The sequence below is a fragment of the Thamnophis sirtalis genome, unplaced genomic scaffold, assembly GCF_051295495.1.
Source record: "Thamnophis sirtalis isolate CommonGarterSnake01/CBP01778 unplaced genomic scaffold, rThaSir2_p1.2 scaffold_3, whole genome shotgun sequence".
Lineage (NCBI taxonomy): Eukaryota > Metazoa > Chordata > Lepidosauria > Squamata > Natricidae > Thamnophis > Thamnophis sirtalis.
In genome coordinates this window covers 29,120,494-29,263,351 of record NW_028261383.1, presented here as the reverse complement: position 1 = coordinate 29,263,351, position 142,858 = coordinate 29,120,494, and the positions used below count along the sequence as shown (strand labels likewise).

The window sequence follows — 142,858 nt, the reverse complement described above, 5'->3', positions numbered from 1 at the left end:
CTATGACTAACAATGGTGTGTGATTTTGTTACTATATAGATTGGTGTGCTGTTGTTATATATTATTTTCTGGGTGATGTTCTGACTTTGTTTTAAAAAAGAGTTAATGTCAAATGCTGTATGTATTTCATTGGTCTCTTCTTGCTGGATAATGTAAGATCACTCACAGTTAAATAAATGATAGAGATCAAAAAAGAGAAAAACAGAGAAATAGATAACATTCCATATAATAAGAATAGATAAAATATGAAACATGAACATTAGAGAAGCCTTAATTTTGAAGGAGATAGCGAAGGTAGAGAGGAAGCCCCAAAGACTGCATGGATTAAGATAATCTCCTGCTAGAACATAGGAGCCAACTGGAGAGAAGATGGTCATCCATGGCTGTGACAGCTTCGTGAGAGACAGGAATGTAAAAATCAAAGAGCAATATGTCTGCACTAAGTGAGAACTTTCTAATCTTCTGCAAATGAATTTACCCTGATATAGCACTAGATAACTCTGAAAGTGGGACTCAAAAAAGGGGTGGAGCAGGATTTTCACTCAATGAGAGTAGCGGCAACTAAGCTTTCAGAGCTATTGACATATCCAGAAAAAATTAACAGAGTGACTCCAAAAAAGAATGGAGACTGAGCTAGAAGAAAGCCTAGACTAACTATTTTTAAGAACTTTTTAAAAAAACCAAAGACTACTAGGAATATGCTTACTAATAATATTTATTAATATTGCTTACTGATGCAATATTTATAAATACTCCATAAAGACTCTTGTGATATTCAGAGAGGACATTAACCAATTTGAATGTGGAAAAGTGAAAAAAGAAGAGAAATGTTCTTGGTGAACTTGGAAACTCTACATCTATCAAGATATTATTTTGGGAAAAGCTTAGTGACTTGTTTTGGGGGCCTTGGTGGATTATGAACTTTAATTTGCAAAAAGACTTTGAAAGTGCTACAACAGTAACGGTGCGGATAAATTTAACATACACTATAAATTTGACTGCTGAAGGAAGCACTTACTCTTAATTTTTATCATTAATTGATTATTAATGATTAATAATAATTAATCTAATAATTAATCTAATTATTGAGTATTAATTATTAACTTTTCTAAATATATATACATCCTCATCAGCAACATCATCGGCGGCATCAAGACAGTCTAATCAACAAATGAGAGAAAGCATGTTAGGTCTGAAGAAGTCAAGCTCCATACAGAGTATGCAAATGATGCTACTATGGATCCAAGAAGCCATGAACAAAAGTGAGGAATTTATGTCAAAAAACCATGATGAAATCAAAATGAAATGGGAGAGATGAAGGGGGATATAGGTAAAATGGATGAAAAGATAGGGAACTTCCAGCAAATGATAGCGAAGAATGAACAGAGGTACAGAAAATAGAAATAAGGGTTGAACAAACAGAGAACAAAATGGACGAAATGGACCAAAAGCTACCACAGGCTAATAGAAAATTAGAAGAGAGTGACCTTTCTCGAGATGGAAAAGTTGGTATTGTACTGCTATAGCATCATATCTTGGTTCCCTATTAGATTACCTATGAAAGAGACAGCAAATGTCACCACATCATGAAGAAGTCTGTAACAAGCTATTTTTCAGTTTAATTCCCCAGAGAATTTTGACTTTATAGCCATGAAGACTGATAGTCTTCTGCAATTTTGAAAGATACAAGACATTTAACAGGGGTCTCCAATTGGTTGTTCAATATATCACGATCTGGAGTTAACCATTCTGGAGTATCTAACTCAGAGATGGGCATCACATAAGTTTACCAACGGTTCTCCCAGCATGCACATGCCTGCTTTGTGAGCATCTACACTTTCCACGCATGTGTGTGAACTTCCATGCTTCCGCTTTGCTATTGCACATGGTTTGAAAAACGTGGCTTAATAGGATGGCATAGAGTGGGGGGGGGGTGGGCAGGTTACCACTAAGTGTTTGCCTGAACCGGTCTGAACCGTCTGAATACCACCTCTGATCTAATTATTGAGAAAGATGGCCTCATCCACATCAGACAGAATAAGAAGGAAATTGAATTTGAATTTATTAAAAAAAAAAATTGAATTTATTAAAATTTATAGGCCGCCCTTTTCCCTGAGGGGACTCAGGGCGGCTTACAATCACAAGGGAGGGAAGTGCAACATCAAAAACAAAACAAAATGTGAACAAAGAAAAAAATAGTAAAACACAACTTTCGTTCAACAATCAAACACTCGGGCGGGTGAATTAGGAACCTATCCCCCAGGCCTGCTGGGAGAGCCAGATCTTGATAACATATATATTGATAAAATATAACAGCCCATTGCCTAGTTCACGAATATTCAACTGTTTTTCCACATTTGAAGCTTTAGAATCTCAAGAATAAGTTTTCAGACTAAGGGGGGAAAAAAGTCCCCAAATTGTTCCTTTCTTGATTCTCAAAAGGATTATTCTTCTGAGTCAAACAAAACTGTTTTCTCCAACTGCACACTTTTGTGGCTATGTTCATTCCCAATTCCCCTTCTAATTTTTACAAGCATGATTATTTATTCTCCTTTGGAATTTCCACCACCATAATTAGTTGCCAATCAATGTGACAACAAATGGGATAGACAGCACCTGATACTCTGATTTGTAATGGCCTCCTTCTGTTATGAGATCAGAGGTTAGGGTAAAGCTGGGAAAATACTGTAACAATCTGAAATTGCAGATAAAACTTCCAAATCTGGGGGCAAACTGGACCATCTTCCTTGTAATTGTAGACTCTGAGATTTAACTCTGTGCTGAAGAAAGATCTATAGGAAGGATCTCTTGCAGTGTATATCAAATGTTGTTGCTGATGCATATACAGCTTTTTCTGCTTCAGCTTCTGTCTCAAATACCCTGTGCTAGTATGCTGGTGAAATGCCCATTTAAGGTGATAATAGAAGAAAAGGAATGGTTCCATTACTACAAGCCAGGAGACTACTGGATTACTGGAATAATGTCTGGAATCGTAGCTCGATTGTATGAATTTTCATTCTCCATGTCTCCAACCCACCAATTGAAAAGGTAATTGTCAGCACGTCTAGGATTCTGGCCATTGCATTTACTGGCTCCAATGTCTCTTCAAGGAATGATTTCCATTCCCCGATTCCTCACCTTGAGAAAGGCAAATTCATTATTGCTTCTCCCAATTTCCTTTAGAGGAAAGGCTCCTGGGGAACATGATGATTTTGTAAAAGTTGCTTTTAAGTTCTTCCCCAAGTGTCAGCCTCAACACTGGGCACTGTCAACACTGTCCCACGATGACTCTGACCTGGATGGGGTTCTGCCTGCTTTCAAAATGATTATCTTGGTACTGTGGAGAGTCAGCAACCTGTTTATTCATATTTATTTTATTTATTTATTAACAATAGTTAAACATTAACTCCTAATAAAGTGATTGAATGAATACCTTAGAATAGAGGGAGATCTCGTGTATTTTCTCCCCATAATTTCTTCCCCTTCCTTACATTTACTCTTTAATTCCTACCACCCTCTCCGCTCTTTCTTTCCACCCTTTAACACTTTTGCCACTTTTGTGGCTTTCCTGTTCCTTTTGGTTTAAATAAAAGGAATATCTTTGAATAGTAGAGTTGGACGGGACCTTGGTGGTCTTCTTCATTTTCCAGAACTGAATTCAATACTTTCTTATATTCTATCCAAGCCATGAACATGTTGGTTCATCTTTTCTTTGAATTCTTTAGGATTAGCTTGTCAATCAGCAGTTGATCCCCTTCCTCTTGAATTTTTGCAGCATCCTTTCTGTTCTATAGGAAGCAAGTCATTTCTTTTCTTTATCAGCCTTTTCATTTCTGATTTACTCCATCACCACTTTCTAGGCTCTTATAAAACTGGGGCTGTTTTGCTTTGAACTGTGAATTTTCCTTGAACCGAGTTACTCGATTTTCATATTGTTTAATCTTTTCCACAATGGCAACAACCCTCTGCTTCAGCTCTTCAATTACTACTGCAATCTCCTTGTTCTCTTGCTTCCTGGCTGCTTTTGACCTGCTTGTTCTTCAGCTGACCTTGCCTTAGGTTCTTCAAGTTGCTCAAGCCTCAACGAAATTTCTTGATCTTCAATTCCAACCGAATTTTCCATTTAGGCTTCCTCTTCTTGCCTCTTTGGTTCTTTTGTATTTTAAACCCAATTCTCTGGTGGTTGTGAAGGCAGTTGCATACATCAGGTGTTTAGTTTTGGCTAATGTAGTGGTTTGGATGGTTGGCACAGCCCCATTGACCATTTTTAATACATTTCCCAATTCTTTCCGGTTCACTTGGTTCAGCTTAGGCAAATATGCTCTTTCAGCATCGTCCATTTGATTTATTATTATACAATTGTATCACAGCGGCCAGTTGTTTCGCCGGATTTGGCATTGGTTACTAGTCGGGCCCCACCCAGGGGCCTAGGACGTTGTAACATATTTTTGTAATATGTGTGCAGATCCAAGCAGTGAGGCTTTTGCATTTGACTGAGGGTGATTTTGTCAATTTTTAACTGTTTTAAATGTAATTCCAGTGCTTTTGGAATAGCACCCAGTGTGCCAATTACCACTGGAATTACCACTGCTGGTTTGTGCCATAGTCGTTGAATTTCGATTTTTAAGTCCTGGTATTTTGCGATTTTTTCATGTTCCTTCTCGGCGACCCTGCTATCACCTGGTATTGTGATGTCTATGATTGTGACCTTATTTTTCTCAACCAGTGTGAACTGCTGGTTCCTCTAGGTCACCAGAGCCATCTCTTCTTCTCCTCTGTCCCTCAAGGATAGGTTTTCAGTCTGAAGACCCCCAACAGCAATTTGTCTGGCTGGGTTTCCGCAAGGCTCAGCACAGCCTGCTTTTCTCCCAGCTGGTCTCGTGGCTTCTGGCTTTGCCTATTTATTTATTTATTGGAATTGCTCAAACAAGAACAAGAATAAGAGAATAAAAAATACAATTACAGGGACAATAGGCCTGTTGGTGCACTTATGCACACTCCTTCTACTGACCATTTAAGTATAAAGTAAGGGCCACAGAAGCCAATTTATGACTGAAAACTGTGAAAATTTGTAGCTGAAAAAACTGAATCAGGTAGGGCATGCCAGACTTCGACAACTCTATTACAGAAATTATATTTTTTACATTCAAGTTTAGAACAATTTACATGGAGTTTAAAGCGGTTGTTTGCACTCATATTATTGCGATTAAAACAGAAAAAGTCATTTACAGGTAAAACATTACTACGTATAATTTGGTATGCAATACCTGCATATGACTGCAAGCAATGCAGTTCTAAGTTATCCAAGCTGAGAATTTTGAGCCTAGTAGCATAAGGAATTCTATTGTGTACAGAAGAGTGCAAGAAGAATGCAAGAAGCCTTTTCTCGCAAAGTACTTCTAAACCCGCTTGATTGTACTGATTTCCGATATATGGTGGGGTTTCCAAACAGTTGAAGAATAATCTAAAATTGGTCTAGCATAAATTTTATAAGCTCTAATAACAATACAATGTTTCCAGAAAAAAGCTTTGCAAAATTAAGTTTACAACTCTTAATGCTTTTTTTTAGCAATGCTGTTATAGTGAGCATAAATCACCAGTGATAAATACACCTGGGTCCTTGACTAAGAGAGTCTCATCTGCTAGATCAATGCCACCTAGCTTATACTTGACATTATGATTACATTTACCAATATATAAGACAGAGCCTTTATTTATCGAAATTTGAAGTTGCCAAACAGATGACCATTCAGACACAGAGTCAGAGATCACTTTGCAAAACAACAGAATTATCTGTAGAATTGAATAATTTCATGCCATTGGCAAAAAGAATGCAATTGCTTTTAAGTTGATCACATAAATCGTTGATATAGAGAAAAAAAAGATGTTGAAATTTCTTACGTTGCAGTGAGAACAACTTCTACTACATTCTTCCCTTCTTGTTGGCTGTTCATGAAGTCAACCGGAATCCTTGGCTCTTACCCAACATCACCCTGGGTTACAACATCTATCAGAACTTTTTCAGTGCAAGAATGACATATGAGGCCATGCTGGATGTGCTGTCTACAGGACAGGAGAATGTCCCAAACTACAGTTGTGGAAGACAAAAGAACCTGCTGGTAGTTCTTGAAGAGATGGATTCTGAACTCTTTGATCATATATCTAATGTCATGAGCATCTATAAAATTCCACAGGTATAAAGGCAAATGGAATTAATTCCAAGTTGTAAATTGTTCAGATTTGCCTAGAAGGCAACACTTGTCCACATTTCTCCAAATAATTTTCTCCAAATAATTTGAAAGTCGGAGAGTAAATATTCACAAAGTATGTGAAATGTGTGTGTATGTCTGTGTGTGTGCATAAATATGTAATTATGTAGTTCCTGTGATAGTTGCCCCCCCACATGCCTCCACCCTATCATGTCCTACATTTCTGTATTTTTCAGCTCAGCTGATTCACACAGCACAGTGGATTTCAGCTGTTCAGCTGTTTTAGTTACCGGCGCTGCCCAAACGGTAAGCTGTAGAGCTTGAAATTGCATTTTGTACTAGTACTTCAGACTCAGCAGAGGGCTAGTACTAGTAACACCAGAAAAAGTGAAGCAGCTGGATCAAAGGCAAAAGGATGGTCAGCTGTGGATGTATCTGGTGGTGAAAGGAAAGTCCGATGCTGTAAAGATCTCCACTCCATAGGAAGTTGGAATGTAAGATCCATGAATCAAGGCAAGCTGGATGTGGTCAGAGATGAGATCACAAGCAAGAGATAACAAGACTAAACATTGACATCTTAGGAATCACCGAATTAAAATGGACATGAATGTCTGAATTTAATTCAGATGATCAACAGCAATATAGCAATAGCAATAGCAGTAGACTTATATACCGCTTCATAGGCCTTTCAGGCCTCTCTAAGCGGTTTACAGAGAGTCAGCATATTGCCCCCAACAATCTGGGTCCTCATTTTACCCACCTCGGAAGGATGGAAGGCTGAGTCAACCCTGAGCCAGTGAGATTTGAACCGCTGACCTGCTGATCTAGCAGTAGCCTGCAGTGCTGCATTTAACCACTGCGCCACCTTGGCTCTTAACAGGTATACTACTGTGGGCAAGAATCCCTCAGAAGAAATGGACTAGCCTTCATAGTCAATAAAAGATTAGGAAAAGCAATTAAGTGGTACAATCCCCAAAATGACAGAATGTTCTCAGTTCAAATCCAAGGCAAACCATTCAACACCACAGTTGTCCAAGTCAGTGCTCCAGCCACTGGTGCTGAAGAGGATGAAGTTGACAAGTTCTATGAAGCACTACAGAACCTTATAAAATTAACACCAAAATGACCTCCTTATCATCATGGGAGTTGGAATGCTAAAGTAGGAAGTCAAAAGATAACTGGAATAAAAAGATAAGTTTGGCCTTGGAGTACAAAATGAAGCAGGGCACAGGCTACCAACACTATTTTCCACAACCCAAGAAATGACTCTACACTTTGACATCACCAGATGGTCAACACAGAAATCAGATTGATTATGTGCTCTGCAGCCAAAGATAGAGAAGGGCTATACAGACAGTAAACATAAGACCAGGAGCTGACTGTGGCTCAGATCATGAGCTTCTAGTTACAAAATTTAGGCTTAAAATGAAGAAGACAGGGAAAAACACTAAGCCATGTAGCTATGAACTAAATCATATACCTGATGAACATACAGTAGAAATGACAAAAAAGATTTAAGGAATTAGATCTGATTCCTTAGATCTATGGATGGAGGTTCACAACATTGTACAAGAGGTAGCAACTAAAACCTTCCCAAAGAAAAAGAAATTCAAGAAAGCAAAATGGCTGTCTGAGGAAGCTTTACAAAGAGCTGAAGAAAGAAGGGAAGTGAAAGACAAGGGAGAAAGACACCCAACTGAATGCAGAATTCTAGAAAATAGCTAGAAGAGATAAGAATACCTTAAATGAACAGTGGAAAGAAATAGAAGAAAACAATAGAATATTGAGGACCAGAAAACCTTTTGAGAAAATTGGAGATATGAAGGGGATGTTTCATGCAAAGATGGGCATGATAAAGGCCAAAATGGCAGGGGCTTAACATAGGTAGAAGAGGTTAGGAAGAGGTGGCAAAATTACACAGCAGAACTATAAAAGAATGAGTTTAACATCCCTGATAACCACGATGGGGTGATCACTGACCTGAAGCCGGACATTCTGGATTGTGAAGTCAAATGGGTCTTAGGAAGTCTGAGAAACAACAAAGTTAGTGGAGGTAATAGTATTCCACCTGAGATATTCAAAATCCTAAAAGATGATGCAATAAAAGTGCTACACTCAATTTGCCAGCAAATTTGGAAAACTCAACAGTGGCCAAAAAATTGGAAAATGTAAGTTTACATTCCAATTCCAAAGAACGGCAAGGGCAGATAATGTTCAAACTACTGCACCATTGCACTTATTTCACATGCAAGGAAAGTTATGCTCACAATCCTACAAGCTAGGCTCCAGCAGTATGTGGACCGAGAACTACCAGAAGTGTAGGCAGGATTTCAAAGAGGCAGAGGAACTCGAGATCAAATTGCCAATATATGCTGGATCATAGAGAAAGCTAATGAGTTCCAGAAAAAAATCTTCTTCTGCTTCATTGATTATGCTAAAGTCTTTGAGTGTGTGGGTCACACCAAATTGTGGCAAGTTCTTAAAGAGATGGGAGTACCAGACCATATTACTGATCTCTTGAGAAACCTATATGTGCGTAAAGAAGCAACAGTGAGAACTGGACTCGGAATCACTGATTGGTTCAAAATTAAGAAAGGAATTAGGCAAGGCTGTATACTGTTGCCCTGCCAATTTAACTTATATGCAGAACACAGCAGAGGTGAATTTTTGCCAGTTCAGGTGAACTGGTAGTGGCAGGGACAGGAATGCTCAGAAGGCTCACATGCGAGCAAATGTTCACATGTACAAGCAAACTGGTAGTAAAATAAATGGAAACCCACCACTGGAACACATCAAGGGAAAGATGGGACTAGATGAATCAAAAGTTGGAATTAAATTGCTGGGAGAAATATCAACACCCTCAAATATGCAGATGATACTACTCTAATGGCAAAAAGTGAGGAGGAACTAAAGAGCCTCTTGATGCTGGTGAAGGAAGAGAGTGCAAAAGTTGGCTTGAAACCTAACATTAAGAAAACTAAGATCATGGCGTCCAGCCCTCTCAATTCCTGGCAAATAGATGGGGAAGAAATGGAGGTAGTGACAGAGGTCAATTTATTTTCCAAAGCCCCAGATGGTGGAACAAGAAACAATGGGTGGAAACTAATCAAGGGGGTAAGAAACCTGGAAATAAGGCTTTGAGGGCAATTAACCATTGGAACAGCTTCCGTCCAGAAGTTGTGGTTGCTTCATCACTGGGGTATTTTAAAGAATAGACTGGACAGTCACTTGTCTGAAATGGTATTGGGTCTCCTGCTTGAGCAGGGGGTTGGAAAGGGCAGAGGTGTCACTCAATTTCATTGAGGGCTGCAGCAGGGTTGGGTTTGACCTTGGGGGAGATGTGGCCAAGGTGGGTGTGGCCATAATGTCATCACTTGTGTCAGGGGGCACCAAATGCTCTGCCTGCAAAACCAGGCTGGTATGGCCTCCTACAACCCTCTGCCAACCAAAATGGAGCTCAGGGAGCATGCTCTAGCTCCCTTTTTACTGGCAGAGGCACCGCGGGCCAGTCCTTTGCTATTTCCATATCTAAGCACCCTGCAGTCCGGATCCGGGCCTTGAGTTTGATACCCCTGGACTAGGTATCCTGCTTGCCTAGAAGACTTCCCACCTCTATACTGATTGACTAATGGACTGAGTGGATTGGTGAATTATAATGTGACTAGGAGGATGTTCTCTATGAGGACGACCCATGAATATTACCCACAGATAATTCAGAGCTCCCTGGTTTCAAAGGGAGCATACAAGACTACAGGACAGAACATCAAGGGAACTACCAATATTCATGCAGTTATTGTTTGAAACTTCTCTCAGCAGTGGAGAAAGGCCTTTAGATTTACCATCTGACTTTTATTATTAAAACTGGCACAAACTACCAATACCTTTTCTTTTATCTTTAGATCAACTACAGTGTCATCAACCAGATGGCTGAGCAAAATCATCATTTGCCTTTTTCATATCGGTTGACCCCAAACCAAGAATCTCCTTACTCAGCCATTGTCCAGCTGCTCCTGCATTTCCGATGGACGTGGATTGGCCTCCTTTCTAAGGACAATGAAAGAGGAGAAAAATTCAAAAGACACTTGGAAGTTCTTGCTCTTAAAAATGGGATTTGTGTTGTCCTCTCAGGAACTGTCTTAGAAGCAAATATGCAGACAAGTACTGGAGAAACTGTCATGCAAGAAAAAAGGAAAATGTTCTTTTCTCTTATCAAGAGTCAAATAAAAATTATAATATGCCAACTGGATTTTCAGGCCTTTGGAATGTTAACAATAATAATACAAGCAATTGATATGACTAATATATCCCTTGTGGGAAGGGTGTGGATTGCAACAACTTTGACAGCTTTAAGTATAAACATTTTTGAACGCTCGATTGATCTCCAAAATAAATATGCTTTATTTTCCTTCCTCATCCAGACAAAGAGAAGGGCTCAGTATTATGACTTTAATTCCTATGCATCTATGGTCACATTGTATGGAAAGGAAGCGTTCCAATGTTCCTATTCAAGTCCTCTGTTAGGTAAGAAAGTTTGGAAAAATTGCAGAGAAAAAGAGAACTGGGAATTCCCACCCCATGATGTGATTGCAAGAATCCTGTCTCAGGATTCCTCCAGTATTTCCCAAATAATTCAAGATGTGGCCTGGGTCCTCAATGCTGCCTCTTCCTCCCAATGGAGTAAGAGGACAATGCAGAATGGATACCACCAATCACCCCAGATTGTGCATCCGTGGCAGGTAAGTCTTCTCCTTTGAGGTTCAATTGATGCTGAATCATTCTGTTTCAGATGATAATAGTAATTTGAAGAGCTTGAATTATTCAGAGAACCTCCAATCCAGAATAATACCAAGAAAAACATTAAATAAAGTCTCAAATTTTCATGTTGTTTTCTTGGTTTCTGCAGCTTCATAAATTCCTGAGAAACTTCCAACATCACAATATTTCTAGAGATGGAATTTCTTTTGAAGAAAATGGAGTTCCTGTTGGTGGCTTTGATATCATGCAGTGGACATCACTTTTGAACAAATCAGATGCGGGGGTGAAAATTGGATATGTAGAAAGACAAGCCTTCTCGGAAGTCAAAATTTCTGTCAATCAAAATACCATCCAATGGCCAACATTATTTAACAAAGTAGTTGAAGCTGCTTGGATTTTGCTCTTCTACTTTTCTCCATATGTCGATTTTTTTCTCCTCAGAAATAATTCTTATTGAGGCCAACTGAGATAATTTTCAAAAAAGAGAACAAAGCCTCATTAATTTATTAGCTATTGTCAGTTTGTTGCATAAATTCAAATCCAGAAAGCACACACAGATAACTGGATTCAGCTGGATTCATTAACTTCTTTATATACATAAGACTAGATGAATAAACGTACAGGACCAACAGGAGGTTCTTCCAAGAAAACACAAGGCAGGAGAGTTACAGGCAAACAAAAGCAGTTAGTTTCATATCAGCAGACAGGCCCAGACAGATTGCTAATTTACTTCACAGAGCATCAGACTGCTTAATACTGCTAAGCCATTCCCAGACTTCTTACATAAATTTCTGTTTCAAATTCTTTGCACAGACTCAGATCTGTTTAAGCTACCATTGGCTGACTTAGTTGCTATGCCTATTCATTGGCTGACCTTGTTTCCAAGTCAATATGCGGACGATACACAATTGTATCTGTCCGCCCCGTGCCAACTCAATGAAGCGGTGGACGTGATGAACCGGGGTCTGGAGGCCGTTAAGGACTGGATGAGTGCTAACAAACTGGTGCTCAACCCGGATAAGACCGAGTGGCTGTTGTGTTTCCCCCCCAATAATTTGGCTAATACACCAACGCTTAGGCTGGGGGGTCAAATTTTATACCCCTCAGATAGGGTCCGCAACTTAGGAGTCCTCCTGGATCCACAGCTGACTTTTGACCACCAGCTGTCAGCTGTGACCAGGGGGGCATTTGCCCAGGTTCGCCTGGTCCGCCAGTTGCGGCCCTACCTAGATCGGGGGGCCCTCACAACAGTCACTCGAGCCCTTGTGATCTCTAGACTGGAATACTGCAATGGGCTCTACATGGGGTTGCCCCTGAAGTGCATCCGGCGACTACAGCTAGTCCAAAATGCAGCCGCGCGAGTGATAGTGGGCGCACCTCGGTTCGCCCACGTTACACCTGTCCTCCGCGAGCTGCACTGGCTGCCTGTTGGTCTCCGGGTGCGCTTCAGGATAATGATGACCATCTTTAAAGCACTCCATGGTAGTGGATCTAGGTACTTGAGAGACCGCCTTCTGCCGATTACCTCCCTAAATCGACCAATCAGATCGCACAGACTGGGCCTCCTCCGAATTCCATCTGCCAGTCAATGTCGACTGGCGACCACACGGAGGAGAGCCTTTTCTGTTGCTGCCCCGACCCTATGGAACGAGCTCCCCATGGAGATCCGCACCCTCACCACGACCCAGACCTTCCGCGCAGCCCTCAAGATCTGGCTCTCCCAGCAGGCCTGGGGATAGGCTTCCAATTACCCGCCCGAGTGTTTGATTGCTGAATGAAAGCTGTGTTTTATTATTTTTCTTTTGTTCACAAAGTGTTTGTTTTGACCTTGCACTTCCCCTCCCCTGTGGTTGTAAGCCGCCCTGAGTCCCCTCAGGGAAAAGGGCGGCATATAAATCCCAATAAACCTAAACCTAAACCTAAGTCTCTCCCAGTCATGAATATTTTAACAGATATCATTTTACTTTAGAAGTTTTGCAATAATCTATCACACACTGGAACCTGCTGCATTGTATTGAAGGATTTGCAATGTACATTATTAAACTGGAATATGTTTCTATTATTTATAGTACCTCAACTCATCTTGTTTTCAGTAAGAGAAAATCCAGAATATCTATTCAGATTCTCAATCATCCACGTCATGGTTGTGCCCAATGTGCTTTTTCAAAAGGCACATGGACTTTGCTTTCCCTTGAAGATGTATCACTTCTCATCCAAGAAGCTTCTTCAGTTCTGACTGAATGGTGGAAGATGGAAAGATTTGGAACTGCTGAAAAGACAGTGTTGTAAATAGGATATAGTGGCCACAACAACTTTCAGAAAGACTGCTAACGACCAGATGACTGCAAGGAATATAAATCCTTCCATACTCTACCATTCAGTCAGAACTGAAGAAGCTTCTGAAACTGAGAAACGAAATGTCTTCAAGGGAAAACAAAGATCAGTTGTCTGGGAGACAATCCAGAATATGAAAGATTTAGTCCACTAAATTGCATGACAGAAAGATATCATTAAGAATGTGATGAGGGAAATGAGGGCAGCTAAAAAAGTCATTTACATCAGCAGTGGATTTCACATTTTGTTACTACCAATTTGCCCTACATGCGTCCATTCGCTTCACGGGTGCTCCTTCCACGCATGCACCTGGCCTTGCGTGCTAACATTTCACATGCACACCAGTCGTGGGATATGACCGTTTATCTCCAGTACGTGTGTACCGGTACTTGCTGGGAGCACCAGGTACCGTTCCGAAATGGTGATCCAGAGGGGCCCCCTACCCATCCATGGGAATGGGTGAGCCAGTCTGAATCAGCTGAATACTACCCCTCGTTTTCATGTAATGATAAAATGGTCAGTTGTACAAGAGAAAGATAGGGACACTAGAGAAAGTTAGATGTTGCAGGTTTCCTGAGAAAGCAAAGATGAAGAATATATATCTCTATATATCTAGTTTAGTTTAGTTTTAGTTTTATTTGTCATTTATAGGCCGCCCTTTTCCCTGAGGGGACTCAGGGTGGCTTACAATTCGTGGGAAGGAGTGCAAGACAAAACATAAAATATGTGAATAAATAAAATAAAGCAGTAAAACACAACATTCATTCAACATTCGGGTGGGGCGGATTAGAATCTTATCCCCAGGCCTGACGGGATAGCCAGATCTTAAGGGCTGTGCGGAAGGTCTGGACGGTAGTGAGGGTACGAATCTCCATGGGGAGATCGTTCCAAAGGGTCGGAGCTGCTACTGAGAAGGCTCTCCTCCGCGTAGTCGCCAGTCGGCACTGACTGGCGGATGGAATTCGGAGGAGGCCTAATCTGTGCGATCTGATAGGTCGAAGGGAGGTAATCGGCAGAAGGCGGTCTCTCAAGTACTCAGATCCACTACCATGGAGGGCTTTATGGATGGTAAGTAGCACCTTGAAGCGCACCCGGAGATCAACAGGTAGCCAGCGCAGCTCGCGGAGGATAGGTGTTATGTGGGCGAACTGCGGTGCGTCCACAATCACTCGCGCGGCCGCATTCTGGACTAGCTGAAGTCGCCGGATGCTCTTCAAGGGCAGCCCCATGTAGAGCACATTGCAGTATGCAGTATATAGATCTATATATCTATATATGTATGTGTATGTGTGTGTATGTGTGTATGTGTAGATGGATATGGATATGGATATGGATATGGATATGGATATGGATATGGATATGGATATGGATATGGATATGGATATGGATATAGATATAGATATAGATATAGATATAGATATAGATATAGATATAGATATAGATATAGATATAGATATAGATATAGATATAGATATAGATATAGATATAGATATAGATATAGATACAGACGTGTGTCTGTGTGTATATATATTCATATCCATTTCCATTTCCATTTCCATATCCATATCCATATCCATATCCTCACACACACACACACACACAAACACAATGGATGCGTTATCATACATGCCCGAAGAAGAAACAAATTTTGCAATGGCGTTACATTCCTTTGGAAGAAAGACTAAGGCAATAAGTCTCTTTTGGGATCTACAATGGAGATTGATAGAGAATGACAATGACCTTTCATTTGCCTCTTGCAAGTAGAGTAATTAAAGTTCATACCACTACTTCTTGCCTGATTTGGCTAAATGTGCTCATGGGCTTCTGGAAGCAGTTGATTTCAGTAAACCCTTCAAATTCATACATTGCCCCGAAATAATCTTTCTATTTATGTTTAGATGGTGCCTTATTCAAGATGTACAGAAAGTTGTTCGCCAGGTTATGCCAAGCTTGTGAGAGAAGGTGCACCAGTTTGCTGCTATGACTGTTCTCTGTGTATGGAAGGAACATACTCTGGGCAAGAAGGTACAGTAGATTGCTCCAAAAATAACAAAAGAAATTAGGATTTAATCAAAATTCTCTATTGCTTTCTGGGAGTATTTGATCAAGAATCCAGATAAACATTACATTTCTTGAAGGAATCCACAAACTTTTCAAACATTGGGCACTATCAGCAAATTTGGATGATGATTTGAGCATTAAAATAAATAATGAAATATTGCTGATATCTATTGACTTGCTTGTTGGTTTTAGGGAAAAAGTTTGGAGAGCTGATAATAATATACATCTTCAGCCTTTCAAAAGAGTGTTGATTCTTTTAGCTAATGTTGTATCATATGGATATCCCTGGGCAGAAATATTATATTATTCCTTGAAAATGAAGTAATTTATTTCTGATGTGGTTTTCATGCTGCTACAGTTGCAGAAACAGATACATGCCAACCAATTTTTTCCAGATGCAGTCCATTGTGAAAAGTGTCCAGATGACCAGTATTCCAATAAGAAGCGGGATCAGTGTATCCCTAAAACTATAAGCTTCTTATCCTACGACGAATTGTTGGGATTCATCCTGGCTTTCATTGTGGTTGCTTTGTCTCTAACCACCGCCTTTATTCTGGGAATCTTCATTAAATACCGAGAAACTCCCATAGTCAAAGCTAACAACCGGGACCTCACCTACATTCTTCTGATCTCCCTCTTGCTTGCTTTCTTGACCCCACTTCTGTTTATTGGTCATCCCAAGAAAGTGACTTGCCTTCTTCGGCAAGTCACCTTCAGTTTCATTTTCTCAGTTGCCGTCTCTTCCTTGCTGGCAAAGACGATTATGGTGATAGTTGCATTTTTGGCCACGAAGCCAGGCAGCGTCATGAGGAAATGGCTGGGGAAGAGTCTGGCCAATTCTATTGTTTTCTCCTGCTCTGGTATTCAAGTATGCATCTGTATCATATGGGTGGGAATCTTCACCCCATTCCCAGATTCTGACTTTCATTCCCAACCAGGACAGATCCTGCTGCAATGCAACGAAGGCTCTGTCACCATGTTCTACTCTGCTCTTTGCTACATGGGTTTCCAGGCTGCCATTTGCTTCTTTGTGGCATTTCTGGCTCGAAAGCTGCCAGGGACTTTCAATGAAGCCAAACTGATCACCTTCAGCATGTTGGTTTTTTGCAGTGTTTGGATCTCCTTTGTCCCCACCTACCTGAGCACCAAGGGGAAATATATGGTGGCTGTGCAGATCTTCTCCATCCTGGCTTCCAGCTTGGGTTTACTGGGCTGCATCTTTATCCCCAAATGCTACATTATTATCCTGAGACCTGACCTGAACACCAAAGAACATCTGATGATGAAAACTCACTAAGGCTCCTTATATTGGGTTTTATTTTTGTTCAGTTTACATTCAGCATTAAATCACATAGTTTGAAGTAATGTTTTACGTGATGGTGCGCGTTTTTGTTACTATATAGATTGTTGTCCTGGTATTATATATTATTTTCTGGGTGATGTTCTAACTTTGTTTGAAAAAAGAGTTAATGTCAAATGCTGTATGTATTTCATTGGTCTCTTCTTGCTGGATAATGTAAGATCACTCACAGTTAAATAAATGATAGAGATCAAAAAAGAGAAAAACAGAGAAATAGATAACATTCCCTATAATAAGAATAGATAAAATATGAAACATGAACATTAGAGAAGCCTTAATTTTGGAGGAGATAGCGAAGGTAGAGAGGAAGCCCCAAAGACTGCATGGATTAAGATAATCTCCTGCTAGAACATAGGAGCCAACTGGAGAGAAGATGGTCATCCATGGCTGTGACAGCTTCGTGAGAGACAGGAACGTAAAAATCAAAGAGCAATATGTCTGCACTAAGTGAGAACTTTCTAATCTTCTGCAAATGAATTTACCCTGATATAGCACTAGATAACTCTGAAAGTGGGACTCAAAAAAGGGGTGGAGCAGGATTTTCACTCAATGAGAGTAGCGGCAACTAAGCTTTCAGAGCTATTGACATATCCAGAAAAAATTAACAGAGTGACTCCAAAAAAGAATGGAGACTGAGCTAGAAGAAAGCCTAGACTAACTATTTTTAAGAACTTTTTAAAAAAACCAAAGACTACTAGGAATATGCTTACTAATAATATTTATTAATATTGCTTACTGATGCAATATTTATAAATACTCCATAAAGACTCTTGTGATATTCAGAGAGGACATTAACCAATTTGAATGTGGAAAAGTGAAAAAAGAAGAGAAATGTTCTTGGTGAACTTGGAAACTCTCCATCTATCAAGATATTATTTTGGGAAAAGCTTAGTGACTTGTTTTGGGGGCCTTGGTGGATTATGAACTTTAATTTGCAAAAAGACTTTGAAAGTGCTACAACAGTAACGGTGCGGATAAATTTAACTTACACTATAAATTTGACTGCTGAAGGAAAAAGAAACGGAGGAAGCGGTTACTCTTAATTTTTATGAATAATTGATTATTAATTATTAGAAAACTATTAATAATTATTAATCTAATTATTAATCTAATTATTAAGTATTAATTATTAACTTTTGTAAATATATATACATCCTCATCAGCAACATCATCAGCGGCATCAAGCCAGTCTAATCAACAAATGAGAGAAAGCATGTTAAGTGGGAGAAGTCAAGCTCCGTGCAGAGTATGCAAATGATGCTACTTTGGATCCAAGAAGCCATGACCAAAAGTGAGGAAATTATGTCAAAAAACCATGATGAGATCAAAAATGAGTTGGAGAAGATGAAGGGGGATATATGTAAGATGGATGAAAAGATAGGGAACTTCCAGCAAATGATAGCGAAGAATGAACAGAGGTACAGAAAATAGAAATAAGGGCTGAACAAACAGAGAACAAAATGGACGAAATGGACCAAAAGCTACAACAGGCTAATAGAAAATTAGAAGAGAGTGACCTTCCTCGAGATGGAAAAGTTGGTATTGTATTGCTATAGCATCATCTCTTGGTTCCCTAATAGATTAGCTATGAAAGAGACAGCAAATATCACCACATAATGAAGAAGTCAGTTACAAGCTATTTTTCAGTTTAATTCCCCAGGGAATTTTGACTAGATTTTCTTTATAGCCATGAAGACTGATAGTCTTCTGCATTTTGAAAGATACAAGACATTTAACAGGGGTCTCCAATTGGTTGTTCAATATATCACAATCTGGAGTTAACCATTCTGGAGTATCTACCTCAGAGATGGGTAAGTTTACCAACGGTTCTCCCAGCATGCGTATGCCTGCTTTGTGAGCATCTACACTTTCCATGCATGTGTGCAACTTCCACGCTTGCGCTTTGCTATTGCACATGGTTTGAAAAAAGTGGCTTAATAGGATGGCATAGAGTGGGGGTGTTTGTGGGCAGGTTACCACTAATGGTTTGCCTGAACCGGTCTGAACCGTCTGAATACCACCTCTGATCTAACTATTGAGAAAGATGGCCTCATCCACATCAGATAGAATAAGAAGGAAATATAACAGCCCATTGCCTAGTTCAAGAATTGAACTGTTTTTCCACATTTGAAGCTTTAGAATCTCAAGAATAAGTTTTCAGACTAAGGGGGAAAAAAGTCCCCAAATTGTTCCTTTCTTAATTCTCAAATTAAGATTATTCTTCTGAGTCAAACAAAACTGTTTTCTCCAACTGCACACTTTTGTGGCCATGTTCATTCCCAATTCCCCTTCTAATTTTTACAAGCATGATTATGTATTCTCCTTTGGAATTTCTACCACCATAATTAGTTGCCAATCAATGTGACAACAAATGGGATAGACAGCACCTGATACTCTGATTTGTAACAGCCTCCTTCTGTTATGAGATCAGAGGTTAGGGTAAAGCTGGGAAAATACTGTAACCATCTGAAATTGTAGATAAAACTTCCAAATCTGGGGGCAAACTGGACCATCTTCCTTGTAATTGTAGACTCTGAGATTTAATTCTGTGCTGAAGAAAGATCTATAGGAAGGATCTCTTGCAGTGTATATCAAATGTTGTTGCTGATGCATATACAGCTTTTTCTGCTTCAGCTTCTGTCTCAAATACCCTGTGCCAGTATGCTGGTGAAATGCCCATTTAAGGTGATAATAGAAGAAAAGGAATGGTTCCATTACTACCATCCAGGAGACTACTGGATTACTGGAATAACGTCTGGAATCGTAGCTCAATTGTATGAATTTTCATTCTCAAAACCTCCAACCCACCAACTGAAAAGGTAATTGTCAGCACATCCAGGATTCTGGTGATTGAGTTTACATCCTCCAATTTCTTCTCTAGGAAGGATTTCATTTGTCCTATTCCTCACTTTGAGCAAGGCAAATTCATTATTGCTCATTCCAATTTGCTTTAGAGTAAAGGTTCCTGGGGAACATGATGATTTTGTAAAAGTTCCTTTATATACCAATACCTAGGCCTGACCGCAAGTGACATAGTTCTAAGTTATGAAAAGTGAGAATTTCAAGCTTAGTAGTGTAAGGAATTCTATTGTGTACAGAAGCGTGCAAGACTTTTCTCGTGAAGTACTTCTGAACACACTTGATTGTACTGATGTGAGACATATGGTGGGGATTCCAAACAGTTGAACAAAACTCTATAATTGATCTAGCGTAAGTTTTATAAGCTCTAATTAGAAATACAAGGTTTCCAGAAAAAAAGCTTTGCAAAATTAAGTTTACAACTCTTAATGCTTTTTTAGCAATGCTGATACAGTGAGCTTTGAAGCCTAAATCATCAGTGATAAGTACACAAAATCCTTGACAAAGTGAGCGTAATCTGCTAGATCAATGCCACCCAGCTTATACTTGACATTTTGATTATATTTACCAATAGGTAGGACAAAGCATTTATTAATCAAAATATGGTTGCCAAATAGATGACCATTCAGACACATAATTGAGATCCCCTTGCAAAAAGCAACAGAATTATCTGTAGAATTGAATAATTTTATATCATCAGCAAAAAGAACACAATTGCTTTTAAGTTGATCACACAAATCGTTGATATAGAGCAAAAAAAAAGAAAGATGTTGACATTTCTTACATTGCAGTGAGAACACTTTCTACCATATTCTGCCCTTCTTGTTGGCTGTTCATGAAGTCAACCGGAATCCTTGGCTCTTACCCAACATCACCCTGGGCTACAACATCTATCAGAACTTTTTCAGTGCAAGAATGACATATGAGGCTATGCTGGATGTGCTGTCTACAGGACAGGAGAACGTCCCAAACTACAGTTGTGGAAGACAAAAATATGTGCTGGCAGTTCTTGAAGAGATGGATTCTGAACTCTTTGATCATATATTTAATGTCATGAGCATCTATAAAATTCCACAGGTATAAAGGCAAATGGAATTAATTCCAAGTTGTAAATTGTTCAGATTTGCCTAGAAGACATCACTTGTACATATTTCTCTAAATAAATTGAAAGTCAGAGAGTAAATATTAGAAGAGTTTAAAGAATTTTTAAATCACAAAGTTTGTGAAGTGTGTGTGTGTGTGTGTGTGTGTTTGTGCATACATATGTAGTTACATTGTTCCTGTGATCAGTCTGCCTCGCCCACCCCCACTTGCCTTATTCTGTCCTAAATTTCTGCATTTTTCAGCTCAGCTGATTCACGCGGCACAGAGGAATTCTGTGACTCGGGTGTTTTACCTACTGGGGTTTCCCTAGAAGATGAGCTGCAGAGCTTCAAATTGGTATATTTTGAACACTGCACATGCACGCAAAGCGCATGCTCACAGAACTGTTTGTTAAACTGGTTGCAGCTCACCAATGTATGTTCACACATACACACGTATTATATGTATATATTCCCTTCAGGGATTACTGCCTTGACATGACGAAGGGGCTTGAACAGCTCAATGAAGCTATGAGCTAGGCCATGCATAGCCAACCAAGACAGACAGCTCAAAGCAGAGAGATCCAACAAGATGTGATCCACTGGAGATGGAAATGACAACCCACTCCACTATCTTTGCCATGAAAACCCCATGGGAAAAAGGCAAAAAGATACGACTCTGGAAGATGAGCCCTTCATGTCAGAAGGTGTCCAGTATGCTACTGGGGAAGAGCAGAGTACTAATTCTAGTAGTGCCAGAAAGAGTGAAGCTGTTGGGTCAAAGCTGAACGGATCTTCAGCTGCGGATGTGGTGAAAGGAAAGTCCAATGCTGTAAAGATCTATACTCCATAGGAACCTGGAATGTAAGATCCATGGATGAAGGCAAGCTGGATGTGGTCAAACAACAGATGACAAGACTAAACATCGAGATCTTAGGAATCAGCGAACTAAAATGGACATGAATGGGTAAATTTAATTCAGATGATCAACAGGTATACTGCTGTGGGCAAGAATCCCTCAGTAGAAATGGAATAGCCATCATAGTCAATAAAAGGGTAGAAAAAGCAATACTGTATACAATCCATAAAATGACAGAATGATCTCAATTTGAATCCAAGGCAAACCATTAAAGGTCACAGCAGTCCAGGTCTATGTCCAAACCATTGGTGCTGAAGAGGACGAAGTTGACCAGTTCTATGAAGCAATACAACACTTTATAGCATCGAAAAATGACATCATGGGGGATTTGAATGTTAAAGTAGAAAGGCAAAACATAACTGGAATAACAGGCAATTTTGGCTTTGGAGTACAAAATGAAGCAGGTCACAGGCTGGTAGAATTTTGTCAAGAAAATACGATGGTCATAGCAAACACTCTTTTCCAACAACCCAAGAGATGACTCTACACTTGGGCATCACCAGATGGTCAACACAGAAATCAGATTGATTAGGTGCTCTGCAGCCAAAGATGGAGAAGCGCTATACAGTCAGTAAACATAAGTCCGGGAGCTGACTGTGGCTCAGATCAGGAACTTTTTGTTGCAAAATTTGGGCTTAAAATGAAGAAGATAGGGAAAAACACTAATCCACTCAGGTATGAACCAAATCATATCCCTGATGAATATACAGTAGAGGTGACAAATAGATTTAAGAAATCAGATCTGATTTCTTAGATCTATGGACGGAGGTTCACAATATTGTACAAGAGGTATCAATTAAAACCGTCCAATACAAAAAGAAATGCAGGAAAGCAAAATGATTGTCTGAGGAAGCTTTACAAATAGCTGAGGAAAGAAAGGAAGCGAAAGGCAAGGGCGAAATGGGAAGATACACCCAACTGAATGCAGAATTCTAGAGAATAGCTAGAAGTGACAAGAATGCCTTCTTAAAGGAACAGTGCAAAGAAATAGAAAAGAACCCAATAAAATAGGGAGGACCAGAGATCTCTTCAAGAAAGTTGGAAATATGAAGGGAACATTTCATGCAAAGATGGGCATGATAAAGGACCAAAATGGCAGGGACCTAACAGATGCAGAAGAGGTTAAGAAGAGGTGGCAAAATTACACAGAAGAACCAAAGAAGAATGAGCTTAACATCCCTGATAACCACAATAGGATGATCACTGACCTCGAGCCAGACATTTTAGAATGTGAAGTCAAAAGGATCTTAGGAAGTCTGAGCAACAACAAAGCTAGTGGAGGTGATAGTATTGCAGCTGAGCTATAAAAAATCTTAAAAGATGATGCAGTAAAAGTGCTATACTCATTCTGCCAGCAAATTTGGAAAACTCAATAGTGGCCATAGGATTGGAAATGGTCAGTTTACATTCCAATTGATGCAGGAGGGGGTACATAGGTAAACCTACCAGTGGCTGGCCAGGTTAGGTGTTCTTAATAGAATGGACCTTATACATTTATATTAGCGTGACCTTTCACTTTGGTGCACTGGAGTTTCAACTTTGACTTTTAGCTTCCAACTTTGACTTCTGACTTCCTCATAAGTATTACAAATAGTGCTGGAACAGTGTGGCAAGACCCTGTAAAGGAGGGGCACAGGAAGCCAGGCGTGGGTGTCAGATAGAACAGAGGTAAAACAGCTGATAGCTCCAAAATTATAAGAACTTCTCTTTTTGTATTTTTCCTATGTACTTCTCTGTTTGTAATATTCCAAAGTGAACTTCTCCTTTTTGAAATGTCATGTTTGTCTCGTGTATGGAAACGCCTTGAGAATGCACAGTGTGGAACATGGCATAAAAGTAGCATCCTGGGCAGAGCCCAGGCAGTTCAGATTTTGGTGTGTGAAAACACTGAACTCGATGCATCAAATAAACCTGTTTCTCTCGCACCTTTGTGGTCTCGAGTCCTGGTCTTTCGTAAGTAGATTGCAAACCTCAATCTGCTGCAACACAATCACAAAGAAGCGCAACACCAAAGAATGTTCAAACTACTGCACCATTGCACTCATTTCACATGCTTGCAAAGTATAGGGAGGATTTCAAAGAGGCAGAGGAACTAGAGATCAAATTGCCAACATAGGCTCGATCATGGAGAAAGCTTGGGAGTTCCAGAAAAAACATCTATTTCTGTTTCATTCACTATGCTAAAGTCTTTCATTGTGTGGATCACAACAAACTGTGGCAAGTTCTTAAAGAAATGGGAGTACCAGACCATCTTATTTGTCTCTTGAGAAACTATATGCAGTCAAGAAGCAAAAGTGAGAACCAAACATGGAATCACTGATTGGTTCAAAATTAAGAAAAGAGTTCAGCAAGGCTGCATACAGTCGTCCTGCCTATTTAACTTATTTGCAGGAAACAGCAGAGGTGGGTTTCTGCCGGTTCACCCCAGATCGCATGAAATATATGAAATCAATTATATGAATGAAGACAATGAAACAATTTCATCACTGGGTTTTTTTAAAAAGAGACTGGAGAGTCATTTGTCTGAAATGGTATTTGGTCTCCTGCTTGAGGACTAGAGCAGGGGTGTCACTCGATTTCATTGAGGGCTACATCAGGGTTGTGTTTGACCTTAGAAGGAGATATGGCCAAAGTGGATGTAGCCAGCATGATGTCATTTGTGTCAGGGGGCACCTATGGTAGCCCAAATGCTCTGCCAGCAAAAATGGGCTTCTGAGCTCCGTTTTCAGCTGAGACAGCCTCCTGCAACCTTCTACTAGTGAAAACAGAGCGCGAGTGGGGGAGCATGCTCTAGCTCCCTTTTTGCTGGCAGAGGCACCATGGGCTATTTTCAGGGCAGACCCACAGGCCATGTCTAAGCCCCCTCAGGCCGGATCTGGCCCTTGAGTTTGATACCCCTGGTCTAAGGTCTCCTGCTTGCCTAGAAGACTTCCCAGCTCTATTCTGATTGACTAATGGACTGAGTGAATGGGTGCGTTATAATGTGACCAGGAGGGTGTGCTCTATGAGGAACACCCATGAACCTTACCCACAGATAATTCATGGCTCTCTGGTTTCAAAGGGAGCATACAAGGCAAAAATATAGGACATCAAGCGAACTAGCAAAGTTCATGAAGTTATTGTTTGAAACGTCTCTCAACTGTGGGGAAAGGCCCTTAGATTTACCATCTGACTTTTATCATTAAAACTGGCACAAACTACCAATACCTTCTCTTTTATCTTTAGATCAACTACAGTGTCATCAACCAGATGACTGAGCAAAATCATCGTTTTCCTTTTTCATATCGGTTGACCCCAAACCAAGAACCTCCTTACTCAGCCATTGTCCAGCTTCTCCTGCATTTCCGATGGACGTGGATCGGCCTCCTTTCTCAAGACAATGAAAAAGGAGAAAAATTCAAAAGATGTTTGGAAGTTCTCTCTCTAAAAAATGGGATTTGCATTGTCCTCTCAGGAACCGTCCCAGAAACAAATATGCCGACAAGTGCTGGGGATCCTGTCCTCCAAGAGAAATGGAAAATGTTCATTTCTCTTATCAAGAGTCATATAAAAATTGTAGTATGCCAACTAGACTTTCAAGCCTCAGGAATGTTAACAGCAATAATACAAACTTTTGATATGACTAATACATCCACTGTGGGAAGGGTGTGGATTGCAACAACTTTGACAGCTTTAAGTGTAAATATTTTTGACCTCTGGATTGATCTTCAAAATAAACATGCTTTGTTTTCCTTCCTCATCCAGAGAAAGAGAAGGACTCAGCATTATGACTATAAATCTTATGAATCTATGGTCATATCATATGGAAAAGAAGCATTCCAATGTTCCTATTCAAGTCCTCTGTTATCTAAGAAAGTTTGGAAAAAATGCAGAGAAAAAGAGAACTGGAAATTCCCACCCCATGATGTGATTGCAAGAATCCTGTCTCAGGATTCCTCCAGTATTTCCCAAATAATTCAAATTGTGGCCTGGGTCCTCAATGCTGCCTCTTCCTCTCAACGGAGTAGGAGGAGAATGCGAGCTGGATACCATCAATCACCCCAGATTGTACAGCCATGGCAGGTAAGTCTTCTCCTTTGAGGTTTAATTGACTCTCCCCTTCCAATTCTGCAATATTAAATTGAATGTAGAAAGGGGTGAGAGATTCCAAAGAGGAGTTGCCCAATTTGTGCTATTTGAGAGTGAGGGTCAACCCTGAAGCTGACCTGACTGAGGCCATTTTGAAGCTTTGGTGTTTCCACACTGGAGTCAAGGGATAAGGAGGGGGTAAGAGATATATCTGTGGGTTTGTAGCCAAAACAAAATATTCTCTCCCGGGAACGAAGGACATTCCCACCGATGGCTGGAGGAAGGATTGGTCTAGGCAACCAGATGACACCTTGATTGGACCATGTGACTGATTGTTTGGAAAGGGGAGGAAAACTTTTACTTTTAATTAGATGAAAACTGTGGATACATTTAGAGTAAGTTTTCACCATCCTATATGCTTATTTGATATGTCCAATAAAACTGATATTTGAGGAACCTGCTTGCCTCAGAGTCCTGTAATATGGGGATATTACTTTGAGCCCTGACATTAAACTGACTCTTCTTTTTTCCTCATGTTTTTTATGTTTTAATTTATTACAAACATATCAATGTGTGAACAGTGTGGCACCTGAGTGTCTTACATTTTGGTACAAATAAAATAATATTCATCATTCATTGCCACAGTTGGCAATCTTATATTGTTCTGGTAATAATACACATTTTGTTGAATTATAATATTTCATTATTTAGTTAATCAATATTTCAATATGTTATTTTTATATTATTCTTTTTGGATCTTGAGCTTGTCTTCTGGGGTGTTGTCTTTTCTGCCAGCTTAGTGTTGTATGCAAATTTCATGAGTTCCCCCTCAATTCCCTCGCCTAGATCTTTTTTGAAGACATTGAAGGGTGCTGGACCTAAAATGGAAGCTTGGGGTACCCCATAGCTTACTTCCCTCCAAGTGGATGAGGTTCCCCAGAGGACTACATGTTGAATGTAATTTGTCAGCCAGTTACAAAGTCACCTGATGGTGGTGTTATCTATTCCATGTTTTCAAGAATGTTATATTTATTTATTTATTTATTTATTTATTTATTTATTTATTTATTTATTTACTTACTTACTTACTTACTTACTTACTTACTTACTTACTTCTTTACTTATTTATTTACTTACTTATTTATTTATTAGTTTGTCAAACATGTACAAGATAGCAATATAAATAGGAACCTGCATATGAACAATGAAAATGGATAGAATCAAGATCACGTGAAGTATTAATACCAATTTATAATACCTAGGTAAGGCCACACTTGGAATACTGCATTCAGTTCTGGTCACCATGTTGTAGAAAAGATGTGGAGACTCTGGAAAGAGTGCAGAGAAGAGCAACAAAGATGATTAGGGGCTGGAGACTAAAATATATGAAGAACAGTTGCAGGAACTGGGTATGTCTAGTTTAATGAAAAGGTGGACTAGGGGAGACATGATAGCAGTGTTCCAATATCTCAGGGGTTGCCACAAAAAAGAGGGAATCAAACTATTCTCCAAGGCATCTGAGAGTAGAACAAGAAGCAATGAGTGGAAACTAATCAAAGAGAGAAGCAACTTAGAAATGAAGAGAAATTTCCTGATAGTTAGAACAATTAATCAGTGGAACAACTTGCCTCCAGAAGTTGTGAATGCCCCAACACTGCAAGTCTTTAAGATGATATTGGATAGCCATTTGTCTGAAATGGTATAGGGTTTCCTAGCTAGGCAGGGGGTTGGACTAGAAGACCTCCAAGGTCCCTTCCAATTCTGCTATCGTATTGTATTGTATTGTATTGTATTGTATTGTATTGCATTGCATTGCATTGCATTGCATTGCATTGCATTGTATTGTATTGTATTGTATTGTATTGTATTGTAATACAAATAAATGGGGACAGTAGGACAGAGATGGTAGGCATGCTGGTGCGCTTATGCATGCCCCATTTATGGACCTCTTAGAAATGGGGTGAGTTCCATAGTAGACAGTTTAATGTTGAAGGTGTGAAGGTCTGAGGATGTAACAACGGAGTCAAGTAGAGCATTCCAGGTGGCGACCACTCTGTTGCTGAAGTTGTATTTTCTGCAATTGAATTTGGAGCGGTTTACCTTGAGTTTGTATCGATTGCTTGCCTGTGTATTGTTGAGGTTCAAGCTGAAGACATTGTTGACAGGTAAGATATTGTAGCCAACAATTTTGTCTACTATGCTTAGATCTGGCTGCTGCTGGTGCAGTTCCAAATTATCCAAGCCCAAAATTTCAAGCCTATTCTAGGGATTCTATTTTGAGTAGAGGAGTGGAGTAGTCTTCTCCTGAAATACCTCTGGACCTGCTCAATCGTATTAATGTCTGATTTAGAGTGTGGATTCCAGGCAGACGAGCTGTATTTGAGAATTAGTCTGGCAAACGTTTTGTATTCCCTAGTTTGCAGTACAATGTTACCGGAGAAGAAGCTTTGCAAAATTAGATTAACAACTATTAATGCTTTTTGGCAATGTTGTTAAAGTGAGCTCTGGGGCTTAGATCATTTGAGATGAGTTGTCCTTGGTGCTTGATGAAGTGAGAGTCGTGTACGAGGTCCTCTTCACCCAACATGACACTTTATAGGGCGAGCTTGACCATGTGACATAGTTTTTTGAGAAAGATCTGTAAATTCCTGGGGAATAACTGAAAAAAACTTTCCATGAAATACTGAATCAATGTTTCAGATGGCAGTGGTGGTTTGAAGAGGTTGAATTATTCAGAGTATGTCCAAACCAGAATAATAGCAAGAATCACAGTGAATAAAGGTTCAAACTGTCATGTTTTTTTCCTATGTTTCTGCAGCTTCATAGGTTCCTGAGAAACTTCCAACATCACAATATTTCCAGAGATGGGATTTCTTTTGAAGAAAATGGAATTCCTGTTGGTGGCTTTGATATCATGCAGTGGACATCACTTTTGAACAAATCAGATGCAGGAGTGAAAATTGGGACTGTAGAAAGACAAGCCTCCTTGGAAGTGAAGATTTCTGTCAATCAAAGTGCCATCCAATGGCCAACATTATTTAACAAAGTAGTTGAGGCTGCTGGGATTTTGCTCTTCTGTTTATCTCCATATGTGGAATTGTTTCTGCTCAATAGGAAATAATACTTATTGAGGACAATTGAGATAACTTCCAAACAAGAGAATTTAAAGCCTCAATAATTTACTAGATATTGTCAGAGTTTGTTGCACAAATTCATATCGGAAACCACACACAGATAACCGATTCAGCTGGATTCATTAATTTCTTTATATACGTAAGAATAGATGAATAAATGTACAATACCAACAGTTGGTTCTTCCAAGTAAACACAAAGCAGGAGAGTTACAGCCAAACACAATTAGTTAGTTTCATATCAGCAGACAAGCCCAGACAGACTGATAGTTTACTTCACAGAGCAGCAGACTGCTTAATACTGCTAAGCCATGCCCAGATTTCTTACTTAAGTTTACTTGCTTACTATAAGGATACAAATTCAGCAATTGCTGGAAGGTTCCACACCCATTTGTAATATTTAAGTGACCCTGATGGCAGAGATAAATTCCAAGTGCCCATAACAACTTTGAGAAACCACCAGATGACTGCAAGGAATATAAATCCTTCAATACTCCACCATTCAGACAGAACAGAAGAAGCACCTGAAACTGAGAAGCAAAATGTCTTCAAGAGAAAACAAAGATCAGTTGTGTGTGTGTGTGTGTGTGTGTGTGTGTGTGTGTTTTTGGATCTACAATGATAGATTGATAGAGAAAGAGAATGGCCTTTAATTTGCCCCTTGCATGTAGAGTAATTAAAGTTCATGCCACTACTTCTTGACTGGTTTTGCTCAATGTGCTCCTGGCCTTCTGGAAGCAATTGATTTCAGTAAACCTTTCTAATTCATACATTGCCCTGAAATATTCTTTCTAATTATGTTTAGATGGTGCCTTATTCAAGATGTACAGAAAGTTGCTCCCCGGGTTACACCAAGCTTGTGAGAAAGGGAGCACCAGTTTGCTGTTACGACTGTTCTCTGTGTATGGAAGGAACATACTCTGTGCAAGAAGGTACAGTCGGTGGATCCAAAAATAATTTAAACAATCAGGATATAATAAATATTCTCTATTGTTTTGGGGGAATATTGGATAAAGAAGCAAGAAAAACATCAACTTTCTTAATGCATTCTCAAACCTTTCAAAGACACAAAATTTTGTGTGATAATGTGAGCATTTGACGTTACTTTCTTGTTTGGTTTTAGGAAAGAGGATAAGATTTGAGAGCTGATAATCACATTAATCTTCAGCGTTTAAAAATAGTGTTGATAATTTTAACAAATGTTGTATATTGTGGATATCCCTGAGCAGAAATATTATGTTATTTCTTGAAAATGAAGTAATTAATTTCTGATGTGGTTTTCATGCTCCGACCGTTGCAGAAACAGATACATGCTAACTAATTTTTTCCAGATGCAGCCCATTGTGAAAAGTGTCCAGATGATCAGTATTCCAATAGGAAGCGGGATCAGTGTGTCCCCAAAAATATAAGTTTCTTATCCTTTGAAGAATTGTTGGGACTTATCCTGGCTTTCTTTGCCATTGCTTTGTCCCTAACTACTGCCTTTATTCTGGGAATCTTCATTAAATACCGAGAAACTCCCATAGTCAAAGCTAATAACCGGGACCTCACCTACATTCTTCTGATCTCCCTTTTGCTTGCTTTCTTGACCCCCCTTCTATTTATTGGTCATCCCAAGAAAGTGACTTGCCTTCTTCGGCAAGTCACCTTCAGTTTCATTTTCTCAGTTGCCGTCTCTTCCTTGCTAGCAAAGACAATTATGGTGATAGTTGCATTTTTGGCCACAAAGCCAGGCAGTGTCATGAGGAAATGGCTGGGGAAGAGTCTGGCCAACTCTATTGTTTTATCTTGCTCTGGTATTCAAGTATGCATCTGTATCATGTGGCTGGCAATCTTCGCCCCATTCCCAGATTCTGACTTTAATTCCCAACCAGAACACATCCTGCTGCAATGCAATGAAGGCTCTGTCACCATGTTCTACTCTGCTCTTGGCTACATGGGTTTTCTGTCTGCCATTTGCTTCTTTGTGGCATTTCTGGCTCGAAAGCTGCCAGGGACTTTCAATGAAGCCAAACTGATCACCTTCAGCATGTTGGTTTTTTGCAGTGTTTGGATCTCCTTTGTCCCCACCTACCTGAGCACCAAGGGGAAATATATGGTGGCTGTGCAGATCTTCTCCATCCTGGCCTCCAGCTTGGGTTTACTAGGCTGCCTCTTTATCCCCAAATGCTATATTATAATCCTGAGACCTGCCTTGAACACCAAAGAACATCTGATGATGAAAACTCACTAAGGCTCCTTATATTGGGTTTTATTTTTGTTAAGTTTACATCCAGCATTAAATCACATAGTTTGAAGTAATGTTTTATGTGTTTTTGCTTATCTTTCTTCATTCCATTTGAATTAAATTATAACAGTCATCAATGACATTAATAGATGTTCAAAAACCAGGCCAGTTAAAGTGTTGCCAGAGAGGTTCTGATAAGGCTTTATATTAAGTCAAAGACTATGGCTAATAATGGTGTGTGGTTTTTGGTTCTATATATTGGTGTACTGGTGTTGTATATTATTTTCTTTGATGATGTTCTGACTTTGTTTCAAAAATAATTAATTTCAAATATATGTGATATTTGAATCACATATGTATATATGTGATTGATCTCTTCTGGCTGGATAATGTTAGATCACTCATAGTTAGATAAATGAGATCGATAGATACATGGGAAATAACAGGAAAGAGAAACTGTGAAAGTGGGACTTTCCAGCATTTAAAAAAGAACAAGGTCACCATCTATACTGACCAGAAAAGTTCATACAGAAGGGAAGTGACTGATGCAATATTTATAAGTACTCCATAAAGACTCTTGTGATATTCAGAGAGGACATTAACCAATTTAAATGAGGAAAAGTGAAAAAAGAAGAGAAATATTATTGGTGAACTTAGAAACTATACATCTATCTAGATATTATTTTGGGGAAAAGCTTAGGGAGCTGGTGGGTTTTGGGGCCTCGATAGATTATGAACTTTAATTTGCAAAAAGACTCCCAAGAAGAAATGGAGGAAGTGCTTACTCTTAAGATATATGAGTAATTGATTATGAATGATTAATACTTCTTAATTATCAACTTTGTAAATATATATATATGTGACGAGCCTAATGACAGAGAGTGGAAGTGTGACCTTCCTCCCACACTTGGGCATACCAGGGGTTGTGACTTTAAGTATATACCTCCCACCCTGGCTGGCTGATAAAAGGAGTCGTTCTCTGTAGCTCAAATGGTTAACTCCCTGCCTGGGAAGGCAATAGAGCACAGGTTCGAATCCCAGTAAGGATATGGCTAGCTGATGAGAGCTAAATAGCTTGAAATAGATCTATACTAGTCTTCCTTTATTTATTTATCAGCACAAATAAAAACACAAATATAACAAAGGCAACAGTAAAAATATTGGGTTTCTGTCTGGATGGACTCTTGTGACGAGCCTAATGACAGAGAGTGGAAGTGTGACCTTCCTCCCACACTTGGGCATACCAGGGGTTGTGACTTTAAGTATATACCTCCCACCCTGGCTGGCTGATAAAAGGAGTCGTTCTCTGTAGCTCAAATGGTTAACTCCCTGCCTGGGAAGGCAATAGAGCACAGGTTCGAATCCCAGTAAGGATATGGCTAGCTGATGAGAGCTAAATAGCTTGAAATAGATCTATACTAGTCTTCCTTTATTTATTTATCAGCACAAATAAAAACACAAATATAACAAAGGCAACAGTAAAAATATTGGGTTTCTGTCTGGATGGACTCTTGTGACGAGCCTAATGACAGAGAGTGGAAGTGTGACCTTCCTCCCACACTTGGGCATACCAGGGGTTGTGACTTTAAGTATATACCTCCCACCCTGGCTGGCTGATAAAAGGAGTCGTTCTCTGTAGCTCAAATGGTTAACTCCCTGCCTGGGAAGGCAATAGAGCACAGGTTCGAATCCCAGTAAGGATATGGCTAGCTGATGAGAGCTAAATAGCTTGAAATAGATCTATACTAGTCTTCCTTTATTTATTTATCAGCACAAATAAAAACACAAATATAACAAAGGCAACAGTAAAAATATTGGGTTTCTGTCTGGATGGACTCTTGTGACGAGCCTAATGACAGAGAGTGGAAGTGTGACCTTCCTCCCACACTTGGGCATACCAGGGGTTGTGACTTTAAGTATATACCTCCCACCCTGGCTGGCTGATAAAAGGAGTCGTTCTCTGTAGCTCAAATGGTTAACTCCCTGCCTGGGAAGGCAATAGAGCACAGGTTCGAATCCCAGTAAGGATATGGCTAGCTGATGAGAGCTAAATAGCTTGAAATAGATCTATACTAGTCTTCCTTTATTTATTTATCAGCACAAATAAAAACACAAATATAACAAAGGCAACAGTAAAAATATTGGGTTTCTGTCTGGATGGACTCTCGTGACGAGCCTAATGACAGAGAGTGGAAGTGTGACCTTCCTCCCACACTTGGGCATACCAGGGGTTGTGACTTTAAGTATATACCTCCCACCCTGGCTGGCTGATAAAAGGAGTCGTTCTCTGTAGCTCAAATGGTTAACTCCCTGCCTGGGAAGGCAATAGAGCACAGGTTCGAATCCCAGTAAGGATATGGCTAGCTGATGAGAGCTAAATAGCTTGAAATAGATCTATACTAGTCTTCCTTTATTTATTTATCAGCACAAATAAAAACACAAATATAACAAAGGCAACAGTAAAAATATTGGGTTTCTGTCTGGATGGACTCTTGTGACGAGCCTAATGACAGAGAGTGGAAGTGTGACCTTCCTCCCACACTTGGGCATACCAGGGGTTGTGACTTTAAGTATATACCTCCCACCCTGGCTGGCTGATAAAAGGAGTCGTTCTCTGTAGCTCAAATGGTTAACTCCCTGCCTGGGAAGGCAATAGAGCACAGGTTCGAATCCCAGTAAGGATATGGCTAGCTGATGAGAGCTAAATAGCTTGAAATAGATCTATACTAGTCTTCCTTTATTTATTTATCAGCACAAATAAAAACACAAATATAACAAAGGCAACAGTAAAAATATTGGGTTTCTGTCTGGATGGACTCTTGTGACGAGCCTAATGACAGAGAGTGGAAGTGTGACCTTCCTCCCACACTTGGGCATACCAGGGGTTGTGACTTTAAGTATATACCTCCCACCCTGGCTGGCTGATAAAAGGAGTCGTTCTCTGTAGCTCAAATGGTTAACTCCCTGCCTGGGAAGGCAATAGAGCACAGGTTCGAATCCCAGTAAGGATATGGCTAGCTGATGAGAGCTAAATAGCTTGAAATAGATCTATACTAGTCTTCCTTTATTTATTTATCAGCACAAATAAAAACACAAATATAACAAAGGCAACAGTAAAAATATTGGGTTTCTGTCTGGATGGACTCTTGTGACGAGCCTAATGACAGAGAGTGGAAGTGTGACCTTCCTCCCACACTTGGGCATACCAGGGGTTGTGACTTTAAGTATATACCTCCCACCCTGGCTGGCTGATAAAAGGAGTCGTTCTCTGTAGCTCAAATGGTTAACTCCCTGCCTGGGAAGGCAATAGAGCACAGGTTCGAATCCCAGTAAGGATATGGCTAGCTGATGAGAGCTAAATAGCTTGAAATAGATCTATACTAGTCTTCCTTTATTTATTTATCAGCACAAATAAAAACATATATATATATATATATATATATATATATATATATATATATATATATATATATATATATATATATATATATATATATATATATATATATATATATATATATATATATATATATATATATATATATATATATATATATATAGTGTCACAACCCCTGGTATGCCCCAATTATGGGAGGAAGCTAACTGCTTCCATTATCTGTCTATCAGCTCGTCACAAGAGACCATCACGACAGAAACCATATAAATATATATGGTTGCCAAGGTTGCTTTGCTGGCTATGGAATTCTGGGAGTTGAAATCCAAAAGTCTTAATTCTGCAAACTTTAAATTGAAACCTGCTTTAAATTGAAAAACTCAAAAGGAAGTTTGAAGTTTAGGGGTTTGTGCAATATGGGATTTGCGCTTTTAAAAGACTCATTATCTCATTATCTATCTGGCAGGCATATGGAATGAGCCTTTCTAGTAGTAATATTTTATTTGGGGGGGAGTTGTTGGTTGTTTCCCACAGAAGGAAGGGAAAAAGAAAGAAAGAAAATCAGCACAGCAATTTAGGGCTAGAAGTCTAATCAGAAGTCATCTAGTCCAACCCCATGCTGCAACAGGACACCTTAGATTATCTGGATTATTCCTCTAACAGACAGGAAAATTGCCAGAAAGGAGAAGGAGTTGACTAGCACAAGGCTACCATGTGGAAGAAGGCATAGATAGTCCTTGACATATGACTACAATTGAGCCCAAAATGTTGGTTGCTAAGCAAGAGTGTTGTTAAGTGGGCTTCACCACATTTTACCCAATTCATGACATCTCCTGGGGAGTGACATCATGTTGGCCATGCACACCCAGTCACATGTCCGATAAGCCATCACCACAAAATAGGCCATGCCCACAGAACATATCAAAGATAGGAAAGAAAACCTCATCTACATCCTCATCAGCAACATCATCGGAGGCATCAAGCCCATCTAATTAACAATTGAGTCCTGTTAGTTGGGCCTGAAGAAGTCAAGCTCCATGCAGAGTATGCAAGCAATGCTATTATCGATCCCAGAAGCCATGACCAAAAGTCAGGAAGTTACCTCAAAATACCCTGATGAGTTCAAAAATAAAATGGGGGAGATGAAGAGGGATATACGTAAGATGGATGAAAAGATAGGGAACTTCCAGCAAATGATAGCGCAGAATAAACAGAGGATGCAGAAAATAGAAATAAGGGCTGAGCAAACAGGGGAAAAATGGATGAAATGGACCAAAAGCTACCACAGTCTAATAGAAAATTAGAAGAGGCAGTTATCTTTGTCGAGATGGAAAAGGCAGCTTATTGTCTCATATTTCAGAATATTGTGGAAGAGAAAGAGGAAGCTCTGGTTGAGGTGATGATAGAGCTGCTGGCTGGAGAAAAAAGAATATAGAAAAAAGAAGCATGATGTACAAGAACTAGACAAAATATTCAGAATCCATACAAGAAGGCAAACATTGCCAAAAGAGATGCATGTGAGGTTTACCAAGAAACACTGAGGGATGAAATATACAAAAGAACTAGAGATGAGCCTATGAAGTACAAAGGGAGAGAAATTCTGATCTTAAAACAAATACCGAGGAGAGTTAGAGAGGAGAGAAGAGCAAAGGAGACAGTATCGATTATTGACTGCACAAAGGATTAAATATAATATGACGTTCAATTGGCTGATACTATAAGGAATTCTGGTTACCTGGCAAGACAAAAAAATTAGGGTGGAAACCTTGGATAAATTGCATGAATTTCAAGTAGAAGAAAAGCTTTAGATCAAGAAGAAAGAGTGAGGGTGGGAAAAAAAGCGGGCAGAATGAGAAGGTGCAAGAACAAAAGGACAGAAAGGGTAGAAAGAGATAAGACCAACTAGAAGAGTCGAGGTGGCGCAGTGGTTAGAGTACAGTACTGCAGGCCACTTCAGGTGACTGCTATCTGCAGTTCGGCGGTTCAATTCTCACCGGCTCAAGGTTGACTCAGCCTTCCATCCTTCCGAGGTGGGTGAAATTAGGACCCAGACTGTGGGGGCAATATGCTGACTCTGTAAACCGTTTAGAGAGGGCTGAAAGCCCTATGAAGCGGTATATAAGTCTAACTGCTATTGCTATTGCTAAGTGTAAGACCTATATATAAGTGAAAAGAAGCCTGAAAAGAAAAAGCCTGAGAAAAACAGATCAATGGGCAACCCGGAAGTGTGTTCCCAAACTTCCATTTTGCATGTTGGATGGTTTTTCTCCCTCCGGAGGCTTCAAGAGGCTTCCCCGAAGTCTCCAGAGGATGAAAAACATCCAAACACGCAAACTGGAAGTCCATTCCCGAACTTCCGGTTTGCTTATTGGGCCGTTTTTCTCCCTCTGGAGGCATCAGAAAGCTTCCCTAAAGTCTCCGGAGGGTGAAAATCAAGACCAAAATCAGCTGGCCAGCTCACAGAGGTGTGCTGGAGTTGCCAGGGCAATGCCTTGTGTGCCCTTATAAATGGCTGTGCATGCCACCTTTGGCTCTCATGCCACAGATTTACCATCACGGATATAGAGTGATAAGTGTATAGAGTATTGTGGTATAACTATGAGATTAATCTTTATAACTATAATGTTGAATATTCTGTATATTTAAAAGAGACTACATTGTATGACTATGAGAATAATGGTGATAATTATAGTGCATAATACTATAGATAGTTAAAAGAGACTTGATACAGACCGTAGCCTGTCATTGCAGAAATGGAAACGTGATGTATAATAAAGAAAAATGCATAATACAAATTATATTTTTAAAAAGAAAGAAAAGACTAGACAGTATGACAATGAGGCAACCTTTAAAATAAATAAATAAATGAATAATTTTCTTATAAAGAAATTCTGGGTATTATCCTGACTCTCTTTGTCATTGCTTTATCCATAACATTAACTACCGCCTTTATTCTGGGAATATTCATTAAATATCGAGAAACTCCCAAAGAAAAAGCCAACAATCGGAAACTCACCTAAATCCTCCGTGTTTCACTCCTGCTTTCTTTCTTGACCTCCCTTCTCTTTATTGGTCCCCCCATGAAAATGGCCTTTCTCCTTCAACAAACCATTTTCAGTGTTGCTTTTTCAGTTGCCGTGTCTTCCTTGCTGACCAAGGCTGTAATGGTGGTGTGGTGGTGGCCTTCCAAAGTACAGAGTCCATTGTAGTAATAATTTGTGTATGATTTTGTCATGGCATGCATGGTTTTCTATCAGTTTTGGGTGATACCTGTCTTCAAACCTGGCGGAAGTCTCACAGCACAGGGATCACCAATGGATTCCGTCAGGACCCATAGCTGGCCCGTATCTTTGGAGTCCATACTTTGGAGTCTACACCTTTGGAATCAGAGCTTCAGATTAATGTTCAACCTTGAAGCAACTGATTGTCCAGGCAATATATGTAACTCATTAACTTATACTCCATTAAATAGTTTCAGAGGGTGCAATGCAGAAAGGTCTCAGATGCAGAATTAGCAGAAGAACTCATACCTGCACATCACATAGCAATGGCCCTGGGCTCAGCTCCTCAGATTTTTTTTAGTCTTTCACCTTCAGCCATTGTGGTATTGCACTGCTACAGCATCATCTCTTGGTTCCCTATTAGATCATCTATGTAAGAGACAGGAAATATCACCACTTCATAAAGAAGTCAGTAACAAGCTATTTTTCAGATTAATGCCCCAGGGAATTTTGACCAGATCTTCTTTGTAACCATGAAGACAGATAATCTTCCACATTCTGAAAGATATAAGACATTTAACAAAGGCCTCCAATAGATTATTCAATATTTATTATCTGGAGTATCAAACCCATAGGTGGGTTTCACATAAATTTACCACCGGTTCGCCCCATTTGTGCATGCTCACTTTGTGAGCATGTGCACGTTCCACACATGTGCACAATGTTCCATGCATGTGCTTTCCTCACACACATGGCTTAAAAATTATGGCTAAATAAGACAGCATAGAGCCAGGTGTGTGGGTAGGGCGGGGGCGTGGTGGGGGCGTGGTGGGGTGGGGCCACCCACAGGTCACCATTAACCATTTGCCTAAACAGGTCTGAACCAGCTGAATACCACCTCTGATCTAACCATTGAGAAACATGGCCTCATCCACACGAGACAGAATAAGAAGGATATATAGTGGCTGATTGCCTATTTTAAGAATATTGAACTGTTTTTCCATATTTGAAGCTTTAGAATGTCAAGAATAAGTTTTCAGACTAAAAAAAAACAATCAAACTTCCCCGAATTGTTCCTTTCTTGATTCTCAAATTAGGATTATTCTCCTGAGTCAAACAAAACTCTTTTCTCCAACTGCACACTTTTGTGGCAATGCTCATTCCCAATTCCCCTTCTAATTTTTACAAACATGTATTATTTATTCTCCTTTGGAATTTCCACCACCACAATTAGTTGCCAATCAATGTGACGACAAATGGGATAGACAGCACCTGATACTCTGATTTGTGACAGCCTCCTTCTGTGATGAGAGCAGAGGTTGGGGTAAAGCTGGGCAAATACTGTAGCAATCTGAAATTGTAGACGCTGAGATTTAACTCTGTGCTGAAGAGAGAACTATAGGAAGGATCTCTTGCAGTGTATATCAAATGTTGTTGCTGATGCATATACAGCTTTTTCTGTTTCAGCTTCTGTCTCAAATACCCTGTGCCAGTATGCTGGTGAAATGCCCATTTAAGCTGATAATAGAAGAAAAGGAATGGTTCCATTACTACAAGCCAGGAGACTACTGGATTACTGGAATAATGTCTGGGATCGTAGCTCGATTTTATGAATTTTCATTCTCAAAACCTCCAACCCACCAACTGCAAAGGTAATTGTCAGCACATCCAGGATTCTGGTGATTGAGTTTATCTGCTCCAATGTCTTTTCTAGGAATGATTTCCATTCCCCGATTCCTTCCCCAATTTCCATTCCCTAATTCCTCACTCTCCATTCCCCCATTCCTCACCGCAATTTCCTTTAGAGGAAAGGCTTCTGGGGAACATGATGATTTTGTAAAAGTTCCTTTTAAGTTCTTCCACAAGTGTCAGCCTCAAAACTGGGCACTGTCAACACTGTCCCACGATGGCTCTGACCTGGATGGGGTTCTGCCTGCTTTCAAAATGATTACTTTGGTACTGTGGAGAGTCAGCAACCTGTTTATTCATATTTTATTTATTTATTAACAATAGTTAAACATTAACTCCTAATAAAATGATTGAATGAATACCTTAGAATAGAGGGAGATCTTGTGTATTTTCTCCCCACTGTTTCTTCCCCTTCCTTACATTTACTCTATAATTCCTACCACCCTCTCCGCTCTTTCTTTCCACCCTTTAACACTTTTGCCACTTTTGTGGTTTTCCTGTTCCTTTTGGTTTAAATAAAAGGGATATCTTTGAATAGCAGAGTTGGACGGGACCTTGGAGGTCTTCCTCATTTTCCAGAAGGTCGTTGAAGTTTCCATAAATTTTTTTATGTTGCTGCTTATGCCAAAGATTTTCAGGCATTTCTTGATCCAGCTGTGGGGAACTGAATCAAATGCTTTCTTATATTCTATCCAGGCCATGAACATGTTGGTTTGTTTTTTCTTTGAATTCTTTACGATTAGCTTGTCAATCAGCAGTTGGTCCTTTTGTTCCTCTTGAATTTTTGCAGCATCCTTTCTGTTCTATAGGAAGCAAGTCATTTATTTTCAAGTATCCCTAAATTTGATTTGCAATAATGTGAGTAAGTAGCTTGTATGTTGTTGGCAAGCAGGTGATTGGCCTATGGTTTCCAGAGTCCTTTTCTCTTTCTTTATTTTTTTGGAGCAATAATGTCCTTCTAGTTGTCATCCATTCATCATTTTTATTTTTTTTAAAGATCTGGTTCATTTGGGCTTCCAATCTTTCATGCATACTTCTAAGTGCCTTTAGACAGAAGCCATGTAGCTCAACTGGTCCATGTGCACTCCAATTCTTTACTTTTCTTGACTGCCTTTACACCATTTCTTTTGTTATTTTCACATCTTCCATTTTATGCACTTTAATAGACTCCTCAACCTGTTTGATCCTTTTTGCATTTCTGTTGTGCTTCTTGTTGTTTTCCCACAAGTTCTTTCAGAATTTTAGAGCTTTCTCTTTATTCAGCTTTTCATTTGTTGTTACTCCATCTCCACTTTCTAAGCTCTTATAAAACTGGTGCTAATTTCCTCTGAACTGTGAGTTTTCCTTCAAATGAGTTACTCGATTTTCATATCTTTTAGCAACTGCAACAACCCTCTGCTTCAGCTCTTCAATTACTACCGCAATCTCCTTGTTGTCCAAATCATATCTTGCTTCCAGGCTGCTTTTGACCTGTTTATTCTTTAGCTGACCTTGCCTTAAGGTTTTCAAGTTGCTCGAGTCTCCCAAAATTTTTTGATTTTCAATTCCAACTGAATTTTCCACTTAGGCTTCCCCTTCTTACCTCTTTGGTTCCTTTGTATTTTCAAACCCAATTTTTTGGTGATTATTAAGGCTGCTGCACACATCAGCTGGTTCGTTTCAGATAATGTAGTGGTTTGAATGGTTTGCACAACCTCATTGACCTTATTTAGTATATTTCACAATTCTTTCCGGTTCACTTGGTTCAGCTTTGGCAAACAGCATCTTCCATTTGATGCTTTATTTTCTCAGCTAATTGAGCTGTTGGTGCTTGCTCTTCAGTGCTTCCTTGTTCATTATCTTCATCCATTTCAGCAGCCTCTTCCTCCCGTTCTTCCTCAGTTTGCTTTTGAGTCTATTATTGTTGTTATTATTTACTTTATTCATTAAACATGAAACTCAGCCAACTGAACATTTTTTTCTAGTTCTTTTTCTTCAACTCTGGCATCTCCTGGAACAGTGATATCAACAAATTGTATGTTTTGGCCCTCTACAACTGGGATATCTGCCATGTTGTGCTCCAAATGACGATCCATTTGTATTCAAAAGTCCCATAAGAACTTCACCTTCTCATTTTTGATAACTTTTTCCACTTTATGTTCTACATGATGACCAGTGGATTGATTTAGCAACTCGGTCCTATAGCTTTGTAATCAGTTTGAGCAATTTTTCCACATTCACATATTAAATATGAAACAGTTTCGACTTTGTTATCGCAAAGTCAGCAGTTTGGGTTGTCAGTGGATTTTTGTATCTTTGCTTTCATGTCATTAGTTTGTAGTGCTTGTTCTTGAGCAGCCAGTATTAAGCCTTCCATTTCTTCCTTGATAGTTCCCATTTTAAGCCATGTACATGTTGTCATCACATTTTCCAATGATTTTCAAGAGCTGTCCATGCAAAGCTTTGGTTTTCCATATATTTAATCTGTCATCCAGCTGTTTTTCCTTACACTCTGCCTTTGTTTCTGTTGTTTTTATGCTGTTCTCCATTTTCACAGCCTGTAGCAATTTTTCTGCATTTTGGTTCACATGATCAATCAAACTTCATTTTTCTTCTTCTACAGTTTGATGGATTTGCATATCCCCCTGCCCTCTATTTTTCTTGGCAGGTACAACCTGTCGATGGCACTTTGTCGATGCAAAGCATGGTACACATTCAAAAGTTTGTGTGTTTTCCAATCCATGTTTTCCAGTCCAGCCAAAGTCCAGTTGATGATTCCAGCTGAGTAGCATACCACTGGAACTGCCCTTGTATTGATGTATTCCTTTTGTCCTGATCTTTGACTTTTCAATTCAAGATATTATCTGCTTCCAATATGCATAGGTACTTGTAACCATCATCCTTTGTTAACGCTTTCACTATATTTCAATTTTTATTTTATTTTATATTTCTATTTTCTGCTCCTCAGTAAATGACTCTCTCCAAACCGCAATACAATCCCAAGCTAGCTGTCAATAGCCATCAAAAACACTTTTAATCCACCAAGAATAGAATCAGATAAGAAGAAAAGAGACTTACCCATGGGCTCTTTCTTTTAGTTGTTAATTTTTCTTCACTTCCAAATTGCAGAAGACAAAATCCTCTGAGGCTTTGGTGTTTAACCTCCGCTGCTTCCTTTTCTCAATTTTTCAATAACATTCCCTGTATATCAGTTAGCCGCTAATTCTGCTCCAGGACTTTTTTAAAGAATAAGATCAGTTTTTCTCTTTCTCTGTGAGTTGGTCAATCACTCATCCAGTTTCAACACTCTGTTCCCAGCACCACTCCTGCACAATAACTTAGTCCAGTTGCCCCAGCTTTGTAGCGGTTATTCAATTATGGCTGCTGCCCCCACTGCCAGTTTGAAGGTGTTTTCTCTGACCTCTCAAGAAACTGCTGGTTCCTCTAGGTCATCAGAGCCGTCCCTTCTTCTCCTCTGTCCCTCAAGGACAGGTTTTCAGTCTGAAGACCCCCCAACAACGATTTGTCTGGCTGGGTTTCCGCAAGGCTAAGCACAGCTTGCTTTTTTCCCAGATGGTCTCGTGGCTGCTGGCTTTGCCTATTTATTTATTTATTTATTTATTGGAATTGGTCAAACAAAAACAAGAACAAGAATAAGAGAATAAAAAATACAATTACTGGGACTATAGGCCTGTTGGTGCACTTATGCACACATCTTCTACTGGCCATTTAAGTATAAAGTAAGATCCAGAGAAGTCAATTTGTGACTGAAACTGTGAAAATTTGCAGCTGAAAAAACTGAATCAGGTAGGGCATGCCAGACTTCGACAATTCTATTACAGAAATCATGTTTTTTACATTCAAGTTTAGAACGATTTACATGGAGTTTAAAGCAGATGTTTGCACGCATATTATTGAGATTAAAAAAGAAAAAGACATTTACAGGTAAAACATTACTATGTATAATTTTGTATGCAATACCGAGATCTGATTGCAAGCAACACAGTTATAAGTTATCCAAGCTGAGAATTTTGAGCCTAGTAGCATAAGGAATTCTATTGCATACAGAAGAATGCAAGAAGAATGCAAGAAGCCTCTTCTCGCAAAGTACTTCTGAACCTGCTTGATTGTACTGATGTCAGATATATAGTGGAGTTTCCAAACAGTTGAACAATACTCTAAAATTAGTCTAGCGTAAATTTTATAAGCTCTAAATAGCAATACAATGTTTCCAGAAAAACCTTTACAAAATTAAGTTTACAGCTCTTAATTCTTTTTTTTAGAAATGCTGTTATAGTGAGCATAAATCACCAGTGATAAATACGCCTAGGTCCTTGACAAACAGTGTCATCTGCTAGATCAATGCCACCTAGCTTATATTTGACATTCTGATTACATTTACCAATATATAAGACAGAGCCTTTATTAATCGAAATTTGAAGTTGCCAAACAGATGACCATTCAGACACATAGTCGAGATCACTTTGCAAAACTACAGAATTATCTGAAGAATTGAATAATTATATGTCATTGGAAAAAAGAATGCAATTGCTTTTAAGTTGATCACATAAATGATTGATATAGAGCAAAAAAAAAAAGATGATGAAATTTCTTACCTTTCAGTGAGAACACTTTCTACCATATTCTTCCCTTCTTGTTGGCTGTTCATGAAGTCAACCGGAATCCTTGGCTCTTACCCAACATCACCCTGGGCTACAACATCTATCAGAACTTTTTCAGTGCAAGAATGACATATGAGGCCATGCTGGATGTGCTGTCTACAGGACAGGAGAACGTCCCAAACTACAGATGTGGAAGACAAAAGAACCTGCTGGCAGTTCTTGAAGAGATGGATTCTGAACTCTTTGATCATATATCTAATGTCATGAGCATCTACAAAATTCCACAGGTATAAAGGCAAATGGAATTAATGCCAAGTTGTAAATTGTTCAGATTTGCCTTGAAGGCAGCACTTGTACATATTTCTCCAAAATAAATTTCTCCAAATAATTTGAAAGTCAGAGAGTAAATATTCATGTGAATATTCACTCAAGTATGTGAAGTATGTGAAGTGTGTGTGTGTGTACATACATATGTAATTATGTAGTTCCTGTGATCAGTTGTCCTCCCCAACCTGCCCCCACCCTATCATGTCCTATATTTCTATATTTTCCAGCTCAGCTGATTCACACAGCACAGTGGATTTCTGTGCTTCAGCTGTTTTAGTTACCAGCACTGCCCAAACAGTAAGCTGTACAGCTTGAAATTGGTGCATTTTGTACTAGTACTTCAGACTCAGCAGAGGGCTAGTACTAGTAACACCAGAAAGTGTGAAGTGCTGGGTCAAAGGCAAAAGGATGCTCAGCTGTGGATGCATCTGGTGGTGGAAGGAAAGTCTGATGCTCTAAAGATCTACAGTCCATAGGAAGTTGGAATGTAAGATCCATGAATCAAGGCAAGCTGGATGTGGTCAGAGATGAGATGACAAGCAAGAGATAACAAGACTAAACATTGACATCTTAGGAATCAGCGAACTAAAATGGACATGAATGTCTGAATTTAATTCAGATGACCATCAGGTATACTACTGTGGGCAAGAAGCCCTCTGATGAAATGGAGTAGCCTTCATAGTCAATAAAAGAGTAGAAAAGCACAATCCCCAAAATGACAGAATGTTCTCAGTTTAAATCCAATTTAAACCACTCAACATCACAGTTGCCCAAGTCCATGCCCCAACCACTGGTGCTGAAGAGGATGAAGTTGACCAGTTCTAAGAAGCACTAAAGTACCTTATAAAATTAGCCCTAAAATGATCTCCTTATCATCATGGGGAGTTGGAATGCTAAAGTAGGAAGTCAAAAGTTAACTGAATAACAGGCAAGCTTGGCCTTGGAGTACAAAATGAAGCAGGTCACAGGCTACAAACACTCTTTTCCAACAACCCAAGAGATGACTCTACACTTGGACATCACCAGATGGTCAACACAGAAATCAGATTGATTATGTGCTCTGCAGCCAAAGATGGAGAAGCATTATACAGTCAGTAAATATAAGACCGTGAGCTGACTGGGACTCAGATCATGAACTTCTCATTGCAAAATGTAGGCTTAAAATGAAGAAGATAGGGAAAAACACTAAACCTCTCAGGTATGAACTAAATCATATACCTGATGAATATACAGTAGAAGTGACAAATAGATTTAAGGAATTAGATTTTATTCCTTAGATCTATGGATGGAGGTTCACCCTTCCAATAGAAAAAGAAATGCAAGAAAGCAAAATGGCTGTCTGAGGAAGCTTTACAAATAGCTGAGGAATGACAGGAAGTGAAAGACAAGGGAGAAAGGGGAAGATACACCCAACTGAATACAAAATTCAAGAGAATAGCTTGAAGAGATAAGAATGCTTTCTTAAATGAACAGTGAAAAGAAATAGAAGAAAACAATAGAATAGGGAGGACCAGAGAACTTTTTGAGAAAATTGGAGATATTAAGGGAACATTTCATGCAAAGATGGGCATGATAAAGAACCAAAATGGCAGGGACCTAACAGAGGCAGAAGAGGTTAAGAAGAGGTGGCAAAATTATACAGCAGAACTATAAAAGAATGAGCTTAACATCCCTGATAACCACAATGGGGTGATCACTGACCTCAAGCCGGACATTCTGGATTGTGAAGTCAAATGGATCTTAGGAAGTGTGAGAAACAACAAAGCTAGTGGAGGTGATAGTATTCCACCTGAGCTATTCAAAATCCTAAAAGATGATGCAATAAAAGTGCTAAACTCAATGTGCCAGCAAATTTGGAAAACTCAACAGTGGCCACAAAATTGGAAAATTCAGTTTACATTCCAAAGAACGGCAATAACAGATAATGTTCAAACTACTGCACCATTGCACTTACTTCACATGCTAGCAAAGTTATGCTCAAAATCCTAGAAGCTTGGCTCCATCATTATGTGGACCGAGAACTACCAGAAGTGTAGGCAAGATTTCGAAGAGGCAGAGGAACTAGAGATCAAATTGCCAATATACGCTGGATCATAGAGAAAGCTAGCGAGTTCCATAAAAATCTTCTTTTACTTCATTGATTATGCTAAAGTCTTTGAGTGTGTGGATCACACCAAATTGTGGCAAGTTCTTAAAGAGATGAGAGTGCAAGACCATCTTATTGGTGTCTTGAGAAACCTATATGTGGGTCAAGAAGCAACAGTGAGAACTGGACTCAGAACCACTGATTGGTTCAAAATTAAGAAAGGGATTTGGCAAGGCTGTATACTGTTGTCCTGCCAATTTAACATATATGGAGAACACAGCAGAGGTGAATTTTTGCCAGTTTGCCCCAAATCAGGTGAACTGGTAGTGGCATAGCCAGGAAGCCCTGCCTACCTGCCCAAACACTTCTTCACATGCTCAGAAGCCTCACTTGCAAGCAAATGTGTGCATGTACAAGTGAACCAGTAGTAAAATAAATTGAAACCTACCACTGGAACACATCATGAGAAAGGTGGGGCTAGATGAATCACAAGTTGGAATTAAGATTGCCCGGAGAAATATCAACACCCTCAGATATGCAGATGATACCACTCTAATGGCAAAAAGTGAGGTGGAACTAAAGAGCCTCTTGATGCGGGTGAAGGAGGAGAGTGCAAAAGTTATCTTGAAACCTAACATTAAGAAAACTAAGATCATAGTGTCCGGCCCTCTCAATTCCTGGCAAATAGATGGTGAAGGAATGGAGGTAGTGACAGATTTCATTTTCCTGGGCTCTATGTGTTCCCTGGGTTGGCAGCTACTTCTCTCTATTGCTGCTCTCGGTGGGAGAGCATCTTGTGCAATTTAGCAGCTGTGAGCTGCATCTTTTCTCTAAGTCCCATCCAGAAAGCACTGTAGCACAGAGAAGCAGCAGTCATGTTGAATGCTGTTTCTCTCAGTCGCAGCACTTTTCAGGTGGGACTTAGAGAAAAGAATCGGCTCACAGCTGCTAAATTGCACAAGACGCTCTCCCAATGCTGCTGAGAGAAGCATCTGTTGCCCCAGAAAGCAGAGATGGAGGGGAGCAGGCCCCGAAAAACTGTTCAAACAAACTTTGCGCATGATGGAAGCACACACATTAACATTTTTAGTGAACCGGTGGTGGAATTATTTGAAACGCACCACTGCTGATACCTCATGCTCATTTACAATCCATTGGGATCCCCATACTTCCTCCTCCCCCTCAAATCCTGCCTTGGGTCTCCACAGGCACTGGGTCTGCTTTAAAGTAAGGTTATTAATCCGAGTTCTGCATTTCAAATGTCTGAAAGAAATTCAGCCAATTTAAGAGTTTGTATAGAAATATTTGAAATCAATTATATGAATGAAGACAATGAAATAATATACCAATATTAAACAATTGCTGTGGGGGAGAATATAACAAACAATATTTCAAGCCCAACATAAGAAAGAATCAAATAAGCAATATTTATGAGAAATTAATGTGTTTGTCAGTTTAAAAAGATAAAAAGTCAATTTATTTTCCAAAGCACCAGAAACTAAGCAAGGAGGGAAGCAACCTGGAATTAAGACTTTGAGGACAATTAACCATTTGGAACAGCTTGCTTTCAGAAATTGTGGTTGCTTCATAACTGGGATTTTTAAAGAAGAGACTGGAGAGTCATATGTCTAAGGGGTAGTGGGTCTCCTATTTGAGCAGGGGGTTGGAAAGGGCAGGAGTAGCACTCGATTTCATTGAGGGCTGCATCAGGGTTGTGTTTGACCTTGGGGGGGAGATGTGGCCAAGATGGGTGTGGCCATCATGTCATCACTTGTGTCATGGGGTACCTGTGGTAGCCCAAATGCTCTGCCAGCAAAACCAGGCTCCTGAGCTCTGTTTTCTGCTGGTATGGCCTCCTACAACCCTCTGCCAACCATAATGGAGCTCAGGGGGCATCCTCTAGCTCCCTTTTCACTGGCAGAGCACCGTGGGCCAGTCCTTTGCTATTTCCATATCTAAACACCCTGCAGTCTGGATCTGGGCCTTGAGTTTGACACCCCTGGACTAGGTATCCTGCTTGCCTAGAAGACTTCCCATTAATGGGCTGAGTGGATGGACTTACTTGGACTTAATCTTCATAAATGTCAACGTCCACAAGGCAGTGACCGTTGCATTGTGAAGGCCAGGGGCAGGACGTCACATTACATTATCCATGTGTTGTCCTGCCATTGGGTTCTCAGCTTGTTTCATGGTTCCGTTGCCACGGGAACCAACACTCCCCATTTATCCGGGCTTGTGACCGGCTATGGTTTCTCATAGGCTGGGTCTGAGTGGATGGGTGATGTCAGCCTCTGCTTTGCTGCTGCTTCAGCTGCCATTGAAACGGGGAGGGGGGCATGGTATTTGGGAGGGGAATCATGATGTGCTGGAGGAAGATTCTAGATGCTGACCTGACCATCTTACTGAGCATGTGGAGGAAGAGAGTTTCCCATCAAGGTTAATTGTCCAGCATTCCATCCTGATGATGACTTTTGAAGTTATCTCCCACCTGACAGTTGGGCGCATTATAATTGGACTATGGACTGGGGTGCCAAGGGGAGGGGATTGAATTATACATGATATTATTTGCTTTTGTGCCTAATTAACCAGATTCAGCTTAGCTTTGCTACTGTTGGTTTATAATTAGTAAAAGTACACTCAGTTTCAAACAAATGGAGTTGAGTGGTTTCTTTCCTGATTACTAAATGAAGTCGCAGCTGACATGTGAATTATAATGTGACCAGGAGGGTCTGCTCTATGAGGACCACCCATGAACCCACAGATAATTTAGAGCTCCCTGGTTTCAAAGGGAGCATACAAGACAACAGGACAGAATGTCAAGGGAACTCCCAATATTTATGCAGTTATTGTTGGAAACTTCTCTCAGCCGTGGGGAAAGGCCCTTAGATTTACTATCTGACATTTATCATTAAAACAAGCACAAACTACCAATACCTTCTCTTTTATCTTTAGATCAACTACAGTGTCATCAACCAGATGGCTGAGCAAAATCATCATTTGCCTTTTTCATATCGGTTGACCCCAAATCAAGAACCTCCTTACTCAGCCATTGTCCAGCTTCTCCTGCACTTCCGATGGACGTGGATCGGCCTCCTTTCTCAGGACAATGAAAAAGGAGAAAAATTCAAAAGACACTTGGAAGTTCTCTCTCTAAAAAATGGGATTTGCATTGTCCTTTCAGCAGTCGTCCCAGAAACAAATATGCAGACAAGGGCTGGAGAAACTGTCATGCAAGAAAAAAAGAAAATGTTCTCTTCTCTTATCAAGAGTCAAATAAAAATTATAATCTGCCAACTGGATTTTCAGGCCTTTGTAATGTTAACATTAATAATACAAATAATTGATAAGACTAATACACCCCTTGTAGGAAGGGTGTGGATTGCAACAACTTTGACAGCTTTAAGTGTAAATATTTTTGACCGCTCGGTTGATCTCCAAAATAAATATGCTTTGTTTTCCTTCCTCCTCCAGACAAAGAGAACGGCTCAGTATTATGACTTTAATTCTTATGCATCTATGGTCACATTGTATGGAAAGGAAGCATTCCAATGTTCCTATTCAAGTCCTCTGTTATCTAAGAAAGTTTGGAAAAAATGCAGAGAAAAAGAGAATTGGGAATTTCCACCCCATGATGTGATTGCAAGAATCCTGTCTCAGGATTCCTCCAGTATTTCCCAAATAATTCAAGTTGTGGCCTGGGTCCTCAGTGCTGCTTCTTCCTCCCAATGGAGTAAGAGGAGAATGCAGGATGGATACCACCAATCACCCCAGATTGTGCATCCATGGCAGGTAAGTCTTCTCCTTTGAGGTTCAATTGATGCTGAATCATTCTGTTTCAGATGGTAATAGTGATTTGAAGAGCTTGAATTATTCAGAGAACCTCCAATCCAGAATAATATCAAGAAAACATTAAATAAAGTCTCAAATTGTCATGTTGTTTTTTCTGTTTCTGCAGCTTCATAAGTTCCTGAGAAACTTCCAACATCACAATATTTCTAGAAATGGAATTTCTTTTGAAGCAAATGGAGTTCCTGTTGGTGGCTTTGATATCATGCAGTGGACATCACTTTTGAACAAATCAGATGTGGCGGTGAAAATTGGATATGTAGAAAGACAAGCCTCCTTGGAAGTGAAGATTTATGTCAATCAAAGTACCATCAAATGGCCAACATTATTTAACAAAGTAGTTGAAGTTGCTTGGATTTTGCTCTTCTACTTTTCTCCATATGTGGAATTTTTTCTCCTCAGAAATAATTCTTATTGAGGCCAACTGAGATAATTTTCAAAAAAAGAGAACTTAAAGCCTCATTAATTTATTAGCTATTATCAGAGTTTGTTGCATAAATTCAAATCCAGAAAGCACACACAGATAACTGGATTTAGCTTTATTCATTAACTTCTTTATATACATAAGACTAGATGAATAAATGTACAATACCAACAGGAGGTTCTTCCAAGAAAACACAAGGCAGGAGAGTTACAGGCAAACACAAGCAGTTAGTTTCATATCAACAGACAGGCCCAGACAGATTGCTAATTTACTTCACATAGCATCAGACTGCTTAATACTGCTAAGACATTCTCAGACTTCTTACTTAAATTTCTGTTTCCAATTCTTTGTACAGACTCAGATCTGTTTAAGCTCCCATTGGCTGACTTAGTTGCTATGCCTATTCATTGGCTGACCTTGTTCGCATGTCTCTCCCAGTCATGAATATTCTAACAGATATCATTTTACTTTAGAAGTTTTAATCTATCACACACTGGAACCTGCTGCATTGAATTGCCGGATTTGCAATGTACATTATTAAACTGGAATATGTTGCTATTATTTATTGTACACCAACTCATCTTGTTTTCAGTAAGAGAAAATCCAGAATGTCTATGCAGATTCTCAATCATGCAGGTCATGGTTGTGCCAAAGATGCTTTTTCAAAAGGCACCTAGATTTTGTTTTCCCTTGAAGATGTTTCACTTCTCATCCAAGAAGCTTCTTCAGTTCTCACTGAATGGTGGAAGATGGAAAGATTTGGAACTTCTGAAAAGACTGTGTTGTAAACGGGATATAGACTCAGCAATTGTGGAAGATTCCACAACCATTTGCACTATTCAGGTGACCCTGAGGGCACAGATAACTTCCAGGTGGCCTCAACAACTTTCAGAAAGACTGCTAACAACCAGATGACTGCAATGAATATAAATCCAACCTTACTCCACTATTCAGTGAGAATTGAAGAAGCTTCTGGAATGAGAAGTGAAACGTCTTCAAGGGAAAAGAAAGATAAGTTGTCTGGGAGACAATCCGGAATATGAAAGGTTTAGCCCACTGAATTGCATGAGAGAAAGTTATCATTAAGAATGTGGTGAGGGAAATGAGGACAGCTTAAAAAGTCTTTACCATCAGTGGTGGGTTTCACATTTGGTTACCACCAATTTGCTCTTTGTGTGTCCACTTACTTTGCGGGCGCCCCTTCCACACATGCACCTGACCTTGCGCCTTAGCACTTTGCTTGCACGCATGCACCCGGCCACAAAAATATGCCTAAATAGGATGGCATAGAGCCAGTGAAGGTGAGCGGGGGTGGTGATTCCCCCCCGCCATGATTTCCACTACCGGTATGGGGAAACCAGTCCAAACCGGCTGAATACGACCTTTCATTAACATATGATGATACAATGGTCAGTTGTTCGAGAGAAAGATAGAGACTCTAGAGAAAGTTATATGTTGGAGGTTTCGTGAGAAAGCAAAGATGGAGAAAATATTTGTATCTATATCTATATATGGTATAGCATTCTCATACATGCCATAAGGAGAAACACTTTTTGTAATGGAGCTATGTTCCTTTGGAAGAAAGAATAAGGCAATGAGTCTGTTTTGGGATTTACAATGAAGATTGAAAGAGAAAGAGTATGGCCTTTCATTTGCCCCTTGCAAGTAGAGTAATTAAAGTTCATGCCATTACTTCTTGACTGGTTTTGCTCAATGTGCTCCTGAGCTTCTTGAAGCCCGTTGATTTCAGTAAATCCTTCTAAGTCATACATTGCTCTGAAATAATCTTTCTATTTATGTTTAGTTGGTGCCTTATTCAAGATGTACAGAAAGTTGCTCCCCGGGTTACACCAAGATTGTGAGAGAGGGAGCCCCAGTTTGCTGCTATGACTGTTCTCTGTGTATGGAAGGAACACATTCTGTGCAAGAAGGTACTGTGGCTCCAAAAATAGCAAAAAAATCAGGATTCAATCAAAATTCTCTATTGCTTTTTGTGCGTATTTGATTACATTTCTTGAAGGCATCTGCAAACTTTTCAAATATTGGGAATCTATCAGGAAATTTGCATGTTGATGTGAGCATTAAAATAAATAATGAAAGATTTCTGGTATCTATTGAATTGCATGCTTGCTTTTAGGAAAGACGTTTTGAGAGCTGATAATCACATTCATCTTCAGCCTTTAAAAAGAGTGTTGATTATTTTAACTAATGTTGTGTCATATGGATATCCATGGGCAGAAATTATTTTATTCCTTCAAAATGAAGTAATTGATTTCTGATATTGTTTTCATGCTCCTACAGTTACAGAAACAGATACATGCTAACCATTTTTTTCCAAGATGCAGCCCATTGTGAAAAGTGTCCAGATAACCAGTATTCCAATAAGAAGCGGGATCAGTGTATCCCTAAAACTATAAGCTTCTTATCCTACGACGAATTGTTGGGATTCATCCTGGCTTTCTTTGTGGTTGCTTTGTCCCTAACCACCGCCTTTATTCTGGGAATCTTCATTAAATACCAAGAAACTCCCATAGTCAAAGCTAACAACCGGGACCTCACCTACATTCTTCTTATCTCCCTCTTGCTTGCTTTCTTGACCCCACTTCTGTTTATTGGTCATCCCAAGAAAGTGACTTGCCTTCTTCGGCAAGTCACCTTCAGTTTCATTTTCTCAGTTGCCGTCTCTTCCTTGCTGGCAAAGACTATTATGGTGGTAGTTGCATTTTTGGCCACGAAGCCAGGCAGTGTCATGAGGAAATGGCTGGGGAAGAGTCTGGCCAACTCTATTGTTTTATCCTGCTCTGGTATTCAAGTATGCATCTGTATCATATGGGTGGGAATCTTTGCCCCATACCCAGATTCTGACTTTCATTCCCAACCAGGACAGATTCTGCTCCAATGCAATGAAGGCTCTGTCACCATGTTCTACTCTGTTCTTGGCTATATGGGTTTCCTGGCTGCCATTTGCTTCTTTGTGGCATTTCTGGCTCGAAAGCTGCCAGGGACCTTCAATGAAGCCAAACTGATCACCTTCAGCATGTTGGTTTTTTGCAGTGTTTGGATCTCCTTTGTCCCCACCTACCTGAGCACCAAGGGGAAATATATGGTGGCTGTACAGATCTTCTCCATCCTGGCTTCCAGCTTGGGTTTACTGGGCTGCATCTTTATCCCCAAATGCTACATTATTATCCTGAGACCTGACCTGAACAGCAAAGAATATCTGATGATGAAAACTCACTAAGGCTCCTTATATTGGGTTTTATTTTTGTTCAGTTTACATTCAGCATTAAATCACATAGTTTGAAGTAATGTTTTATGTGTTGTTGCTTATCTTTCTTCATTCCATTTGAATTTTGAATTATAATAGAGTAAAAAGTTGTTAAAACAACTCAAACTATTTCACATAACCATATCCTTCAATTGTCATAATCTGAAAAACATAAAAATCATCAATGACATTAATAAAAATTTCTGAAACAAATACAGATAAACAGTTACCAGAGATGTTCTGATAAGGTTTTATATTAAATGAAAGACTATGGCTAATGATGGTGTGTGTTTTTGTTAATATATACATCTTCATCAGCAACATCATCGATGTCATCAAGCCAGTCTAATCTACAAATGAGAGAAAGCCTGTTAGGCCTGAAGAAGTCAAGCTCCATGAAGAGTATGCAAGTGATGCTACTATGGATCCAAGAAGCCATGACCAAAAGTGAGGAAGTTATGTCAAAAAACCATGATAAGATCAGATGAAATGGGGAAGATGAAGGGGAATATACGTAAGATGGATGAAAATGATAGCGAAGAATGAACAGAGGTACAGAAAATAGAAATAATGGCTGAGCAAACAGAGAACGAAATGGACGAAATGGACCAAAAGCTTTCACAGGCTAATAGATAATTAGAAGAGACAGTTATATTTCTTGAGATGGAAAAGGCAGCTTACTATTGTGGAAGAGAAAGAGGAAGACCTAGTTGTAGTGATGATAGAGTTGCTGGCTGGAGTATTGCAGAAAAAGAAGCATGATATACTATGAGAAATAGACAAAATATTCAGAATACATATGAACTATGCAAGAAGGCAAACATTAGCAAAAGAGGTGCACGTGAGGTTTACCAAGAAGATGCTGAGATATGAATTATAGAAAAGAACTAGAGATGAGCTTATGGAGTACAAAGGGAGAGAAATTCTGATCTTAAAACAAATACCTAGGAGAGTTAGAGAGGAGAGGAGACCAGAGGAGACAGTATCAATACTTGACAACACAACTGATTAAATATAATGTGACATTCAGTTGGCTGCTACCAGAAGGAATTCTGTTTACCTGATGAGAAAGAAATGTATGGTGGGTACCTTGGAAAAAACAAATGAACAAAGGCGGGGAAATGGACAAAATGGACCAAAAGCTACCACAGGCTAATAGAAAATTAGAAGAGAGTTACCTTTTTCGAGATGGAAAAGTTGGTATTGTACTGCTATAGCGTCATCTCTTGGTTCCCTATTAGATTCCCTATGTAAGAGACAGCAAATATCACCACTTCATGAAGAAGTCAGTAACAAGCTATTTTTCAGTTTAATTCCCCAGGGAAGTTTGACTAGATTTTCTTTGTAGCCATAAAGACTGATAGTCTTCTGCATTTTGAAAGATACAAGACATTTAACAGGGGTCTCCAATAGGTTGTTCAATATATCATGATCTGGACAACAATTCTAGAGTATCTAACCCAGAGATGGGCATCACATAGGTTTACCACCAGTTCGCCCCACGTATGCATGCCCGCTTTGTGAGCATGTGTGTCTTCCACACATGTGTGCGAACTTCCACACCTGCACTTTGCTCATGGACATGGCTTAAAAAAAGTGGCTTAATAGGATGGCATAGAACTGGGGTGTGTGGGCAGGTTACCAATAATGGTTTGCCTGAACTAGTCTCAACCAGCTGAATACTACCTCTGATCTAACCATTGAGAACAATGACCTCATCCACATCAGAAAATGTGGCTAAATAGGACGGCATAGAGCCGGGATGTGTGGGTGGGGCTGGCCCATCCACAGGTCACCATTAATGGTTTACCTAAACAGGTCTGAATCAGCTGAATACCACCTCTGATCTAACCATTGAATAAGATGGCCTCATTCACATCAGACAGAATAAGAAGGAACTATAATGGCCCATTGCCTAGTTCAAGAATGTTGAACTGGTTTTCCACATTTTAAGCTTTGGAATCTCAAGAATAAGTTTTCAGACTAAAAAAAAACAATCAAACTTCCCCAAATTTTTCCTTTCTTGATTCTCAAGTTAGGATTATTCTCCTGAGTCAAACAAAACTCTTTTCTCCAACTGCACACTTTTGTGGCAATGCTCATTCCCAATTCCCCCTCTAATTTTTACAAGCATGATTATTTATTCTCCTTTGGAATTTCCACACCACAATTAGTTGCCAATCAATGTGACAACAAATGGGATAGACAACATCCGATATGCTGATTTGTAACAGCCTCCTTCTGTCATGAGAGCAGAGGTTGGGTAAAGCTGGGCAAATACTATAGCAATCTGAAACTACAGATAAAACTTCCAAATCTGGGGATAAACTGGACCTTCTTCGCTTTAATTGTGGTGTCTGAGATTTAATTCTGTGCTGAAGAAAGAAGTATAGGAAGGATCTCCTGCAGTGTATGTCAAATGTTGCTGCTGCTGCATATACAGCTCTTTCTGCTTCAGCTTCTTTCTCAAATTCCCTGTGCCAGTATGCTCGTGAAATGTCCATTTAAGGTGATAATAGAAGAAAAGGAATGGTTCCATTACTACAAACCAGGAGACTACTGGATTGCTGGAATAATGTCAGGAATCGGAGCTCGATTATACCAATTTTCATTCTCCAAGCCTCCAACCCACCAACTGAAAAGGTAATTGTCAACACATCCAGGATTCTGGTGATTGAGTTTACATGCTCCAATTTCTTCTCTAGGAAGGATTTCATTTGTCCTAATTCCTCACTTTGAGAAAGGCAAATTCATTATTGCTCATTCCAATTTGCTTTAGAGTAAAGGCTCCTGGGGAACATGATGATTTTGTAAAAGTTCCTTTATATACCAATACCTAGGCCTGACAGCAAGCGACACAGTTCTAAGTTATCAAAAGTGAGAGTTTCAAGCTTAGTAGCATAAGGAATTCTGTTGTATACAGAAGAGTGCAAGAATTTTCTCGTGAAGTACTTCTGAACCCACTTGATTGTTCTGATGTGAGACATATGATGAAGATTCCAAACAGTTTAACAATACTCTTAAATTGATCTAGCATAAGTTTTATAAGATCTAATTAGCAATACAATGTTTCCAGGAAAAAAGCTTTGCAAAATTAAGTTGACAACTCTTAATGATTTTTTAGCAAGGCTGAAACAGTGAGCTTTGGAGCATAAACAGTCAGCAATAAGTACACTGAGGTCCTTGACAAAGTGAGTGTCATTTGCAAAATCAATGCCACCTAGCTTATCCTTGACATTCTGATTACGTTTACCAATAAAGAGCATTTATTAATCAAAATTTGAAGTTGCCAAACAGATGACCATTCAGACACATAGTCGAGATCACTTTGCAAAACTACAGAATTATCTGTAGAATTGAATAATTATATGTCATTGGCAAAAAGAATGCAATTGCTTTTAAGTTGATCACATAAATCATTGATATAGAGCAAAAAAAAAAGATGATGAAATTTCTTACCTTTCAGTGAGAACACTTTCTACCATATTCTTCCCTTCTTGTTGGCTGTTCATGAAGTCAACCGGAATCCTTGGCTCTTACCCAACATCACCCTGGGATACAACATCTATCAGAACTTTTTCAGTGCAAGAATGACATATGAGGCCATGCTGGATGTGCTGTCTACAGGACAGGAAAACGTCCCAAACTACAGTTGTGGAAGACGAAAGAACCTGCTGGCAGTTCTTGAAGAGATGGATTCCGAACTCTTTGATCATATATCTAATGTCATGAGCATCTATAAAATTCCACAGGTATAAAGGCAAATGGAATAAATTCCAAGTTGTAAATTGTTCAGATTTGCCTTGAAGGCTGCAGTTGTACATATTTCTCCAAATAAATTGAAAGTCAGTGAGTAAATATTAGAAGAACTGAAAGAATTTTTAATTCACAAAGTATGTGAAATGTGTTTGTGTGTGTATGTGTGTGTGTTTGTGCATACATATGTAGTTATGTAGTTCCTGTGTTCAGTTGGCCTCACCCACCCTTCCCCGCCCTATCCTGTCATAAATTTCTGCATTTTTCAGCTCAGCGGATTCATGCAGCACAGTGGATTTCTGTGCCTCAGCTGTTTTATTTATTGGGGTTTCTTTAGAAGGTAGGCTGTAGAGCTTGAAACTGGTATATTTTGAACGCTGCACATGCACGCAAAGCACACACTCACAGAACCGGTTGATAAACTGATTGCAGATCACCACTGTATGTACACACACACACAGACACACAGACACACACACACACACACACACACACGTGTGTGTGTATTGTATATATGTGTGTATATACATAAATCCCCTTCATGCATTACTGCCTTGTCATGGTGAAGGGGCTTGCATAGCTCAACGAAGCTCTGAGCTATGCCGTGCATGGCCACCCAAGACAGACAGCTCATAGCAGAGAGATCTAACAAGATGTGATCCACTGGAGAAGGAAATGGCAACCCACTCCAGTATCTTTGCCATGAAAACCCCATGGACCATAACAAAAGGCAAAAAGATATGACTCTGGAAGATGAGCCCTTCATGTCAGAAGGTGTCCAATATGCTACTGGGGAAGAGCAGAGGACTAATTCTAGTAGTGCCAGAAAGAGTGAAGTGGTTGGGTCAAAGCTGAAGGGATGTTCAGCTGAGGATGTATCTGGTCGTGAAAGGAAAGTCCAATGCTGTAAAGATCAACACTCCATAGGAACCTGGAATGTAAGATCCATGGATGAAGGCAAACTGGATGTGGTCAAACAACAGATGACAAGACTAAACCTTGACATCTTAGGAATCAGCGAACTAAAATTGACATGAATGGGTGAATTTAATTCAGATGATCAACAGGTATACTACTGTGGGCAACAATCCCTCAGTAGAAATGGAATAGCCATCATAGTCAATAAAAGGATAGAAAAAGCAATACTGGGATACAATACATAAAATGACAGAATGATCTCAATTTGAATCCAAGGCAAACCATTCAACATCACAGCAGTCCAAGTCTATGTCCAAAGCACTGGTGCTGAAGAGGATGAAGTTGACCAGTTCTATGAAGGACTAAAGTACCTTATAGAATTAACACCAAAAAATGACATCATGGGGGATTGGAATGCTACAGTAGGAAGGCAAAACTTAACTGGAAAAACAGGCAAGTTTGGCTTTGGAGTACAAAATGAAGCAGATCACAGGCTGGTAGAATTTTGTCAAGAAAATACAATGGTCATAACAAACACTCTCTTCCAACAACCCAAGAGACGACTCTACACTTGGACACCACCAGATGGTCAACACAGAAATCAGATTGATATGTGCTCTGCAGCCAAAGATGGAGAAGCGCTATACAGACATTAAACATAAAACCAGGAGCTGACTGTGGCTCAGATCATGAGCTTCTTGTTGCAAAATGTAGGCTTAAAATGAAGAAGACAGGGGGGAAAACTAAGCCATTGAGGTATGAACAAATCATATCCCTGATGAATATACAATAGAGGTGACAAACAGATTTAAGAAATTAGATCTGATTTCTTAGATCTATGGATGGAGGTTCACAATATTGTACAAGAGGTAGCAACTAAAACCATCCCAAAGAAAAAGAAGTTCAAGAAACCAAAATGATTGTCTGAGGAAGCTTTACAAATAGCTGAGGAAAGAAGGGAAGCAAAAGGCAAGGGAGAAAGGGGAAGATATACCCAATTGAATGCAGAATTCCAGAGAATAGCTAGAAGATATAGCAATGACTTCTTAAATGAACAGGAAAGAAATAGAAAAAAAAACAATAGCATAGAGAGGATCAAAGATATGAAGGGAACTTTTCATGCAAATATGTGCATGATAAAGAACCAAAATGGCAGGAACCTAACAGAGGCAGAAGAGGTTACGAAGGGTGGCGAAATTATACAGAAGAACCAAAGAAGAATGAGCTTAACATCCCCGATAACCACGATAGGATGATCATGGACCTCAAGCCAGACATTCTGGAATGTGAAGACAAAAGGATCTTAGGAAGTCTGAGCAACAACAAAGCTAGTGGAGCTGATAGTATTGCAGTTGAGCTATTCAAAATCTTAAAAGATGATGCAGTAAAAGTGCTACACTCATTCTGCCAGCAAATTTGGAAAACTCAACAATGGCCATAGGATTGCAAATGGTCAGTTTACATTCCAATCCCAAAGAAGGGCAATGCCAAAGAATGTTCAAACTATTGCACCATTGCACTCATTTCACATGCAAGGAAAGTTATGCTCACAGTCCTACAAGCTAGGCTCCAGCAGTATGTGGACCAAGAACTACCAGAAGTGTCGGCAGGATTTCAGAGTGGCAGAGGAACTAGAGATCAAATTGCCAATATATGCAGGATCAGAGAGAAAGCTTGGGAGTTCCAGAAAAACATCTACTTCTGCTTCATTGACTATGCTAAAGTCTTTCATTGTGTGGATCACAACAAACTGTGACAAGTTCTTAAAGAAATGGGAGTAACAGACCATCTTATTTGTCTCTCGAGAAACCTATATGCAGGTGCTTCTTGCAACAGTGAGAACAGGACACGGAACCACTGATTGGTTCAGAATTAGGAAAAGAGTTTGGCAAGGCTGTTTACCAGTGGTTTCCAAAGTGGGCAGTGGGATGAGTTTGGGATGACTTAGAGGGGCGCTAAGAGGCAAGGGGGAGGCAGGGGGTGCTAAGAGGCATGGAAGGTGGCAGAGGAGTGCTGGAGGTGGCCCCCTCACAGGGCGCAAGACTCTGCTTGGAATGACAGGGCTATAGAAGGGGTTATAGTGTGTTGTGTGTAAATAACAAGCCTCTGAAAGGCCATCCAGCCTCGAGCGAGAGCCTCATACCAGCGATAGGGAAGAAAACAGAGAAACACACACCTATGGGTGCATTTAAAAGGAAAGCAGAGTAGCCAACTCGTTTCTTTCCAAAGGCTCCTCCCTGCTTGGGAGCTCCTCTCGAAATCCTTACCCACAAAGCAAGGGCTTTGCCTGGCTACTCCGTTTTGTGCCCCTCCTCCCTGATTTATTTATTTTTTAAAAACCTGGATTGAAAAAAGCGATCCAGGATCACCATAGGAGCCGAGCTTCCTTTGGCGAGTTGAGGCACCAAAGCCCGAGCATATCGGCCTCCTGTCTGCTTTGCAGCCCGGAAGTGGAAGAGCAGAGAGGTGGGTTTCTAAGCCCAGAAGGGAGGGAGAGAGAGAGGGAGAGGGAGAGGGAGGGAGGGAGTGTGTGTGTGTGTGTGTGTGTGTGTGTGTGTGTGTGTGTGTGTGTGTGTGTGAGAGAGAGAGAGAGAGAGAGAGAGAGAGAGAGAGAGAGAGAAAGAGAAAGAGTGAGAGAGAGAGAGGAGGGTCCTGGAGGGCTGCTGAATCTCTTTGCAAGAGGAGGCAGAGAACGGGCTACCTCTCTTTCTCTGCCAGTCTGCGCTGGACTAGCTGGCAGCGTGGAAGGAGGGTGCTGCCTGTCCCGCCGTTAGGGCCTCTGTTTCTCTCCCACCCACCCACCTTGGCCCACCGCATGTCAAGCCTGCAGCGCCCCACCAGCTGCTTCAGTCCAGGCCCCACCAATTTCATTAAGTATGAAGCAGGCCAAATGTGAGGCGGAGCAGGTTTTAAGGAAAGGCGAGCATTCAAAGGGGGCTGCAGGGAGACCTACTGATGCAACTGCAGGGGCCTTCCTGCATGGTGACAGAGATTTATTCTCCTCCAAAACCACATCTTCCCTCCCTCCGCCCCATCTCCCCCAAACTGCTGCCCCAGATTTTTCTGCCGCTGCCCTTCCTGCCGCCGGTGCTCGGGCTGCTCCCTGACCCCAGAGAGAAGAGCGCCCTGCCAATCATAAATACAGCAGGGAAGCTGAGGAGGCGAGTAGAAAATACATGGAGGGGGAAGGAATCCGTTGTACCCGCAAGAGAGATTTGTGTGACAGTAAATGGAGTGGTTTCATTGGAAATCGGGAAGAAAAGGGCCATTTCAATATTTAAGGTTTAAATCTAGAAATCAGGGGTTCTAATTTTGAGTACCACAGGTTCCCACTGTGGCTTCTACAGACAAAGAGAGGATCAGTGTCTTGAGCTCTTCCTCTGCCTGTAACCAGGTTTTTAAAAATGGGGATCCTCCAAGTCCCACATCCTGGAGTTCGGCCTACAGTTTGGGAAATAACTCATTGCCACTTCCTTTGAAAAGACTTTTTTTTTCTGGTATCACTTCATCAAGCCCATCCATCACATTAAGACTTTACTGAACAGCGAAGTAGTTACTTAATTTTATTGAATTTACTAAGTTACTAGTTACTAAGATTCATGATAAATGACTATTAGACTTTGAAAACCTGGTATTACTGGATCATGTTCAACAATTTTGTTGAAATAACATTAACTAAAAAGGTTTTTAAATTGGATTTTGAATAAATGTGCAATTAATGGTTACAGTTTTGAATTTTACTGTTACTATTTTCTTTCGTCATGCAAACCACCCAGTCACATGACACCCCCCCCCAGCCACGCCCACAAAGCCATGCCTACAGAACCAGTAGTAAAAAACATTGAATTCCACTACTAGCACCAGCGGTGGACTGAAAAGCTTTGGGAACCTCTGCTGCATACTGTCGCTCTGCCTATTTAACATATATGCAGGATACAGAAGAGGTGGGTTTCTGATGGTTTGCCCCAGATCGGGTGAACTGGTAGTGGCGGTGGCTGGAGGCTCCACCCACCTACCCAGATGCTTCCTCGGTCTGCTTTAAAGTGAGGTTATTAAACCAACTTCTGCATTTCAAATGTCTGAAAAAATTCAGCCAATTAAAGAGTTTATATAGAAATATTTGAAATCAATTATATGAATGAAGACAATGAAATAATATACCAATATTAAACAATTTCATCACTGGGGGTTTTCAAAAAGAAGCAGGACAGTCATTTGTCTGAAATGGTATTCAGTCTCCTACTTGAGGACTAGAGCAGAGGTGTCACTCGATTTCATTGAGGACTGCATCAGGGTTGTGTTTGACTTTTGCGGGGAGGTGTGGCCAAGGTGGACATGGCCAACATGATGTCACTTGTGTCAGGGGGCGCCTATGCTCTGCCAGCAAAAATGGGGTCCCAAGCTCCATTTTCAGATGGGACAGCTCCTGCAACCTTCTACCAGTGAAAACAGAGCTTGGGGGGGGGGGTGCTCCAGCACCCTTTTTGCTGGCAGAGGGACCGTGGGCTATTTTCAGGGCAGCCCCATGGCACAGATCTAAGCACCCTGCAGGACGGATCCAGGACTTGAGTTTGATACCCCTGGTCTAAGGTCTCCTGCTTGACTAGAAGACTCCCCAGATCTATACTGATTGACTAATGGACTGAGAGAATGGGTGAGTTATAATGTGACTAGGAGGGTGTTCTCTATGAGGATGACCCATGAACATTATCCACAGATAATTCAGAGCTCCCTGGTTTCAAAGGGAGCATACAAGACAACAGGACAGAATGTCAAGGGAACTCCCAATATTTGTGCAGTTATTGTTGGAAACTTCTCTCAGCCGTGGGGAAAGGCCCTTAGATTTACTATCTGACATTTATCATTAAAACAGGCACAAACTACCAATACCTTCTCTTTTATCTTTAGATCAACTACAGTGTCATCAACCAGATGGCTGAGCAAAATCATCATTTGCCTTTTTCATATCGGTTGACCCCAAATCAAGAACCTCCTTACTCAGCCATTGTCCAGCTTCTCCTGCATTTCCGATGGACGTGGATCGGCCTCCTTTCTCAGGACAATGAAAGAGGAGAAAAATTCAAAAGACGCTTGGAAGTTCTCACTCTTAAAAATGGGATTTGCATTGTCCTCTCAGGAACTGTCCTAGAAGCAAATATGCAGACAAGTACTGCAGAAACTGTCATGCAAGAAAAAAGGAAAATGTTCTTTTCTCTTATTAAGAGTCAAATAAAAATTATAATATGCCATCTGGATTTTCAGGCCTTTGGAATGTTAACCATAATAATACAAACATTTGATATGACTAATACATCAATTGTGGGAAGGGTGTGGATTGCAACAACTTTGACAGCTTTAAGTGTAAATATTTTTGACCGCTCAGTTGATCTCCAAAATAAATATGCTTTGTTTTCCTTCCTCATCCATAGAAAGAGAAGGGCTCAGTATTATGACTTTAATTCTTATGCATCTATGGTCCTTGTGTATGGAAAGGAAGCATTCCAATGTTCCTATTCAAGTCCTCTGTTAACTAAGAAAGTTTGGAAAAAATGCAGAGAGAAAGAGAAATGGGAATTCCCACCCCATGATGTGATTGCAAGAATCCTGTCTCAGGATTCCTCTAGTATTTCCCAAATAATTCAAGCTGTGGCCTGGGTCCTCAGAGCTGCCTCTTCCTCCCAATGGAGTAAGAGGAAAATGCAGGCTGGATGCCACCAATCAGCCCAGATTGTACAGCCATGGCAGGTAAGTCTTCTCCTTTGAGGTTCAATTGATGCTGAATCAATCTGTTTCAGATGGTAATAGTGATTTGAAGAGGTTGAATTATTCAGAGAACCTCCAATCCAGAATAATAGCAAGAAAAAATATTGAACAAAGGATCAAATTTTCATGTTTTTTCTGTTTCTGCAGCTTCATAGGTTCCTGAGAAACTTCCAACATCACAATATTTCCGGAGATGGAATTTCTTTTGAAGAAAATGGAGTTCCTATTGGTGACTTTGATATCATGCAGTGGACATCACTTTTGAACAAATCAGATGTGGGGGTGAAAATTGGGAATGTAGAAAGACAAGCCTCCTGGGAAGTGAAGATTTCTGTCAATCAAACTGCAATCCAATGCCCAACATTATTTAACAAAGTAGTTGAGGCTGCTTGGATTTTGCTCTTCTGTTTATCTCTATATGTGGAATTGATTCTGCTCAATAAGAAATAATACTTATTGAGGACAATTGAGATAATTTCCAAATAAAAGAACTTAAAGTCTCATTAATTTATTAGATATTATCAGAGTTTGTTGCATAAATTCAAAACCAGAAAGCACACACAGATAACCGATTCAGCTGGATTCATTAATTTCTTTATATACGTAAGAATAGATGAATAAATGTACAATACCAACAGGTGGTTCTTCCAAGTAAACACAAGGCAGGAGAGTTACAGGCAAACAAAACAGTTTCATATTAGCAGAAGGCACCTGGACTTTGTTTTCCCTTGAAGATGTTTCACTTATTATCCAAGAAGCTTCTTCAGTTTTGACTGAATGGTGGAGGATGGAAAGATTTGGATCTTCTTAAAAGACTGTGTTGTAAACGGAATATAGATTCAGCAATTACAGAAGGAATATAAATCCATACTCCACTATTCAGTGAGAATTGAAGAAGCTTCTGGAATGTGAAACATAATGTCTTCAAGGGAAAACAAAGATCAGTTGTCTGGGAGACAATCCAGAATATGAAGGGTTTAGTCCACTGAATTGCATAAGAGAAAGGTATCATTAAGAATGTGGTGAGGGAAATGAGGGCAGCTAAAAAAGTCATTTACATCAATGTTGGGTTTCACATTTTGTTACCACCAATTTGCCCTACACATGTCCGCTTGCTTCTTGGGCGCCCCTTCCATGCATGTATCTGGCCTTGTGTGCTAGCACTTTGCTTGCGCTCATATGCCCGGCAACAAAAATGTGCCTAAATAGTATGGCATAGAGTCAGGGCTGGTGGGCAGGGTGGTGATTTCCCCCCATGATTTTCACTACCAGTTTGGGCGAACCAGTCCAAATTGGCTGAATATGACCTTTGATTAACATATGATGATACAATGGTCAGTTGTTTGAGAGAAAGATAGGGACACTAGAGAAAGTTAGATGTTGGAGGTTTCCTGAGAAAGCAAAGATGGAGAAAAATATATGTATCTATATATGGTATAGCATTCTCATACATGCCATAAGGAGAAACACTTTTTGTAATGGAGCTATGTTCCTTTGGAAGAAAGAATAAGGCAAAGAGTCTGTTTTGGGATCTACAATGAAGATTGATAGAGAAAGAAAATGGTCTTTCATTTGCCCCTTGCAAGTAGAGTAATTAAAGTTCATGCCATTATTTCTTGACTGGTTTTGCTCAATGTGCTCTTGGGCTTCTGGAAACCAGTTGATATCACTAAATCCTTCTAAGTCATACATTGCTCTGAAATAATCTTTCTATTTATGTTTAGTTGGTGCCTTATTCAAGATGTACAGGAAGTTGCTCCCCGGGTTACACCAAGCTTGTGAGAGAGGGAGCCCCAGTTTGCTGCTACGACTGTTCTATGTGTATGGAAGGAACATACTCTGGGCAAAAAGGTACAGTAGGTGGCTCCAAAAATAACAAAAAAATCAGGATTCAATCAAAATTCTCTATTGCTTTTTGGGGGCATTTTATCAAGAAGCAAGATAAACATTACATTTCTTGAAGGCATCCACAAACTTTTCAAAGATTGGGCACTATGAACCAATTTGGATGATGATTTGAGCATTAAAATAAATAATGAAAGATTGCTGATATCTATTGACTTGCCTGCTTCGTTTTAGGAAAGAAGTTTTGAGCGCTGATAATCACATTCATCTTCAGCCTTTAAAAAGAGTGTTGATTATTTTAACTAATGTCGTATAATGTGGATATCCCTGGGCACAAATATTATATTATTCCTTGAAAATGAAGTAATTGATTTCTGATGCAGTTTTTATGCTCCTACAGCTGCAGAAACAGATACATGCTAACCATTTTTTCCAGATGCAGCCCATTGTGAAAAGTGTCCAGATGACCAGTATTCCAATAAGAAGCGAGATCAGTGTATTCCCAAAAATAAAAGTTTCTTATCCTCTGAAGAAACATTGGGAGTCATCCTGGCTTTTTTTGCTATTGCTTTGTCACTAATCACAACCTTTATTCTGGGAATCTTCATTAAATACCAACAAACTCCCATAGTCAAAGCTAACAACCGGGATCTCACCTACACTCTTCTGATATCCCTCTTGCTTGCTTTCTTGACCCCCCTTCTATTCATCGGTCGCCCCATGAAAATGACCTGTCTCCTTCGACAAACCATTTTCAGTATTGTTTTCTCAGTTGCCATCTCTTCCATGTTGGCCAAGACTGTAATGGTGGTAGTTGCATTTTTGGCCACGAAGCCAGGCAGCAGCATGAGGAAATGGCTGGGGAAGGGTCTACCCAACTCTATTGTTTTATCCTGCTCTGGTATTCAAGTATGCATCTGTATCATATGGCTGGGAATCTTTCCCCCATTCCCAGATTCTGACTTTCATTCCCAACCAGAACAGATCCTGCTGCAATGCAATGAAGGCTCTGTCACCATGTTCTACTCTGCCCTTGGCTACATGGGTTTCCTGGCTGCCATTTGCTTCTTTGTGGCATTTCTGGCTCGAAAGCTGCCTGGTTCCTTCAATGAAGCCAAACTGATCACCTTCAGCATGTTGGTTTTTTGCAGTGTTTGGATCTCCTTTGTCCCCACCTACCTGAGCACTAAAGGGAAATATATGGTGGCTGTGCAGATCTTCTCCATCCTGGCCTCCAGCTTGGGTTTACTGGGTTGCATCTTTATCCCCAAATGCTACATTATTATCCTGAGACCTGCCATGAACACCAAAGAACATCTGATGCTGAAAAAACATTAAGGTTCCTTATGTTGGTGTTCTATTTTTGTACACCATGTTTTTCGGAGTATAAAATGCACCTTTTTCCTTTAAAAAAAGAGGCTGAAAATCTGGTTGTGTCTTATACACTGAATACAGCATTTTTGCCTCCTAAAACCCTGCCCCCTTCACCAAAATGACCATGCATAGCCTTTAGGAGGCTTCCAGGGTGTTCTTGGGGGCTGGGGTATGTTTTTCACTCAATTTGCCCCCCCCCCCAGCTCCCAAGAGCACTTTGGAAGCTTCCTACAGGGTATGCATGCCACTTTTGTGACAAAAAATGCATCCATTTTCATGAAAAATGGGCCATGTTTGGTCATTTTTGCCCACCCTTACCACCTAGGAGCACTCTACAAGCCTCCTAAAGGCTATTCATGCCCCCTTTAAAAATAATACTGGGCCTATTTTCATGAAAAACAGGCCCATTTTGGGAGATCTGCAGAGTGCAAAAACTTTTTTATAAAAATTTGCCTCTTCAAAATCATGGCGTGTCTTAAAGGCCAGTGCATCTTATACTTTGAAAAATATGGTAGTTTACATGTAGTATAATGTTATACCTTCTCTTTCCACTCCATGTGAATTTTGAATTATAATAATTGAATAGTAAAGTTTCTAAAACAATTCAATATTTGAATTAATAATATTTTTCAATTGTCACAATCTGAATTCATGTTAAATCATAACTATCATCAATGACATTAATAAAATTCTGATATGATTTTAGAGCAAATGAAAGACTATGGCTAATGATGATGTGTATTTTTGCTGCTAGATACATTGGTGTTATAGTTTTTTTTCTGGGATGATGTTCTGACTATTTTTTTAAAAAAATCGTTTATTTCAAATATATATCTGATTGATCTCTCCTGTCTAGATAATGTAAGATTTCTCAGAGATAGATAAACAAGATAGATAGAAGGGAGAGATCGAGGCAGAGAAAAACAAAGAGACAGATAGGATTCTATATATTAAGAATAGATAAAATATCAAGATGAACTTTGGAACAACTTTAATTTTTTTCTCCATCCTTTTAAATAACTTAATGAGACAAATTATTATTTTGACAGTCTTCAATCAAAAGGAAAATAGTTACAATTCTGAATGATTTGAAAGAAAAATAATGTGGACACCTGATGTGAAAATGAAAGTGCGCTTATGACTATTAAAATTGGTTCCTGTTTTTTATCCATATATCCATACCCATTTCCATAGATAGATAGATAGATAGATAGATAGATAGATAGATAGATAGATATAGATATAGATATAGATATAGATATAGATATAGATATAGATATAGATATAGATATAGATATAGATATAGATATAGATATAGATATAGATATAGATATAGATATAGATATAGATATAGATATAGATATAGATATCGATATAGATATAGATATAGATATAGATATAGATATAGATATAGATATAGATATAGATATAGATGATATAGATATAGATATATGTATAGTATCTGTGAGTGTGTCCTGCCAACCTAACAATTCAAAAACATGTAAATGCAAGTAAGATAACAGGTACCACTTCAGTGGGAAAGTAACAATGTTCCATGCATCTTCAGTGTATAGTCATGCCAGCCACATCACCATGGAAGTATCTTCAGACAAAGCTGGCTCTTCATTTGTGAAACAAAGATGAGCACCTCCCCATGGGTTCGTCATGACTGACAGGGAATTTTTTTTAGCTATATCTACATAAGCCTTTACCTATAAATTTACCTATATAAATTTGTTTTTGTGCATGTGCCTTTTCTTTGTCTTTGACTTTTTGTCAGTTAACCCTTCAATATATTACAGATTAGGAAAGCTATGTCATATTAGTGTTACTTTTATCTGACCTTGTCTTGGTAATGGTTTCTCAATGCCATTACTTCTGCCTTCTACATTATCTCTCTTTAGACATTCAGAAAGCATTGGAAAAGCAAAGCCCTCCCAAATGCAATTGCAATCTATTTTTATTCACATATTGATCAGTTTCACTCATTATGCTGAATCAGGATTCGAGATTGTCCTAATTTTGATTTCTGTCCTTGTAGTGTCAAACCTATCTTAACCACCTCTACATTATCTGGAAAGAGGAGAAACATTTCCTCCCTCCAATTGTTTACCAAATCAAACAGTCAAGCACTCAACAAGAATGAACTCAACAAGAATGAAATGGTATAATGTTTCCTGCCGAAGCAGGACATTGGACTAGAAGACCTCCAAGGTCCCTTCCAACTCTCTTATTCTGTTCTGTTCTGTTCTGTTCTGTCCTGTCCTGTCATGTCCTATCTTATCCTACCCTACCCTATCCTATTCCATTCTAACTTGATGCAGCATGTCCATCAGAGGATTGCCTCCCAACACATCAGGAAAATCATGCCATTCCTTTGCAAGAGTCACACATTTTTGCTTCCCAGGTATATGATGTATGTATGTATGCATGCATGCATGCATGCATGCATGTATGTACGTAAAGTTTGGCTTAATTGGATGTAGGATTTCTCTCATTTACTGTGAGAGTAACAAAGGAGAACAGATGTTTTTTGGCTATGAGATCAGATTCAGATCAGAGCTGAAGAAGCTTCTTAGGTGAGAAGCAAAATGTCTTCAAAGAGAAAACAGAAAGTCCAAGTGTCTCCTAAAAAAGTATCTTTGGGAAAACCATTAACTGGATGATTGAGAATGTCCATAGTAATCCTCATTAACAACAGATGTTCAACTCATCTAAAAATTAGATTATGAAAACTCCCAGTGACAGTTTGTCTGCACTGGTTTCAGACAACTTACATAAGTTCACCATAGGCTTTTAATGCAATTGTTTCAAAGAAGATGAAATCTGAAGACTACTTCCTCAGTCTCAGTATAGATAGTTCTTGCTTAACAATAGCAATTGGGCCAGATTTTCTGTCTCTAAATGATGTGATCATCAAGTCCTGTGATTACATTGCTTAGTGATGGCAATCTTAGCAGTACACATTGCTGTTGTCAAGTGAGAACTGTGGGTCATTAAGGAAAAAACTCAAATGACAGCAACTTGCAACTTCCTGCAAGAAGCTGGTGGGAACTCATAATTCCTCAGTGGCTTGTAAGCAGGCAAGTGAGTGGGTGAGTGCTATGGAGTGATGTGGGATGGGGATACTGTGCCAGCTGGGGAAAAAGTGGTGAAGTATGAGTGCATGCAGGCTGAGGACAGGTTGCTGTGGCACAATACGAGTGCATGTGAGCTGGAGAAAGAGTGCTGCTTTGCAGCACAAGTGCAACTGGGCAAGTAATGGGATGCTGCATCCCAAATGCACACTATGGGATACAAGATCTGTGGATCTTGTACTCCATAGTGAAGCTGCTTGGGGGAAAATTCGGTATGACTAACTTTCATGCTTCCCTATCATCTGCTCTATTGACTTTGCTTATGAAAAGTCAGCAGGGAAGCAACCATTGTAAGGGAGAACTACTTGCCTAGCAACCAGATTGTAATCATGTCACTGTGGGCTTACTGTAATTCCCATTATTGGTCTGCAGGAGAGATGGGCGTGCATGAGCACATGAAGCTTCACTCGCGTGAGCCAAGGGCACTTGTGCTCACACATGAAGTTCCACTCCCTTGAGCAAAGGGTGCTTCCCCTTATGCAAGTGTGAGCACAAGCACCTTTTGCTCAAGCACCCTCTGCTCATGTGAATGGGGTTCGTGCATGAGTGCAAGCATCATTTGCATGAATGGAGGAACGCATGAGCACCACTTGCACAAATAGAGCTGTGTGCATGCACATGTATCTGCCACTCACATGCCCCTCTCCGTGCCAGGCTGGGCTGCCATGTTGGAAATGTTGGGGACTACTGACTTTGAGAGTCTGTCATAAGTACCACTTGTTCAACACAATCCCAAATTTGAATAGTTATTGTATATGTGATTGCTATTGGAGGACTACTTGTAAGCTACCCATTATAATTCAGAACCCACATTGACAGACAAAGATTGTTTTGAATATCTAAAAAGAAGATTACCATCAAGGCATATTATGTTCTAATGCAAATAAGCAATAAAACTGAGCTGTTCAAAAAATACTTTCTAAATTCGGAAGCTCTCATTCTCTTTTTTGTATTAGATGCTCCTTGGTGTTCAATTCAGATCTTAGAATAATGATGTAGCATTTGGGGACAAAGATGCAGCCTAGTAAACCCAGGCTGGAGGCCAGGATGGAGAAGATCTGCACAGCCACCATATATTTCCCTTTGGTACTCAGGTAGGTGGGGACAAAGGAGATCCAAACACTGCAGAAGACCAGCATGCTGAAGGTGATCCACTTGGCTTCATTGAAAGTCCCTGGCAGTTTTCAGGCCAAAAAAGCCACCACGAAGCAGATAGCAGCCAAAAAGCCCATATATCCAAGGACAGAATAGAACATGGAGACTGAGCCTTCATTGCACTGCAGCAGGATGTGTCTTGGTTGGGAAAGAAAGTCAGAATCTGGGAATGGGGGAAAGATTCCTAGCCATATCATGCAGATTCCTACTTGAAATCCAGAACAGGACAAGACTATGGAGTTCCCCAGAGTTTTCCCTAGCCATTTTCTCATCCTGCTTCCTGGCTTTGTAGCCAAAAATGCAACTACCACCATAATAGTCTTTGCCAGCAAGGAAGAGACGGCAACTGAGAAAACGAAACTGAAGGTGACTTGACGAAGAAGACAGGTCACTTTCTTGGGATGACCAATAAACAGAAGGGAGGTCAAGAAAGAAAGTAGGAGTGAAACCAGGAGGAGGTAGGTAAGGTCCCGGTTGTTAGCTTTGACTATGGGAGTTTCTCGATATTTAATGAAGATTCCCAGAATAAAGGCGGTGGTTAGGGACAAAGCAATGGCAATAAAAGCCAGGATGTATCCCAATAATTCTTCGTAGGATAAGAAGCTTATACTTTTGGGGACACACTGATCTCGCTTCTTATTGGAATACTGGTCATCTGGACACTTTTCACAATGGGCTGCATCTGGGGAAAAAAATCACCTGTCTAGTTCTGCAGCTGTAGAATCATGAAAATTACAAATGAAATTAATTGCTACTACTACTACAGTATATAAAACATGTTTTTAAAAGTGAGAAAGAATATTGAGGGCATTCAAGAACATACTCAAAAATATTTTCCCATTGTACTTGGTTAAAGCCTACATTGGATAGTGAGAGAACATATTCATAAAGTATAAATCAACAAGTGATTTATACTTTATATATCTCTCAACAAGTGAGAAACTATATGGAACATGGAACTGAATATGACCTGAAAGATGGAAGTGTAGTCATATTTTGACTTCTACTAAATGCAAAGATGGGTGGAAATCTGCATCTTTGCCTTTAATTAGCTCAGTTATATTGGGACATATACAATTGTCTTGTTTCTTTGCATATTTGATAATGACAAGGGCTCTTACATCAAGTTCAATCACTTGATTGTTCCAGGAAGTGGAATAAAGTTGTTGATGGTGTGAACTCAAATTGTACTAACTCAAAATATTCATGTCTAAGTTAAGTGGAATAAAGTTTATGTTTTCACTCCATTTTCATTATGGAGTGTGGCTCTTAGCTCACGCAGTCTGGCCTGCAGCTGGAAGTATTTCAGTATTTCTTCCCTGAAGAATTTGTAGGTCCCAACATTTATTAAAAATAATCATTGCTTGTTTTAAAGACTAAGAGACCAATGAGTTTATCAACTCTTGCAAAATGTGTCTTCTTTCCTGGAACCATGTAAGAAGGTAACAACTTCAGAAATCTCATCTCCTTTTCATTATGTATTTTAATAAATGTTGCCCAGAAAAACAAGAGTGAGTATTGATTGCACCCTCAATTTTATTTTTTCCCAGAGCTACCTACCGTATTTTTCAGAGTATAAGATGCACTTTTCCCCCCTTAAAAGAGGCTGAAAATTTGAGTACATCTTATACTCCAAATGTAGCTTTTTCAAAGCTTTTTTCAGTCCTAATGAGATGCTAATGAGTGAACAATCTTCCGTGCTTTGCCTGCTTTTCTCATTGCTGCTCCCTCCAACATTAGTGCCTCATTAGGGCTGAAATAAAGCTTATAAAGCAAAACTGATTGTCAGAGGGAGCAGCAATGAGAAAAGCAGGAAAAGTGTGGCAGATCAGAAGATCGCGTCACTCATTAGCACCTCACTAGGGCTGATAAAAAGCTTCCAATATTTTTACTGAAGCATATTCCCCCCTTTGGATACCGGTACATCTAAGTGAGGCTTGGAAGAGTAGAGACAAACAAAATGGACTCTGTGCTTCAAAAACAATTTCTCAAGGAATGGAAAATCTACTTCTCTCCAATGCAACATATTCTTTTGCAAATTGTGGCTATATGCTTTGAATTTTTTTCATTTCAGTATGCCCTTCAACTTTTCTGTGGAGCAAATAATTTGCTGGTACTACTGCTGTAAGTTTCCAGAATAGAAATAGCATTGATCGTGCTGGTTGATGATCTCAGATAGAGTTTAGATAGGAAAGTGTACTCCTTTTTGGTCCAAATAAACTTCTCACTTGCCCTCAATAATGATTGTTTGTAATGATTGCAAGTGATTGTTAATCAGTATGGCCTCACTTGGAATGCATAGTCCAGTGGATAAAAAGTGTGCATGCTCAATACCAGCAAACCTATGTGCTGAAGCTGACCAGACTAGAGACGCTAGCTAGATGAATACCTGGTAGGCAGATTCACACACACCCTATTTTCCTCCCCCAAAACTAAGGTGTCTTGTACTCTGAAAAATACGGTACCTTCTTGCATAGAGAAAGTTCCTTCCATACATAGAGAACAGTCATAGCAGCAAATTGGTGCTCCTTCTCTTATGAGCTTGGCATATCCTGGATAACAACTTTCTGCACATCTCGAAGAAGGCACCATCTAAACATAAAGATCATTTAGGGCAACCTATGAATTGGGGTGGAATGGGGTTTATTTCAAGGAACTGGTTTCTGGCAGCCAGGTAGCACAGTGTGCCAACTTAGCCAAGGAATAGTTGACATAGCAGTTACTGATGGAGACCACCAATGCCTTTCCTTTTTAAGTATTGGAGACACCATTTAACCTGAACCTTTATGGAAAACCTTTATGGGACATGGTGGCTCAGTGGCTAAGACACTGAGCTTGTCGATAAGAAAGGTCAGCAGTTTGGCGATTCGAATCTCTAGCGCCATGTAACAGAATAAGCTCCTGTTACTTGTCCCAGCTTCTGCCAACCTAGCAGTTCGAAAGCATGTTAAAATGCAAGTAGAAAAATAGGGACCACCTTTGGTGGGAAGGTAACAGCATTCCGTGCACCTTTGGCATCTAGTCATGCCGGCCACATGACCACGGAGACGTCTTTGGACAGCGCTGGCTCTTCGGCTTTGAAACAGAGATGAGCACCGCCCCCTAGAATTGGGAACAACTAGCACGCATGTGCGGGGGAACCTTTACCTTTAATGAAGACAGTAAAGACCCCAACACAATTTGTAATAGCAGGTTGTGATATGTATTGAAACACAATTAAAGACACATGATAGCTAGTGAATTAATGGGACTTTAGGTTCCCTTATTTGGAGGTTATCTCAATTGTCCTCAATGATAATCATTTCTGAGAAGAAAAGTCTTCATATGTAGAGTTAAAAAGAAGACTCAAACCCAAACAGCACCAGCTACCTTGTGAAATGATGTTGGCCATTGGATAGCGCTCTGATTGATGGAGACCTTGACTTCTGAGGAGGCTTCTCTTTCTACACTTCCAACTTCCACCCCAGCAGTAGACTTGTTAGGAAAAACTGTCCAGTGGATGATATGAAAGTCAGCAGCAGGAACTCCATTTTCATCCAAATAAACTCTGTCCCCAGAAATATTCTGAAGCTGGAAGTTTCTCATGAACTGATGAAGCTACAATGGCAAAGAAAATCACATGTGCAGTTTATACACCGAGTCCTTATTCAATGATTCTATGACTATAATTCTGGACTGGAAGTGCTCTGAATAACTTCAACTCCTTTAGCTCAGCACTTTGGCCTGCAAGAGGATGATTCCAGACTTTTCTTTATGGGATATCAGACCTTTTTCCAATATATTCTATTTTTTGAAGGAATCTTTAGATTGTCCTGCAAAACTATAGCAACAGCAATAGCAATAGCAGTTAGACCTATATACCGCTTCATAGGGCTTTCAGCCCTTTCTAAGCGGTTTACAGAGTCGGCATATTGCCCCCACAATCTGGGTCCTCATTTTACCCACCTCGGAAGGATGGAAGGCTGAGTCAACCCTGAGCCAGTGAGATTTGAACCGCCGAGCTGCAGAACTAGCAGTCAGCTGAAGTGGCTGCAGTACTGCCCCCTAACCACTGCGCCACCTCGGCTCATAACTATAGCTCAGCATCACAATCTTAACAGCAACAATAAAAAACAAAATTATAGAATGTTGAAATTTCAAGAGTTCTTGTCTCTGCTTAACCCCACACCATCGTTTCTTCAGCCCTGGTGACCAGGCAATGCAAGGCAGGAGCAGGAGGAAAAGCACCAGGAAGCAGGTGGACAAAGAGAGAGGGGAGGAGAAAAACTCACCTGTCTGCATGATGTCTTCACCCAGGCAGGTGGCGACATGCGTCTTGCTGCACCTGCCCCAACAAGTGAAGGAGGCACTGGCCACAAACCACCCACCCATGTTCAAACCAGCCCACCTCCACTCTCTCTCTCTCTCCACAGGGGCTCTCTGGAGAGGGAGGGAAGGTATCTCCCAAGACCAGCTTATTTCCTGCCCTCCTGCAGCATTAGTTTTAGGGGGAGGGCATGGACCATTTGGCGCTGAGATAGAAGCAGCCACAGAAGCATGGGCATGGCTAGTTGGGGTATGTGACTAAATGGGCATGAGGGATGTCAAGTTGGCCACACCCACTCAGTCACATGCCCCCAACTAGCCACACTCACCGAATCTGTCATAAAAAAAATTGAAACCCACCCCTGATATTGCCCTCAACAATCCGGGTCCTCATTTTTACCCACCTCTGAAGGATGAAAGACTGAGTCAACCTTGAGCCTTATGAGATTTGAATTGCCAAATTTCAGGCAGCTGGCAGGTAGCAGAAATAGCCTGCAGTACTGCATTCTAACCACCATGGCTCATTGAAGACAAAGGTTTCATAGCAACATTATCTCTTTCAAAGTCTAACTATTGAAGCATCAGTAGAGGATATGTGTGTATGAGCTTTTTATTGCCTCCAGAAGATGTTGGGAGCAGACATTGATTTACACTTTTTTCTTTTTTTCTTTTTTGCTGTGGTGGTATCTTTTTAGCAGGAAAAAAATCACTTTTAATCCAAAATACAAATTTAGGATTAACTCCATGTCTTAACAACTAGACAAAACCAGCATGTGCTATCATGGGATGAGAGCTGTGGATGGATGAAGCATTCTGATGCTTATTTAATTTGTAAATGGGGAAACTGCTTTGGCAGTTGGAGGTATCACTTTTATTATAGCATCCCCTGAAGAGCCGTGGTGACGCAGTGGTTAGAATGCAGTACTGCAGGCTACTTCTGCTGACTGCCAGCAGTTTGGCAATTCAATTCTCACCAGGCTCGAGGTTGGCTCAGCTTTCCATTCTTCTGAGGTGGATACAATGAGGACGCAGATTGTTGGGGGCAATATGCTGACACTGTAAACTGCTTAGAGAGGGCTATAAAGCACTGTGAAGCGGTACATAAGTCTAAGTGCTATTGCTCTCTCAAATTAGCACAGGTAGTTTAAATTTGGAAGATATACCCCCATCATCTCTTTCTCAACACTCTCAAATACTACGAAGTGGACAACTGGTATTTGGGGTCTCTCACCCCTCTCTATTTCCAATTTAGTACCGAGGAATTGAAAGGGGATCATCAATGGAACCTTGTAGAACAAGTCTTACCTGCCATGGCTGCAAAATCTGAGGTGACTGATGGTCTCCAACATGCATCCTCCTTTTACTCAGTTGGGAGGAAAAGGCAGCATTGAGGGCCAAGGACACAGCTCGGATTGCTTTGGAAATAGCGGTGGCATCCTCAGACTGCATTCTTGCAACCACATCAGGGAGCGGGAATTCCCAGTTCTCTTTTTCTTGGCATCTTTCCCAAACTTTCTTAGACTTCACCGCCTTTGTGTAGGAACACAGGAACGCTTCCTTTCCAAATTGAAAGAGAGCAGAAGAATATGAATTAAAGTCATGGTATGGTTTCCTTGCCTTTGTCTGGGTGAGGAAGGAAAGCAAAGCATGTTTATGTTGGAGATCCACCACATAGTAAAACATTGTTATACTTATATCTGTCAAAGTTGTAGCAATCCACACTTTCCCCGCAACGGATGCATTCTTCCTTCCAGACGTTTGTATTAATCCTGATAGCATTGTTGTGGCCTGAAAATCCAGTTGCCAAACTATAATTTTTATTTGACTGTTGATAAGAGAAAAAAGCTTTTGCCTTTTTCTTTTCATGAACATTTTTCCAAAACTTATATCTGTATTTGTTGCAGGGATGGTTTCTGAGAGGACAATGCAAACTCCATTTTTTACAGCTAGAGTTTCCAAGCTTCTCTTAAAATTTTCTCCTCTTTCATTGTCCTGAGAAAGGAGGCCGATCCACGTCCATCGGAAATGCAGGAGCATTTGGACGATGGCTGAGTTAGGAGGTTCTTGTTTTGGGGTCACTCGGTAGAAAAAAGGGAAATGATGATTTTTCTCAGGAATGTGGCTGATAGCACCATAGTTGATCTAAGGTGAAAGAGAAGATATTGGTAATTTGTGTCCCTTTAACGTTAAAAATTAGATTGTCAATCTTCAAAAAGGCACTTTTGCTGTTGCAACTATTATCGTTTCTCAGCTTGCCAATGATCTATGGGGTAAGGGAAGGGGGAGTTAGAGCTTAGGTTCCAGACATCAAGATGCCAGCCATGAGAACTAAGGGAGTAGAGTAGAGTAGAGTAGAGTAGAGTAGAGTAGAGTAGAGTAGAGTAGAGTAGAGTAGAGTAGAGTAGAGTAGAGTAGAATAGAATAGAATAGAATAGAATAGAATAGAATAGAATAGAATAGAATAGAATAGAATAGAATAGAATAGAATAGAATAGAATAGAATAGAATAGAATAGAATAGAAGCTTTATTTGGCCAAGTGTGATTAGACATAGAAGGAATTTGTTTCTGATCCATAAAAGGTTAAAGTTGAAACAACTTATGTCTAGGATGCGAGGGGTGAGTAGATATTTTTACAGCCCTTTTTTTGACTAGTGCAGTAAACCGGTCCTCAGTGGAATGCAGGTTGGCAGTAATTGTTTTTGCTGCAGTTCTAATTATTCATTGAAGTCTGTGTCTGTCTTGTTTGGTTGCAGAGCCAAACCAGACAGTTATAGGGGTGCAGAAGACAGACTCAATAAAGGTTTGCATTAAGAGATTGGATCATCTCAGCTGTGCTTGCTTTGCTTGGGTTCGTCAGTGGGAATGTTGACACAGATATTTAAATGTAAGAGCCTTTCCCCACTGCTGAGATAAGTTTACAGAAGACAATACCTACATGAAACTTTTTAACTCCCTTCGATTCTGGGGAGCCCTCTCTAGAATTTGTCAGTGATTCTCATGCAAATACATCCCTCTGGTGAAACCCTACTCATGCAACTAACTCTGGGTGATGGAGTGGATGCAGTGGGACAATTCTGCTGCCAACAACTAAGGCTCACATTTGCCCTAACACTCAATGGGTCATCCACATAGTAGATAGTCAGCAAGTGATCCAAGTAGATAAGAACATCTTAATACTTTGGAACAGAAAACTCACCTGCTTTACCAGGGACAGAGAAGGAGAGACAGAGAGACAGAGAAAGAGAGAGAGAGACAGACACACACACACACACACACAGAGAGAGAGAGAGAGAGAGACAGAGAGAGAGAGAGAGAGAGATACAGAGAGAGAGAGAGAGAGAGAGAGAGAGAGAGAGAGAGAGAGAGAGAGAGAGAGAGAGAGAGAGAGAGAGAGAGAGAGAAATCTCCCACTCAGATTGTTAGTGATGGCTAAATCCAGAAATTCAGTTTTCAATCAGAATTTGCCTAAACTCCAATCCCAGTCCATACCATCCTACTCATGGAAGTTCTTTTTTTTCATTGAAAAGACAAACAAATTTATTTATCAGAGATTACTGCTCCTTATTTCATTGCTTTACTGTATATGTTAAATTGAAATATTGTTTTGTATATCCCACGGCATCAAATTTATTATTTGATGAATATTATTTCATTAGTTTTATATCAGTGATTTGAAAAATTTACCAATAAAGGAGGAAATTATGTAGCTCAGAGTTGAAAGGAGGGGTCCTTGGTGGTCTCTGAATTCCATGACCCAAACTAGGTAACATCATCAGTGCATTGAATAATGAAATGTCTGCAACAAAACAACCAAGCTCAGAGAACACCAAGGTTCCCCCCATTTCAAAAATGTATTAATAAACCATTTAATTGGTTAATAATACTAGACTCAGACATCAAGCTTTCTCCAAAGGACCTGAGTGTAGAACAAGAAGCAGTGGGTGGAAACTAACTAAGGAGAGAAGCCACTTAGAACTAAGGAGACATTTCCTGACAGAACAATTAATCAGTGGAACAACTTGCCTCCAGAAGTTGTGAATGCTCCAACACTGGAAGTTTTTAAGAAGATGTTGGATAGCCATTTGTCTGAAGTGGTACAGGGTTTCCTGCCAAAGCAGGGGGTTGGACTAGAAGACTTCTAAGGTCCCTTTCAACTCTGTTATTCTATTCTATCTGATTTGCAGATACATGCTTAATAATCTCATTCTAAAGAACCCAAGAATGCTGACATTGTGATAAGAGATAACAGAAAATGAGTTCATGGTGACATTCTTTGAGTTTTCATGTGGACAAAAGGAAGCATGTTAATGCTGCTGTCTGGATGTGTCGTAAGTTGTTTCATGGTCTTCCTTAACCCATTCACTTTTCTTTCACATCTTTATTTTGCAATTTGATCTTCAGACCAAAACTTTTGTTTAAAAAAAATAAGGAATTTCCTGACCATGAGAGTGATTTAGAGTTGCACTAACCTACTTTCTTAAGCTCTATCACTGGAAATTTCCAAGGAGAAATAGGACAGCCATTTGTCTGGACTGGTCTGAAGATTCAGTCTCGGGGCAAAAGAGACTGACCAACCCACGGCTCTAGAGCCACATGTGGTTTTTTCATCCCTCTGTTGCAGTTTCCTGTTGCTCAAAATATGCATCACAACTGCCAATGTGCGACACCCGCCAGCACACAATTTATTGAACTTTTCGACCCCCCAATAGGCCAACTATGGATAAACCCAAGAAAAGAAGTGTTCAGAAGAAAACAGAACCTTTATTTCAAATGCATAGGCTAGTTTTGTGGATGCTTAGAAAATAATCAGGCAAGGGAAGGGTTTTGTGGTTCCCGGTGTTTTCTTTTCTATGGGAAACGAGTCCAAATGGCTCTTTGAGTGTTTAAGGTTGCCGACCCCTGACTAGAAGATCTCTATGGTCCCTTTTAATTTTTTCATTCTATCATTTTATGACCAAAATAACCTGTTTTGGTTATTTAGCTTTTTAAATTTCAAAACCAGTTATTCAACGCGCTTACATTCTTGGCTCTCCTTCTTCTGGGTTGATATACCCATTTTACAAAATTCCCAACAACTATGGTCTCCCACTCATTTTTTAATATACTTGTAACAAACTCCACTCACACTTTCATTTACCAACAGAAGTACACTGTTTTGTACACCTACAAAAGGCTTTTCAACAAACATTCATTCTTGCAACAGACCACATTCAAATGCTTTTCTTCAAGCCTTAACGTTTCTTCATTTTTTCCCCAACTTTAATAAACATTCTACTAAGACACCCAAGTTTATCTACTTGCTATTTGAAGAACGGATCTTCAGTGGTAGAAGAGCAAAAGTCCCAAAGCCAAGGCTTGGTTCCAAGCCATGTTGTGGAATGCAATAAAAAAAGTACTTTGTGATCTTCAGGTCTTTTAATATCTGCCTTTAAAGTTATTTGCGTGTTTTCTGAGCTAATTTAGAATTAAGGAGCCATGGTGCAGGCCACTTCTGCTGACTGCTGTCTGCCTCCAATTTAACAATTTGAATCTCCCCAGGCTCAAGGTTGACTCATCTTTCCATCCTTCTGAGGTGGGTAAAATGGAGACCCGGATTATTGGGGGCACATATGCTGACTCTGTAAACTGCTTAGAGAGGGTTGTAAAAGCCCTGTGAAGAGGTATATAAGTATAAGTGCTATTGCTATTAAATCCTTATTACATTCGTACTTGTGGAATTTTATAGATGCTCAAGACAGTAGAAATATGATCAAACCGTTCAGAATCCATCACTTCAAGAACTGCCAGCAGGTTCCTTTGTCTTCCACATCTGTAGTTTGGGACATTCTCTTGCCCTGTAGATAGCAAGTCCAGCATGGCCTCATATAGTATCCTTGCATTAAAAAAATTCTCATAGATATTGTAACCCAAGGTGATGTTGGGTAAGAGTTTTGGATTCTGGTTGATCTCACGAACAGTCAAAAGAAAGGGCAGGATGTGGTAGAAGCTGGTCAATTCCCTGCAACGTAACAGATATTCAGAGTTCATCATCTTCAATTTGGATTTCATCTACCAATTCATGAAAGCACGCTAGATTTACTGCAGCTTTATATCTATATATTGCAATGCTGGAAAAATAGTCAGACAGTCATCGTTCAGTTAAACCATAATCATTTTTTCCTTGCTTTTTCCAAATGATAGAAATCTTTGGAGATTTCTATTAGAAGAACACTCCAATTGATTCCAATAGGAGCTTCTTCCAAACACCAAACAAAGTACACTTGGTATAACAGGATCAGAGGGGTTTGGTGTTCCAAAATAAACACCACAGAGTTATAGTAAACTTGGTGTATCAGGATCAGAGGGATCCTACCAAAATCACCAGAGCTGATCTTAACTAAAACGTTCTCCAAATTATGACTTGCAGGGTGTGTGTGTGTGTGTGTGTGTGCTTGTGTTAGGAAAATCATCCATATGTGCATATAAAGAAAAGTGTATACAGTCAAGGCTACAGTTTTCCCAGTTGCAATGTATGCCTGTGAAGGTTGGACCATAAGAAAGGCTGAGTGCCAAAGAATTGAGGCCTTTGAATTCTGGTGCTGGAGAAGACTCCTGCGAGTCCCTTGGACTGCAAGGCAATCAAACCAGTCAGTCCTAGAGGAGATCAACCCTGACTGCTCTTTAGAAGGCCAGATCCTGAAGATGAAACTCAAATACTTTGGCCATCTAATGAGAAGGAAGGACTCATTGGAGAAGAGCCTAATGCTGGGAAAGATGGAGGGCAAAAGAAGAAGGGGACGACAGAGAATGAGGTGGCTGGATCGAGTCACCGAAGTAGTCAGCGTGAGCTTCAATGGACTCTAGAGGATGATAGAGGACAGGAAGGCCCTGAGGAATATTGTCCTTGACGTCGTGATAGGTCGGACATGACTTTGTGACTAACAACAACAACAACAACACGTTCACTAACTCAGTTGGGAAAACTAGTAAAAGAAAGTAGAAAATGGCTTCAGATTGTTTAAATAAACTTTTGCAAAACCAAACATTTATTTACTTTATTTGCTTGCTTATTTACAGGACTTACAGGGCCATCTATGACTCACAACAATCCAGAATAGTTAAAAGAAAATATCCCTTTCCTCAAAGCCAGACTAGATATCCTCACAGCAAAATCCTCCATCCTTACCCAGTGTTTGGGAAAAGAACCATAGTCTTCACAGTTCTCCAGAATGCTAAAAGGGGATGTTACCAAGTATAGCTATATGTCATCATTGTATTATATTATTTCTTCCCATTATACCACCCGGGAGGTGACTAATTCTGGGTTCAAGTGTTGAATTAGCTCTTGAGCAAGTGGAGGTGATCCACTTCTCAACAAGCCACCTTTAGTCTCAAATATTGTTTTGCTACAGGATAGGGCATACAAAGGCTTTGCTAGGCCAATTCTTGAATACAGATCATCTGCCTGGAATCCACATTGTATATCGGACATTAATACAATTGAGCGAGTCCAGGGGTATTTCACAAGAAGAGTACTCCACTCCTCTACTCACAACAGAATACCCTAAGCCACCAGTCTTGAAATTTTGGCCTTGGAGAACCTAGAACTATGCCACCTAAGGTTTGATCTAAGCATAGTACACAAAATTATCCGCTACAGTGTCCTACCTTCAATGACTACTTCAGCTTCAACCACAATAATACATGAGCAAACAATAGATATAAACTCAAGGTAAACCATTCCAAACTTAATTGCAGAAAATACAAGTTCAGCAACATAGTGGCCAATGCCTGGAATGTGTTACCTGACTCTGTGGGTTTCTTCCCCAAACCCCCATAATTTTAACCTAAGACTGTCTACTGTTGACTTCATCCCATTCCTACCAGCATGCCTACCGTCCCTGCTCTACTGTCCCCACATATTCATATCCATTTAGTGTGTTCATATTTATGTTTCTACTTATACCTGCTACCTTTTACATGTTTGACAAACTAAATAAAATGAAATAAATAAATATTAATGTAATCCACTGTCGCCAAACCATTAGCTTATCGTATAAGGTCTCTATTCTCCCTGAATTTGGTTTTCAAAAGGTATTCCTTTTTTTTAAAAAAAAAGCAAAAAAGTGAAATGGAAGTCACAAAAGCTTAGAAAACAGGTAAAAGGCATAGGATGGAATGAATGATTGTAAAGGAAGGATAGAGTATAACATAGAAGAGAGAAGACCTGCCTTTCTCAAGGTGAGGAATTGGGAAATGGAAAGTATCCCTGGGGGGAAAAAAAATACATTAGAACATGCAAAATCACCAGAATCCTGCACATGGAGAAAATTACGTTTTCAATCGGTGGGTTGGCGGCTTGGAGAAAATATATGGGTAGAGTTGAGAAATTATTCCTGATGTTATTCCACTAATCAGGTAGTATCCTGGCTTGTAGTAATTGAACTCCTTCTTTTCTTCTATTATCACCTTCAATGGGCATTTTGTCAGCATCGTGGTACAGGGAAATTTGGAGAGAAGTTGCAGCAGAAAAAACTGTATTTTCAGCAGCAGCATTTGACATGTATTGATGGGGATTCTTCCTATAGAAGTCTCTTTGGCACAGAGTTGGCTCTCAGAACTCACAAAAGATCACACAACTGCAGTGAAGATGGTCCAGCTTGGCCCCAAATCAAGGTAGAGGAACATGCAGATCCAGACTGGCCCAGTCCCAATTCTACCACAACCTGCTTTCAGCAGAGTCCGAGATGGTTACATGTCAGATTTTCAGTTGTCTAAATCCCATTTCCATCACATCGGTTTGCAACTAATGGTAATGATGAAATTCCCACAAACGTTGTTCAAAATAGAATAAATAACCATGATTTTGATAATTAGAAGGGGAATTGGGAATTGTTGTTGTAACAGGTATGCAACTGGAAAAAATACAGTTCTGCATGACGCAAGGGCATAGCTCTAATTTAAGAGTCAGGAAGGGATTTTAGGAAAGTTTGTCCTCTACTCCGTAAACTTATTCCTGAGATTTTACATGTGCTAAAATGTGCAATGTGCTAAAACAATTGAACACTGGCCAGGAAGGCCGTTAGAATTTCTTATTATTCTCTCTACAGTGGATGAGACAATCTTCCTCAATGAAGGTTGGATACTCCAGAATGGATATCTCTTTAAGTTATTTTTTAAAAAAACCCATCAGAGCAGTGTAGGGATTAAAAAATGTTTACTACCAGTTCTCTGGGTGTGGCTTGGTGGGCATGGCATGGCTTGGTGGGTGTGGCAAGGGAAGGATACTGTAAAATCTTCATTCCCTCCCCTCTTCAAGGGAAGGATACTGCAAAATCCCAATTTCCTCCCAATCAGCTGGGACTCGGGAAGCAGAGAATAGATGGGGGCAGAGCCGGTAAATTCCAGAGGTGGTATTTACCGGTTCTCCAAACTACTCAAAATTTCTGCTACTGCTTCTCCAGAACTGGTCAGAACCTGCTGAATACCACCTCTGCAACAGAGGCCTCTCTTAAAAGTTTACTTCTATTTTTCTAAATGGGGAAAATTAGCCTCTTCAAGGTTAAAGATAAGATCTGCTACGAAATTTCATGGATGGTGCTGCAATGCCTTGGATTTTATTTTATGTATTACTTAATTTGTATTGGTTTGCCTTTAGTGCATTAATCTTTAAATGACCTTTTACTGACTTGTTTATGATATGATCACTTTTGCTATCACTTACACAGATTTCCTAGTAGGGGACCTGTCAGAGTGCGTACAGTGTGGCTATGTGAGACAACCCAGGAGCAAATACAGTAAACAGAAGTTTGCATTTTAATAGTGGTTTATCTACAAGGAATATATACATACATGTACTTTAGTCAGACCTCAAACAAACAGTAATCAGCAATTACAGCATGGAAGCACACATGGAGAGTGATATATGCCCCAACAGGATCTCTTCCAGAGGTGGGTTGCTCCCAACTCGGCCCAGTTTGGCCGAACTGGTAGTGGTGGTGGTGGGAGGCTCTGCCCACCCACCTGGAATGCGTGCGAGCAGGAGCAGGGTGAACCAGTAGTAAAATGGTTAGCAACCCACCACTAGTTTCTTCTTAATATAGGCTCTTATGTGATATCAGCGAATTGCTAACTCATTCCCAGCATTACATCATTGTAGCAGCTGGTCAACTCTTAAATCATTACCCTGACAGGACCAAAAGATGTTGCTAATTTAGTGCAATATCAACAATGGCTGAAGGTGAAGGGATAAAGAAAATCTGAGAAAATGACCCCATGGACAATGTCATGCGTCTAAATACACCTGACTAGTATGCACTAATGAAACAATGCTCATTGTATCTAGAAACCTCTTCTAAAACATTTTATGAAGCATAAATTAAGTAGCACATTAGTTACATATCTTGCCTGGATCAACCCTGAAGATGGTCAATTGCTTCATAGAAAAACACGAATCTGATGTTCTGATTTATATATAGGAGTTGATGAACTGCAAAAGCATAACATAGGTTATGTTATGACTATATTTCAAAATAGCTTTTCACTGTTCTTGGTCAAGGCCTAAGTTGCATTTTTATAAAATAGATCCAGAGATATTTATGGAGTCAAAAATGATCAATGTGCAATAGCCAAGAAGTGTTAAGAAGCATGTTGAATTGAAGCTGAAAAGAGAAAGTGAAAAGCAGTCCTAACAGGGCAATGACATTGACTACAGTGTATACCCAGGATGGCAAGCCTATGGCAGGTGGCACGCGGAGCCATTTATCAGGGCACACTAGGCTTTGCCCTGTCAGCTGGCCAGTGCGCATGCATGCGCTGGCCAGCCGCCAGCCTTTTTTGAGGCCATTTTTCACCCTCCCCAGGCTCCAAAAACTGTACATACGGGCAAACTGGATGTTCGGGAATGGGCTTCCAGTTTGCTCATAGCGCCGGTTTTAGCCCTCTGGAGCCTTCAGGGGCCTTCCGGAGGCTTTCCAGAAGACTCTGGAGGGCAAAAAATGACCCTACGAGCAAACCGGAAGTCACTTCCGGTTTGTCTGTATGGCCGGTTTTCATCCTCCAGGGAAGCCTTTTGAAGGTGACTTTCAGTTTGCTCGTAGGGTCATTTTTTGCCCTCCAGAGCCTTCAGGGAAGCCTCCGGAAGGTCCCTGAAGGCTCCAGAGAGCTAAAACAAGCCCTATGAGCAAACCAGAAGTCCGTTCCTGAACAGGGAAGCTCCTGAAGCCTCTGGAGGGCTTCCTGGGTGGGGGGGCAGGGGGGCCTGTTTTTGCCCTCACCTGGCTCCTATAAAGCCTCTGGAGCCTGGGGAGGGTGAAAAAAACATGCAAAAAATGTGGGGGTCATGGTCATGCATGCATGCACGCTGGGGTCACACATTGTATTATGAGTGTGGCACACCTGCACATGACTCCCTGCGCTTCCCCTGCTTTTGGCACGTGAGCCAAAAAAGGTTTGCCATCACTGGTATATACTATGCAATCTTTAGAAGATCAGGTTCAGGTTTTACACACAGAAAATCTGGGGACATCCCAGACAAAGTGGTTCACATTGATCTAATGATAGTTTAGGTTCTTGCTTAGTGGAACAATTCTGAGAGTATCAAGCAGATTAGTGGTGCTTTAGCTGCCCAGAAGAAATACTGATGTATTTAGAACCAAGCATGGAAACTACTTGGACAGGATGTTAGCAGAGAAGTCTAGGGCTGTATGCTAGACTAGGATGTTGAAAAAAAAACACATTGGAGGAAGGCAAAGTCCTTCCATATCTTTCCAGGCAATTATATAGGCATAAGCCAAAGTCATAAAGAATGCGGTGGCTCAGTGGCTAAGACAGTGAGCTTGAAGATCAGAAAGGTTGGCAGTTCGGCGGTCCGAATCCCTAGCGCCTTCAGAAGATACAAACAGTATCTTCAGACAAAGCTGGCTCTTCATTTGTGTAACAAAGATGAGCACCTCCCCGTGGGTTCGTCATGACTGCCAGGGAATTTTTTTAGCTATATCTACATAAACCTTTACCTATAAATTTACCTATATAAATTCGTTTTTACAGGTGTCTTTTCTTTGTCTTTGTCTTTTTGTCAGTTAACCCTTCAATATATTACAGATTAGGAAAGCTATGTCATATTAGTGTTACTTTTATCTGACCTTGTCTTGGTAATGGTTTCTCAATGCCATTACTTCTGCCTTCTACATTATCTCCCTTTGGATATTCAGAAAGCATTGGAAAAGCAAAGCCCTCCCAAATGCAATTGCAATGTATTTTTATTCACATATTGATCAGTTTCACTCATTATGCTGAATCAGGATTCTAGATTGTCCTAATTTTGATTTCTGTCCTTGTAGTGTCAAACCTATCTTAGCCACCTCTACATTATCTGGAAAGAGGAAAAACATTTCCTTCCTCCAATTGTTTACCAAATCAAAGTGTCCAGAGCCCAGCACTCAACAAGAATGAACTCAAAAAAATGAAATGGTATAATGTTTCCTGCCGAAGCAGGACATTGGACTAGAAGACCTCCAATGTCCCTTCCAATTCTGTTATTCTATTCTGTTCTGTTCTGTTCTGTTCTGTTCTGTCCTGTCCTCTCCTGTCCTGTCCTGTCCCATCCCGTCCCGTCCCGTCCCATCCTATCCTATCCTATCCTATCCTATCCTATCCTATCCTATCTTATCCTACCCTACCCTACTCTATCCTATTCTATTCTAACTTGATGGTGTCCCAAACGCACCATGTCCATCAGAGGATTGCCTCTCAACACATCAGGAAAATCATGCCATTCCTTTGCAAGAGTCACACATTTTTGCTTCCCAGGTATATGATGTATGTATGTATGCATGCATGCGTGCATGTATGTACGTAAAGTTTGGCTTAACTTGGATGTAGGATTTCTCTCATTTACTGTGAGAGTAACAAAGGAGAACAGATGTTTTTTGGCTATGAGATCAGATTCAGATCAGAGCTGAAGAAGCTTCTTAGGTGAGAAGCAAAATGTCTTCAAAGAGAAAACAGAAAGTCCAAGTGTGTCCTAAAAAAGTATCTTTGGGAAAACCATTAACTGGATGATTGAGAATGTCCATAGTAATCCTCATTAACAACAGATGTTCAACTCATCTAAAAATTAGATTATGAAAACTTCCCAGTGACAGTTTGTCTGCACTGGTTTCAGACAACTTATATAAGTTCACCATAGGCTTTTAATGCAATTGTTTCAAAGAAGATGAAATCTGAAGACTACTTCCTCAGTCTCAGTATAGATAGTTCTTGCTTAACAATAGCAATTGGGCCAGATTTTCTGTCTCTAAATGATGTGATCATCAAGTCCTGTGATTACATTGCTTAGTGATGGCAATCTTAGCAGTACACATTGCTGTTGTCAAGTGAGAACTGTGGGTCATTAAGGAAAAAACTCAAATGACAGCAACTTGCAACTTCCTGCAAGAAGCTGGTGGGAACTCATAATTCCTCAGTAGCTTGTAAGCAGGCAAGTGAGTGGGTGAGTGCTATGGAGTGATGTGGGATGGGGAAAAAGTGGTGAAGTATGAGTGCATGCAGGCTGAGGACAGGTTGCTGTGGCACAATACGAGTGCATGTGAGCTGGAGAAAGAGTGCTGCTTTGCAGCACAAGTGCAACTGGGCAAGTAATGGGATGCTGCATCCCAAATGCACACTATGGGATACAAGATCTGTGCATCTTGTACTCCATAGTGAAGCTGCTTGGGGGAAAATTCGGTATGACTAACTTTCATGCTTCCCTATCATCTGCTCTATTGACTTTGCTTATGAAAAGTCAGCAGGGAAGCAACCATTGTAAGGGAGAACTACTTGCCTAGCAACCAGATTGTAATCATGTCACTGTGGGCTTACTGGAATTCCCATTATTGGTCTGCAGGAGAGATGGGCGAGCATGAGCACATGAAGCTTCACTCGTGTTAGCCAAGGGCACTTGTGCTCACACATGAAGTTCCACTCCCTTGAGCAAAGGGTGCTTCCCCTTATGCAAGTGTGAGCACAAGCACCTTTTGCTCAAGCACCCTCTGCTCATGTGGGCTTCGTGCATGAGTGCAAGCATCATTTGCATGAATGGAGGAACACATGAGCACCACTTGCACAAATAGAGCTGTGTGCATGCACATGTATCTGCCACTCATGTGCCCCTCTCTGTGCCAGGCTGGGCTGCCATGTTGGAAATGTTGGGGACTACTGACTTTGAGAGTCTGTCATAAGTACCACTTGTTCAACACAATCCCAAATTTGAATAGTTATTGTATATGTGATTGCTATTGGAGGACTACTTGTAAGCTACCCATTATAATTGAGAACCCACATTGACAGACAAAGATTATTTTGAATATCTAAAAAGAAGATTACCACCAAGGCATATTATGTTCTAATGCAAATAAGCAATAAAACTGAGCTGTTCAAAAAATACTTTCTAAATTCGGAAGCTCTCATTCTCTTTTTTGTATTAGATGCTCCTTGGTGTTCAATTCAGATCTTAGAATAATGATGTAGCATTTGGGGACAAAGATGCAGCCTAGTAAACCCAGGCTGGAGGCCAGGATGGAGAAGATCTGCACAGCCACCATATATTTCCCTTTGGTACTCAGGTAGGTGGGGACAAAGGAGATCCAAACACTGCAGAAGACCAGCATGCTGAAGGTGATCCACTTGGCTTCATTGAAAGTCCCTGGCAGTTTTCGGGCCAAAAAAGCCACCACGAAGCAGATAGCAGCCAAAAAGCCCATATATCCAAGGACAGAATAGAACATGGAGACTGAGCCTTCATTGCACTGCAGCAGGATGTGTCTTGGTTGGGAAAGAAAGTCAGAATCTGGGAATGGGGGAAAGATTCCTAGCCATATCATGCAGATTCCCACTTGAAATCCAGAACAGGACAAGACAATGGAGTTCCCCAGAGTTTTCCCTAGCCATTTTCTCATCCTGCTTCCTGGCTTTGTAGCCAAAAATGCAACTACCACCATAATAGTCTTTGCCAGCAAGGAAGAGACGGCAACTGAGAAAACGAAACTGAAGGTGACTTGACGAAGAAGGCAGGTCACTTTCTTGGGATGACCAATAAACAGAAGGGAGGTCAAGAAAGAAAGTAGGAGTGAAACCAGGAGGAGGTAGGTAAGGTCCCGGTTGTTAGCTTTGACTATGGGAGTTTCTCGGTATTTAATGAAGATTCCCAGAATAAAGGCGGTGGTTAGGGACAAAGCAATGGCAATAAAAGCCAGGATGTATCCCAATAATTCTTCGTAGGATAAGAAGCTTATACTTTTGGGGACACACTGATCTCGCTTCTTATTGGAATACTGGTCATCTGGACACTTTTCACAATGGGCTGCATCTGGAAAAGAAATAACCTGTCTAGTTCTGCAGCTGTAGAATCATGAAAATTACAAATGAAATTAATTGCTACTACTACTACAGTATATAAAACATGTTTTTAAAAGTGAGAAAGAATATTGAGGGCATTCAAGAACATACTCAAAAATATTTTCCCATTGTACTTGGTTAAAGCCTACATTGGATAGTGAGAGAACATATTCATAAAGTATAAATCAACAAGTGATTTATACTTTATATATCTCTCAACAAGTGAGAAACTATATGGAACATGGAACTGAATATGACCTGAAAGATGGAAGTGTAGTCATATTTTGACTTCTACTAAATGCAAAGATGGGTGGAAATCTGCATCTTTGCCTTTAATTAGCTCAGTTATATTGGGACATATACAATTGTCTTGTTTCTTTGCATATATGATAATGACAAGGGCTCTTACATCAAGTTCAATCACTTGATTGTTCCAGGAAGTGGAATAAAGTTGTTGATGGTGTGAACTCAAATTGTACTAACTCAAAATATTCATGTCTAAGTTAAGTGGAATAAAGTTTATGTTTTCACTCCATTTTCATTATGGAGTGTGGCTCTTAGCTCACGCAGTCTGGCCTGCAGCTGGAAGTATTTCAGTATTTCTTCCCTGAAGAATTTGTAGGTCCCAACATTTATTAAAAATAATCATTGCTTGTTTTAAAGACTAAGAGACCAATGAGTTTATCAACTCTTGCAAAATGTGTCTTCTTTCCTGGAACCATGTAAGAAGGTAACAACTTCAGAAATCTCATCTCCTTTTCATTATGTATTTTAATAAATGTTGCCTAGAAAAACAAGAGTGAGTATTGATTGCACCCTCAATTTTACTTTTTTCCCAGAGCTACCTACCGTATTTTTCAGAGTATAAGATGCACTTTTCCCCCCTTAAAAGAGGCTGAAAATTTGAGTACATCTTATACTCCAAATGTAGCTTTTTCAAAGCTTTTTTCAGTCCTAATGAGATGCTAATGAGTGAACAATCTTCCGTGCTTTGCCTGCTTTTCTCATTGCTGCTCCCTCCAACATTAGTGCCTCATTAGGGCTGAAATAAAGCTTATAAAGCACAACTGATTGTCAGAGGGAGCAGCAATGAGAAAAGCAGGAAAAGTATGGCAGATCAGAAGATCGCGTCACTCATTAGCACCTCACTAGGGCTGATAAAAAGCTTCCAATATTTTTACTGAAGCATATTCCCCCCTTTGGATACCGGTACATCTAAGTGAGGCTTGGAAGAGTAGAGACAAACAAAATGGACTCTGTGCTTCAAAAACAATTTCTCAAGGAATGGAAAATCTACTTCTCTCCAATGCAACATATTCTTTTGCAAAAATTTTCATTTCAGTATGCCCTTCAACTTTCCTGTGGAGCAAATAATTTGCTGGTACTACTGCTGTAAGTTTCCAGAATAGAAATAGCATTGATCGTGCTGGTTGATGATCTCAGATAGAGTTTAGATAGGAAAGTGTACTCCTTTTTGGTCCAAATAAACTTCTCACTTGCCCTCAATAATGATTGTTTGTAATGATTGTAAGGGATTGTTAATCAGTATGGCCTCACTTGGAATGCATAGTCCAGTGGATAAAAAGTGTGCATACTCAATACCAGCAAACCTATGTGCTGAAGCTGACCAGACTAGAGACGCTAGCTAGATGAATACCTGGTAGGCAGATTCACCCCCCCCCTATTTTCCTCCCCAAAAACTAAGGTGTCTTATACTCTGAAAAATACGGTACCTTCTTGCATAGAGAAAGTTCCTTCCATACACAGAGAACAGTCATAGCAGCAAATTGATGCTCCTTCTCTTATGAGCTTGGCATATCCTGGATAACAACTTTCTGCACATCTCGAAGAAGGCACCATCTAAACATAAAGATCATTTAGGGTAACCTATGAATTGGGGTGGAATTGGGTTTATTTCAAGGAACTGGTTTCTGGCAGCCAGGTAGCACAGTGTGCCAACTCAGCCAAGGAGTAGTTGACATAGCAGTTACTGATGGAGACCACCAATGCCTTTCCTTTTTAAGTATTGGAGACACCATTTAACCTGAACCTTTATGGAAAACCTTTATGGGACGTGGTGGCTCAGTGGCTAAGACACTGAGCTTGTCGATCAGAAAGGTCAGCAGTTTGGCGATTCGAATCTCTAGCGCCACGTAACAGAATAAGCTCCTGTTACTTGTCCCAGCTTCTGCCAACCTAGCAGTTCGAAAGCATGTTAAAATGCAAGTAGAAAAATAGGGACCACCTTTGGTGGGAAGGTAACAGCATTCCGTGCACCTTTGGCATCTAGTCATGCCGGCCACATGACCACGGAGACGTCTTTGGACAGCGCTGGCTCTTCGGCTTTGAAACGGAAATGAGCACCGCCCCCAGAATTAGGAACAACTAGCACGCATGTGCGGGGGAACCTTTACCTTTAATGAAGACAGTAAAGACCCCAACACAATTTGTAATAGCAGATTGTGATATGTATTGAAACACAATTAAAGACACATGATAGCTAGTGAATTAATGGGACTTTAGGTTCCCTTATTTGGAGGTTATCTCAATTGTCCTCAATGATAATTATTTCTGAGAAGAAAAGTCTTCATATGTAGAGTTAAAAAGAAGACTCAAACCCAAACAGCACCAGCTACCTTGTGAAATGATGTTGGCCATTGGATAGCGCTCTGATTGATGGAGACCTTGACTTCTGAGGAGGCTTCTCTTTCTACACTTCCAACTTCCACCCCAGCAGTAGACTTGTTAGGAAAAACTGTCCAGTGGATGATATGAAAGTCAGCAGCAGGAACTCCATTTTCATCCAAATAAACTCTGTCCCCAGAAATATTCTGAAGCTGGAAGTTTCTCATGAACTGATGAAGCTACAATGGCAAAGAAAATCACATGTGCAGTTTATACACCGAGTCCTTATTCAATGATTCTATGACTATAATTCTGGACTGGAAGTGCTCTGAATAACTTCAACTTCTTTAGCTCAGCACTTTAGCCTGCAAGAGGATGATTCCAGACTTTTCTTTATGGGATATCAGACCTTTTTCCAATATATTCTATTTTTTGAAGGAAACTTTAGATTTTCCTGCAAAACTATAGCAATAGCAATAGCAGTTAGACTTATATACCGCTTCATAGGGCTTTCAGCCCTCTCTAAGCAGTTTACAGAGTCGGCATTTTGCTCCCACAATCTGGGTCCATATTTTACCCACCTCGGAAGGATGGAAGGCTGAGTCAACCCTGAGCCAGTGAGATTTGAACCACCGAGCTGCAGAACTAGCAGTCAGCTGAAGTGGCTGCAGTACTGCACCCTAACCACTGCGCCACCTCGGCTCATAACTATAGCTCAGCATCACAATCTTAACAGCAACAATAAAAAACAAAATTATAGAATGCTGAAATTTCAAGAGTTCTTGTCTCTGCTTAACCCCACACCATCGTTTCTTCAGCCCTGGTGACCAGGCAATGCAGGGCAGGATCAGGAGGAAAAGCCCCAGGAAGCAGGTGGACAAAGAGAGAGGGGGGGCGACATGCGTCTTGCTGCACCTGCCCCAACAAGTGAAGGAGGCACTGGCCACAAACCACCCACCCATGTTCAAACCAGCCCACCTCCACTCTCTCTCTCTCCACAGGGGCTCTCTGGAGAGGGAGGGAAGGTCTCTCCCAAGACCAGCTTATTTCCTGCCTTCCTGCAGCATTAGTTTTAGGGCGAGGGCATGGACCATTTGGCGCTGAGATAGTAGCAGCCACAGAAGCATGGGCATGGCTAGTTGGGGGCATGTGACTAAGTGGGCATGAGGGATGTCAAGTTGGCCACACCCACTCAGTCACATGCCCCCAACTAGCCACACTCACCAAACCTGTCGTAAAAAAAATTGAAACCCACCCCTGATATTGCCCTCAACAATCCGGGTCCTCATTTTTACCCACCTCTGAAGGATGAAAGACTGAGTCAACCTTGAGCCTTATGAGATTTGAATTGCCAAATTTCAGGCAGCTGGCAGGTAGCAGAAATAGCCTGCAGTACTGCATTCTAACCACCATGGCTCATTGAAGACAAAGGTTTCATAGCAACATTATCTCTTTCAAAGTCTAACTATTGAAGCATCAGTAGAGGATATGTGTGTATGAGCTTTTTATTGCCTCCAGAAGATGTTGGGAGCAGACATTGATTTACACTTTTTTCTTTTTTTTTTTTTTTTTTTGCTGTGGTGGTATCTTTTTAGCAAGAAAAAAATCACTTTTAATCCAAAATACAAATTTAGGATTAACTCCATGTCTTAACAACTAGACAAAACCAGCATGTGCTATCATGCGATGAGAGCTGTGGATGGATGAAGCATTCTGATGCTTATTTAATTTGTAAATGGGGAAACTGCTTTGGCAGTTGGAGGTATCACTTTTATTATAGCATCCCCTGAAGAGCCGTGGTGACGCAGTGGTTAGAATGCAGTACTGCAGGCTACTTCTGCTGACTGCCAGCAGTCTTGCAATTCAATTCTCACCAGGCTCAAGTTGGACGCAGCCTTCCATCCTTCCGAGGTGGATACAATGAGGACCCAGATTGTTGGGGGCAATATACTGTCACTGTAAACTGCTTAGAGAGGGCTATAAAGCACTGTGAAGAGGTACATAAGTCTAAGTGCTATTGGTCTCTCAAATTAGCACAGGTAGTTTAAATTTGGAAGATTTACCCCCATCATCTCTTTCTCAACACTCTCAAATACTACGAAGTGGAAAACTGGTATTTGTGGTCTCTCACCCCTCTCTATTTCCAATTTAGTACCGAGGAATTGAAAGGGGATCATCAATGGAACCTTGTAGAACAAGTCTTACCTGCCATGGCTGCAAAATCTGAGGTGACTGATGGTCTCCAACATGCATCCTCCTTTTACTCAGTTGGGAGGAAAAGGCAGCATTGAGGGCCAAGGACACAGCTCGGATTGCTTTGGAAATAGCGGTGGCATCCTCAGACTGCATTCTTGCAACCACATCAGGGAGCGGGAATTCCCAGTTCTCTTTTTCTTGGCATCTTTCCCAAACTTTCTTAGACTTCACCGCCTTTGTGTAGGAACACAGGAACGCTTCCTTTCCAAATTGAAAGAGAGCAGAAGAATATGAATTAAAGTCATGGTATGGTTTCCTTGCCTTTGTCTGGGTGAGGAAGGAAAGCAAAGCATGTTTATGTTGGAGATCCACCACATAGTAAAACATTGTTATACTTATATCTGTCAAAGTTGTAGCAATCCACACTTTCCCCGCAACGGATGCATTCTTCCTTCCAGACGTTTGTATTAATCCTGATAGCATTGTTGTGGCCTGAAAATCCAGTTGCCAAACTATAATTTTTATTTGACTGTTGATAAGAGAAAAAAGCTTTTGCCTTTTTCTTTTCATGAACATTTTTCCAAAACTTATATCTGTATTTGTTGCAGGGATGGTTTCTGAGAGGACAATGCAAACCCCATTTTTTACAGCTAGAGTTTCCAAGCTTCTCTTAAAGTTTTCTCCTCTTTCATTGTCCTGAGAAAGGAGGCCGATCCACGTCCATCGGAAATGCAGGAGCATTTGGACGATGGCTGAGTTAGGAGGTTCTTGTTTTGGGGTCACTCGGTAGAAAAAAGGGAAATGATGATTTTTCTCAGGAATGTGGCTGATAGCACCATAGTTGATCTAAGGTGAAAGAGAAGATATTGGTAATTTGTGTCCCTTTAATGATAAAAATCAGATTGTCAATCTTCAAAAAGGCACTTTTGCTGTTGCAACTATTATCGTTTCTCAGCTTGCCAATGATCTATGGGGTAAGGGAAGGGGGAGTTAGAGCTTAGGTTCCAGACATCAAGATGCCAGCCATGAGAACTAAGGGAGTAGAGTAGAGTAGAGTAGAGTAGAGTAGAGTAGAGTAGAGTAGAGGAGAGGAGAGGAGAGGAGAGGAGAGGAGAGGAGAGGAGAGGAGAGGAGAGGAGAATAGAATAGAATAGAATAGAATAGAATAGAATAGAATAGAATAGAATAGAATAGAATAGAATAGAATAGAATAGAATAGAATAGAATAGAATAGAATAGAATAGAATAGAATAGAATAGAAGCTTTATTTGGCCAAGTGTGATTAGACATAGAAGGAATTTGTTTCTGATCCATAAAAGGTTGAAGTTGAAAGAACTTATGTCTAGGATGCGAGGGGTGAGTAGATATTTTTACAGCCCTTTTTTTGACTAGTGCAGTAAACGGGTCCTCAGTGGAATGCAGGTTGGCAGTAATTGTTTTTTCTGCAGTTCTAATTATTCATTGAAGTCTGTGTCTGTCTTGTTTGGTTGCAGAGCCAAACCAGACAGTTATAGGGGTGCAGAAGACAGACTCAATAAAGGTTTGCATTAAAAGATTGGATCATCTCGGCTGTGTTTGCTTTGCTTGGGTTCGTCAGTGGGAATGTTGACACAGATATTTAAATGTAAGAGCCTTTCCCCACTGCTGAGATAAGTTTACAGAAGACAATACCTACATGAAACTTTTTAACTCCCTTCGATTCTGGGGAGCCCTCTCTAGAATTTGTCAGTGATTATCATGCAAATACATCCCTCTGGTGAAACCCTACCCATGCAACTAATTCTGGGTGATGGAGTGGATGCAGTGGGACAATTATGCTGCCAACAACTAAGGCTCACATTTGCCCTAACACTCAATGGGTCATCCACATAGTAGATAGTCAGCAAGTGATCCAAGTAGATAAGAACATCTTAATACTTTGGAACAGAAAACTCACCTGCTTTACCAGGGACAGAGAGGGAGAGACAGAGAGACAGAGAGACAGAGAGAGAGAGAGAGAGAGAGAGAGAGAGAGAGAGAGAGAGAGAGAGAGAGAGAGAGAGAGAGAGAGAGAGAGAAGGAGAGAGAGAGAAATCTCCCACTCAGATTGTTAGTGATGGCTAAATCCAGAATTTCAGTTTTAAATCAGAACTTGCCTAAACTCCAAATCTAGTCCATGCGATGTTACTCATGGAAGTTGTTTTCTTGCCTCCAGAAGCTGTGAAAGCTCCAAACACTTGAAGTTTTTAAGAAGATGTTGGATAGCCATTTGTCTGAAGTGGTACAGGGTTTCCTGCCAAAGCAGGAGGTTGGACTAGAAGACTTCTAAGGTCCCTTCCAACTCTGTTATTCTATTCTATCTGATTTGCAGATACATGCTTAATAATCTCATTCTAAAGAACCCAAGAATGCTGACATTGTGATAAGAGATAGCAGAAAATGACTTCATGGTGACAACCTTTGAGTTTTCATGTAGACAAAAGGAAGCATGTTAATGCTGCTGTCTGGATGTGTCATAAGTTGTTTCATGGTCTTCCTTAACCCATTCACTTTTCCTTCACATCTTTATTTTGCAATTTGATCTTCAGACCAAAACTTTTGTTTAAAAAAAATAAGGAATTTCCTGACCATGAGAGTGATTTAGTGTTGCACTAACCTACTTTCTTAAGCTCTATCACTGGAAATTTCCAAGGAGAAATTGGACAGCCATTTGTCTGGACTGGTCTGAAGATTCAGTCTCGGGGCAAAAGAGACTGACCAACCCACGGCTCTAGAGCCACATGTGGTTTTTTCATCCCTCTGTTGCAGTTTCCTGTTGCTCAAAATATGCATCACAACTGCCAATGTGCGACACCCGCCAGCACACAATTTATTGAGCTTTTCGACCCCCCAATAGGCCAACTATGGATAAACCCAAGAAAAGTAGTGTTCAGAAGAAAACAGAACCTTTATTTCAAATACATAGGCTAGTTTTGTGGATGCTTAGAAAATAATCAGGCAAGGGAAGGGTTTTGTGGTTCCCGGTGTTTTCTTTTCTGTGGGAAACGAGTCCAAATGGCTCTTTGAGTGTTTAAGGTTGCCGACCCCTGACTAGAAGATCTCTATGGTCCCTTTTAATTTTTTCATTCTATCATTTTATGACCAAAATAACCTGTTTTGGTCATTAGCTTTTTAAATTTCAAAACCAGTTATTCAACGCGCTTACATTCTTGGCTCTCTTTCTTCTGGGTTGATATACCCATTTTACAAAATTCCCAACAACTATGGTCTCCCACTCATTTTTTAATATACTTGTAACAAACTCCACTCACACTTTCATTTACCAACAGAAGTACACTGTTTTGTACACCTACAAAAGGCTTTTCAACAAACATTCATTCTTGCAACAGACCACATTCAAATGCTTTTCTTCAAGCCTTAATGTTTCTTCATTTTTTCCCCAACTTTAATAAACATTTTACTAAGACACCCAAGTTTATCTACTTGCTATTTGAAGAATGGATCTTCAGTGGTAGAAGAGCAAAAGTCCCAAAGCCAAGGCTTGGTTCCAAGCCATATTGTGGAATGCAATAAAAAAAGTACTTTGTGATCTTCAGGTCTTTTAATATCTGCCTTTAAAGTTATTTGCGTGTTTTCTGAGCTAATTTAGAATTAAGGAGCCATGGTGCAGGCCACTTCTGCTGACTGCTGTCTGCCTCCAATTTAACAATTTGAATCTCCCCAGGCTCAAGGTTGACTCATCCTTCCATCCTTCTGAGGTGGGTAAAATGGAGACCCAGATTATTGGGGGCACATATGCTGACTCTGTAAACTGCTTAGAGAGGGTTGTAAAAGCCCTGTGAAGAGGTATATAAGTATAAGTGCTATTGCTATTAAATCCTTATTACATTCGTACTTGTGGAATTTTATAGATGCTCAAGACAGTAGAAATATGATCAAACCGTTCAGAATCCATCACTTCAAGAACTGCCAGCAGGTTCCTTTGTCTTCCACATCTGTAGTTTGGGACATTCTCTTGCCCTGTAGATAGCAAGTCCAGCATGGCCTCATATAGTATCCTTGCATTAAAAAAATTCTCATAGATATTGTAACCCAAGGTGATGTTGGGTAAGAGTTTTGGATTCTGGTTGATCTCACGAACAGTCAAAAGAAAGGGCAGGATGTGGTAGAAGCTGGTCAACTCCCTGCAACGTAACAGATATTCAGAGTTCATCATCTTCAATTTGGATTTCATCTACCAATTCATGAAAGCACGCTAGATTTACTGCAGCTTTATATCTATATAGTGCAATGCTGGAAAAATAGTCAGACAGTCATCGTTCAGTTAAACCATAATCATTTTTTCCTTGCTTTTTCCAAATGATAGAAATCTTTGGAGATTTCTATTAGAAGAACACTCCAATTGATTCCAATAGGAGCTTCTTCCAAACACCAAACAAAGTACACTTGGTATAACAGGATCACAGGGGTTTGGTGTTCCAAAATAAACACCACAGAGTTATAGTAAACTTGGTGTATCAGGATCAGAGGGATCCTACCAAAATCACCAGAGCTGATCTTAACTATAACGTTCTCCAAATTATGACTTGCAGGGTGTGTGTGTGCGTGTGTGTGTGTGTGTGTGTGTATGTGTGTGTGTGTTTGTGTTAGGAAAATCATCCATATGTGCATATAAAGAAAAGTGTATACAGTCAAGGCTACAGTTTTCCCAGTTGCAATGTATGGCTGTGAAGGTTGGACCATAAGAAAGGCTGAGTGCCAAAGAATTGAGGCCTTTGAATTCTGGTGCTGGAGAAGACTCCTGCGAGTCCCTTGGACTGCAAGGCAATCAAACCAGTCAGTCCTAGAGGAGATCAACCCTGACTGCTCTTTAGAAGGCCAGATCCTGAAGATGAAACTCAAATACTTTGGCCATCTAATGAGAAGGAAGGACTCACTGGAGAAGAGCCTCATGCTGGGAAAGATGGAGGGCAAAAGAAGAAGGGGACGACAGAGAATGAGGTGGCTGGATGGAGTCACCGAAGTAGTCAGCGTGAGCTTCAATGGACTCTAGAGGATGATAGAGGACAGGAAGGCCCTGAGGAATATTGTCCTTGACGTCGTGATAGGTCGGACATGACTTTGTGACTAACAACAACAACAACACCACGTTCACTAACTCAGTTGGGAAAACTAGTAAAAGAAAGTAGAAAATGGCTTCAGATTGTTTAAATAAACTTTTGCAAAACCAAACATTTATTTACTTTATTTGCTTGCTTATTTACAGGACTTACAGGGCCATCTATGACTCACAACAATCCAGAATAGTTAAAAGAAAATATCCCTTTCCTCAAAGCCAGACTAGATATCCTCACAGCAAAATCCTCCATCCTTACCCAGTGTTTGGGAAAAGAACCATAGTCTTCACAGTTCTCCAGAATGCTAAAAGGGGATGTTACCAAGTATAGCTATATGTCATCATTGTATTATATTATTTCTTCCCATTATATCACCCGGGAGGTGACTAATTCTGGGTTCAAGTGTTGAATTAGCTCTTGAGCAAGTGGAGGTGATCCACTTCTCAACAAGCCACCTTTAGTCTCAAATATTGTTTTGCTACAGGATAGGGCATACAAAGGCTTTGCTAGGCCAATTCTTGAATACAGATCATCTGCCTGGAATCCACATTGTATATCGGACATTAATGCAATTGACCAACTCCAGGGGTATTTCACAAGAAGAGTACTCCACTCCTCTACTCAAAACAGAATACCCTAAGCCACCAGTCTTGAAATTTGGCCTTGGAGAACCTAGAACTATGCCACCTAAGGTTTGATCTAAGCATAGGACACAAAATTATCTGCTACAGTGTCCTACCTTCAATGACTACTTCAGCTTCAACCACAATAATACATGAGCAAACAATAGATATAAACTCAAGGTAAACCATTCCAAACTTAATTGCAGAAAATACAAGTTCAGCAACATAGTGGCCAATGCCTGGAATGTGTTACCTGACTCTGTGGGTTTCTTCCCCAAACCCCCATAATTTTAACCTAAGACTGTCTACTGTTGACTTCATCCCATTCCTACCAGCATGCCTACCGTCCCTGCTCTACTGTCCCCATTTATTCATATCCATTTAGTGTGTTCATATTTATGTTTCTACTTATACCTGCTACCTTTTACATGTTTGACAAACTAAATAAAATGAAATAAATAAATATTAATGTAATCCACTGTCACCAAACCATTAGCTTATCGTATAAGGTCTCTATTCTCCCTGAATTTGGTTTTCAAAAGGTATTCCTTTTTTTAAAAAAAAAAAGCAAAAAAGTGAAATGGAAGTCACAAAAGCTTAGAAAACAGGTAAAAGGCATAGGATGGAATGAATGATTGTAAAGGAAGGATAGAGTATAACATAGAAGAGAGAAGACCTGCCTTTCTCAAGGTGGGGAATTGGGAAATGGAAAGTATTCCTGGGGAAAAAAATACATTAGAACATGCAAAATCACCAGAATCCTGCACATGGAGAAAATTACGTTTTCAATCGGTGGGTTGGCGGCTTGGAGAAAATATATGGGTAGAGTTGAGAAATTATTCCTGATGTTATTCCACTAATCAGGTAGTATCCTGGCTTGTAGTAATTGAACTCCTTCTTTTCTTCTATTATCACCTTCAATGGGCATTTTGTCAGCATCGTGGTACAGGGAAATTTGGAGAGAAGTTGCAGCAGAAAAAACTGTATTTGCAGCAGCAGCATTTGACATGTATTGATGGGGATTCTTCCTATAGAAGTCTCTTTGGCACAGAGTTGGACCTCAGAACTCACAAAAGAGCACACAACTGCAGTGAAGATGGTCCAGCTTGGCCCCAAATCAAGGTAGAGGAACATGCAGTTTCAGACTGGCCCAGTCCCAATTCTACCACAACCTGCTTTCAGCAGAGTCCGAGATGGTTACATGTCAGATTTTCAGTTGTCTTAAATCCCATTTCCATCACATCGGTTTGCAACTAATGGTAATGATGAAATTCCCACAAACGTTGTTCAAAATAGAATAAATAACCATGATTTTGATAATTAGAAGGGGAATTGGGAATTGTTGTTGTAACAGGTATGCAACTGGAAAAAATACAGTTCTGCATGACGCAAGGGCATAGCTCTAATTTAAGAGTCAGGAAGGGATTTTAGGAAAGTTTGTCCTCTACTCCTTAACTTATTCCTGAGATTTTAAATGTGCTAAAATGTGCAATGTGCTAAAACAATTGAACACTGGCCAGTAAGGCCGTTAGAATTTCTTATTATTCTCTCTACAGTGGATGAGACAATCTTCCTCAATGAAGGTTGGATACTCCAGAATGGATATCTCTATAAGTTATTTTTTTTAAAAACCATCAGAGCAGTGTAGGGATTAAAAAATGTTTACTACCAGTTCTCTAGGTGTGGCTTGGTGGGCATGGCATGGCTTGGTGGGTGTGGCAAGGGAAGGATACTGTAAAATCTTCATTCCCTCCCCTCTTCAAGGGAAGGATACTGCAAAATCCCAATTTCCTCCCAATCAGCTGGGACTCAGGAGGCAGAGAATAGATGGGGGCAGAGCCGGTAAATTCCAGAGGTGGTATTTACCGGTTCTCCAAACTACTCAAAATTTCTGCTACTGCTTCTCCAGAACTGGTCACAACCTGCTGAATACCACCTCTGCAACAGAGGCCACTCTTAAAAGTTTACTTCTATTTTTCTAAATGGGGAAGATTAGCGTCTTCAAGGTTAAAGATAAGATCTGCTACGAAATTCCCTGGATGGTGCTGCAATGCCTTGGATTTTATTTTATGTATTACTTAATTTCTATTGGTTTGCCTTCAGTGCATTAATCTGTAAATGGCCTTTTACTGACTTGTTTATGATATGATCACTTTTGCTATCACTTACACAGATTTCCTAGTAGGGGACCTGTCAGAGTGCGCACAGTGTGGCTATGTGAGACAACCCAGGAGCAAATACAGTAAAGAGAAGTTTGCATTTTAATAGTGGTTTATCTACAAGGAATATATACATACATGTACTTTAGTCAGACCTCAAACAAACAGTAATCAGCAATTACAGCATGGAAGCACACATGGAGAGTGATATATTCCCCAACAGGATCTCTTCCAGAGGTGGGTTGCTCCCAATTCGGCCCAATTTGGCCGAACTGGTAGTGGTGGTGGTGGGAGGCTCTGCCCACCCACCTGGAATGCGTGCGAGCAGGAGCAGGAGTGAACCAGTAGTAAAACGGTTAGCAACCCACCACTACTTTCTTCTTAATATAGGCTCTTATGTGATATCAGCGAATTGCTAACTCATTCCCAGCATTACATCATTGTAGCAGCTGGTCAACTCTTAAATCATTACCCTGACAGGACCAAAAGATGTTGCTAATTTAGTGCAATATCAACAATGGCTGAAGGTGAAGGGATAAAAAAAATCTGAGAAAATGACCCCATGGACAATGTCATGCGACTAAATACACCTGACTAGTATGCACTAATGAAACAATGCTCATTGTATCTAGAAACCTCTTCTAAAACATTTTATGAAGCATAAATTAAGTAGCACATTAGTTATATATCTTGCCTGGATCAACCCTGAAGATGGTCAATTGCTTCATAGAAAAACACGAATCTGATGTTCTGATTTATATATAGGAGTTGATGAACTGCAAAAGCATAACATAGGTTATGTTATGACTATATTTCAAAATAGCTTTTCACTGTTCTTGGTCAAGGCCTAAGTTGCATTTTTATAAAATAGATCCAGAGATATTTATGGAGTCAAAAATGATCAATGTGCAATAGCCAAGAAGTGTTAAGAAGCATGTTGAATTGAAGCTGAAAAGAGAAAGTGAAAAGCAGTCCTAACAGGGCAATGACATTGACTACAGTGTATACCCAGGATGGCAAGCCTATGGCAGGTGGCACGCGGAGCCATTTATCAGGGCACACTAGGCTTTGCCCTGTCAGCTGGCCAGTGCGCATGCATGCGCTGGCCAGCCGCCAGCCTTTTTTGAGGCCATTTTTCACCCTCCCCAGGCTCCAAAAACTGCACATACAGGCAAACTGGATGTTCGGGAATGGGCTTCCAATTTGCTCATAGCGCCGGTTTTAGCCCTCTGGAGCCTTCAGGGGCCTTCCGGAGGCTTTCCAGAAGACTCTGGAGGGCAAAAAATGACCCTACGAGCAAACCGGAAGTCACTTCCGGTTTGTCTGTATGGCCGGTTTTCATCCTCCAGGGAAGCCTTTTGAAGGTGACTTTCAGTTTGCTCGTAGGGTCATTTTTTGCCCTCCAGAGCCTTCAGGGAAGCCTCCGGAAGGTCCCTGAAGGCTCCAGAGAGCTAAAACAAGCCCTATGAGCAAACCAGAAGTCCGTTCCTGAACAGGGAAGCTCCTGAAGCCTCTGGAGGGCTTCCTGGGTGGGGGGGCAGGGGGGCCTGTTTTTGCCCTCACCTGGCTCCTATAAAGCCTCTGGAGCCTGGGGAGGGTGAAAAAAACATGCAAAAAATGTGGGGGTCATGGTCATGCATGCATGCACGCTGGGGTCACACATTGTATTATGAGTGTGGCACACCTGCACATGACTCCCTGCGCTTCCCCTGCTTTTGGCACGTGAGCCAAAAAAGGTTTGCCATCACTGGTATATACTATGCAATCTTTAGAAGATCAGGTTCAGGTTTTACACACAGAAAATCTGGGGACATCCCAGACAAAGTGGTTCACATTGATCTAATGATAGTTTAGGTTCTTGCTTAGTGGAACAATTCTGAGAGTATCAAGCAGATTAGTGGTGCTTTAGCTGCCCAGAAGAAATACTGATGTATTTAGAACCAAGCATGGAAACTACTTGGACAGGATGTTAGCAGAGAAGTCTAGGGCTGTATGCTAGACTAGGATGTTGAAAAAAAAACACATTGGAGGAAGGCAAAGTCCTTCCATATCTTTCCAGGCAATTATATAGGCATAAGCCAAAGTCATAAAGAATGCGGTGGCTCAGTGGCTAAGACAGTGAGCTTGAAGATCAGAAAGGTTGGCAGTTCGGCGGTCCGAATCCCTAGCGCCTTCAGAAGATACAAACAGTATCTTCAGACAAAGCTGGCTCTTCATTTGTGTAACAAAGATGAGCACCTCCCCGTGGGTTCGTCATGACTGCCAGGGAATTTTTTTAGCTATATCTACATAAACCTTTACCTATAAATTTACCTATATAAATTCGTTTTTACAGGTGTCTTTTCTTTGTCTTTGTCTTTTTGTCAGTTAACCCTTCAATATATTACAGATTAGGAAAGCTATGTCATATTAGTGTTACTTTTATCTGACCTTGTCTTGGTAATGGTTTCTCAATGCCATTACTTCTGCCTTCTACATTATCTCCCTTTGGATATTCAGAAAGCATTGGAAAAGCAAAGCCCTCCCAAATGCAATTGCAATGTATTTTTATTCACATATTGATCAGTTTCACTCATTATGCTGAATCAGGATTCTAGATTGTCCTAATTTTGATTTCTGTCCTTGTAGTGTCAAACCTATCTTAGCCACCTCTACATTATCTGGAAAGAGGAAAAACATTTCCTTCCTCCAATTGTTTACCAAATCAAAGTGTCCAGAGCCCAGCACTCAACAAGAATGAACTCAAAAAAATGAAATGGTATAATGTTTCCTGCCGAAGCAGGACATTGGACTAGAAGACCTCCAATGTCCCTTCCAATTCTGTTATTCTATTCTGTTCTGTTCTGTTCTGTTCTGTTCTGTCCTGTCCTCTCCTGTCCTGTCCTGTCCCATCCCGTCCCGTCCCGTCCCATCCTATCCTATCCTATCCTATCCTATCCTATCCTATCCTATCCTATCCTATCTTATCCTACCCTACCCTACTCTATCCTATTCTATTCTAACTTGATGGTGTCCCAAACGCACCATGTCCATCAGAGGATTGCCTCTCAACACATCAGGAAAATCATGCCATTCCTTTGCAAGAGTCACACATTTTTGCTTCCCAGGTATATGATGTATGTATGTATGCATGCATGCGTGCATGTATGTACGTAAAGTTTGGCTTAACTTGGATGTAGGATTTCTCTCATTTACTGTGAGAGTAACAAAGGAGAACAGATGTTTTTTGGCTATGAGATCAGATTCAGATCAGAGCTGAAGAAGCTTCTTAGGTGAGAAGCAAAATGTCTTCAAAGAGAAAACAGAAAGTCCAAGTGTGTCCTAAAAAAGTATCTTTGGGAAAACCATTAACTGGATGATTGAGAATGTCCATAGTAATCCTCATTAACAACAGATGTTCAACTCATCTAAAAATTAGATTATGAAAACTTCCCAGTGACAGTTTGTCTGCACTGGTTTCAGACAACTTATATAAGTTCACCATAGGCTTTTAATGCAATTGTTTCAAAGAAGATGAAATCTGAAGACTACTTCCTCAGTCTCAGTATAGATAGTTCTTGCTTAACAATAGCAATTGGGCCAGATTTTCTGTCTCTAAATGATGTGATCATCAAGTCCTGTGATTACATTGCTTAGTGATGGCAATCTTAGCAGTACACATTGCTGTTGTCAAGTGAGAACTGTGGGTCATTAAGGAAAAAACTCAAATGACAGCAACTTGCAACTTCCTGCAAGAAGCTGGTGGGAACTCATAATTCCTCAGTAGCTTGTAAGCAGGCAAGTGAGTGGGTGAGTGCTATGGAGTGATGTGGGATGGGGAAAAAGTGGTGAAGTATGAGTGCATGCAGGCTGAGGACAGGTTGCTGTGGCACAATACGAGTGCATGTGAGCTGGAGAAAGAGTGCTGCTTTGCAGCACAAGTGCAACTGGGCAAGTAATGGGATGCTGCATCCCAAATGCACACTATGGGATACAAGATCTGTGCATCTTGTACTCCATAGTGAAGCTGCTTGGGGGAAAATTCGGTATGACTAACTTTCATGCTTCCCTATCATCTGCTCTATTGACTTTGCTTATGAAAAGTCAGCAGGGAAGCAACCATTGTAAGGGAGAACTACTTGCCTAGCAACCAGATTGTAATCATGTCACTGTGGGCTTACTGGAATTCCCATTATTGGTCTGCAGGAGAGATGGGCGAGCATGAGCACATGAAGCTTCACTCGTGTTAGCCAAGGGCACTTGTGCTCACACATGAAGTTCCACTCCCTTGAGCAAAGGGTGCTTCCCCTTATGCAAGTGTGAGCACAAGCACCTTTTGCTCAAGCACCCTCTGCTCATGTGGGCTTCGTGCATGAGTGCAAGCATCATTTGCATGAATGGAGGAACACATGAGCACCACTTGCACAAATAGAGCTGTGTGCATGCACATGTATCTGCCACTCATGTGCCCCTCTCTGTGCCAGGCTGGGCTGCCATGTTGGAAATGTTGGGGACTACTGACTTTGAGAGTCTGTCATAAGTACCACTTGTTCAACACAATCCCAAATTTGAATAGTTATTGTATATGTGATTGCTATTGGAGGACTACTTGTAAGCTACCCATTATAATTGAGAACCCACATTGACAGACAAAGATTATTTTGAATATCTAAAAAGAAGATTACCACCAAGGCATATTATGTTCTAATGCAAATAAGCAATAAAACTGAGCTGTTCAAAAAATACTTTCTAAATTCGGAAGCTCTCATTCTCTTTTTTGTATTAGATGCTCCTTGGTGTTCAATTCAGATCTTAGAATAATGATGTAGCATTTGGGGACAAAGATGCAGCCTAGTAAACCCAGGCTGGAGGCCAGGATGGAGAAGATCTGCACAGCCACCATATATTTCCCTTTGGTACTCAGGTAGGTGGGGACAAAGGAGATCCAAACACTGCAGAAGACCAGCATGCTGAAGGTGATCCACTTGGCTTCATTGAAAGTCCCTGGCAGTTTTCGGGCCAAAAAAGCCACCACGAAGCAGATAGCAGCCAAAAAGCCCATATATCCAAGGACAGAATAGAACATGGAGACTGAGCCTTCATTGCACTGCAGCAGGATGTGTCTTGGTTGGGAAAGAAAGTCAGAATCTGGGAATGGGGGAAAGATTCCTAGCCATATCATGCAGATTCCCACTTGAAATCCAGAACAGGACAAGACAATGGAGTTCCCCAGAGTTTTCCCTAGCCATTTTCTCATCCTGCTTCCTGGCTTTGTAGCCAAAAATGCAACTACCACCATAATAGTCTTTGCCAGCAAGGAAGAGACGGCAACTGAGAAAACGAAACTGAAGGTGACTTGACGAAGAAGGCAGGTCACTTTCTTGGGATGACCAATAAACAGAAGGGAGGTCAAGAAAGAAAGTAGGAGTGAAACCAGGAGGAGGTAGGTAAGGTCCCGGTTGTTAGCTTTGACTATGGGAGTTTCTCGGTATTTAATGAAGATTCCCAGAATAAAGGCGGTGGTTAGGGACAAAGCAATGGCAATAAAAGCCAGGATGTATCCCAATAATTCTTCGTAGGATAAGAAGCTTATACTTTTGGGGACACACTGATCTCGCTTCTTATTGGAATACTGGTCATCTGGACACTTTTCACAATGGGCTGCATCTGGAAAAGAAATAACCTGTCTAGTTCTGCAGCTGTAGAATCATGAAAATTACAAATGAAATTAATTGCTACTACTACTACAGTATATAAAACATGTTTTTAAAAGTGAGAAAGAATATTGAGGGCATTCAAGAACATACTCAAAAATATTTTCCCATTGTACTTGGTTAAAGCCTACATTGGATAGTGAGAGAACATATTCATAAAGTATAAATCAACAAGTGATTTATACTTTATATATCTCTCAACAAGTGAGAAACTATATGGAACATGGAACTGAATATGACCTGAAAGATGGAAGTGTAGTCATATTTTGACTTCTACTAAATGCAAAGATGGGTGGAAATCTGCATCTTTGCCTTTAATTAGCTCAGTTATATTGGGACATATACAATTGTCTTGTTTCTTTGCATATATGATAATGACAAGGGCTCTTACATCAAGTTCAATCACTTGATTGTTCCAGGAAGTGGAATAAAGTTGTTGATGGTGTGAACTCAAATTGTACTAACTCAAAATATTCATGTCTAAGTTAAGTGGAATAAAGTTTATGTTTTCACTCCATTTTCATTATGGAGTGTGGCTCTTAGCTCACGCAGTCTGGCCTGCAGCTGGAAGTATTTCAGTATTTCTTCCCTGAAGAATTTGTAGGTCCCAACATTTATTAAAAATAATCATTGCTTGTTTTAAAGACTAAGAGACCAATGAGTTTATCAACTCTTGCAAAATGTGTCTTCTTTCCTGGAACCATGTAAGAAGGTAACAACTTCAGAAATCTCATCTCCTTTTCATTATGTATTTTAATAAATGTTGCCTAGAAAAACAAGAGTGAGTATTGATTGCACCCTCAATTTTACTTTTTTCCCAGAGCTACCTACCGTATTTTTCAGAGTATAAGATGCACTTTTCCCCCCTTAAAAGAGGCTGAAAATTTGAGTACATCTTATACTCCAAATGTAGCTTTTTCAAAGCTTTTTTCAGTCCTAATGAGATGCTAATGAGTGAACAATCTTCCGTGCTTTGCCTGCTTTTCTCATTGCTGCTCCCTCCAACATTAGTGCCTCATTAGGGCTGAAATAAAGCTTATAAAGCACAACTGATTGTCAGAGGGAGCAGCAATGAGAAAAGCAGGAAAAGTATGGCAGATCAGAAGATCGCGTCACTCATTAGCACCTCACTAGGGCTGATAAAAAGCTTCCAATATTTTTACTGAAGCATATTCCCCCCTTTGGATACCGGTACATCTAAGTGAGGCTTGGAAGAGTAGAGACAAACAAAATGGACTCTGTGCTTCAAAAACAATTTCTCAAGGAATGGAAAATCTACTTCTCTCCAATGCAACATATTCTTTTGCAAAAATTTTCATTTCAGTATGCCCTTCAACTTTCCTGTGGAGCAAATAATTTGCTGGTACTACTGCTGTAAGTTTCCAGAATAGAAATAGCATTGATCGTGCTGGTTGATGATCTCAGATAGAGTTTAGATAGGAAAGTGTACTCCTTTTTGGTCCAAATAAACTTCTCACTTGCCCTCAATAATGATTGTTTGTAATGATTGTAAGGGATTGTTAATCAGTATGGCCTCACTTGGAATGCATAGTCCAGTGGATAAAAAGTGTGCATACTCAATACCAGCAAACCTATGTGCTGAAGCTGACCAGACTAGAGACGCTAGCTAGATGAATACCTGGTAGGCAGATTCACCCCCCCCCTATTTTCCTCCCCAAAAACTAAGGTGTCTTATACTCTGAAAAATACGGTACCTTCTTGCATAGAGAAAGTTCCTTCCATACACAGAGAACAGTCATAGCAGCAAATTGATGCTCCTTCTCTTATGAGCTTGGCATATCCTGGATAACAACTTTCTGCACATCTCGAAGAAGGCACCATCTAAACATAAAGATCATTTAGGGTAACCTATGAATTGGGGTGGAATTGGGTTTATTTCAAGGAACTGGTTTCTGGCAGCCAGGTAGCACAGTGTGCCAACTCAGCCAAGGAGTAGTTGACATAGCAGTTACTGATGGAGACCACCAATGCCTTTCCTTTTTAAGTATTGGAGACACCATTTAACCTGAACCTTTATGGAAAACCTTTATGGGACGTGGTGGCTCAGTGGCTAAGACACTGAGCTTGTCGATCAGAAAGGTCAGCAGTTTGGCGATTCGAATCTCTAGCGCCACGTAACAGAATAAGCTCCTGTTACTTGTCCCAGCTTCTGCCAACCTAGCAGTTCGAAAGCATGTTAAAATGCAAGTAGAAAAATAGGGACCACCTTTGGTGGGAAGGTAACAGCATTCCGTGCACCTTTGGCATCTAGTCATGCCGGCCACATGACCACGGAGACGTCTTTGGACAGCGCTGGCTCTTCGGCTTTGAAACGGAAATGAGCACCGCCCCCAGAATTAGGAACAACTAGCACGCATGTGCGGGGGAACCTTTACCTTTAATGAAGACAGTAAAGACCCCAACACAATTTGTAATAGCAGATTGTGATATGTATTGAAACACAATTAAAGACACATGATAGCTAGTGAATTAATGGGACTTTAGGTTCCCTTATTTGGAGGTTATCTCAATTGTCCTCAATGATAATTATTTCTGAGAAGAAAAGTCTTCATATGTAGAGTTAAAAAGAAGACTCAAACCCAAACAGCACCAGCTACCTTGTGAAATGATGTTGGCCATTGGATAGCGCTCTGATTGATGGAGACCTTGACTTCTGAGGAGGCTTCTCTTTCTACACTTCCAACTTCCACCCCAGCAGTAGACTTGTTAGGAAAAACTGTCCAGTGGATGATATGAAAGTCAGCAGCAGGAACTCCATTTTCATCCAAATAAACTCTGTCCCCAGAAATATTCTGAAGCTGGAAGTTTCTCATGAACTGATGAAGCTACAATGGCAAAGAAAATCACATGTGCAGTTTATACACCGAGTCCTTATTCAATGATTCTATGACTATAATTCTGGACTGGAAGTGCTCTGAATAACTTCAACTTCTTTAGCTCAGCACTTTAGCCTGCAAGAGGATGATTCCAGACTTTTCTTTATGGGATATCAGACCTTTTTCCAATATATTCTATTTTTTGAAGGAAACTTTAGATTTTCCTGCAAAACTATAGCAATAGCAATAGCAGTTAGACTTATATACCGCTTCATAGGGCTTTCAGCCCTCTCTAAGCAGTTTACAGAGTCGGCATTTTGCTCCCACAATCTGGGTCCATATTTTACCCACCTCGGAAGGATGGAAGGCTGAGTCAACCCTGAGCCAGTGAGATTTGAACCACCGAGCTGCAGAACTAGCAGTCAGCTGAAGTGGCTGCAGTACTGCACCCTAACCACTGCGCCACCTCGGCTCATAACTATAGCTCAGCATCACAATCTTAACAGCAACAATAAAAAACAAAATTATAGAATGCTGAAATTTCAAGAGTTCTTGTCTCTGCTTAACCCCACACCATCGTTTCTTCAGCCCTGGTGACCAGGCAATGCAGGGCAGGATCAGGAGGAAAAGCCCCAGGAAGCAGGTGGACAAAGAGAGAGGGGGGGCGACATGCGTCTTGCTGCACCTGCCCCAACAAGTGAAGGAGGCACTGGCCACAAACCACCCACCCATGTTCAAACCAGCCCACCTCCACTCTCTCTCTCTCCACAGGGGCTCTCTGGAGAGGGAGGGAAGGTCTCTCCCAAGACCAGCTTATTTCCTGCCTTCCTGCAGCATTAGTTTTAGGGCGAGGGCATGGACCATTTGGCGCTGAGATAGTAGCAGCCACAGAAGCATGGGCATGGCTAGTTGGGGGCATGTGACTAAGTGGGCATGAGGGATGTCAAGTTGGCCACACCCACTCAGTCACATGCCCCCAACTAGCCACACTCACCAAACCTGTCGTAAAAAAAATTGAAACCCACCCCTGATATTGCCCTCAACAATCCGGGTCCTCATTTTTACCCACCTCTGAAGGATGAAAGACTGAGTCAACCTTGAGCCTTATGAGATTTGAATTGCCAAATTTCAGGCAGCTGGCAGGTAGCAGAAATAGCCTGCAGTACTGCATTCTAACCACCATGGCTCATTGAAGACAAAGGTTTCATAGCAACATTATCTCTTTCAAAGTCTAACTATTGAAGCATCAGTAGAGGATATGTGTGTATGAGCTTTTTATTGCCTCCAGAAGATGTTGGGAGCAGACATTGATTTACACTTTTTTCTTTTTTTTTTTTTTTTTTTTGCTGTGGTGGTATCTTTTTAGCAAGAAAAAAATCACTTTTAATCCAAAATACAAATTTAGGATTAACTCCATGTCTTAACAACTAGACAAAACCAGCATGTGCTATCATGCGATGAGAGCTGTGGATGGATGAAGCATTCTGATGCTTATTTAATTTGTAAATGGGGAAACTGCTTTGGCAGTTGGAGGTATCACTTTTATTATAGCATCCCCTGAAGAGCCGTGGTGACGCAGTGGTTAGAATGCAGTACTGCAGGCTACTTCTGCTGACTGCCAGCAGTCTTGCAATTCAATTCTCACCAGGCTCAAGTTGGACGCAGCCTTCCATCCTTCCGAGGTGGATACAATGAGGACCCAGATTGTTGGGGGCAATATACTGTCACTGTAAACTGCTTAGAGAGGGCTATAAAGCACTGTGAAGAGGTACATAAGTCTAAGTGCTATTGGTCTCTCAAATTAGCACAGGTAGTTTAAATTTGGAAGATTTACCCCCATCATCTCTTTCTCAACACTCTCAAATACTACGAAGTGGAAAACTGGTATTTGTGGTCTCTCACCCCTCTCTATTTCCAATTTAGTACCGAGGAATTGAAAGGGGATCATCAATGGAACCTTGTAGAACAAGTCTTACCTGCCATGGCTGCAAAATCTGAGGTGACTGATGGTCTCCAACATGCATCCTCCTTTTACTCAGTTGGGAGGAAAAGGCAGCATTGAGGGCCAAGGACACAGCTCGGATTGCTTTGGAAATAGCGGTGGCATCCTCAGACTGCATTCTTGCAACCACATCAGGGAGCGGGAATTCCCAGTTCTCTTTTTCTTGGCATCTTTCCCAAACTTTCTTAGACTTCACCGCCTTTGTGTAGGAACACAGGAACGCTTCCTTTCCAAATTGAAAGAGAGCAGAAGAATATGAATTAAAGTCATGGTATGGTTTCCTTGCCTTTGTCTGGGTGAGGAAGGAAAGCAAAGCATGTTTATGTTGGAGATCCACCACATAGTAAAACATTGTTATACTTATATCTGTCAAAGTTGTAGCAATCCACACTTTCCCCGCAACGGATGCATTCTTCCTTCCAGACGTTTGTATTAATCCTGATAGCATTGTTGTGGCCTGAAAATCCAGTTGCCAAACTATAATTTTTATTTGACTGTTGATAAGAGAAAAAAGCTTTTGCCTTTTTCTTTTCATGAACATTTTTCCAAAACTTATATCTGTATTTGTTGCAGGGATGGTTTCTGAGAGGACAATGCAAACCCCATTTTTTACAGCTAGAGTTTCCAAGCTTCTCTTAAAGTTTTCTCCTCTTTCATTGTCCTGAGAAAGGAGGCCGATCCACGTCCATCGGAAATGCAGGAGCATTTGGACGATGGCTGAGTTAGGAGGTTCTTGTTTTGGGGTCACTCGGTAGAAAAAAGGGAAATGATGATTTTTCTCAGGAATGTGGCTGATAGCACCATAGTTGATCTAAGGTGAAAGAGAAGATATTGGTAATTTGTGTCCCTTTAATGATAAAAATCAGATTGTCAATCTTCAAAAAGGCACTTTTGCTGTTGCAACTATTATCGTTTCTCAGCTTGCCAATGATCTATGGGGTAAGGGAAGGGGGAGTTAGAGCTTAGGTTCCAGACATCAAGATGCCAGCCATGAGAACTAAGGGAGTAGAGTAGAGTAGAGTAGAGTAGAGTAGAGTAGAGTAGAGTAGAGTAGAGTAGAGGAGAGGAGAGGAGAGGAGAGGAGAGGAGAGGAGAGGAGAATAGAATAGAATAGAATAGAATAGAATAGAATAGAATAGAATAGAATAGAATAGAATAGAATAGAATAGAATAGAATAGAATAGAATAGAATAGAATAGAATAGAATAGAAGCTTTATTTGGCCAAGTGTGATTAGACATAGAAGGAATTTGTTTCTGATCCATAAAAGGTTGAAGTTGAAAGAACTTATGTCTAGGATGCGAGGGGTGAGTAGATATTTTTACAGCCCTTTTTTTGACTAGTGCAGTAAACGGGTCCTCAGTGGAATGCAGGTTGGCAGTAATTGTTTTTTCTGCAGTTCTAATTATTCATTGAAGTCTGTGTCTGTCTTGTTTGGTTGCAGAGCCAAACCAGACAGTTATAGGGGTGCAGAAGACAGACTCAATAAAGGTTTGCATTAAAAGATTGGATCATCTCGGCTGTGTTTGCTTTGCTTGGGTTCGTCAGTGGGAATGTTGACACAGATATTTAAATGTAAGAGCCTTTCCCCACTGCTGAGATAAGTTTACAGAAGACAATACCTACATGAAACTTTTTAACTCCCTTCGATTCTGGGGAGCCCTCTCTAGAATTTGTCAGTGATTATCATGCAAATACATCCCTCTGGTGAAACCCTACCCATGCAACTAATTCTGGGTGATGGAGTGGATGCAGTGGGACAATTATGCTGCCAACAACTAAGGCTCACATTTGCCCTAACACTCAATGGGTCATCCACATAGTAGATAGTCAGCAAGTGATCCAAGTAGATAAGAACATCTTAATACTTTGGAACAGAAAACTCACCTGCTTTACCAGGGACAGAGAGGGAGAGACAGAGAGACAGAGAGACAGAGAGACAGAGAGAGAGAGAGAGAGAGAGAGAGAGAGAGAGAAGGAGAGAGAGAGAAATCTCCCACTCAGATTGTTAGTGATGGCTAAATCCAGAATTTCAGTTTTAAATCAGAACTTGCCTAAACTCCAAATCTAGTCCATGCGATGTTACTCATGGAAGTTGTTTTCTTGCCTCCAGAAGCTGTGAAAGCTCCAAACACTTGAAGTTTTTAAGAAGATGTTGGATAGCCATTTGTCTGAAGTGGTACAGGGTTTCCTGCCAAAGCAGGAGGTTGGACTAGAAGACTTCTAAGGTCCCTTCCAACTCTGTTATTCTATTCTATCTGATTTGCAGATACATGCTTAATAATCTCATTCTAAAGAACCCAAGAATGCTGACATTGTGATAAGAGATAGCAGAAAATGACTTCATGGTGACAACCTTTGAGTTTTCATGTAGACAAAAGGAAGCATGTTAATGCTGCTGTCTGGATGTGTCATAAGTTGTTTCATGGTCTTCCTTAACCCATTCACTTTTCCTTCACATCTTTATTTTGCAATTTGATCTTCAGACCAAAACTTTTGTTTAAAAAAAATAAGGAATTTCCTGACCATGAGAGTGATTTAGTGTTGCACTAACCTACTTTCTTAAGCTCTATCACTGGAAATTTCCAAGGAGAAATTGGACAGCCATTTGTCTGGACTGGTCTGAAGATTCAGTCTCGGGGCAAAAGAGACTGACCAACCCACGGCTCTAGAGCCACATGTGGTTTTTTCATCCCTCTGTTGCAGTTTCCTGTTGCTCAAAATATGCATCACAACTGCCAATGTGCGACACCCGCCAGCACACAATTTATTGAGCTTTTCGACCCCCCAATAGGCCAACTATGGATAAACCCAAGAAAAGTAGTGTTCAGAAGAAAACAGAACCTTTATTTCAAATACATAGGCTAGTTTTGTGGATGCTTAGAAAATAATCAGGCAAGGGAAGGGTTTTGTGGTTCCCGGTGTTTTCTTTTCTGTGGGAAACGAGTCCAAATGGCTCTTTGAGTGTTTAAGGTTGCCGACCCCTGACTAGAAGATCTCTATGGTCCCTTTTAATTTTTTCATTCTATCATTTTATGACCAAAATAACCTGTTTTGGTCATTAGCTTTTTAAATTTCAAAACCAGTTATTCAACGCGCTTACATTCTTGGCTCTCTTTCTTCTGGGTTGATATACCCATTTTACAAAATTCCCAACAACTATGGTCTCCCACTCATTTTTTAATATACTTGTAACAAACTCCACTCACACTTTCATTTACCAACAGAAGTACACTGTTTTGTACACCTACAAAAGGCTTTTCAACAAACATTCATTCTTGCAACAGACCACATTCAAATGCTTTTCTTCAAGCCTTAATGTTTCTTCATTTTTTCCCCAACTTTAATAAACATTTTACTAAGACACCCAAGTTTATCTACTTGCTATTTGAAGAATGGATCTTCAGTGGTAGAAGAGCAAAAGTCCCAAAGCCAAGGCTTGGTTCCAAGCCATATTGTGGAATGCAATAAAAAAGTACTTTGTGATCTTCAGGTCTTTTAATATCTGCCTTTAAAGTTATTTGCGTGTTTTCTGAGCTAATTTAGAATTAAGGAGCCATGGTGCAGGCCACTTCTGCTGACTGCTGTCTGCCTCCAATTTAACAATTTGAATCTCCCCAGGCTCAAGGTTGACTCATCCTTCCATCCTTCTGAGGTGGGTAAAATGGAGACCCAGATTATTGGGGGCACATATGCTGACTCTGTAAACTGCTTAGAGAGGGTTGTAAAAGCCCTGTGAAGAGGTATATAAGTATAAGTGCTATTGCTATTAAATCCTTATTACATTCGTACTTGTGGAATTTTATAGATGCTCAAGACAGTAGAAATATGATCAAACCGTTCAGAATCCATCACTTCAAGAACTGCCAGCAGGTTCCTTTGTCTTCCACATCTGTAGTTTGGGACATTCTCTTGCCCTGTAGATAGCAAGTCCAGCATGGCCTCATATAGTATCCTTGCATTAAAAAAATTCTCATAGATATTGTAACCCAAGGTGATGTTGGGTAAGAGTTTTGGATTCTGGTTGATCTCACGAACAGTCAAAAGAAAGGGCAGGATGTGGTAGAAGCTGGTCAACTCCCTGCAACGTAACAGATATTCAGAGTTCATCATCTTCAATTTGGATTTCATCTACCAATTCATGAAAGCACGCTAGATTTACTGCAGCTTTATATCTATATAGTGCAATGCTGGAAAAATAGTCAGACAGTCATCGTTCAGTTAAACCATAATCATTTTTTCCTTGCTTTTTCCAAATGATAGAAATCTTTGGAGATTTCTATTAGAAGAACACTCCAATTGATTCCAATAGGAGCTTCTTCCAAACACCAAACAAAGTACACTTGGTATAACAGGATCACAGGGGTTTGGTGTTCCAAAATAAACACCACAGAGTTATAGTAAACTTGGTGTATCAGGATCAGAGGGATCCTACCAAAATCACCAGAGCTGATCTTAACTATAACGTTCTCCAAATTATGACTTGCAGGGTGTGTGTGTGCGTGTGTGTGTGTGTGTGTGTGTATGTGTGTGTGTGTTTGTGTTAGGAAAATCATCCATATGTGCATATAAAGAAAAGTGTATACAGTCAAGGCTACAGTTTTCCCAGTTGCAATGTATGGCTGTGAAGGTTGGACCATAAGAAAGGCTGAGTGCCAAAGAATTGAGGCCTTTGAATTCTGGTGCTGGAGAAGACTCCTGCGAGTCCCTTGGACTGCAAGGCAATCAAACCAGTCAGTCCTAGAGGAGATCAACCCTGACTGCTCTTTAGAAGGCCAGATCCTGAAGATGAAACTCAAATACTTTGGCCATCTAATGAGAAGGAAGGACTCACTGGAGAAGAGCCTCATGCTGGGAAAGATGGAGGGCAAAAGAAGAAGGGGACGACAGAGAATGAGGTGGCTGGATGGAGTCACCGAAGTAGTCAGCGTGAGCTTCAATGGACTCTAGAGGATGATAGAGGACAGGAAGGCCCTGAGGAATATTGTCCTTGACGTCGTGATAGGTCGGACATGACTTTGTGACTAACAACAACAACAACACCACGTTCACTAACTCAGTTGGGAAAACTAGTAAAAGAAAGTAGAAAATGGCTTCAGATTGTTTAAATAAACTTTTGCAAAACCAAACATTTATTTACTTTATTTGCTTGCTTATTTACAGGACTTACAGGGCCATCTATGACTCACAACAATCCAGAATAGTTAAAAGAAAATATCCCTTTCCTCAAAGCCAGACTAGATATCCTCACAGCAAAATCCTCCATCCTTACCCAGTGTTTGGGAAAAGAACCATAGTCTTCACAGTTCTCCAGAATGCTAAAAGGGGATGTTACCAAGTATAGCTATATGTCATCATTGTATTATATTATTTCTTCCCATTATATCACCCGGGAGGTGACTAATTCTGGGTTCAAGTGTTGAATTAGCTCTTGAGCAAGTGGAGGTGATCCACTTCTCAACAAGCCACCTTTAGTCTCAAATATTGTTTTGCTACAGGATAGGGCATACAAAGGCTTTGCTAGGCCAATTCTTGAATACAGATCATCTGCCTGGAATCCACATTGTATATCGGACATTAATGCAATTGACCAACTCCAGGGGTATTTCACAAGAAGAGTACTCCACTCCTCTACTCAAAACAGAATACCCTAAGCCACCAGTCTTGAAATTTGGCCTTGGAGAACCTAGAACTATGCCACCTAAGGTTTGATCTAAGCATAGGACACAAAATTATCTGCTACAGTGTCCTACCTTCAATGACTACTTCAGCTTCAACCACAATAATACATGAGCAAACAATAGATATAAACTCAAGGTAAACCATTCCAAACTTAATTGCAGAAAATACAAGTTCAGCAACATAGTGGCCAATGCCTGGAATGTGTTACCTGACTCTGTGGGTTTCTTCCCCAAACCCCCATAATTTTAACCTAAGACTGTCTACTGTTGACTTCATCCCATTCCTACCAGCATGCCTACCGTCCCTGCTCTACTGTCCCCATTTATTCATATCCATTTAGTGTGTTCATATTTATGTTTCTACTTATACCTGCTACCTTTTACATGTTTGACAAACTAAATAAAATGAAATAAATAAATATTAATGTAATCCACTGTCACCAAACCATTAGCTTATCGTATAAGGTCTCTATTCTCCCTGAATTTGGTTTTCAAAAGGTATTCCTTTTTTTAAAAAAAAAAAGCAAAAAAGTGAAATGGAAGTCACAAAAGCTTAGAAAACAGGTAAAAGGCATAGGATGGAATGAATGATTGTAAAGGAAGGATAGAGTATAACATAGAAGAGAGAAGACCTGCCTTTCTCAAGGTGGGGAATTGGGAAATGGAAAGTATTCCTGGGGAAAAAAATACATTAGAACATGCAAAATCACCAGAATCCTGCACATGGAGAAAATTACGTTTTCAATCGGTGGGTTGGCGGCTTGGAGAAAATATATGGGTAGAGTTGAGAAATTATTCCTGATGTTATTCCACTAATCAGGTAGTATCCTGGCTTGTAGTAATTGAACTCCTTCTTTTCTTCTATTATCACCTTCAATGGGCATTTTGTCAGCATCGTGGTACAGGGAAATTTGGAGAGAAGTTGCAGCAGAAAAAACTGTATTTGCAGCAGCAGCATTTGACATGTATTGATGGGGATTCTTCCTATAGAAGTCTCTTTGGCACAGAGTTGGACCTCAGAACTCACAAAAGAGCACACAACTGCAGTGAAGATGGTCCAGCTTGGCCCCAAATCAAGGTAGAGGAACATGCAGTTTCAGACTGGCCCAGTCCCAATTCTACCACAACCTGCTTTCAGCAGAGTCCGAGATGGTTACATGTCAGATTTTCAGTTGTCTTAAATCCCATTTCCATCACATCGGTTTGCAACTAATGGTAATGATGAAATTCCCACAAACGTTGTTCAAAATAGAATAAATAACCATGATTTTGATAATTAGAAGGGGAATTGGGAATTGTTGTTGTAACAGGTATGCAACTGGAAAAAATACAGTTCTGCATGACGCAAGGGCATAGCTCTAATTTAAGAGTCAGGAAGGGATTTTAGGAAAGTTTGTCCTCTACTCCTTAACTTATTCCTGAGATTTTAAATGTGCTAAAATGTGCAATGTGCTAAAACAATTGAACACTGGCCAGTAAGGCCGTTAGAATTTCTTATTATTCTCTCTACAGTGGATGAGACAATCTTCCTCAATGAAGGTTGGATACTCCAGAATGGATATCTCTATAAGTTATTTTAAAAAAAAACCCATCAGACCAGTGTAGGGATTAAAAAATGTTTACTACCAGTTCTCTGGGTGTGGCTTGGTGGGCATGGCATGGCTTGGTGGGTGTGGCAAGGGAAGGATACTGTAAAATCTTCATTCCCTCCCCTCTTCAAGGGAAGGATACTGCAAAATCCCAATTTCCTCCCAATCAGCTGGGACTCGGGAGGCAGAGAATAGATGGGGGCAGAGCCGGTAAATTCCAGAGGTGGTATTTACCGGTTCTCCAAACTACTCAAAATTTCTGCTACTGCTTCTCCAGAACTGGTCAGAACCTGCTGAATACCACCTCTGCAACAGAGGCCTCTCTTAAAAGTTTACTTCTATTTTTCTAAATGGGGAAGATTAGCGTCTTCAAGGTTAAAGATAAGATCTGCTGAGAAATTCCCTGGATGGTGCTGCAATGCCTTGGATTTTATTTTATGTATTACTTAATTTGTATTGGTTTGCCTTTAGTGCATTAATCTGTAAATGGCCTTTTACTGACTTGTTTATGATATGATCACTTTTGCTATCACTTACACAGATTTCCTAGTAGGAGACCTGTCAGAGTGCGCACAGTGTGGCTATGTGAGACAACCCAGGAGCAAATACAGTAAACAGAAATTTGCATTTTAATAGTGGTTTATCTACAAGGAATATATACATACATGTACTTTAGTCAGACCTCAAACAAACAGTAATCAGCAATTACAGCATGGAAGCACACATGGAGAGTGATATATTCCCCAACAGGATCTCTTCCAGAGGTGGGTTGCTCCCAATTCGGCCCAATTTGGCCGAACTGGTAGTGGTGGTGGTGGGAGGCTCTGCCCACCCACCTGGAATGCGTGCGAGCAGGAGCAGGAGTGAACCAGTAGTAAAACGGTTAGCAACCCACCACTACTTTCTTCTTAATATAGGCTCTTATGTGATATCAGCGAATTGCTAACTCATTCCCAGCATTACATCATTGTAGCAGCTGGTCAACTCTTAAATCATTACCCTGACAGGACCAAAAGATGTTGCTAATTTAGTGCAATATCAACAATGGCTGAAGGTGAAGGGATAAAAAAAATCTGAGAAAATGACCCCATGGACAATGTCATGCGACTAAATACACCTGACTAGTATGCACTAATGAAACAATGCTCATTGTATCTAGAAACCTCTTCTAAAACATTTTATGAAGCATAAATTAAGTAGCACATTAGTTATATATCTTGCCTGGATCAACCCTGAAGATGGTCAATTGCTTCATAGAAAAACACGAATCTGATGTTCTGATTTATATATAGGAGTTGATGAACTGCAAAAGCATAACATAGGTTATGTTATGACTATATTTCAAAATAGCTTTTCACTGTTCTTGGTCAAGGCCTAAGTTGCATTTTTATAAAATAGATCCAGAAATATTTATGGAGTCAAAAATGATCAATGTGCAATAGCCAAGAAGTGTTAAGAAGCATGTTGAATTGAAGCTGAAAAGAGAAAGTGAAAAGCAGTCCTAACAGGGCAATGACATTGACTACAATGTATACCCAGGATGGCAAGCCTATGGCAGGTGGCACGCGGAGCCATTTATCAGGGCACACTAGGCTTTGCCCTGTCAGCTGGCCAGTGCGCATGCATGCGCTGGCCAGCCGCCAGCCTTTTTTGAGGCCATTTTTCACCCTCCCCAGGCTCCAAAAACTGCACATACAGGCAAACTGGATGTTCGGGAATGGGCTTCCAATTTGCTCATAGCGCCGGTTTTAGCCCTCTGGAGCCTTCAGGGGCCTTCCGGAGGCTTTCCAGAAGACTCAGGAGGGCAAAAAATGACCCTACGAGCAAACCAGAAGTCACTTCCGGTTTGTCTGTAGGGCTGGTTTTCATCCTCCAGGGAAGCCTTTTGAAGGTGACTTTCAGTTTGCTCGTAGGGTCATTTTTTGCCCTCCATAACCTTCAGGGAAGCCTCCGGAAGGTCCCTGAAGGCTCCAGAGAGCTAAAACAAGCCCTATGAGCAAACCAGAAGTCCGTTCCTGAACAGGGAAGCTCCTGAAGCCTCTGGAGGGCTTCCCGGGGGGGCCAGGGGGGCCTGTTTTTGCCCTCACCTGGCTCCTATAAAGCCTCTGGAGCCTGGGGAGGGTGAAAAAAACATGCAAAAAATGTGGGGGTCATGGTCATGCGTGCATGCACGCTGGGGTCACACATTGTATTATGAGTGTGGCACACCTGCACATGACTCCCTGCGCTTCCCCTGCTTTTGGCACGTGAGCCAAAAAAGGTTTGCCATCACTGGTATATACTATGCAATCTTTAGAAGATCAGGTTCAGGTTTTACACACAGAAAATCTGGGGACATCCCAGACAAAGTGGTTCACATTGATCTAATGATAGTTTAGGTTCTTGCTTAGTGGAACAATTCTGAGAGTATCAAACAGATTAGTGGTGCTTTAGCTGCCCAGAAGAAATACTGATGTATTTAGAACCAAGCATGGAAACTACTTGGACAGGATGTTAGCAGAGAAGTCTAGGGCTGTATGCTAGACTAGGATGTGGGGGAAAAAACACATTGGAGGGAGGCAAAGTCCTTCCATATCTTTCCAGGCAATTATATAGGCATAAGCCAAAGTCATAAAGAATGCGGTGGCTCAGTGGCTAAGACAGTGAGCTTGAAGATCAGAAAGGTTGGCAGTTTGGCGGTTCGAATCCCTAGCGCCTTCAGAAGATACAAACAGTATCTTCAGACAAAGCTGGCTCTTCATTTGTGTAACAAAGATGAGCACCTCCCCGTGGGTTCATCATGACTGACAGGGAATTTTTTTAGCTATATCTACATAAGCCTTTACCTATAAATTTACCTATATAAATTCGTTTTTACAGGTGTCTTTTCTTTGTCTTTGTCTTTTTGTCAGTTAACCCTTCAATATATTACAGATTAGGAAAGCTATGTCATATTAGTGTTACTTTTATCTGACCTTGTCTTGGTAATGGTTTCTCAATGCCATTACTTCTGCCTTCTACATTATCTCTCTTTGGATATTCAGAAAGCATTGGAAAAGCAAAGCCCTCCCAAATGCAATTGCAATGTATTTTTATTCACATATTGATCAGTTTCACTCATTATGCTGAATCAGGATTCTAGATTGTCCTAATTTTGATTTCTATCCTTGTAGTGTCAAACCTATCTTAGCCACCTCTACATTATCTGGAAAGAGGAAAAACATTTCCTTCCTCCAATTGTTTACCAAATCAAAGTGTCCAGAGCCCAGCACTCAACAAGAATGAACTCAAAAAAATGAAATGGTATAATGTTTCCTGCCGAAGCAGGACATTGGACTAGAAGACCTCCAATGTCCCTTCCAATTCTGTTATTCTATTCTGTTCTGTTCTGTTCTGTTCTGTTCTGTCCTGTCCTCTCCTGTCCTGTCCTGTCCCATCCCGTCCCGTCCCGTCCCATCCTATCCTATCCTATCCTATCCTATCCTATCTTATCCTACCCTACCCTACTCTATCCTATTCTATTCTAACTTGATGGTGTCCCAAACGCACCATGTCCATCAGAGGATTGCCTCTCAACACATCAGGAAAATCATGCCATTCCTTTGCAAGAGTCACACATTTTTGCTTCCCAGGTATATGATGTATGTATGTATGCATGCATGCATGCATGTATGTACGTAAAGTTTGGCTTAACTTGGATGTAGGATTTCTCTCATTTACTGTGAGAGTAACAAAGGAGAACAGATGTTTTTTGGCTATGAGATCAGATTCAGATCAGAGCTGAAGAAGCTTCTTAGGTGAGAAGCAAAATGTCTTCAAAGAGAAAACAGAAAGTCCAAGTGTCTCCTTAAAAAGTATCTTTGGAAAAACCATTAACTGGATGATTGAGAATGTCCATAGTAATCCTCATTAACAACAGATGTTCAACTCATCTAAAAATTAGATTATGAAAACTTCCCAGTGACAGTTTGTCTGCACTGGTTTCAGACAACTTAGAAAAGTTCACCATAGGCTTTTAATGCAATTGTTTCAAAGAAGACGAAATCTGAAGATTACTTCCTCAGTCTCAGTATAGATAGTTCTTGCTTAACAATAGCAATTGGGCCAGATTTTCTGTCTCTAAATGATGTGATCATCAAGTCCTGTGATTACATTGTTTAGTGATGGCAATCTTAGCAGTACACATTGCTGTTGTCAAGTGAGAACTGTGGGTCATTAAGGAAAAAACTCAAATGACAGCAACTTGCAACTTCCTGCAAGAAGCTGGTGGGAACTCATAATTCCTCAATGGCTTGTAAGCAGGCAAGTGAGTGGGTGAGTGCTATGGAGTGATGTGGGATGGGGATACTGTGCCAGCTGGGGGAAAAGTGGTGAAGTATGAGTGCATGCAGGCTGAGGACAGGTTGCTGTAGCACAATACGAGTGCATGTGAGCTGGAGAAAGAGTGCTGCTTTGCAGCACAAGTGCAACTGGGCAAGTAATGGGATGCTGCATCCCAAATGCACACTATGGGATACAAGATCTGTGGATCTTGTACTCCATAGTGATGCTGCTTTGGGGAAAATTCGGTATGACTAACTTTCATGCTTCCCTATCATCTGCTCTATTGACTTTGCTTATGAAAAGTCAGCAGGGAAGCAACCATTGTAAGGGAGAACTACTTGCCTAGCAACCAGATTGTAATCATGTCACTGTGGGCTTACTGGAATTCCCATTATTGGTCTGCAGGAGAGATGGGCGAGCATGAGCACATGAAGCTTCACTCGCGTGAGCCAAGGGCACTTGTGTTCACACATGAAGTTCCACTCCCTTGAGCAAAGGGTGCTTCCCCTTATGCAAGTGTGAGCACAAGCACCTTTTGCTCAAGCACCCTCTGCTCATGTGAATGGGGCTTCGTGCATGAGTGCAAGCATCATTTGCATGAATGGAGGAACACATGAGCACCACTTGCACAAATAGAGCTGTGTGCATGCACATGTATCTGCCACTCACATGCCCCTCTGTGTGCCAGGCTGGGCTGCCATGTTGGAAATGTTGGGGACTACTGACTTTGAGAGTCTGTCATAAGTACCACTTGTTCAACACAATCCCAAATTTGAATAGTTATTGTATATGTGATTGCTATTGGAGGACTACTTGTAAGCTACCCATTATAATTGAGAACCCACATTGACAGACAAAGATTATTTTGAATATCTAAAAAGAAGATTACCACCAAGGCATATTATGTTCTAATGCAAATAAGCAATAAAACTGAGCTGTTCAAAAAATACTTTCTAAATTCGGAAGCTCTCATTCTCTTTTTTGTATTAGATGCTCCTTGGTGTTCAATTCAGATCTTAGAATAATGATGTAGCATTTGGGGACAAAGATGCAGCCTAGTAAACCCAGGCTGGAGGCCAGGATGGAGAAGATCTGCACAGCCACCATATATTTCCCTTTGGTACTCAGGTAGGTGGGGACAAAGGAGATCCAAACACTGCAGAAGACCAGCATGCTGAAGGTGATCCACTTGGCTTCATTGAAAGTCCCTGGCAGTTTTCGGGCCAAAAAAGCCACCACGAAGCAGATAGCAGCCAAAAAGCCCATATATCCAAGGACAGAATAGAACATGGAGACTGAGCCTTCATTGCACTGCAGCAGGATGTGTCTTGGTTGGGAAAGAAAGTCAGAATCTGGGAATGGGGGAAAGATTCCTAGCCATATCATGCAGATTCCCACTTGAAATCCAGAACAGGACAAGACAATGGAGTTCCCCAGAGTTTTCCCTAGCCATTTTCTCATCCTGCTTCCTGGCTTTGTAGCCAAAAATGCAACTACCACCATAATAGTCTTTGCCAGCAAGGAAGAGACGGCAACTGAGAAAACGAAACTGAAGGTGACTTGACGAAGAAGGCAGGTCACTTTCTTGGGATGACCAATAAACAGAAGGGAGGTCAAGAAAGAAAGTAGGAGTGAAACCAGGAGGAGGTAGGTAAGGTCCCGGTTGTTAGCTTTGACTATGGGAGTTTCTCGGTATTTAATGAAGATTCCCAGAATAAAGGCGGTGGTTAGGGACAAAGCAATGGCAATAAAAGCCAGGATGTATCCCAATAATTCTTCGTAGGATAAGAAGCTTATACTTTTGGGGACACACTGATCTCGCTTCTTATTGGAATACTGGTCATCTGGACACTTTTCACAATGGGCTGCATCTGGGAAAAAAATCACCTGTCTAGTTCTGCAGCTGTAGAATCATGAAAATTACAAATGAAATTAATTGCTACTACTACTACAGTATATAAAACATGTTTTTAAAAGTGAGAAAGAATATTGAGGGCATTCAAGAACATACTCAAAAATATTTTCCCATTGTACTTGGTTAAAGCCTACATTGGATAGTGAGAGAACATATTCATAAAGTATAAATAAACAAATGATTTATACTTTATATATCTCTCAACAAGTGAGAAACTATATGGAACATGGAACTGAATATGACCTGAAAGATGGAAGTGTAGTCATATTTTGACTTCTACTAAATGCAAAGATGGGTGGAAATCTGCATCTTTGCCTTTAATTAGCTCAGTTATATTGGGACATATACAATTGTCTTGTTTCTTTGCATATTTGATAATGACAAGGGCTCTTACATCAAGTTCAATCACTTGATTGTTCCAGGAAGTGGAATAAAGTTGTTGATGGTGTGAACTCAAATTGTACTAACTCAAAATATTCATGTCTAAGTTAAGTGGAATAAAGTTTATGTTTTCACTCCATTTTCATTATGGAGTGTGGCTCTTAGCTCACGCAGTCTGGCCTGCAGCTGGAAGTATTTCAGTATTTCTTCCCTGAAGAATTTGTAGGTCCCAAAATTTATTAAAAATAATCATTGCTTGTTTTAAAGACTAAGAGACCAATGAGTTTATCAACTCTTGCAAAATGTGTCTTCTTTCCTGGAACCATGTAAGAAGGTAACAACTTCAGAAATCTCACCTCCTTTTCATTATGTATTTTAATAAATGTTGCCTAGAAAAACAAGAGTGAGTATTGATTGCACCCTCAATTTTACTTTTTTCCCAGAGCTACCTACCGTATTTTTCAGAGTATAAGATGCACTTTTCCCCCCTTAAAAGAGGCTGAAAATTTGAGTACATCTTATACTCCAAATGTAGCTTTTTCAAAGCTTTTTTCAGTCCTAATGAGATGCTAATGAGTGAACAATCTTCCGTGCTTTGCCTGCTTTTCTCATTGCTGCTCCCTCCAACATTAGTGCCTCATTAGGGCTGAAATAAAGCTTATAAAGCACAACTGATTGTCAGAGGGAGCAGCAATGAGAAAAGCAGGAAAAGTATGGCAGATCAGAAGATCGCGTCACTCATTAGCACCTCACTAGGGCTGATAAAAAGCTTCCAATATTTTTACTGAAGCATATTCCCCCCTTTGGATACCGGTACATCTAAGTGAGGCTTGGAAGAGTAGAGACAAACAAAATGGACTCTGTGCTTCAAAAACAATTTCTCAAGGAATGGAAAATCTACTTCTCTCCAATGCAACATATTCTTTTGCAAATTGTGGCTATATGCTTTGAATTTTTTCATTTCAGTATGCCCTTCAACTTTTCTGTGGAGCAAATAATTTGCTGGTACTACTGCTGTAAGTTTCCAGAATAGAAATAGCATTGATCGTGCTGGTTGATGATCTCAGATAGAGTTTAGATAGGAAAGTGTACTCCTTTTTGGTCCAAATAAACTTCTCACTTGCCCTCAATAATGATTGTTTGTAATGATTGTAAGGGATTGTTAATCAGTATGGCCTCACTTGGAATGCATAGTCCAGTGGATAAAAAGTGTGCATGCTCAATACCAGCAAACCTATGTGCTGAAGCTGACCAGACTTGAGACGCTAGCTAGATGAATACCTGGTAGGCAGATTCACCCCCCTATTTTCCTCCCCAAAAACTAAGGTGTCTTATACTCTGAAAAATATGGTACCTTCTTGCATAGAGAAAGTTCCGTCCATACACAGAGAACAGTCATAGCAGCAAATTGGTGCTCCTTCTCTTATGAGCTTGGCATATCCTGGATAACAACTTTCTGCACATCTCGAAGAAGGCACCATCTAAACATAAAGATCATTTAGGGCAACCTATGAATTATAGCAATAGCAATAGCAATAGCAGTAGACTTATATACCGCTTCATAGGGCTTTCAGCCCTCTCTAAGCGGTTTACAGAGAGTCAGCATATTGCCCCCAACAATCTGGGTCCTCATTTTACCCACCTCGGAAGGATGGAAGGCTGAGTCAACCCTGAGCCGGTGGGATTTGAACCGCTGAACTGCTGATCTAGCAGTAGCCTGCAGTGCTGCATTTAACCACTGCGCCACCTTGGCTCTTACCAATTGGGGTGGAATGGGGTTTATTTCAAGGAACTGGTTTCTGACAGCCAGGTAGCACAGTGTGCCAAATCAGCCAAGGAGTAGTTGACATAGCAGTAACTGATGGAGACCACCAATGCCTTTCCTTTTTAAGTATTGGAGACACCATTTAACCTGAACCTTTATGGAAAATCTTTATGGGACGTGGTGGCTCAGTGGCTAAGACATCAATATGCGGACGATACTCAGCTGTATCTGTCCACCCCGTGCCAACTCAGTGAGGCGTTTGACATGATGTGCCAGTGCCTGGAGGCTGTCAGGGTCTGGATGGGGGTTAACAAGCTTGTACTCAATCCAGACAAGACCGAGTGGCTGTTGTGTTTTCCTCCCAAGAATTTGGCTATTAGTCCATCACTCAGGCTGGGGGGTGAAAATTTACGCCCCTCAGACAGGGCGCGCAACTTGGGAGTCCTCCTGGATCCACAGCTGACTTTAGAACATCACCTGTCGGCTGTGACCAGGGGGACATTTGCCCAGGTTCGCCTGGTGCACCAGTTGCGCCCCTACCTGAACCGGGAGGCAATCGCAACAGTCACTCACGCCCTCGTGACCTCAAGACTGGACTACTGCAATGCGCTCTACATGGGGCAGCCTTTGAAGAGTATTCGGAGACTTCAACTCGTCCAGAATGCAGCCGCGCGAGCGATTGTGGGTGCACCTCGGTACACCCACATTACACCTATCCCCCACGAGCTGCACTGGCTACCGATCGGTCTCCGGATATGCTTCAAAGTGCTAGTCATAACTTATAAAGCCCTTCATGGTATTGGACCTGGGTACTTGAGAGACCGCCTGCTGCCAATTACCTCCCAAAGACCCGTCAGATCACACAGGGTCGGCCTCCTCCGGGTTCCGTCCACCAGCCAATGCCATCTGGCTACTACCGGGGGGGGGAGGGCCTTCTCTGTAGCAGCTCCGGCCCTTTGGAATGAACTTCCCACGGAGATCCGGACCCTCACCTCTCTCCAGGCCTTCCGGAAAGCCGTCAAAACCTGGCTGTGCCGGCACGCCTGGGGTTGATGAGTTCCCCTCCCCTCTCGACTGGTATGGCTGTGTGATTTTCGTGTATTTTAATTATGTGTACTGTTGTTTATGTTCCCTTTCCCCTTTGAGTTGTTCACCGCCCTGAGTCCCTCCTGGAGAAGGGCGGCATACAAATAAACCAAAACCAAACTAAACTAAACTAAACACTGAGCTTGTCGATCAGAAAGATCAGCAGTTTGGCGATTCGAATCTCTAGCGCCACGTAACAGAATAAGCTCCTGTTACTTGTCCCAGCTTCTGCCAACCTAGCAGTTCGAAAGCATGTTAAAATGCAAGTAGAAAAATAGGGACCACCTTTGGTGGGAAGGTAACAGCATTCCTTGCACCTTTGGCATCTAGTCATGCCGGCCACATGACCACGGAGACGTCTTTGGACAGCACTGGCTCTTCAGCTTTGAAACTTAGATGAGCACCGCCCCCTAGAGTTGGGAACAACTAGCACGCATTTGCGGGGGAACCTTTACCTTTAATGAAGACAGTAAAGACCCCAACACAATTTGTAATAGCAGGTTGTGATATGTATTGAAACACAATTAAAGACACATGATAGCTAGTGAATTAATGGGACTTTAGGTTCCCTTATTTGGAGGTTATCTCAATTGTCCTCAATGATAATCATTTCTGAGAAGAAAAGTCTTCATATGTAGAGTTAAAAAGAAGACTCAAACCCAAACAGCACCAGCTACCTTGTGAAATGATGTTGGCCATTGGATAGCGCTCTGATTGATGGAGACCTTGACTTCTGAGGAGGCTTCTCTTTCTACACTTCCAACTTCCACCCCAGCAGTAGACTTGTTAGGAAAAACTGTCCAGTGGATGATATGAAAGTCAGCAGCAGGAACTCCATTTTCATCCAAATAAACTCTGTCCCCAGAAATATTCTGAAGCTGGAAGTTTCTCATGAACTGATGAAGCTACAATGGCAAAGAAAATCACATGTGCAGTTTATACACCGAGTCCTTATTCAATGATTCTATGACTATAATTCTGGACTGGAAGTGCTCTGAATAACTTCAACTCCTTTAGCTCAGCACTTTGGCCTGCAAGAGGATGATTCCAGACTTTTCTTTATGGGATATCAGACCTTTTTCCAATATATTCTATTTTTTGAAGGAATCTTTAGATTGTCCTGCAAAACTATAGCAATAGCAATAGCAGTTAGATTTATATACCGCTTCATAGGGCTTTCAGCCTTTTCTAAGCAGTTTACAGAGTCGGCATATTGCCCCCACAATCTGGGTCCTCATTTTACCCACCTCGGAAGGATGGAAGGCTGAGTCAACCCTGAGCCAGTGAGATTTGAACCGCCAAGTTGAAGAACTAGCAGTCAGCTGAAGTGGCTGCAGTACTGCACCCTAACAACTGCGCCACCTCGGCTCATAACTTTAGCTCAGCATCACAATCTTAACAGCAACAATAAAAAACAAAATTATAGAATGCTGAAATTTCAAGAGTTCTTGTCTCTGCTTAACCCCACACCATCGTTTCTTCAGCCCTGGTGACCAGGCAATGCAGGGCAGGAGCAGGAGGAAAAGCACCAGGAAGCAGGTGGACAAAGAGAGAGGGGGGGGAGAAAAACTCACCTGTCTGCATGCTGTCTTCACCCAGGCAGGTGGCGACATGCGTCTTGCTGCACCTGCCCCAACAAGTGAAGGAGGCACTGGCCACAAACCACCCACCCATGTTCAAACCAGCCCACCTCCACTCTCTCTCTCTCCACAGGGGCTCTCTGGAGAGGGAGGGAAGGTCTCTCCCAAGACCAGCTTCTTTCCTGCCCTCCTGCAGCATTAGTCTTTAGGGCGAGGGCATGGACCATTTGGCGCTGAGATAGTAGCAGCCACAGAAGCATGGGCATGGCTAGTTGGGGGCATGTGACTAAGTGGGCATGAGGAATGTCAAGTTGGCCACACCCACTCAGTCACATGCCCCCAACTTGCCACACCCACTGAACCTGTCGTAAAAAAAATTGAAACCCACCCCTGATATTGCCCTCAACAAAAAGGAAAAAAATCACTTTTAATCCAAAATACAAATTTAGGATTAACTCCATGTCTTAACAACTAGACAAAACCAGCATGTGCTATCTTGGGATGAGAGCTGTGGATGGATGAAGCATTCTGATGCTTATTTAATTTGTAAATGGGGAAACTGCTTTGGCAGTTGGAGGTATCACTTTTATTATAGCATCCCCTGAAGAGCCGTGGTGACGCAGTGGTTAGAATGCAGTACTGCAGGCTACTTCTGCTGACTGCCAGCAGTTTGGCAATTCAATTCTCACCAGGCTCAAGTTGGACGCAGCCTTCCATCCTTCCGAGGTGGATACAATGAGGACGCAGATTGTTGGGGGCAATATGCTGTCACTGTAAACTGCTTAGAGAGGGCTATAAAGCACTGTGAAATGGTACATAAGTCTAAGTGCTATTGCTCTCTCAAATTAGCACAGGTAGTTTAAATTTGGAAGATTTACCCCCATCATCTCTTTCTCAACACTCTCAAATACTACAAAGTGGACAACTGGTATTTGGGGTCTCTCACCCCTCTCTATTTCCAATTTAGTACCGAGGAATTGAAAGGGGATCATCAATGGAACCTTGTAGAACAAGTCTTACCTGCCATGGCTGCAAAATCTGAGGTGACTGATGGTCTCCAACATGCATCCTCCTTTTACTCAGTTGGGAGGAAAAGGCAGCATTGAGGGCCAAGGACACAGCTCGGATTGCTTTGGAAATAGCGGTGGCATCCTCAGACTGCATTCTTGCAACCACATCAGAGAGTGGGAATTCCCAGTTCTCTTTTTCTTGGCATCTTTCCCAAACTTTCTTAGACTTCACCGCCTTTGTGTAGGAACACAGGAACGCTTCCTTTCCAAATTGAAAGAGAGCAGAAGAATATGAATTAAAGTCATGGTATGGTTTCCTTGCCTTTGTCTGGGTGAGGAAGGAAAGCAAAGCATGTTTATGTTGGAGATCCACCACATAGTAAAACATTGTTATACTTATATCTGTCAAAGTTGTAGCAATCCACACTTTCCCCGCAACGGATGCATTCTTCCTTCCAGATGTTTGTATTAATCCTGCTAGTATTGTTGTGGCCTGAAAATCCAGTTGCCAAACTATAATTTTTATTTGACTGTTGATAAGAGAAAAAAGCTTTTGCCTTTTTCTTTTCATGAACATTTTTCCAAAACTTATATCCATATTTGTTGCAGGGATGGTTTCTGAGAGGACAATGCAAACCCCATTTTTTACAGCTAGAGTTTCCAAGCTTCTCTTAAAGTTTTCTCCTCTTTCATTGTCCTGAGAAAGGAGGCCGATCCACGTCCATCGGAAATGCAGGAGCATTTGGACGATGGCTGAGTTAGGAGGTTCTTGTTTTGGGGTCACTCGGTAGAAAAAAGGGAAATGATGATTTTTCTCAGGAATGTGGCTGATAGCACCATAGTTGATCTAAGGTGAAAGAGAAGATATTGGTAATTTGTGTCCCTTTAATGATAAAAATCAGATTGTCAATCTTCAAAAAGGCACTTTTGCTGTTGCAACTATTATCGTTTCTCAGCTTGCCAATGATCTATGGGGGAAGGGAAGGGAAGGGAGAGATAGAACTTAGGTCCCAGACATCAAGATGCCAGCCATGACAAGTAAGGGAGTAGAGTAGAGTAGAGTAGAGTAGAGTAGAGTAGAGTAGAGTAGAGTAGAGTAGAGTAGAGTAGAGTAGAGTAGAGTAGAACAGAACCGAACCGAACCGAACAGAACAGAACAGAACAGAACAGAATAGAATAGAATAGAATAGAATAGAATAGAAGCTTTATTTGGCCAATTGTGATTAGACGTAGAAGGAATTTGTCCATAAAAAGTTGAAGTTGAAACAATTTATGTCCAGGATGTGAGGGATCAGTAGATATTTTTACAGCCCTGTTTTTGACTGGTGCAGTAAACAGGTCCTCAATGGAAGGCAGGTTGGCAGTAATTGTTTTTTCTGCAGTTCTAATTATTCATTGAAGTCTGTGTCTGTCTTGTTTGGTTGCAGAGCCAAACCAGACAGTTATAGGGGTGCAGAAGACAGACTCAATAAAGGTTTCCATTAAGAGATTGGATCATCTCGGCTGTGTTTGCTTTGCTTGGGTTCGTCAGTGGGAATGTTGACACAGATATTTGAATGTAAGAGCCTTTCCGCACTGCTGAGAGAAGTTTACAGAAAACAATACCTCCATGAAACTTGTTAACTCCCTTCGATTCTGGGGAGCCCTCTCTAGAATTTGTCAGTGATTCTCATGCAAATACATCCCTCTGGTGAAATCCTACCCATGCAACTAATTCTGGATGATGGAGCGGATGCAGTGGGACAATTCTGCTGCCAATTCTGCTGCCTGCTAAGGCTCACATCCATATAGTAGATAGTCAGCAAGTGATCCAAGTAGATAAGAACATCTTAAACTTTGGAACAGAAAACTCATCTGCTTTACAAGAGAGAGGGAGACAGAAAGAGGGAGGGGGAAAAGAGGGAAAGAGGGAGGGAGAGAGGGAGAGAGAGAGAGAGAGAGAGAGAGAGAGAGAGAGAGAGAGAGAGATCTCCCACTCAGATTGTTAGTGATGGATAAATCCATAATTATTATGGAGCAAATTATGTAGCTCAGAATTGAAAGGAGGGGTCCTTGGTGGTCTCTGAGTTCCATAACCCAAATTAGGTAACATCATCAGTGCATTGAATAATGAAATGTCTGCAAGAAAACAACCAAGTTCAGAGAGCACCATGGTTCCCCACATTTCAAAAATGTATTAATAAACCATTCAATTGATTAATAATAATAATAATAGACTCAGACATCAAGCTATTCTCCAAAGCACCTGAGGGTACAACAAGAAGCAATGGGTAGAAACTAACTAAGGAGAGAAGCCACTTAGAACTGAGGAGACATTTCCTGACAGAACAATTAATCAGTGGAACAACTTGCCTCCAGAAGTTGTGAATGCTCCAACACTGGAAGTTTTTAAGAAGATGTTGGATAGCCATTTGTCTGAAGTGGTACAGGGTTTCCTGCCAAAGCAGGAGGTTGGACTAGAAGACTTCTAAGGTCCCTTCCAACTCTGTTATTCTATTCTATCTGATTTGCAGATACATGCTTAATAATCTCATTCTAAAGAACCCAAGAATGCTGACATTGTGATAAGAGATAACAGAAAATGAGTTCATGGTGACATCCTTTGAGTTTTCATGTGGACAAAAGGAAGCATGTTAATGCTGCTGTCTGGATGTGTCGTAAGTTGTTTCATGGTCTTCCTTAACCCATTCACTTTTCCTTCACATCTTTATTTTGCAATTTGATCTTCAGACCAAAACTTTTGTTTAAAAAAAATAAGGAATTTCCTGATCATGAGAGTGATTTAGTGTTGCACTAACCTACTTTCTTAAGCTCTATCACCGGAAATTTCCAAGGAGAAATTGGACAGCCATTTGTCTGGACTGGTCTGAAGATTCAGTCTCGGGGCAAAAGAGACTGACCAACCCACGGCTCTAGAGCCACATGTGGTTTTTTCATCCCTCTGTTGCAGTTTCCTGTTGCTCAAAATATGCATCACAACTGCCAATGTGCGACACCCGCCAGCACACAATTTATTGAGCTTTTCGACCCCCCAATAGGCCAACTATGGATAAACCCAAGAAAAGAAGTGTTCAGAAGAAAACAGAACCTTTATTTCAAATACATAGGCTAGTTTTGTGGATGCTTAGAAAATAATCAGGCAAGGGAAGGGTTTTGTGGTTCCCGGTGTTTTCTTTTCTGTGGGAAACGAGTCCAAATGGCTCTTTGAGTGTTTAAGGTTGCCGACCCCTGACTAGAAGATCTCTATGGTCCCTTTTAATTTTTTCATTCTATCATTTTATGACCAAAATAACCTGTTTTGGTCATTAGCTTTTTAAATTTCAAAACCAGTTATTCAACGCGCTTACATTCTTGGCTCTCTTTCTTCTGGGTTGATATACCCATTTTACAAAATTCCCAACAACTATGGTCTCCCACTCATTTTTTAATATACTTGTAACAAACTCCACTCACACTTTCATTTACCAACAGAAGTACACTGTTTTGTACACCTACAAAAGGCTTTTCAACAAACATTCATTCTTGCAACAGACCACATTCAAATGCTTTTCTTCAAGCCTTAACGTTTCTTCATTTTTTCCCCAACTTTAATAAACATTCTACTAAGACACCCAAGTTTATCTACTTGCTATTTGAAGAACGGATCTTCAGTGGTAGAAGAGCAAAAGTCCCAAAGCCAAGGCTTGGTTCCAAGCCATGTTGTGGAATGCAATAAAAAAAGTACTTTGTGATATTCAGGTCTTTTAATATCTGTCTTTAAAGTTATTTGCGTGTTTTGTGAGTAATGTTTTCTGAGCTAATTTCTGAGCCATGGTGGCACAGTAGTTAGAATGCAGTACTGCAGGCTACTTCTGCTGACTGCTGGCTGCCTACAATTTAACAGTTTGAATCTCCCCAGGCTGAAGGTTGACTCAGCCTTCCATCCTTCCGAGGTGGGTAAAATGGAGACCCAGATTGTTGTGGGCACATATGCTGACTCTGTAAACTGCCTAGAGAGAGTTGTAAAAGCCCTGTGAAGTGGTATATAAGTATAAGTGCTATTGCTATTAAATCCTTATTACATTCGTACTTGTGGAATTTTATAGATGCTCAAGACAGTAGAAATATGATCAAACCGTTCAGAATCCATCACTTCAAGAACTGCCAGCAGGTTCCTTTGTCTTCCACATCTGTAGTTTGGGACATTCTCTTGCCCTGTAGACAGCAAGTCCAGCATGGCCTCATATAGTATCCTTGCATTAAAAAAATTATCATAGATATTGTAACCCAGGGTGATGTTGGGTAAGAGCTTTGGATTCTGGTTGATCTCACGAACAGTCAAAAGAAAGGGCAGGATGTGGTAGAAGCTGGTCAACTCCCTGCAACGTAACAGATATTCAGAGTTCATCATCTTCAATTTGGATTTCATCTAACAATTCATGAAAGCACGCTAGATTTACTGCAGCTTTGTATCTATATAGTGCAATGCTGGAAAAATAGTCAGATAGTCATCGCTCAGTTAAACAATAATCATTTTTTCCTTGCCTTTCCCAGATGATAGACATCTTTGGAGATTTCTATTAGAAGAACACTCCAATTGGAGCTTCTTCCAAACACCAAACAAAGTACACTTGGTATAACAGGATCAGAGGGGTTTGGCGTTCCAAAACAAACACCACAGAGTTATAGTGAACTTGGTGTATCAGGATCAGAGGGATCTTACCAAAATCACCAGAGCTGATCTTAACTATAATGTTCTCCAAATTATGACTTACAGGTTGTGTGTGTGTATGTGTGTGTGTGTTAGGAAAATCATCCATATGTGCATATAAACGAAAGTGTGTACAGTCAAGGCTATGGTTTTCCCAGTTGCAATGTGTGGCTGTGAAGGTTGACCATAAGAAAGGCTGAGCGCCGTAGAATGGAGGCCTTTGAACTATGGTGCTGGAGAAGACTCCTGCGAATCCCTTGGACTGCAAAGCAATCAAACCGGTCAGTCCTAGAGGAGATCAACCCTGACTGCTCTTTAGAAGGCCAGATCCTGAAGATGAAACTCAAATACTTTGGCCACCTAATGAGAAGGAAGGACTCGCTGGAGAAGAGCCTGATGCTGGGAAAGATGGAGGGCAAAAGAAGAAGGGGGCGAAGAAAAGAAGAAGGGGTACCTTAAGCCACCAGCCTTGAAATTTTGGCCTTGGAGAACCTAGAACTATGCCACCTAAGGTTTGATCTAAGCATAGTACACAAAATTATCCGCTACAGTGTCCTACCTTCAATGACTACTTCAGCTTCAACCACAATAATACATGAGCAAACAATAGATATAATCTCAAGGTAAACCATTCCAAACTTAATTGCAGAAAATACAAGTTCAGCAACATAGTGGTCAATGCTTGGAATTCGTTACCTGACTCTGTGGGTTTCTTCCCCAAACCCCCATAATTTTAACCTAAGACTGTCTACTGTTGACTTCATCCCATTCCTAAGAGTAAGTAGGTAAGGGACGTGCATAAGTACATCAGCATGCCTACCGTCTCTACTCTACTGTCCCCATTTATTCATATCCATTTAGTGTGTTCATATTTATGTTTCTACTTATACCTGCTATCTTTTACATGTTTGACAAACTAAATAAAATGAAATAAATAAATATTAATGTAATCCACTGTCGCCAAACCATTAGCTTATCGTATAAGGTCTCTATTCTCCCTGAATTTGGTTTTCAAAAGGTATTCCTTTTTTTAAAAAAAAAGCAAAAAAGTGAAATGGAAGTCACAAAAGCTTAGAAAACAGGTAAAAGGATGGAATGAATGATTGTAAAGGAAGGATAGAGTACAACATAGAAGAGAGAAGATGGTGGGAAATAATCTCAAGAGGTCTCCCTCTGCTCAAAGGTATTGGGTCATTTGATTGTGAGATATGCCACTATATATCTATGATTTATAAAATAAAAATAGATTATTTGCTGACTCTCCAGAGTGATAAGCCTCACCTAGGCAAAAATCATCTTGGGAGCGTTTTGCCATGACTGCCCAGTGTTGAGACTGACTTTTGTGGAGGAACTTAAAAGGAACTTTGCATGCTTAACTTTTGCAAAACCATCCTGTGCTCCAGGAGCCTTTTCCTAAAGGAAATTGGGAGAAACAACGACCTGCCTTTCTCAAGGTGAGGAATTGGGAATTGGAAAGTATTCCTGGGGAAAAAAAATATATTAGAACATGCAAAATCACCAGAATCCTGCACATGGAGAAAATTACGTTTTCAATCGGTGGGTTGGCGGCTTGGAGAAAATATATGGGTAGAGTTGAGAAATCATTCCTGACGTTATTCCACTAATCAGGTAGTATCCTGGCTTGTAGTAATTGAACTCCTTCTTTTCTTCTATTATCACCTTCAATGGGCATTTTGTCAGCATCGTGGCACAGGGAAATTTGGAGAGAAGTTGCAGCAGAAAAAACTGTATTTGCAGCAGCAGCATTTGACATGTATTGATGGGGATTCTTCCTATAGAAGTCTCTTTGGCACAGAGTTGGCTCTCAGAACTCACAAAAGATCACACAACTGCAGTGAAGATGGTCCAGCTTGGCCCCAAATCAAGGTAGAGGAACATGCAGTTTCAGACTGGCCCAGTCCCAATTCTACCACAACCTGCTTTCAGCAGAGTCCGAGATGGTTATATGTCAGATTTTCAGTTGTCTTAAATCCCATTTCCATCACATCGGTTTGCAACTAATGGTAATGATGAAATTCCCACAAACGTTGTTCAAAATAGAATAAATAACCATGATTTTGATAATTAGAAGGGGAATTGGGAATTGTTGTTGTAACAGGTGTGCAACTGGAAAAAATACAGTTCTGCATGACGCAAGGGCATAGCTCTAATTTAAGAGTCAGGAAGGGATTTTAGGAAAGTTTGTCCTCTACTCCGTAAACTTATTCCTGAGATTTTAAATGTGCTAAAATGTGCAATGTGCTAAAACAATTGAACACTGGCCAGTAAGGCCATTAGAATTTCTTATTATTCTCTCTACAGTGGATGAGACAATCTTCCTCAATGAAGGTTGGATACTCCAGAATGGATATCTCTATAAGTTATTTTTTTAAAAACCCATCAGAGCAGTGTAGGGATTAAAAATTGTTTACTACCAGTTCTCTGGGTGTGGCTTGGTGGGCATGGCATGGCTTGGTGGGTGTGGCAAGGGAAGGATACTGTAAAATCTTCATTCCCTCCCCTCTTCAGGGAAGGATATTGCAAAATCCCAATTTCCTCCCAATCAACTGGGACTCGGGAGGCAAAAAATAGATGGGGGCAGAGCCAGTAAATTCCAGAGGTGGTATTTACTGGTTCTCCAAACTACTCAAAATTTCCACTACTGCTTCTCCAGAACTGGTCACAACCTGCTGAATACCACCTCTGCAACAGAGGCCTCTCTTAAAAGTTTACTTCTATTTTTCTAAATGGGGAAGATTAGCGTCTTCAAGGTTAAAGATAAGATCTGCTAAGAAATTCCCTGGATGGTGCTGCAATGCCTTGGATTTTATTTTATGTATTACTTAATTTGTATTGGTTTGCCTTTAGTGCATTAATCTGTAAATGGCCTTTTACTGACTTGTTTATGATATGATCACCTTTGCTATCACTTACACAGATTTCCTAGTAGGGGACCTGTCAGAGTGCGCACAGTGTGGCTATGTGAGACAACCCAGGAGCAAATACAGTAAACAGAAGTTTGCATTTTAATAGTGGTTTATCTACAAGGAAAATATACATACATGTACTTTAGTCAGACCTCAAACAAACAGTAATCAGCAATTACAGCATGGAAGCACACATGGAGAGTGATATATGCCCCAACAGGATCTCTTCCAGAGGTGGGTTGCTCCCAATTCGGACCAGTTTGGCCGAACTGGTAGTGGTGGTGGTGGGAGGCTCTGCCCACCCACCTGGAATGCATGCGAGCAGGAGCAGGAGTGAACCAGTAGTAAAACGGTTAGCAACTCTCCACTAGTTTCTTCTTAATATAGGTTCTTATGTGATATCAGCGAATTGCTAACTCATTCCCAGCATTACATCATTGTAGCAGCTGGTCAACTCTTAAATCATTACCTCTTTGGGAATAGGCTTCCAGTTTGCTCATAGCGCCGGTTTTAGCCCCCCTGGAGGCTTTCCAGAAGACTCTGGATGGCAAAAAAATGACCCTACGAGCAAATCAGAAGTCACTTCCGGTTTGTCTGTAGGGCCGGTTTTCATCCTCCAGGGAAGCCTTTTGAAGGTGACTTCCGGTTTGCTCGTAGGGTCATTTTTTGCCCTCCAGAGCCTTCAGGGAAGCCTCCGGAAGGTCCCTGAAGGCTCCGGAGGGCTAAAACAAGCCCTACGATCAAACTAGAAGTCTGTTCCTGAACAGGGAAGCTCCTGAAGCCTCTGGAGGGCTTCCCAGGGGGGTCAGGGGGACCTGTTTTTGCCCTCACCTGGCTCCTATAAAACATCTGGAGCCTGGAGAGGGTGAAAAAATCATGCAAAAAATGTGGGGATCATGGTCATGAGTGCATGCACGCTGGGGTCACACATTGTATTATGAGTGTGGCACACCTGCACATGACTCCCTGCGCTCCCCCTGCTTTTGGCACGTGAGCCAAAAAAGGTTTGCCATCACTGGTATATACTATGCAATCTTTAGAAGATCAGGTTCAGGTTTTACACACAGAAAATCTGGGGACATCCCAAACAAAGTAGTTCACATTGATCTAATGGTAGTTTAGGTTCTTGCTTAGTGGAACAATTCTGAGAGTATCAAACAGATTAGTGGTCCTTTAGCTGCCCAGAAGAAATACTGATGTATTAGAACCAAGCATGGAAACTACTTGGAC

The 142,858-nt window shown here is 40.7% G+C and overlaps 7 protein-coding genes and 1 pseudogene across 7 annotated transcripts; 4 read left to right on the top strand and 4 right to left on the bottom strand.

Moving 5' to 3' along the window:
* Positions 1-6,047: 6,047 nt before the first annotated feature.
* LOC148047757 (vomeronasal type-2 receptor 26-like) lies at positions 6,048-16,656 on the top strand. The gene is made up of 6 exons (XM_087708135.1): positions 6,048-6,194; positions 10,109-10,367; positions 10,845-10,945; positions 11,113-11,262; positions 15,197-15,323; positions 15,755-16,656. The coding sequence occupies exons 1-6, from the start codon at positions 6,048-6,050 to the stop codon at positions 16,654-16,656; spliced, it is 1,686 nt and encodes a 561-aa protein (XP_087564261.1).
* Positions 16,657-18,000: 1,344 nt separating this feature from the next.
* LOC148047756 (vomeronasal type-2 receptor 26-like) lies at positions 18,001-31,011 on the top strand. The gene is made up of 6 exons (XM_087708133.1): positions 18,001-18,137; positions 19,380-19,538; positions 20,370-20,655; positions 28,466-28,615; positions 29,584-29,710; positions 30,110-31,011. The coding sequence occupies exons 1-6, from the start codon at positions 18,001-18,003 to the stop codon at positions 31,009-31,011; spliced, it is 1,761 nt and encodes a 586-aa protein (XP_087564259.1).
* Positions 31,012-52,210: 21,199 nt separating this feature from the next.
* Positions 52,211-53,834, top strand: LOC148047755 (vomeronasal type-2 receptor 26-like). The gene is made up of 3 exons (XM_087708132.1): positions 52,211-52,231; positions 52,398-52,524; positions 52,933-53,834. The coding sequence occupies exons 1-3, from the start codon at positions 52,211-52,213 to the stop codon at positions 53,832-53,834; spliced, it is 1,050 nt and encodes a 349-aa protein (XP_087564258.1).
* A 356-nt stretch (positions 53,835-54,190) lies between these two features.
* On the top strand, positions 54,191-67,481 carry LOC148047754 (vomeronasal type-2 receptor 26-like). Its single transcript, XM_087708131.1, has 8 exons — positions 54,191-54,308; positions 55,103-55,146; positions 56,371-56,504; positions 57,328-57,613; positions 63,444-63,686; positions 64,446-64,595; positions 66,023-66,149; positions 66,580-67,481. The coding sequence occupies exons 1-8, from the start codon at positions 54,191-54,193 to the stop codon at positions 67,479-67,481; spliced, it is 2,004 nt and encodes a 667-aa protein (XP_087564257.1).
* A 4,108-nt stretch (positions 67,482-71,589) lies between these two features.
* Positions 71,590-84,587, bottom strand: LOC148047753 (vomeronasal type-2 receptor 26-like; annotated as a pseudogene).
* A 5,954-nt stretch (positions 84,588-90,541) lies between these two features.
* Positions 90,542-102,951, bottom strand: LOC148047752 (vomeronasal type-2 receptor 26-like). Its single transcript, XM_087708130.1, has 6 exons — positions 102,794-102,951; positions 100,168-100,456; positions 96,303-97,139; positions 94,109-94,336; positions 93,206-93,332; positions 90,542-91,443 (listed from the first exon to the last, which is right to left on the bottom strand). The coding sequence occupies exons 1-6, from the start codon at positions 102,949-102,951 to the stop codon at positions 90,542-90,544; spliced, it is 2,541 nt and encodes an 846-aa protein (XP_087564256.1).
* Positions 102,952-108,915: 5,964 nt separating this feature from the next.
* Positions 108,916-121,278, bottom strand: LOC148047751 (vomeronasal type-2 receptor 26-like). The gene is made up of 6 exons (XM_087708129.1): positions 121,121-121,278; positions 118,495-118,783; positions 114,678-115,514; positions 112,483-112,710; positions 111,580-111,706; positions 108,916-109,817 (listed from the first exon to the last, which is right to left on the bottom strand). The coding sequence occupies exons 1-6, from the start codon at positions 121,276-121,278 to the stop codon at positions 108,916-108,918; spliced, it is 2,541 nt and encodes an 846-aa protein (XP_087564255.1).
* Positions 121,279-127,243: 5,965 nt separating this feature from the next.
* LOC148047750 (vomeronasal type-2 receptor 26-like) lies at positions 127,244-140,405 on the bottom strand. Its single transcript, XM_087708128.1, has 7 exons — positions 140,248-140,405; positions 138,081-138,369; positions 134,661-134,858; positions 134,022-134,273; positions 132,099-132,326; positions 129,925-130,051; positions 127,244-128,145 (listed from the first exon to the last, which is right to left on the bottom strand). Exons 1-7 carry the CDS (start codon positions 140,403-140,405, stop codon positions 127,244-127,246), a joined length of 2,154 nt encoding a protein of 717 aa, XP_087564254.1.
* Between the last annotated feature and the right edge of the window lie 2,453 nt (positions 140,406-142,858).

Coding starts and splice junctions, on each gene's coding strand:
- LOC148047751 (XM_087708129.1), bottom strand. CDS start 121,278: ATGCTGACAAAATGCCCATTGAAGGTGATAATAGAAGAAAAGAAGGAG. Junction 115,515..118,494: donor GCATCTATAAAATTCCACAA/GTACGAATGTAA, acceptor CTTTCACCTTAG/ATCAACTATGGTGCTATCAG. Junction 111,707..112,482: donor GGCCAACATCATTTCACAAG/GTAGCTGGTGCT, acceptor CTTTATGTTTAG/ATGGTGCCTTCTTCGAGATG.
- LOC148047756 (XM_087708133.1), top strand. CDS start 18,001: ATGACCAAAAGTGAGGAAATTATGTCAAAAAACCATGATGAGATCAAA. Junction 18,138..19,379: donor ATAGCGAAGAATGAACAGAG/GTACAGAAAATA, acceptor ACCCTGTGCCAG/TATGCTGGTGAAATGCCCAT. Junction 29,711..30,109: donor AACATACTCTGTGCAAGAAG/GTACAGTCGGTG, acceptor AATTTTTTCCAG/ATGCAGCCCATTGTGAAAAG.
- LOC148047750 (XM_087708128.1), bottom strand. CDS start 140,405: ATGCTGACAAAATGCCCATTGAAGGTGATAATAGAAGAAAAGAAGGAG. Junction 130,052..132,098: donor GGCCAACATCATTTCACAAG/GTAGCTGGTGCT, acceptor CTTTATGTTTAG/ATGGTGCCTTCTTCGAGATG. Junction 128,146..129,924: donor AACTTTCTCTATGCAAGAAG/GTACCATATTTT, acceptor TTTTTTTCCCAG/ATGCAGCCCATTGTGAAAAG.
- LOC148047755 (XM_087708132.1), top strand. CDS start 52,211: ATGAAGATTGAAAGAGAAAGA. Junction 52,232..52,397: donor TGAAGATTGAAAGAGAAAGA/GTATGGCCTTTC, acceptor ATTTATGTTTAG/TTGGTGCCTTATTCAAGATG. Junction 52,525..52,932: donor AACACATTCTGTGCAAGAAG/GTACTGTGGCTC, acceptor TTTTTTTCCAAG/ATGCAGCCCATTGTGAAAAG.
- LOC148047757 (XM_087708135.1), top strand. CDS start 6,048: ATGCTGGATGTGCTGTCTACAGGACAGGAGAATGTCCCAAACTACAGT. Junction 10,368..10,844: donor AGAAGCAAATATGCAGACAA/GTACTGGAGAAA, acceptor AAATAATTCAAG/ATGTGGCCTGGGTCCTCAAT. Junction 10,946..11,112: donor AGATTGTGCATCCGTGGCAG/GTAAGTCTTCTC, acceptor TGGTTTCTGCAG/CTTCATAAATTCCTGAGAAA.
- LOC148047754 (XM_087708131.1), top strand. CDS start 54,191: ATGTCATCAAGCCAGTCTAATCTACAAATGAGAGAAAGCCTGTTAGGC. Junction 55,147..56,370: donor TATCACCACTTCATGAAGAA/GTCAGTAACAAG, acceptor TGTCCATTTAAG/GTGATAATAGAAGAAAAGGA. Junction 64,596..66,022: donor TGGGGGTGAAAATTGGGAAT/GTAGAAAGACAA, acceptor ATTTATGTTTAG/TTGGTGCCTTATTCAAGATG.
- LOC148047752 (XM_087708130.1), bottom strand. CDS start 102,951: ATGCTGACAAAATGCCCATTGAAGGTGATAATAGAAGAAAAGAAGGAG. Junction 97,140..100,167: donor GCATCTATAAAATTCCACAA/GTACGAATGTAA, acceptor CTTTCACCTTAG/ATCAACTATGGTGCTATCAG. Junction 93,333..94,108: donor GGCCAACATCATTTCACAAG/GTAGCTGGTGCT, acceptor CTTTATGTTTAG/ATGGTGCCTTCTTCGAGATG.